The sequence below is a fragment of the Chamaea fasciata genome, unplaced genomic scaffold (genome assembly GCF_029207755.1).
Source record: "Chamaea fasciata isolate MVZ Bird 193981 ecotype frontalis unplaced genomic scaffold, bChaFas1.0.hap1 SCAF_7, whole genome shotgun sequence".
Taxonomy (NCBI): domain Eukaryota; kingdom Metazoa; phylum Chordata; class Aves; order Passeriformes; family Sylviidae; genus Chamaea; species Chamaea fasciata.
Genome location: NW_027094092.1, coordinates 3,871,134 through 4,015,312, shown reverse-complemented (window position 1 = coordinate 4,015,312; position 144,179 = coordinate 3,871,134). Strand labels below are relative to the sequence as shown.

General features: G+C 41.2%; 1 protein-coding gene and 2 long non-coding RNA genes across 4 annotated transcripts; 1 reads left to right on the top strand and 2 right to left on the bottom strand.

Annotated features, from left to right (window-relative positions):
- Positions 1-26,323: 26,323 nt before the first annotated feature.
- Positions 26,324-33,474, bottom strand: LOC136291671 (uncharacterized). The gene is made up of 3 exons (XR_010721655.1): positions 33,332-33,474; positions 28,720-28,794; positions 26,324-27,699 (listed from the first exon to the last, which is right to left on the bottom strand). It is a non-coding gene; the product is annotated as an uncharacterized lncRNA (long non-coding RNA).
- A 1,456-nt stretch (positions 33,475-34,930) lies between these two features.
- Positions 34,931-62,920, bottom strand: LOC136291670 (uncharacterized). 2 transcript variants are annotated; one of them, XR_010721653.1, is made up of 5 exons: positions 62,672-62,920; positions 41,729-41,932; positions 40,125-40,264; positions 35,846-35,937; positions 34,931-35,753 (listed from the first exon to the last, which is right to left on the bottom strand). It is a non-coding gene; the product is annotated as an uncharacterized lncRNA (long non-coding RNA). The 2 variants fall into 2 exon arrangements; XR_010721654.1 differs by lacking the exon at positions 62,672-62,920 and adding an exon at positions 45,261-45,309.
- A 12,956-nt stretch (positions 62,921-75,876) lies between these two features.
- RCN1 (reticulocalbin 1) lies at positions 75,877-86,623 on the top strand. The gene is made up of 6 exons (XM_066187252.1): positions 75,877-76,133; positions 79,283-79,476; positions 80,980-81,158; positions 81,679-81,739; positions 84,300-84,499; positions 85,399-86,623. The coding sequence occupies exons 1-6, from the start codon at positions 75,916-75,918 to the stop codon at positions 85,504-85,506; spliced, it is 960 nt and encodes a 319-aa protein (XP_066043349.1). The 5' UTR covers positions 75,877-75,915; the 3' UTR covers positions 85,507-86,623.
- The last annotated feature ends 57,556 nt before the right edge of the window (positions 86,624-144,179 follow it).

Genomic DNA, 144,179 nt, shown 5'->3' with positions numbered 1-144,179 from the left:
GAGCAGAGAGACAGGAAACTCCCCAGGGCATGCGTCCTGCTCTAATCAAGGCACCGCAAGGGAAGGACTGTTGGTAGCACTCAGAGGGGAGTGTTGCAGGTATACAGCCTCAGCAGAAAGTTTTATAATCCAGTATTAATTTCAACATGTGGGATTTTTCTGACAGTCAGACGTTTTTCTGAATCTCAAGATAAGAATTAGGTAGTTAACTGACCAGGCACTTGCTCTTGTCTCAGTAAACCATGATTGTGCTCCTTAGTTACTGTGAAATGCCCATTCAAGAGGACGGAACACACAGGTAAGTATAACCACATAAGAAAGGTCTATGGTTCATTTCACATACATAAAAATAGACACAGAGAGAGCTATATTTTCTAGCAGCACCTAAAATGTTTTATGTATGTGTTTTTCTAGCTTCTGGACCAAACTGTACTTTATTCCTTTTTCACAGACTACCAACTCAATAATCTTATTTTCTGTCATCACTCTGAGACACCAACACAATTGTCTGCATCTCCTAGCAGACTTTGGCTATGGAGCTAGAGGAGCTTTTGGTCTAAAGTGCTTGGGAGTCGCAGGGCTACTCAGTTATGCATCCTTAACCATGTTAAGAGCGGCCTGTTGAAATCCTTGTCTATCTCTGGGGAAGGACCTACACAAAAAGAATGGGCCATAACAATCGTAGACAGGTGGAAGTTCAGCTCCAAACCTGTACCTTGTGCTGAGTTCCCTCACTACAGGGACAGCACATAGCACTGTCAGGCTACACTAAGATCCCCCAAGGAATTCAGATTACAGGACTGAAACGGTGTTTTGGTTTTATTTTTTCTTCTTTGCATACTTGCGAAAATGTGGTATCTGTGTATACAAATGCCAGGCAATTCCAAAAGGGATAGGATGGAGGTAATCTAAGACACATAGACCACCTGGTAATCTGAGTTTTATCATTGTGCTATCAGCATTCTGTGAGTTACTGCCATGGCTGGTCTCCACTGACATTTCTCGCACAAGACATGGGTAAAACCTAAAGATACATATTTGGTGATAGGTCAATGCAGAAATGAAAGGAGCAAGAGAAATCTTATGTGATTTTTTAAAATATCTCCAATCATCCAAGCAGCATTTTATCAAAGCAGTTCAAGGGAAATTTTCATTCAGAAATTACCAAGGAAAGTCTCCAGACAGCTAACCACAGTGGGTCTCTAGAAGTGTTTTTTTTTTTTTTTTCTAAATGGAAGAAAGATGCAGAATCCTGTAATCTGCTCCTCAACCTATGATCTCCTTGCCAGCAGATGATGTGGACTTGGAAAGGGGAGACTGGACAAGCACTTGAAAGAGATTTACTGAGGGCACTAAAACAGACAAATTGCATTAGGCTCAGGCTGGCTCTTGAATCAAACCCAGTCTGAGCCTAGGAGAGTATGTAAATATCATAGATGCATGCCTTGTCCCCTCTCTATCCCAGGCACTGGCTGTGGCCACTGCTGCAGACAAGGTGCTGGGATGTGCCTTCCTCTGAGCCCTTATGGTTGTTCTTATGTTCCAGTGGAGTCACAGGAAAAGTCCTGTTGGCAGGAAAGCCGTGTTGGCTTCATGTTGGCATGAAACCTGTGCTTAGCTGCCCTTCTCTTTTTAAAATGTATTTCCTAGTCTTTAGTGCTTCAGTTTTCTCTGAAATCTATACCTACAAAGTAATTAATTCCTAACAAAACATAAATGGCTTTTCTGCTGGATTTCAGATGGATTGCATCTCAGGTGCTTTAGACAACCTCAGGGTGAGATGACTTTCCATATCCCTCTGTGATACACCTGAGAAAGTGGTGACACATCCAGAGCAATGTCTTTGCCTTGCAGTTCCATCCACACATGCATCATCCTCCCTTATTATTTTTATTACTTATATTTTTTGTGTGTCACTACTGTGAAGTTACATAAGGTGATTAATGCTCTATGACTGTGTAATGACTTCATTTGATTTGTGAAAAAATAATTAGAGAAGAAAGAAACCGCCCTTAGGAACAACCATGAGACCGGATGGAACGGTATGTCTTGGGCGTGGGAATGGTTACACAGTAGTTTTTGGGAAACAATCACTGGGGGATGTTGTTCTCCTGCTCTGCTTGCTCAATCATAACCTCTGGGACCAGTGTGCCTTCTAAACTATCAGAAAAGTTTGGGAGAGAAATCTCTTAGGGAAATTTGCCCTTCTCGGCCAATAGGTTCATCTGAGTTTAGCTCCTCCAAAACTTTTGACTGGCCAGGGAAGTCCTTCCCCATAACTGGAGTATTTATCAGAGGGTTTGGTCCAGTTTCAGAGGACAAATCATCCTGCTGGCATCTCCACACCCAGGCGGGAGTGAATACAGACCAGCCTCTGCCAAAATAATAACAACAACAACGAGAGATGTGTTGAATGAGTGCTTATGCCCAGCCACTTCCTCTGCTGATGAAGGGGGAAGCAAAGGCGAGATTTTCAGAAAACAAAAGCAACCCAATGCTATCCACTAGCACCTTGCAGTAGGGGCTTCTCACTTCAGTGCTATAGATTTAGGACTACACACCTTGCAACAGACCTCAAAACCCTTGTAACCTTTCCCGTAGGATTTAGGGCAGCAGTAGTGAGGGCATAAGGCTGTTGAGCTGTGTGACTGCCACTGTCCAAAAGGCTGTTTAACCTGAGCTTAAACACAAGGAATGACTCGGTCCAAAATACTGTTGCATCAGACATATAGAACTGGAGCCAGTCCTATACGGTTCTGAAAAATGTCATTGAAGTGCTCGTGCCTAACCTGGGAACTCGGGCAGCAGCTGGAACAGATTTGAAAGGGAAGTATGGTAGGGCTCTACAGATAAAGGCTCTCATTCACTCCTGTGTTTCACTATTGAAGCCTCCTTTTGCTACAACATCGAGTTGGTTCCATTAAAAACGATCCTCCTTTCAAAAACAACAGATCCACAAAAGACGAAGAAACATTAGGAGCTACACTTTGGGTGTAATTCCACTCTCCAGCAAAGCCAGGGTGTGCAGACTGTGATTCCTTTTGGTCCTGGAAGCACTTGTTAGTTCACAATCCAAATGAGCTATACTGGCTTGTTTAGTCAGAAATTATGAGAATTTTAAGTCTTGAGGGGGGGGGAAAAATCTCAGGATTTTCAATTCTGAGCTTTCTCTGTTTATCTTCCCTAAAATTCTTTAGCTTCTCCCAACATTAAAATCAACACACATGTATTTGTGACACCAAGAAAAATGTGGGATTTCAGAAGCCTCTCAGCACTTGCTGGTAAAGAGGACCAGCTGAGACACAAATGTAGTGCTGATTAACTGTTATTTTAATATACTATTTATATCTAAAATTTCAACTTAATTAAGTGGCTAGTTGGGGCAGAGATCACAGGGAGATCATATGCTTATTTCTATATCATGAATAAAGCATGCTCTCAAAATCTTATTTAATTCTGAGGAATGAATTGGGGCAGAGGAACGAGTGCCAGGGATGAGTAATCAGTGCCAGGTTAGGCATGCTTCACTGGCTTGCAAGGGATGGGAAGATCCCTGCCATAGCAGCTCATCAGCCCAGACTTACCCTCTGCCTGGCACAGTGTCTGGTCACTGCGGATTCCCACTGTGCTGCTTTTCACCACCTCAGCTGGCCACTTCAGTCAAGTTTATATCAACTATTTTTGGCTTTCTGAGGTAGGTGTCTCCTCGCTCATCTTACAAAAGAGCTTTGGTTGTGCCTGTGACACCAGCCATAATTCAGACTGGCAAATGCTATTCAGCTCCATCAGGCGTGCTGATGAGCTCTCACAACGATGGCCCAGGCAAATTTCCCAACTATACGTTTCTTCTTGCCGGGAGATGGTTGGCCAAGAGTTCACGAGGTGAGCAGTGTACTCTTTCCAGGAGAAAAGGGGGTCCGTGCACTCTTTCCAGGAGAAAAGCAGGTCTGTGCATTGCCCAGGTAGAAATTCAGACGCTGGAGGAGTGCTTGAATCAGGGCTGGCGATGCAGACACAATTAGTGGACGTTGCACCTGCCAGACCTGCAGCAGCTATTAATGGTGCTCAGAAAAAAAGGGTCACGAGCAGAGATGCCAGACTCTGAAGCTCCTGAGGAAATGACGCTGTCAGCAAAAGGCCAGGCAGACCCTCGAGACGGGGAAGCGCGCCAGGAGGTTCCTTTTGCTGGGAATGCAGAGTTTTCCCTGTGGGGAATGGGGGCTGGCAGCTGCACACCTGCCTCCTCTGCAGCTTCCCAAGTGCCTCCCCAGATGGGAGCGTTTGCTGGAGATGGCCCACGCTGCTCCAAGCAGTTTCCTGAGCCCTGTGGCTGCTGTCAGGGGAAGGAACAGTGTGTGAAACATGCCATCGTTTCATCTCACTGAAAGGAAGCAGATAACACAATGCGTAAAATAATGTTCCAGTCCCCGTGTGTGGCTCAATACCGGCGCCTAAAAGCATTATTCAAATGCTGTGGACCCACAATAAGCACACAGAGAAGAGTTGTTAAATGCTACTAAATTGCCCTGCAACGAATTCCCTGTGTTTGCTACCAGCTTTTGCAGTCTCCATCACCAGGAGTCGTAAGCAGTTGATGTAGTGCCTTGCTCCACATAACTCCTTGTTCCTGAATCAGCTGGGCCCTTCTGCACTTTGGCCATTCCCCTTCCACTCAGATGCTGAAAGATGTGTGTTAAAGAGCACAAGAGCACTGTTGGAACTTCACCCATGAAAGGCCATGAGACAGGTCAGGATTGGAGCCACAAGTTTTGCCACGGCTGCTTTCAGGAGATCTGGCTCCAGTAAATGCCCTCAGCAGCCTCTGCCTCCAGGGTCCGGTGAGAGTGAGGGACCTTGGAAGGGGATCCAGCCTTCCCTGCGCCCTGTCCTGTGGCCATGTGTGGAGGCTGAGCCCAGGGAAAGGGCTTTCCTCTCCCACCTCTGCTCTGGCTGGGCAGCTGAGCTGTTTGAGGGGATCTGATGCCAGCAAACTTCTCCTTCAAATAAGAACCATAAGGGAAGTCAGGGAGCAATCTTACCTCCAAAAATGATGGAAGGAGGTGATGGAGCTGTGCCATTTATTCACTCTCAAGCCAATTAGAGCACTCAACAGAATGTGAGGGCCGGGGATCCCCTTAGCAGACCCAATGTCTTTGTAGCTAAATCCTGAAAAAAATTCACTGCAAAGCATGTAAGTCATCCCAGGAAGAAGACCAATGCCCAGGTTTCCTCCAGGACTCCAGAGAGCACTGCAGATGATAAGTGCCACAAAGGCTTTCTTCTTCTCTTTCAGCTTTCCAGAATATGAGTCTTTGGGCTAAATCCAGCATAAATATCACGTGATCTGCAAGATGGGAACGAACCAGAATAACTGGTTAAATACAAGATTATGAGTTCATTCCCTCCTCCCGCTTGCACCTCCTCTTGTCCCACCTCGTTTCCTAGAACTACTTATGTGTGTTCTGTGGCTGAGGGTCACTGCAGGAGCCGCACTGGGAGTTCACTGGGAGTGCTCAATGAAACACCTCTGCTACCCAAACTCCAGCAAGCCTCTTGCAGCAGCATAAAAACATCGATACTTGTGTGCCAGTGAAGGAGAGAGAGAGAGAGAGAGAGAAATCTGCCATACATTAAAAAAAGCTTATTGCTCTCCAGTGGGCCTAAGGTGAGCAATGAGAAACCTGGAGGTTTGTCCTGCAGTGAGACAAGGAGGGAGCTGAAAATCGACAGGATGCCGCAATACAGTTACAAAATTAAGTGAAGGGCACCGAAAGAGGGATATTCTGTCACCTATTCACTTCTCCTTTCCTGAAGCCACACATAACACAGAGTTAATTAAAGCCTGTATTCTGAGAAAAAGGAATGTTCCATTTGGTAAATTTGGAAACAGCTGGTTAGTTTTATCCATTACTTTTGTGCTAACATCAGTTGAGCTCATTCAACTCTCTCTTTTTATGAAGCTGTCCTTCCTATGCTACCTGATAGCTACTAATTGCTGCAACTACATTTCTGAATTGCAAATTTTCTGCACTGATAAAAACTTTGATTGCCTGTCAGCTACACATAAGGAAAAGATCACCAGTGCTAAATGAGGTGTTCCACGCTTGGATAATAATGCCTAATGAATTATTCAAAAAAGAATGCTTGAATGAAGCAAACAATTTGAAGGGTTACTAGCAGCCGTAACAGTTCAACAGCCAAAAGAACAAAAGTATCATCCTGAAAATTACACTAATGATTAAAAAATGCGTATTAATTCTACATTTGGAGAAAAAAGAAATGCCAATCTGATTTTAAAGGTTAATCATTATTTTTTCACTAATGCTCTAATCTCCGGGAAAAACACCCTTTACCAATATTTTGGGACATATAATATTATGACATAACATATTTATATAATTTTTTTATATAATTAAACCGTCTCTGCAAATTTCAAATTTCACTGTGGAAGAACCGAAAACCCGGTCTGAGAGCCTACTACTGCCTACAAGATTCTTTCTCTTGCTTTAAATGAACCTCGGATCAGTCCCCGTTTGCAGCACAGCAGCATCACCCTGGATGCCGTGGGGGTCAAGCACCACTAAAGGTGCTCTCGAGAGAGTGACTGCTGAGCCACAGCGTGGCCTCAAACACACCAAGGCACAGCCCAGAGTGTCTGAACTACTCCTGGCTGGCTTTGGTATGCAGAAGGCAGGATCTGGCTCTCACTGCTCATGTGATGAAAGATTTGATGAAAGATGAAATGAAAAAAAAAAAAAAAGGGGTGAAGGAAACAAGACCCACACATTCAAATTGTATTAAAAACAACAGCTATGTTCACATATATGCTGTAATATGTAACTCTTTCCATCCCAGAATTGATTGTACCTTAAAAAAAAAAAAAAAAAAAAAGTGGATGGTTATTAAGGAAAGAAATCTTTCTCTCTAAATGCTCCTTGCTAAAATGAGAAGGATAAAAGAAAAAGAAATCCTTAAAAAAAAATGAGAATTTCATGGATGTCCAATGCTGAAACATTTTCAGCTTTCATAAAAATATATTTCCAAGCCCAAAAGCGATAATTTATTATGACAGACTCTTTCTGGCTGCCAAAAAGACAGAAAAAAAAAAAAAAGAGAACTAAATCCTAAAGAAGATCTGCAAAGTATTAGCCTTACATGAAATACATGAGAAATTGCAGCACAGTGGCAGCGTCACGTTTATCTGCTGTGCTGCTAAAACCCTCCTGGTTGCTGTGTTTGGAGCTGAGCTCACACAGACACACCATTACTGCAGAGAGGTCTCCCAGAGACAGCACAGTGTGGACAGCACCAAGGAAGGTTTTGGAAAAGAGCATTTATTAAAACGAAACCCAGTCAACCACTTAGCTACCTCTGCTGCAATTTTACAGCTTTAAAGCCTTTGGTATTAGACGCCAATTAGTGATTTTATTATAAAGATGTTCAATGTCAAGATAACACTTCTCCTCATTTCTGGCAGTGACACTGAATGGTGGATGGAAGAAATGACTTCAGGAAAGCAGAGCTGACCATCTGCTTAGGCCTGCTCACTCACTGATGATTAATCCTTTCCCTCGAGGACAATGTCTCCATGTGTTTCTCTTGCTGTCTTTTTAATGTCACAAAAAGAGGTTGATAAACACATTCAAGTCACAATTAAAAAACATTTTAACTGACCAGTTGCCACCGATGATATTATTAGACAGTTTTAGTCACTCTTGTAACAATGTGTTTAGTGGTGTTGATGTGAAGTGGAGATGAAGTTTCTTTAATGTGCCTCCTACCTATTTTTATGTTTAGGTGACATTTAAATGTTTGCTTTGATGCAAACAAGCAGTCTGCGGGAGGCACAGGGAAAGGGTCGTTTTTTACTCTAGAAAAGCAAAAACTCTGGAGGACTGCAAGGCAACTGCTGTCCTCTGACTGGCATGGGGGAGGAGGAGGAAGAGGAGGAGCAAAAGACCCAGCAGAGATTGTGGGTAGATTACAGTCTGTCCTGCAGACCTTAGGAGTTAATGGAAGTTGTGACTTAATAGCAATCCAATAAGTTATGAAGGAGGATGTAGCAAGGAGAGACATGGAAAGTGGTTACTTGTTGAAGGCAGATTTGACTTCTCATTTCATCCCTCACGAAGAAGAATTTTCAAAAGCCCTGGCGTAACTTGGAGAAGCAGGTCCCGTCGACTTTTAACCAATTAGGCATATTTTTGAAATTCACGTGGATAATGAGTGAGCAAGTTTACAGCCCAGCCCAACCTTTGGTGAAATTGATGGCAATGTTTGCTTTATGAACGACAGTTCCAGTACTTAATGAGATTTCCTGTGGGCATTGCAGGAAAAAAAAGCAAAAAAGAAAAACAAAACAAAACAAAACAAAGGGGGGGGGGAAATAAAACGGTGGTTTATTTAAGAAAAAGGGAGTGGCCTTGCAGCTTACCAGTCCAGAAGGAGCATTTCATGGGATGAGAGCAAAGGCACAGACATGGGAAGACAACCAGGATCTCATAACTCACAATCACTGGTGGACATAACGAATCAACTGCCATGACACAACCACTGGTTGCTGGAGCTTGTCTGGCACAGCAGAGATCCAGTGGAGGAATATAACCAAGGAGGACAGGTGATTACAGAGGTGGGCATTTCATGGAGATTTTGTCTGAAGTATTTTTTCTTCGTGATGGCAGCAGGAACGGATACTGAAGGCTTATTTCCTCATTAACCCAAAAAATAGGACAGGATTTTAAATGCTGAACCCACGGGAAAAAGTTGTTGCCTATAAATGACTTCTTTTAAAATCATCAGGATCTTTATGCACTAATTTTCAGTGGAACTGAATAGATGCTTTATGAGGGGAGAAGAGGAATAACCCTTGTAGAGGCTCTCAAGGGATGGCTGCTGACATGGAAAACCATTTGCCCCAGTCAAATTTTTGGCTTTAATCTGAGATGAAGGGTCTAAGTCATTTAAGGGTGTTTCTGTTTACCCCTCAAGCTTCCTGGAGGCAAGAGAGAAGCTTCCGTGATCAATATTATCAAATGGCATGGAGAAGCACAGGGCATTGCATACAAACATTCTTTCTTTTTCAAGTGCTGGGGACATCTCCTCGAGTAAATGACAAGGCACTTTCCACATGATAACCTACAGCAGGTCAAACAGACCAATTCAGTATAGTGGTACAGGGTAAAAGGTCTGATTTCTGGTTTATTAGAGTTCTTAGAAAATGGAAATTAGGCAGTAGGTGGTACCTTGAGCAAAATTTTGAGGATGGATTACCATAACAGATCTAAGCAAGTATCAGCAGGTAACAATATCTAAAACTTCATTTAAAGACTTCTTCCTCCAAAAAATTCCTATCCCTAATACAGAACAACAGTTACTCCAATGGTCTTGTGACAGTGACTTTGTAGAGCTGGATGTGAGAGGTAGATTCCCCAATTCCCAACATCTAGTTCATATATTATCCATCTTAAAAAATGCTAGACCTCATGCTTTCGGATATTGTTTACAGTAATAATCTGTCCGCTCTCTTTTTTAATTTCCTATCCCCAGATTTCCTTTCGCTTTAAAAAAATCTTTTATTCAAAGAATTTTTAACAGAACAATAGACAAGATTCTTCTTCTTCACAAAAAAAAAAAAAAAAGGCTATCAATCTTTTTCAGACCAATGATAACTTCCAATTAAAATTTTATGACCAAAAATTTATGACTTAAAACTTTGGAAGCCAAATTATTCAAGAATCTCAAGGAGACTGCTCAAATATTGAGACCCCAAGAGTGTTCAGACATTCAGAAAAATAGGCTTTTAGTTTAAATCAGCCTGCTAAGTTCAGGAGAGGTCCAATTTAAAATTAAATCATAAGCAAATTGCACTGACAATTGCAAAAGAAGGAATGGATGTGGCCTGTGCTGTCGAACTAGAAATCCATTATTCATAAGATATATTTTAAGAGTTGAATCAAAGGCAGTTTTGTTTGCAATTGAATTTTGTCAGGGGTAAATCCAGAGGAAAGTAAAACGTGCTACAAAGGTAAGCTTTTAAATTTCTTTCCCTTTGTGTATTTGGTTTGTGAGACGTTTCCAAGTAATCAAAAGATGACTTGGTAAACAGAACGTGTAACATGATCCTGAAAAAGGGGCAATTCCTTGCCTTCAAGAAGCACAGCTCAAGACGGCTAAAGAAATGAAGTAAAACATTAGGAGGATAGTGACAGATTTTCATAGAGACATTTCAAAATGTTGACGTCCAAAGTAAATTCAAAGAGATTAAATGGCTTTGAGTAGTCAAGAAAAAAAAAAATCTCATAGATGTGTCATCAGCATAACACTGGGAGCTGCAACTCGAACCACCCTGATGGCTAAAAAACAGAAGGAGAAGTACAGAAATAGGCCTGTACCCACCAGCAGCAACTAAAATGACTAATTCTAATATGATGTTAATTGTAATGAGTGGCACAGTTAAGTGTGTTACAATTGTAACAAGGTGTCAGCTGAGCTCTGCAGGTATCCTGTGGCAGGCAGGGCAATTCAGAGGGACTGCTCTCTTGTGATTTGCCCCTGTGGCTGTGTCACCCCCTCAGCTATTATAAATTTGAGCACCCCAGACTTCTACCCAAATGTCACAACTTGGCCCTTCCTTTAAAACAAAACAAAACCCCAAAAATCTTGGTTTTTCTGTTTCTCCTCTGTCACTTGGCAGCCCTGATCATCTCCTTGGTAACCTCTCCTACAAATGTCTGTGTGTTTTTCTGGTGGCTGTTTGTGCCTGGAAGCCCTTACCCCTTCTCTTCCTTCCATCACAGGTCCCCACGGCCTTCTCTCAAGCACCAGCTTCTAATTCTCAGCAAGAAACTGCCCACCACACCTGCCAAAATGAGACGGAAATCGAGAAGCTAAAATAGAAAAGTAGACTCCAGCTTGACTCAAGCCAGTGAATTCTGAGATACACGACTGTGAGGAGCTGAAAATAACGAGTTGGGAGTCACAGCAGCCACAAAGGAGGCTTATGAGAAGCGCTTGTGTTAACTCTGGAGGACCAAAAATAAAATCACATGACACAGCCCTGGGCTATTAGATCTGGATTAAGTAATTAGTTCATCAGATCTCCCCAGATCCAGCTGTGTGCCTCAAATCCTGGCCATAAACTGTTTTAAAAACACAGAGTGAGCACGCTGTGAAAAGCCAGATACGTAACCGAACCCACATCACCCTTTTCGCTTGAGTCTTGTTACACTGTCCTATGAAACATCTGTTCTCATTTCTCTTTACGTTACTGCACCAGTGAAAGGATAAAATAGATGGTGTCACCAGGGTGGCTCTTCCATTTACATTTTAAAATTCAGTTGCTGCACTTTTTCAGCTTCAAGACAGAAGGACTTTTCTTCGTGCATCCAGCTCACTTCTTTGGTTTTCATCCTAACAAACCCATGAGGTATGGAGAGGAGATTTCAGGAAAGCTGAGAAATGGAGGAGCTTTGGGTCGAGCTGGAAAAACAAGTAATGAATGGGCAGGAGAAATACGCTGCAATAGAGAGAAAATTAAATGCCAAAGCCAGTCCCTCCAGTTTTCAGCTTTTCCAGTGTTTCTCTCCATGTGTACATTGCCTAGGACAGCCATCTTCTAGTAAAGACTATTTTGTCAAAATATTCTAGAGGGTCTTCATGTTTGTCATCCCTATATCAAGAACAATGTGCATTATTTCCCATTTCTCAGTAATAAATTTAATTTGCCATGTGTCAGCTCAATTACTGAGCTGTTCTAAGGCACGATGAATGTTTCTTGCCACTCACTTTGTGCTCAGTATGCATCACAATTTAGTATCATCAGCACATACAGCGCATTATGGTGGGCCTTTCTAGCTAGGTAATTTATTTAAAACCAAACTATGAAACCAGGTATTAATCACACTTAACTCTTCCCTTTTGGGGGGGGAACCCTCAGCACAGAAAATTCATTTTCTTTCTTGTATTTCTATGCCATGTCCTTCTCAGTCTCTCTTAGGTTCATCTTCAGAAGCAGCCTGTCATGTAGATCCTTATCAGAGATTTTCTGAAAACCTAGATAAAATATGTCACATGCACTGCAATTATCTACTTTATAACTCCTAAGCTCATTAAAGAGGTCAATTAGTCATTATTGCCTTTTTTAAACCCCCTCTGGCAGCCTCAGGTTAGACTTTGGCTCCTTAATGCAGTCAGTACTCAAAGAGAGCGAGTGCTCCCAGGAGCCGAGTGCTCCTGCAGCCAGAGCTGAGCACCAGCACTTTTAGAGGGAAAAAAAGGGAAAAGAAAAAGAAGGCAACTGCCCACTGTTCCACTCACATATTAAATATTGATGAAAAGACTGAGAAAATAGAGCTGGAAATGTAAAGAAATCACATCTGAGTGAAGGAAAAAAAAATCACGGGGAGAACAGGAGGAAGGGCGGGGGAGTGAACACTGCAGAGCACTTTTGTAAGCAGAAGCTGAAATTAGCAGGGGGGGTATCTATTTGCAAGCAGAACAAATACAATTAGATGGTCCCCCCGCTACTTTTGGCTTCTGGTTGCACAAGTGCACTGCAGGGCACACACCTTCCTTACCACTTCCTCCTGTTCTGTGCTTTCCAGGTGATACCTGCGAAACAGCAAAGCCATTTTGAGCGCTCCATTTTCAGTGCTGACTGTAAGCACCTGAATGAGTCCTAGCACTTCATCATGAAAACAGCCCCACAGAGATTTTGGGGTGGTTGTTAGTAATAGAGCCTTCCTCACAGCACTGCTCCTGGGCGGTGCAGTGGTGGATGCATCAACACAGCCAAGCATCTAAAAAGTCTCATGGCTGTCTTCTTCTGCTGACAGTTTCTCTTTCGTCCCAGGCAGGACCACACAGAGTCATGTGAAGATGGAGACGCTCAGCTCAGGGGGGAGGACAGGGCAGAAATGTGCCCCAACCCCAGGTGAATCTCCAGCTAGGACCCTCTGCAGAGCATCTCTTCACTGCTGACCATGAACTACTCACAACTCATCTCCTTGATGTTTTCGCTGCCATTGTTGTGGTGCAAATTGAAGGACAGAAATGAAATGGAATAAGAGAATGAAAGAAGGCAATCCCTGCCTCAATCTCATTAACTCTGCTGAAAAAAAATGAGCAATCATGGCAGTGAGAAACAAAATCTCGGAGGAGTGCTACTCCAGGCAGAGAAAGCAGCATCTGAGGGAAGAAGAGCACTAATATGTGCTTTGCAACCAACCGCATTTCAATTTACTGCCGGACCCTACCTCTCCTTTATTAATTTAGGAGTGTTTCTAGTTTATTCTGTAGTCTGTGCTCTACATTTTACTGGATTAGATGTCTATTTTCTCTTTCCTTAGTTTTGTTTGGCATGGTTCCATACGATCCCTTTTCCTTCTATTTGCAAGTTTGCTTTGTCTGTATTTCACAGCTGCAATCTGGGCTGCCCACTATCTTGTTACCGTGTGATCAGTGATATCTGCTAAAACTGCACATGAACTCATTTTCCTGCGTTCCCTTCAAATCCCTTCAAAGTTGGCTCATCCGAAATAACAATTTTTTGTCGTGTGACTGGCAATTATTAGTTCTGGCTTATGAGTTTTGATCTCTAAGGTAATTTAATGTGTAACTTTATTACAGTTACTCATCGCCCAGGACTCTGTCTAAAGCCCAATTTGGCATTACCTTCTTAGATATTAATTGCGACCCAGCTGAGCTGGGCATGCATTAGAATGAAGCAATACTTTGATGACTAAATCCCTGCATCATTTCCTAATATACACATTTTAAGGGCACCCAAATTAATGAGGGCCATTGAGATACGTCACACAGGCTATACTATTTGTGATAATATCTTTTGTATTTACTAGGATTCAGGTGAACAATATAACAGAATGGATATTTTTGTAGACTAAGCCAGACTTGCACGATGACAGGCTAACAGTTATTAATATCTTTGTATCTGCAGTATACTGAGCTCATTTTATTTTGCACACAGTTCTGCTGTTTATGTCACTGATCCTCCTGTATCATCTGTGCAAGTGGAACTTTATGCTGGGAATTCTATGAAAGGAATATGTCCATTTGCAGCCAGTCAAACATACAAAGAGCTGAGTTATTCTAGCAACAAATACTCAGATTTTTTGCATTGCTTCCCAAACTAGGCATATTAATTACTAACCTTGTTTCCAAATGATCTGATGTGCACTGGATATAATTGTGCTAAAATTCCTGATGACTTGAAAAGCTGGTGTAGCTGAAATATATTAAGAACTTGAAGGAGTCTAAGATAACACAATGCTAAGAAAAGCTTCATCTTGAAGAAAGGGTGGAGTACAGACAGATTTTTGCATGGTATCACCAGGAAGAGATAAACATATGAAAAAATAGTTACAAGAGTAAGCTATAATAAATATCTTTATGATACTGGGTGAGAAATTGGGGGGTTTGCCTTACAACTGAGAAGTCAGCACAGTAGCAGAGAAGTGAAGTAATCTATGAATCTGACTATGTCATCCAAATGATTCGTTACTCTTCTTCATTCATGGATTTAAAAGTTTCCCGGTTGCTGAAGACTTGGTGTCTTTTTTGGGGGGGTGGATATAGGAGTATGCTAACATGCTCCACTGCTCAAGAATATGATCATGCAAATCTGCTCATTATTGACAAATAACTGTGCAGGTATGGCGCTGTCAGGAGGGTTTTCTGTGGTGGTCACTGAGTCCAGTCAGGAAACAATATCATTCCAAATTTTGCTCACCCTCCTGGATCCTCAGCCACCCCCCCTGCAGTAACTCTGGTTACTGTGAAACAAGACCACCATGGATAAGAGCACTTGAAGACCATCACACCAAACTGTGACTATTTCAAACCGTTTCAATACCCAGACCTTTAGAGTTTCAGCAGCCCTCAGGATCTCTGGAATACTAAACCCACTAATTGTTCTGTAGCAAACTCGTGTGTCTGGGAACAAAAATCCTGTTCTACTCAGTAAAAGCTGTCCTACTGCCTTGCAGCTCTTGCCAGGACCATAGGCATCAAAAGAAAGTGCTACGTAGATTAAATGTGGGCTCACCTGCCAGGCAGCATATGTTTCACTACTGTCAAACCCAAGGGTTGGGTAAAAGAGGGAGACAGATGCTCATCTCACCTCCTGCACCTTTCGGAGAGATCATGTCCCGGCACCCCCATCACCGGAATGCTTTTTTGTGAAACACAGCACCCTTTTTAACACCGGTTTGCCAGCAACCTGAGACTTGCTGGTAGAGGTTTTCTTCCACGTCAGCTGGTCTTGGCTATCTTAAGTTTTCCTAAAGTGACATGCTGGAATTCCCTCCACGCATATCAACCTGGAGATATGTGCGGTGCAGTGAATTGGAAACTTTCACAACTGATTTACATGTTCCAGGTTTTAATACCCTCTCAATTCTTAAACGGATTAAGGAGGACAGTCTTTAGCTACATTTGACAGAGATTATTCTCGACATGGCCTATTTTTCATGGTAGTCATTTATTGTACTTGGTAATTATCTATATGGCCTTCTGCATTGATTTTTTTTTCCCTTTCTGAATCTACTTTAGGTCCGCTTCCTACATGCTGGATCTGGTGTTTAGTGACACCACTTTTGTTTATTCTGCAATCTGGCATATTTGATAATTCGTTCATTTCTTCACATGACATAAATTGGCAAGGAATAATCTAAGGTTGGAAATAAAATGGGTTTGGCTGTCATAAGATGGATAAAAGCTCTGGAATGGCTGCCCAGTAATAGGAATACTGGAGGCCAAAAATTCAACTGGCTTTTTTTTTAGATGAAGCTTACCCAGATTCTGAGAAGGTTTGTGAGACCTAACATATTCGCTCTGCTAATGAGGAAGTGGATCCCAAAATACAAAATGCCTATTTCAGGCATTTGAGAGATGACTGCACACACACAGGATGATTCATCACCAAACAAAACATCCCAGCATTTTCTTGTGTGTGTGCAAAACAAACAGAAAATTAATCACAGCTTGTTACTTATAAGCTTTCCTTTGAGCCTTGGAAAGGCTAACTAATTTTGAACAGCACTGTTTCCATGGGGGAAGTCTGGCTTTTTAAAAATTTAGGGGCATGTGCAGTTGGCTCCTGATGCACCATGTACCTGCAGTTTGGAAGGCTGCCCACACTAGTAGTCAACCAGATCCTGATATTTTCCACAAAGATCATCCATCACACCGGGTATGTGTTTATTTGCCTACATAGTTGCAGCCTTGCTGTTTTGATAACCAAGCTATCAAAGCCAAACTTTTTCCCCAGGTTTATTGTATTTATCTGGAGATTTCAGGAGGTTGCTCCACCACACCGTTCTGCTCGCCCACACTTTCTTCTTGCTGCTTCTGTCTCCCAAGTCTTCTGCCGTTCCCCTTCCCAAATATGTCTCACTGCTGACATTCCTTCCTGCCTTACTGGCATCTCTGGTCCTGTGGTCCCTTTTCGTGGATTGTAGCAGGTGACAGAATTCAGTGTCTGCTTCCTTTTGGTGCATTCATCACCTTCACCATAACTCTGATGTTACTGGAAAGGGCTGGGAACCACAGTAGCCCAGAGAAATACCCTCCAAAATACAACCCACTTTACCAGAGGAGTCTACGACATCCACATCTACAGCATCTAGGCTACATCTGCAACTTTTGTGCTGAGCTCTTGTGCAGCACGTGACAGATGTTATCAGCTCCAGGATGGGTGCCAAAATCCCTGGAGGAGCTTCAGCAAGGGGCAAGCCCAGCCTCACATACCCTGGCCTGCCTTTGCCTCATGCAGGTTGCCATGTAACTGCTAAGGCCACCTGGAAGAGAGCAGAAAGGCATTTCCTGTTCCGTGTATCTGTGACAAGAGCAGACACCAAGGCTGTGACAGTCTGGAAAGAGCCCCATGGGACTCATTGAACAGCACTGTGAAGGTGAAAGGCAAACCCAAGCACAAAGGCAAAAGGAAGCACAAGCACTTAAACAAATCAGTCTGCTGCTCTCCAGAAGCAAGCTCTCCACCAGAGCAGACTCGTGGCTCCCTTTCACACACTCCATGCTCCAGTCACTCACTCCACTCATTGCCAGGGATGACGTTTCTGTTGCTGCTGCAGTGGCAGGGGAGTATAACCTTTCAGAAGGTGTGGGGGCTAGGGCTGAATTTATGTGACACAGCAAAACAAGTAAAGAGCCAGGAGGGACAGTCAGGTGAGTACCCGTGTCTAATAGCAAGACAAACCGATTCTGCATCAGATGAGGTCTGTAAAGCTGCCATTGCCTCATGCAATGATAGATTTGGAAGTTGTTTGTATAGCTCCTTATATTCCCAGAGTTAGTTCTATATACTAACACAGTGCATACGTGCTCTTTTACAGGAGCTCAAGGAGCATGCAAGGAGGCTTACCACTCTCAAAGCCTTATTCAAAGCTGAGGCAAAGCCATCAAGTCAAAGCCACCAGAGTCTCAGCTTTGTTACTCATGATTATTTTAAGTATTTATTGTTGGAAGTGTGAGGGAAACGCAGAAGCTGAACTGAAAATTGATGTGAAGATGTGACAATTACAGTAACACAATGTCTTCTTATGATGGACTACTCACAAAATACCTCATATAATCAGATGCACAGCAAAAATGTCTGAATGCACCTTGGCATGTATCAGACAAAACATGGGGTACCTATCTGGCATCAAACCCTGCTGCTTTTCCTTCCTCTTGCAATAGCTGTAGGGAGAACAAGACACAGAAACGAGAGGGAAAAGAAAGAAGACAATGATAAGGATATGAAAAATGCCTGTTTAATTATGCCCCAGATTTTATCTCTGTTTCATATCAGCTCTCTCTCTCTTTCCCTTCCAAGAGAAATAACTGGCATATGCTTTATTTTGAAAGTAGATTGACACAAAAAATGAGAATTGGCCATGAATCCTGGCATTAATCTCCCTTCACAACAGCCTGTGTTTGAGTCAGAGCTATTACTCTCGAGTTCAGGTCTGAGGAACTATCAAAAAGGATGCTTCTCCTCCAGCCTCCTTTCCAGCAGGAGTATGCACTGCCTAGCAGGGATGTTGCAGAACATTTCAAGTGCTACAGAATTTTCTCTGACTCTTGCTTTCAACCTGTTCATTCAAAAACTCAAAGCCATAAGGAGGACAAGGAAATAGTACGGCTGTTCCAGTTTCCTTATGATCTGCTTACTCGCATCCTTATTCAGTTCGCTCCATGACAGCACCTAAAATGTTTTCTTCCCCACTACAACCACACTGCCTCATGAAAACCCATCCCTGCTTAATTTGAACTCATCCCTTTTACTCTGTTCATACGAAACCCATTGTCTCACACTGTGGCTTCACTTCCATCTTCTCTGCTCCTGTGCCTTCTGCTTATACGCATCAAAATCTTCCTAAAGATCAGCAGGCATTTTTTTTCCTGCTCTGAGCTTGAGACAGTCCTTAACAGGTCACCCTAAATACTCCCACTCACTAGTCACACAAGTGAGTGACACAACCTGCAGTGTCACTGTGCAGCCCAGCTGCTGAGCTCAGCACAGGACACCAGGTACTCTGGAACATGAATTCCCATCATATATAACATGTCTGCTCCCTGCTTCAGCTTCACCTGGGCAAAGCCCTGCATTCCAGCCTCTTTTCCAACAGAAGGAGGGATGACCCTGTACAGGAGGAGCATGCTCAGAACCACAACTGCCTGACAGCTGATGAAATGGCTCATTGTGTAACCCACTGAACCTTACTTTAAAGCTTCAGTTTTTTATCTCCCTTCAACGCTCTTCAAAGTAACCATGGAGCTTTTTACTTGGGTGGGGAGGTGGAGGAGACTGACTTCAGATGCAGCACATTCTCCCTGAGTTTTCCCAGCTCTCACTAAGGTTTCTGGACAGCTAGGATTGAGAACAGAAAGAGTGAGATGGAGACCACACACCCTACAGCCTTCTCCTGTGATGAGAGGGTATTGCAACCAGAACCAGAGAGTGCAATGCTGATCCTAACAAATGCTCCTGGTCTGCTCTACTCTGACGCTGAAGAGAATCATCTCTTAATTAAAGATTTTATTTTGTTCTCTTCAATAGAGTACCTGAGGGCTTTCTTCAGCCAAATTTCCCATCTTACCACCTGCTTTCCCTGCAAACATGTATGGAGGACTGAAGGCAGCACTGTGCCTGTTGTAGTTACGACAATAATGCGGGATTCAAATAATGCTATTCTTATGCTTGGACCCCCTTGATCAAGAAGCTTTCCTGAACCATTTTATTGAAGTCTCCTCAGAAACAATACTTTTAGCACAGCAGATATTTGGTGTGATGGGCTGTGGCATTGGCTGGCAGAGGGAAACAGCTTCAGAAAAAAAGCAAGGGTGCCTTCTGGCAGGTTTTGGATGGGACCATTTCTGTACCTCAGGAGCTGACAGGATGTTTTCTGTCTTTTTTTTCTTTTTTTTTTCCCTGTTTGTTTGTTTACATAAAAATTATTTTTTTCCCAGTCATCTAAAAAAAAAAAAATTGAGGTACAGCTTAGGTACATTTTTTGTTTCTGGACAAATCTCCATGAGCTATCACTTACCCCTTCCTTCAACATCACACTTCGCTTAAGTGACTTTTCAGAACTAAGCCTGTATGGAACTGACTGTAGTATTTTATCCTCACTGTGAAATATTCTTCACTTTTGTGACACCAACTAGTCTTGAAATGCTGTAAAAATGCTGACAGAAGAAATACCAGAGAAGGGTTTTAAAGAGCTTGTGAAGGATCGGTAGGTCCAGAGGTGTTTTTTCAGCCTCAGAACAGCTAGCGGACATTTAAAACCAAACGGAAAAAATTCTAGAGGACACGGAGGATTTAGTGTGTTTGAGGGAGTCACCAACATGAAAGGTAACATATTTTGGTGGAGGCTGGAGGGGACAGGATCTGATGGACAGTATGTCAGCCCTATAGTAGTAACAGGGGGCAGGCAGTGCTACTGGAACATGGGGAAAGCAATGAAATGAGAAAGGTAAATGAAGCGAAGTGTAGCATCAGGCAGAGGCCCCAACATCACAAACACAGTTGCAGTGTGCAGTCTCATAGATCCCCTGAGTTTTACATTGAAGAGAAGTGACAAAATCATCAGGAGAGAAATGAGAATGACCAGCAGAAGCCTGAGGAGGAACAGTGTGAGAAGGGAGTCAAAAACACTAAAGAGCTGCCTGAGGTTAGTGCTACTGGACTACGATTTATGAAGGGATATATTCAAAACTGCCTCAAAGGTTAAATGTGAAGCTTGGACAAGAGAACGAGAGAAAAGAAAACCTTTGAGAGTCCAAGATGTAAGCAAGATATGTGGCATGCACAGCTTAGCCAGCACAAGTGCACTGGAAACTGAATTCCCGAACAGCAGCTTTTTGTTTGGCTGTCTTGAAGTGGCACTTCCAGTCTTGTCTTTGTCATTTGAACCCCAGTGGCTTCCACTGCTACAGCACCTGGACTACAGCAAAGAAAGAGCCCTTAAAATAAGGCTGTGGACTGTTCATTAAAACCACACCAGTCTTCCAGGATTTCATTTTCAGATGTAAGCACCAGTCCACATGCATGCATACACACAGACATTCATTTACACATAGAGATGAGGCTGGATTTCCTCCTGCTCATCAGAACTCTTAAAAATCCTTTTAAGCTGCATTTTAAAGTTTTTCTTAGAAATCCAGATACAAATAAAGGTAATTTATGCCCAACATTTTCCACAGTCTCACTTTGGAGACTAAAGCGGTACTTCCCAGCGTCTCAAATAGAAGTCACAGGAGAGCTATATTTATAAACCTCCATCTCATTTAGGCTTTTCCCAAGTCTTTACTACCTTCTGGAAGAAGCCATGCCCATTCCAAAGCAAGCGCTCCTACAGATTCTTTCCTGGACCTGGCTCGCCCTTTGCCTATGTCCAGCTGCATCAAACAGAGTCTTGCCCACTTACAGACTGCGTGTGGCCCCTGAAGGGTGGAATTTATGCCCAGTTCATTTAATTTTTCACCCTCTACAATTATGGGGATTGTTCTGCTTTTAATTCAAATCATATAGACCTTTTTCACTTAGCTTTGTTACATCTTTAATTACGACCTTAGGTTGAGGTGGTATAATTTTACTTTAAGAGATATGCCAGAACTCAAGTACTGACATCTCCAGGTTTCATAGAAATTGCAGGGATCATAGGAATTTAACCTGATAATTACCTCAATATTTCAAGTCAGACAATCACCATATAAAATAATTATGGGTTGTTGTTTTTCCAAATTCCCTTTGTGGGTTACTGTAGGTGACTGCAGGTTAGAATATATGATGTTAGAAAGATATAGAAACAGAGATAAAGAGGTACAATAAACCTAAATATGAGATCATTCACCCACATGTATAAGGAATGTAAAAAAAAAAAAAAAGAAAAAAAGAAAAAAAGGAGAGGCACCTCTTTTAAATGCATGAAACAGCAAATACCACATTCCCAATTCAGGAATGTTCAGATCAAGGATCATTTTCCAGGACCTCTTCAGCCACAGAAGTTTTTTCCCTATGGGGCTTGCAAGGATTGGCACAAATGGGAGCAGAAACACCCTTTGTACACTTCTTGCATGAAATCTTCAAGAACTGACCCTTATGTCACCCATATAAATTGTCTTTAACTAACAGAAGCCTTCTTAGCCAGTGCTTCACCGTGTTCCTTGGCACAATTGTGGTGATTTAAGCTACTACACTACCACTTCCTAAAATTTTCTTCCTTTAATTAAAAAAAAAAAAAGGACCAAAAGGGGAACATTTGAATATATGGTAAACTGATTACATTTTGTGGGTTTTTTTTCCCTGTTCAAAACACCAATGCTTTTGTTATCTCTTGCACATAAAGACGCAAGGAAAAAAAAATTACTTGGCATGATTTCCGTCATGTTGATTCTTCTGGGTTCTCAGATATTATGATCCATGGAAAGTCTGGATTCATGCTTACTTCTACTCTTCATTAAGTCAGTTGTAGTTGAATTGCTGGTAGGGCAGGCTGCTGATACAGTAGGTGGGCATGCTGAATAAAATACATACCACAGCTGTACCTGCACTTGTCAGAGAGCCAACCTGCTTTACGCCAGTCTGTTCTCCACTGCTTCCTGGTCATAGCCCATCTGTTTCTGAATTTATAAAATGCTGAAGAACACAAATATCTGAACCTATTATAGGTAACATGCTTCAATTAAATTCTGATTGTAGAGCTGTGCTTAGACTATCACTGGTAATGCATCTCCTTCAAATTTGCCAGTAAAATAGACACCCATCCCTAGATATTTCTGTGGAATTCAGAAGCTTTTCTGTGTAGTGGCTTCTACATATGGTGCACCTGGCCAATATTCTTGCAGTTGCAAACAAAATCGAAACCAAAAAAAAAACCCAACGAACCTGCCAAGCCAGAGTATGGAAGGTTACTAAGACAGATTAGATAAAAACCTACATATAGGGAGAGGTTCCACAGCAGGAGCCCTCACAGGTGAAGTAAGCCAGACAGCTATTAACCTGAAGTTTTCCAGTAGCTTAAAGCAGTGCTTCACATTTCAGCTGGATTCAGTGATAACATAGAATGATAATGCACACAAAAACGATGAAACTAATAAAAGTTTATCATGTACATGTAATTTTTGCACTGGGGGTGAAACACACAACTTTACAAGGTCAGTTTCATAAAAACTATGATTTAAAGGAACTCAGCAGGCTGTCAATAACTGATTTAATAGGAAGAGACTTTAAACAGAAAAAATAGGTGAGGGATATATCCCCAGGAAATTTGCTGAGGATACCTACAGTACCTATGATTAAACTATCTGTCCTCTGGATGTCATCATTGCTCTTTTTATATGCTGTTGGTTAAAGATGCATTTGTGTAGAAGAAAGGAAGTCTGAAGTCCTAAGGAAGCTGGCTGGGGTGCATTATTTTGGGTGGCTCAGTGCATTTCCAGTTAGAACCGAATTCACAAGAGGGTGGTCCATATCATTACTATTTATAATCTATAATGAACCTTTTTCTATAATGCAGTGCAAAAAAAAAATTACCCCCTGCATGCATTTGATTTGACGTGAACTCACACCTCTGCTTCAAGAAGCACTTTATGCCTCTTCACTAAAAATTTCCATCTTTCCATATGTGCAGCTGAGACATAGCTGCCAGTCAGCAATAGTGTTTGCAGTATCTGCAAAAATCTTTGCTTTAACCTGGAACCAGAATTTAAGATTTCAAAATAAGGTGCTTGGTTTCTCTGGCAGGGGAATACTCCATTAGCAGTGATGCACGAGAGGAGAAAGGAAAAATATGGAATACACCTTACTGTGACAAGGCTGACCCTGAGAGATTTGATGGAGAAAACAGACCAATGTGTGGCACTGCAGACATTTACCATATTCCTACAAGATCTTTTATAAGCTGTCACAGCAAAATAGTCTAAGTGGAAGCAGATCTAGGCTGAATCATTCTCCCAGCATGAGGTATGAGGTCGAATTCAAACCTTCTCGGTACCTTTCAAGTCCAGATGAATCCAAAGACGAGGAGGGACTGCCTGTCCTGGAGCACCGGGGTTGTCCTGGAGCACCTGGACTGGCCCCAGCCAGGTAGGCAAGGAGATTGTCACCTTAGCACTTCTGTTCTTGAGCTGTGCCAAATGTTCATCGGCTGCTGTCAGCAACCATCCTGAAACAGTGTCAATTTTAGCAGCATGGGGACCACTCCAGAAACCTTAGAAATACAAGAATGATGTCCTTCCCCCTTCTGCATGGCCACTGCACACAAAGTGACTTGTCAGAGAGCTACATGGCACCAAACACCTCTCCAGCATTCACAGAATTATTGTGGAGCTTTCAGAGAGGGAGATGATGCCCAAGGAGTACAAGCTGAGGCTTAACACACTCCTTCCCAGCAATAAACACTCCTCACTCGCCAAGTCACCTGTGGTTGAATTTTCCAGAGCTGTGGGGATAGGTGCTCCATTCCCAGCTTTATCCAAAGTATCAGTTCAGACACCTTACAGCAAATCACTTGCACTTAGCTCTACAAAAAGAACCTAGACTGAGCTTGCAAGAAACAGAGCTCAAGTGAGCAAAGCAAGAGGCACTTACAGTCTGTTAGTTTTTTATGTGTCTCTGATTTTGGAAACACTCAGAAGCCTCATGCTGTTAGCAGGGCTGGGCAATTCAGCAATTTCCTAATGCCTCAGCCCTAGGAGGACTGCAGAGTTCAGTAGTCCTGTAGGTAGTTCACAGGTAAAGCAGTTAGTTAGGTGAGCTAACTGGACAAATCTCACAAAATGGGCCCTTGCCTTTTTTTAAAGGAAGAACTGGAGGGTTTCCTCATCCTTATACTCAACGGCTTTGAGGTAACACATCAACTTCTGAGGGAAGAGCCCATTTCCAAGGATCCTCACTTCTACTTAAAGTGAAATACAGCAACAGGCGAGAGGAGAGGAATAAATTATTGGGGGGGGCTGTGTGTTTCTCAGCAGAGGCCAGCCAAAGCCCCTCCACCTGCTTGCCACAGCCTCAGGACACGGGCCAGTGCAGCTCTGAACACGGCAGAGAGCTGCGCCAGCCCAGTACTGACAGGCTCAAGCTTTGAGGAAGGCTGATGGGTTTGGACATAGCAGTGTGTTACTTCATGGCTTGTGGATCAGAGCTGGCCCAGGTTTCATCTGGGACACAGAGAGACTCTGCCCTTAGGAGAAGCCTTCTATTCCCAAAGGGCTGTGCAAATATTGATGTGCAAATATTATCTCAGAGCCAACCCCCTTGGAGGATGTGTTCTTTATCTTCTCCTGACTACCCAATATTTTCAGGGGAGCTGTGACGATTCATTTATTACAGTCAGTCCACCATTTTGTAGTGAAGTACGAAGCAGAATTATGAAAAGATGCACTTTAGGATGTTCATTCCATTGTTTTTAAGAATCCTCTGGAGATGTGAAAACATGGCCAGAAAAATAACCTTAATGTGCTGCCCCATTTCAACACTGGAGCTTTGCCTTGCATGTTAATGTGTATGTTTTCATGCTTCAGCTACACTAACTGTACTTCTTTCCTGTTTCTATTTATTTTGGAAGCAATATATGTTTACTAAATCAGTTGAAAAGTGTTAATGATCAGTTCATAGAATACTAATGTGGATTCAAATTACTTTCACATGAATCAGGACAAATTAAAAAATACTATTTGATCATAAACTGCTTCAAATCCATGCCACAAGAACTCTAGTATCTTGAAAAAAAGAGATTCCTTTCTTTCATTTTGTCAAGACCTCATTAGATAGTTAAACTGATCAAAAAGGTGTGAGGACAAAAACACGTGGATTATCCGTGGTTCATGTAACAAAGAGAATGGATATACCCCGTGTATGTGTGGCAAAGAGGATGGTATCAAAACCAGTTGCTCTATAGGCAATGCCTCTTCCATGTGCCTGAGAAAGAAGGAGGAGACATATAAGTGCAAGCAAAAGAGTGGGGACCTGACTACTGCCAGCCCTGACTCAAAACACAGCATTGAGCCCTGAGATACAGACGTGAAACCTCGTAACACACACGGACACTGGGTCAAAACGTTCCCAAGAGAAATTTTTATTGTGACCCTGAAAATTCAGGCACAGTCCAAAGACAAACTCGTTTCAGTGGCATTTCAGCGTGATCCTGTCTTGATCTGAAGCAAGGCTGTGTTTCAGAACTGCCTTTGAAGAACATCTTATCGTCTAAAGGTAGGAACTCAGTAGAGTTTTTCGCCTCTACTGCTTCCTCCAGGTTTGAGCAGAGGAGAATAACCCAATTTAGTGACCTCCGCTGGGGAAAAGCAGATGACTGAGGTGTTGCAGTGCACACGCTGCTGGGGAGCAGAGTGCTAGCTAAGCATATGCCATGCCTACTCACAGGTGACAAGGAACACACCACCTCTGGCAAACCAGCCTTCATGGTTCCGCTGCTCACAGAAAGCTTTTTTCTCCCATCTGTCAAAATCTGCCCTTCCCAGGCTCCCAGAAGTGGAAGTTAACCTCTTAGTGCTTGATCACACAGGATGTGATGTGCTATCCCAGCAAAACCCTTCTTACTTGGGTGCATCATGAGCATGCACACAGTGATTGCTGAGAGGTCAAGCTAGCATCGCTGAACAAATCAATATTGGAGGATAAAACCAGTTTGGGGAGGTAAATTGCAGCTGTACCAGGGCACTTGCTGGATCCCAGTGCGGTGAAGATGTGCAGGAAGAATTTCGCTCTGCTCACCTCTTCCTTATTCATAAAAGAAAATTTGTGGGCACAATATTTCCTTAACCATGGTTGTCCTGAATTGTGGTTTAGGAACTTAAGGCAGGATGTCAGGCTGGGTTTGTCCCTTTCACTGTTGTTTTGCAGAGACCAGGTAGAACATTCAGCTGTTTGTTTACTCTTTTATTTCCGTTTTTTGGGGTTTTCTTAACAAAAAAATGTACTTCACCATGGATATTTTAAGCATGACAATTAAGACTCATTTAGGAGACTATCAGAAGGAATAAGCTCTCCTGCCTACTCTCTTTCATTCAAGACAGTTTTGTCTAACAGATTTTTAACAAATTTAAAACATTGCCCATATCTACTTTAGCTATGAGGCACTGGTAATCAAGTCAAGGACCATTGACTATGAGAATAGTGAACTGCAGAAAATGAATTCTCAGCATTATGTAGTGTCACAGCACAATTTAAATAACACGTTCATTATTCAAGGTCTCGTAATTTGTACACATAGAAATAGATACAGGGAGCTGAGAGAGGCTTTCAAGCTTTCAACAGTTAAATAAATAAGCAACCTGTATCATTACAATTGCACTGTACATTCCTTAAACACCTGATAGGTTGTTGAAAAGTCCTTTTAAAATGAAATCCAGTAACACAAAGTGTTAATTTAAGCTGAGAGATGCATATACAGACAGCTATTACATATTGACTCTGCTCCTACACGAATGAACAGAAGATTTGAGAGAAACTGTGCTTTCTGGGGAGGAGTCTCAGACATTATTATTATTATGCTGATGTACAAAAGGGCTCTTACAATTGCAATTACAGAAATCTAATATTAAAGTCAGGCTCTTTTCTATAATTTAAGTGCACGTAGGTATTTGTTTCTGCACAAGATGGAATATATTGCAGATGTTATTGTCTTGATTTTCATATGCATTTAGAAGATTTTAAAGTGAAATTGTTGCAGTCACGTTCTATCTGACCCTTCTGGCAGAACCATGGTTGAAGAAGGGTATTCCACAGTTTTTTTAAAGCACTCAAACCCAGTCTCAGAATTTTGCGTAGCTCAATAATTTTATACTATACTTAGAGCAATGGGATTTACAAAACATAAATATGTGACCATTAATATAGAAACAAAATGTACAGATATATTAACCAGAGCTGTTTATAAGTAATTTTTGAATGAATGTACCAATTTAATATTTGCTATTGTATTTTGTAAGGCAAAAAAATTCGGCAAAAAACTCTTTCTTCACTATGAGGGCAGGGAGACAATTAAGCGTGGTGCCCAGAGAGGCTGTGGCTGCTCCATCCCTGGAAGTGTTCGAGGCCAGGCTGGAGGCAGCTGTGAGCAACCTGGGATGGAGAGTGGGAGTTGTCCCTGACAAGAGGAGCTAGATGATCCTTAAGGTCCCTTCAAACCCAAGCACTCCGATGAGTCTGTGGTTCTATTTAACAAAGACAAACACAAAAGGAAAAAAACCAAGTTTCACTCATCAATTCTTGTCAAAGCAAAAGAATTTCAAAAGTCTTTCCTGCACCTGATACTTGCCCACTTGGGACCTGTTATGTATGTGTACTGAATTTAATTTGTGACTGAGGGATGAATTCATGCCATGCTGTTAAGTATTAAGTATCTCAGCTGAAAATATTTCTCCTCCATTTCTGAGGAGAAAGTCTGTGTCTCCAGACAGAGCCAGAGCAGACAGCTGTGTTCTCTCCTTACTGAGGAACAGATGAGAAACACTGTTCTCTTCTGACTGACACTGTAGAAAAATCTTTCAGAAATCTGGCACTTCTGGGACATTTCTGAGTTTACTATTCACTCTTGACCTCACAAAGCAGCCTTCCCAAAGGAAAACACAATTCCCCTCACCTCAGAGCACACAGAAAGGTCCATGTGTTCCTCTTTGCAAGTAGTGCTGCCCAGGCACCCATTTACTACCAGGGCAGGGATTCAAAGTATTCTTGAGGCTTTATAAAGCTTTGCTTTGCCATTTGACATCTTCATTGATACTCCAAGATTTTCCCTTTGCCTTTTAGTCCCAGACATGAATATATAGGCTGCTTTCATCACTCCCTGTGTTCCAGCAGCTTCTCACTCCTATTCCCTGGGCCAGTCTATAAACAGACAGACAGTTGTGCCTGATGTGAACATAACCCCTCCTGAGTCCCTCCACTGCCCTAACTCCCTTCCTTTATTTCACCACATCACATAGAATTTGCTCCATATTTTTGCCTTGGTGTTGTTACCATGCCATGTGTAATATTGAAAGCATCCTCTCTTTCTTAACACTTCTCAGTGTTACAAAGCTACTGAAGCTTTAAACCAGTTTTAGGCATTTCTCCCACTGGATTTCTTCCTTCCCGTGCTGATCCCTTCACCATACACAATCCTTCCTTGTTCATGACCCAGGGGGGAGATATTTCATATTTACCAGTGGATAAGAGCACACACAGATGCTCACCTGCTCCAGGAGGTCTTGCAGTATCTTGCTAACGCATTGTCGTTTTACTTCAGCACCTCAAAACCAGGATCTGTCCTGCCAAACATATATTTAAGTTTGACACAGTATGTCCTCATCCTCCTCTGAGTGCTCCTGGCACAGCTGAGCTGTGCAGTTGGATGCTGTTCCTCTGTGCAGCCTGATTTCCTTTAGTGCAAAAACCGGCTCTGTGAGTAGAGAGGATGCTTCCACAGATTCCGTGAAGTCCTACAGCCTGGATGGCCAGGAGACCACGATTACAGGCACACTGTGGAAAACATTTCCCAACAGGGCACCAGCAAGTACTTTGTTGCTGGTGTACACTGGCATTGCTCAGGTACTGCAGGAAGTTGTAGCGGATTTGGCATTTATCTGCCTATTTAAACACCCCCACCAGGCCATGTCATTCATTCAGGGAGCATATCCCGAGTTCCTGTGTCTCCTCTGCTGCCTGTGATCTCTTTTGGATAGCTGCATGTGTGCATGAACACACTCCTGTAGGTCAGACTCAAATCAGACTCAAATCCATCCTTGCCCTGCTTCCTGTCTTTGAGCTCTTAGTAGGAAATTCTTAGAGGACAAGAATAAGAAACAGGACAAATCAGAAATCCCTGTGTTCACTCTCTCAGCTTGCAGCAATCAGCTGCTTAGGGGACTTTGAACTGGAGCTTGCCACTGTGCCATCATGTTAATAGTCCCCCATGGACCTATCGTCAGTAATACATCTTATTTTTTTGAACTTGTAACGTCCTGTGGAACGAGTTCCACAAAATAATTATGCCCTGCATGACAAAAGTTTGCTTTAAATTCCCTGCGTGATTATAACACTGGAACCCCCTTAGGTCCTGTATTGTCAGAAACAATGCATTAGTCACTCCCCTAATCACTTTCTCCATGACACTCATTATTGCGCACATCTCTGTCTTTTCCCCTTTAGTGGATCCTCTGAAGGGTCTAGATTATTTACTCTCTCCCTGTTATATTTCCTTATACCTTCCTAGTTTGATCCCTTTGGAACAGAAATCAACCAAATACAAGACGCAAGATGAGGGCACATTAGAATTGTGCCTAGCGTAGATTTTGACAGTTTGATTTGATCAGCCTTGATTGTGAATAAACTGTACTTCGCAAGGACACTGCTAAGACAAAAATCCAAATAAAAATTAAAATACTATTGGCTAACAAATGGTAGTAGCAATAAACAGACTGATTTCTCAAGGGAAAATGTGTGTGTGTAACAAAACAATAAAATAAACGGGTGGAATAAAATATAATCCCAAGACAACTTCCAAAACTAAACAGGCAGTTCTTATGCCCAACATCTAGTGAAAGCTCCTTTGCTCTGGGAGGAAATTCTCGAAGTTTACCACTTCAGGGGAATGAAAAGAAAGGGAAATGCAGAGTTGACTCTCAAGGTCTCTGTGATACAGCAGACCATTGCACCTGCTCTGCCATTGACCCCTTGAACAGGGCTTCAGAAAATCCACGCATATAAGAAACACTACATGACAGCTTATTACTCCCTAGAACTGTCACTTATCTCTGGCTGCAAGTGACTCAGCTGAACAAATATCACCTCATACATTATCATGTATCCATTAGCATCAAGATTGGCTTTCTTCTGCATGGTCAGCACAACACTTTCTCTCTTCTGAAAGAAAAATTTTAAAAAGATATATTTAGGCTGAACAGCCCAATATTTTCATAAAGCACTTCTTGAGGCAGCTGCACCACTGGACAGTTTCAAAGAACCTGTATCAGGAGTTGGGCTCCTCAGCCTTTGCTTTGTCCTGGCAAACTCTGCCCTTCCTCCTCAACCCACAGTGGTTTGAGGCATCTCTTCACTCAGACAAAGCACGTGTGCAGTCCCAGCTAGCCGTCAGGAGGCAAAATCCTAGCAAGGACACCACAGTCTGTGCCCACCCCAGCCCCTGCCCTGCCTGACTTTCACACAGCATACGTGATCATTGCAAGCCGCCTTGTTCTCATATGGTTTTTCTTACTTTTTCCCTGGTGAAACGAAACTTTCTCAATTAAAAAAAACCCAGAAGGGCCTTTATACAGCAGTCAGTGATCAGTTTAGCAGCCAGTAATTGAGGCGACTTCACTGCGATCTGGAATTGCCTTCCAAGTAAGAATTAGTTCCCTCAGTGACCTACAGAATTAAGCAACCAGATCATTGTCTGGTGCACAGAGCCTGTGCAGGTGACAGAGATCCAGACAAGCTGCCAATAATTATGCAAGAATAGAGTCCCACGTAACCTGCCCAGCGTAACTGAAAGCACTGCTCTTTTCTTTGATCTTTTGAGCCAGTGGATACTTGGATATTCTTCGAGGAAACACTAGTATGCCAAGGCTCTTCTGCTATCATTAAGAAAACAATGAACAGGTTAAGCAGGTGCCTCTCGTTCTGAGGGCTTTACTAATCTAAAAGTCCATCTGTCAGATGACAGGTAGCTATCACAAAAAACACGAATATGTGTGTGAGAATAACGTCCTTCCCTGTGCTTCCAATCAGAGATGGAAAAGAGGAATGTGCTTTCACTTATTATTTACTGAATCAGCGTTTCAAATTCCTTCCGAGGCAATAAAGGAGCTGTGCCTAAGCCCATTGAACACACACTCCTCTGCAGGATGGATGATAAAGTCTCTTCTCTGGCGGGAATTTTAAAGAGATTTTTATGGAATTCTTTCACTGAGTGTGGTCATGGGAGAAGGTAAAAAAAAAAAAAAAGCCTGTGTAAACCAGTCTTGATGCTGACTCGTGGCATGGGACTTACAGTGGTGCAGGGAAGGAGGAGAAAAAGAATTTGGTAGCCATCGGAATTTAGGGAAAGGGCTTAAATACAACCTCCAGAGTAGGTACTGTGAAAAGGTGGCCAAATCAGCTTTTCACCCAGATAGCATGAAGGAGCCACAGTCACAGAACCATTGGGATCAGGAACTGTGGCTAAGATGACCCTTTGGAGAAGTTACCACATGAATAAACCAAGAAATTGAAAAATGAGATCATAATGCCTAGGAAGCATATATCTAAATAAATAAATAAATAAATAAATAAATAAATAAATACATAAATACCTTTTTTTTAACAAGGCTGACGTGATTTTTTCATTTCTCAAAAGATTTGGTTGTAAAAATAACTGCATTTCCATTTTGAATTCATATTTTTTGAAAGTTTTTGCATTACATTCTGTTAAAGAACATCATTACTAAAAATGTACAACATATTAAAATCTGAAAAAGCACTTTTAATGGTCATCATATCCAAATAAGGGTGCATCTAATAGCATTTCCAGTGTTTCTATTACTTTTTTTAAAAAATGCCTTTGGACTACATTCAGAACAGGAATTTATGAAAATATCGAGGAAAGAAAATACTTCAAATATTTTAAACTGACTACTTTAAAGGTCTATTTAAAAAAAAAAAAAGGTCAAATAACAATTGGAAAGATTGGGATTGGCCAGTTACAATGTGCTATTTGAATCAGCTTGTAAAACGAAGTAATACTTTAAAAAAGGTTTTAATACAGGCTGACACCCCGTCAGATATGTCAGAAGAGAGAATGTAGGTCACACTAACAACAGAGAATACCATATCCTGAAATGCAGTGACACTGAAAAGGACTTCAGAAAATCAATTTACCATGAATTCCCTATGCAATCTATGGGCTAAGGTTAATGCAATACTTGCATGATTATGCAGGAGGCCATGATATTACAGGTGTGCATCACTGATGGGACCAGCACGGCTGTGTCCAGTTCTGCTATCCAATTTTCAAATAATGATGATTCTGGGACATGGCAAGGGAATCAAGAATGAGTCATTAAATTATTGGAAATTGTGGGATCCTCCCACACTGCACACTGCACCAGCCACCCCCAAGAAAAGGGCACAGGTAACTCACCAGTGTCAGTAGAGTGCTGGAAGGGAAAGTACTGGCACCAGGGGAATTTGTAATTAGCGAGCAAAGCCACAACAGTGAGTAATTAAGAAAGAGAAGGTAGGCAAATGCAGGTTGGGGGAAAAAAAAAGTCAGGTCTTTTAAAAAAGTAAAGTAAGTATTAGGTTAAAATTAAGTGCCTGAAAGCAACAATGTAATAAGCTGATGCATTTCCAGCAAGAATGAGCGCCTTTACAAAAGATACACTGCAGCTTGTCTGGGACCTGAGGCTGAAATCACATGGCTGGAATGATGCAAGAAATAACACCAGAGGTTCTTAATAACCGTAAAGCCTCAAAATCATAATACATTCACTAGACTATGAATATTTTGACACAAAGAGGAAACAGAAATCAAGGAAAAATAAATGTTTGAGTTTACATGGTCAGCTGTTTACCAGTTATCTTCAAGGCAGAAGAACCCCCAGCAGGTGAAACTGAAACAAAACCACACATGCTGCTGTCTTAAAAAATGCAGGATAGAAATTAGGTCTATGAAAAAAAATTTTTGACTGCTTGCCTGTGAAAAGAAGCAACACTTCTTTACATGCACACAGACAGAGACACAGAGCCAAGAAGCAGGAGGATTGAAGGAGAGACAAAAGAATATTTAAAGATGATGTGTTCCAAGATCCCAAATATTTTACTTACGCCTGTATTTGAAAGAGGATTGTAAGCTTCCATTTCAGCACATCTATTCTCCCATGTAAAAAAAATAAAAATCAATATTAAAAACATTTAGCAAGGCAGCAAGTGCTGCAGCATTTGCATTTAGGAGCAACAGATCTCCAGAACTGGCTTGTGTGCATGCAAATATTTTCAAGGAAGTGTCGGAGTAACTAATTAAAAACTCCTACATCCTTGCTCATTACCATCAGCTGCTGGAAGCTGCAGTGTGAGTATTAGCTTTAAAAAACACGTTGAGCCAGCCTTGAAATTCGCAGCTTACTAAACTTTACCACCAGACAAACAAAACTGTTAAAAATAAAGTATGAAAAGAACCAGACCATCACTATATAAAAGGGAGAGAATAGTGCAGAGTTTTTTAAAAGAAAATAATGCTCAGAAGGAAAACTGCCTCAAGTACAAGCACATCTGATTAATCTACTGCTCTTTCTAAAAACAGCTGATAGGCTTCATCACAAAAAGTGACAAAGGGAACAAAACCAACTTGGGAAGTAAAAATCACCAAAGAAGAAGAAGAAGAAGAAAAGGCTTTCAACTGCTTTGACAATGAGGTGACTCAAAGAACTGTGTTAGGTACAGCACTGTTTAATATGTTAGCAAACAGGAGAAGGGGCTTAAAAATTCAGCCAAAAACACTGGAATTTGATACAATTATTGAGACTTGTCCAATATTACGAGAATATTACGAACCACTTCAGAAGGGTCTAATGAACTAACTAAATAGGCAAGGAGATGGCAAATAAAGGTCACTGGAGAGAGAGAGACATGTGAATGCATATTAGAAGGAATTTCTCCCATGCATCTGTGCTAAAAGGCCAGCACTGCCACCGCCTTCGAGCACACACAAAACCACGTTTGGGGGTAGTGACAGTGCTGGGAGAGCTCCAGCAGGAAACAGAGCTCTTGTGTGGATCAGGACCTCCACTGAATTTGTGGCCGTTGTGGGGGGAGGTGGAAGGGACTAAAACTGTGGGCAGCTGGCCGACAATCTGTCCACGGGCAAGAGCAGGCAAAGAAATAAAGCAAAACAAAACATGTTCCTTCTGCTTTGCCATAAACAACTCGACCACGAAAAGAAAGATGAGGTGCAGACCGAATTAGGAAATAGCGAGGCCATTACGGTTTTGTTTTGTAAAGGAGAGATTTGGCCTTGCTGCTCAGCACAGCCCAAGGAATTGCAGAAATGAAATGGGTCCCAGAAGAGGCCACAGAAATGATTAGCTCGCTGAGGAGAGAGCAGAGGGAGGCTCACCTCCAGTGACGCATCCATCCGCTCCGTGCAGGAGCCGAACCGGGATCAGGAGACCCTGGTAAGGAGCTGTGGAAAATCACCCTGGGGAATCACCCCGGGGACCAGGGGAGGGTCGGACAAGGAGAAGGTGCATGCTGGAGTCACGTTTTCCTGCAGTGCTCGCAGCCCCTGTGCAGAGAGCTTGGCCCAGGGAGACTGCCAGCCCTCAGTACGCCAGCACCCCACTGTGGGGTCTCCATCGCCTCACGTGAGAAAGACCAGTTTGAAGTCTGTTTCAGGGTATGGGCCAAATGCCTTGATTTGGCACTCCAAAAACAGCACTTCATTACTGCAGCTGAAGTCCGGAGATGCTGGAATAACATTAGCTTCATTTATGTGAAAACAAGGGCGTCGTGCAGGCAGCACAGCAAGTTTTAAGACAAAACAAAATGGTTCTATCTTCATAATGGAAAAAATAACATTTTATCATAACTAAGTTTCTGAAAATGTTAGTGACAAACCACAAATTGTTCGGTATTTTCTGCCATAACAAGCAGATACGGAAGAGAGTAAGAAAATCCGGGCGTTTCACATAATGGTTTTATGTATCGTGCATCGAGCTCGCCTAAGAGCTAAACAGCGTTTGATTTGTGCCTAACAATAAATAGAAAAAGGATTGCCAATTAAGAATGTGGGGCAGCTATTTTTACCGAAATGTTTTTAAACTTTGGGCGAAGTACGAGAGAAAGGCAGTGCCATCTGTCGGGGAAACGCGGCCGGTTCAGGGACGCGCTGCTGCGCCCTGGCGAGAACAAAAGCCCGGCCGGGCTCGGGGACAAGCCCGGCTCGATGCGGGATAAACTTTTGCTGACCAACAGGAAGGAGAGGTGAAACAATCCGAGTGGTTTCGACACCGGACTGCGCCAAGCCGCAGCTTGAGATGCGTTTGACATCTCCGTGCTCCTTCTCAGCGGCACCGTTCAGCTGCGCGGGGACAGGGAGACGGAGCGGGCAGGGCAGGGGAGGTCACGGCAGGGCAAACCCACGCCACTTTTGGCCACTCCAGCAGCCAAAGAAATGTTCTTCCCTCGCCGTGCCGGGAGTCAGCACTCCTGAAGTCAAGGCTTTGCACTCCAATGGAAACACGCAGCAGTCCTGCATGGGAGGAAGAGAAACTGAGCTCCACAAAGGGCTGAGCTGGCAAGCTTAGGTGGGCTGTCAAGAATTGGGGCTGGGGTGGTTCTTACCCAGCATTTCCACGCTGCTTGTAATTTCACTTTTTAATCTGCAGCAGCCGAAGGGTTGTAGCCAAACTCAGGTTTCAATAGTTGCGCTGAATCTGAAAGCCAATGTATTTAACATTTAAACACACTGCATGCACCTTATGAATTATTTACTTACACCAGCCTTTCTGGAGATGCAGGGATATTCTCACACCCACACATGCACAGCAGCATGGACACATCTATGTGTATCAGCTGAGTCTTCTAGCTAATGATGCTTTTCTGTAGCTATTTAGCATGTTGCTGCTTTCATTTGCAGGTCAGGGTGGGTAGTGGATATCAAATATGGACATTTTTGTGCCCAGTGAGGGACTGACACATCAGCTAGGATCACGTTGATGGTTATTCAACAGAACTGCAGTAGCCGCTATTTTTGCTCCGTTCCCACAGCAGCAATAAAACAGTAGCACAAAACAGAAAGTGACACACCAGATACATTGAACAGCAGCTGCCCTTAAAATCTGAGCAGCCCCCATGGACTGATTTGCCATTCGCAAACACTACCTTTTCCTTTTTTGTTGTTTTTTTTTTTTCCTTCCTCTAATGAGGGGCTCTAATTAAAGAAGAGGGGGAAAAAATGGGATCATAACAGCAGTAAGAGCTAAGAGCAAGCAGTGAGACCAAAAATACATCACCACGCTGGGGGAGATGTGTGGAAAGTGAGGTGTTTCCTTTAAGAAAAAATCATCAGGAATACCAGGTGGACAATGTCCTGCTGCACTGTCCAGTCTTTGCCTAATTAATAAAAAAATTCACTTCTTAGGCAATTCCAAAGCAAGTAGTTGTGTATAAAAGCCAGGTAAGTAGTGAAAGCACATTCCAAAAGTGCACTTGGGCACGATTAATGTATAGACAAGCTTTTGGAAAAGCATATTTTTCTGCTTTGAGCAGGTAAGTGTATTTTGAACTAAGGCAGGAAGACTTATTGTCATGGTGTTCCACACTGCCCTGTTTTAAGTACTGCATGTCATAAGATGTGGAATGGAAAAAGCACTTTTCTGGTGCCAAAGGGGAGAGGGATTAAAAGAACACAAAAGTACCATTTCACTTGTAAGACCTGCACTCTGCACACTTTCAGAGTTCAGCTGGAAAAAACGTCAAAGTCCAAGAACCAGAATACTCATCTTTGATGAAGCAAACCTAAAATTGTATAGGCTTGGACCACAATCATAATTATATTGTAACCAAATGCCAGGGCTCCTTTCTCAATAAATGCACTTGAAGTATTCTGTAGAACAATACTCCACAGGGAGACTGAACTAATCTGCATTTTCAAACTCAAGATGATATAGAGGCCAACCAGAACCAGAACTGGAGCTAAAAATATTCAGTGACCCAATCACTGCATAGCTTGTGATAGTAGCCTTTTTTTCATAACATATGTTCACAGATATGTCATCATCATCTGTTGTCAGACTAGTGGCAAATAAAAACTTGCAAATTTTCCTACATTTTTCACATCTCTGTTTGTTGCAGCAGTAACATCGCCTGCTTGCCTTTTATTCACCGTGTCTGGCATGTTCTAGTAATTTTCTGTCGTGCTAAGATCTTGTGCCCTCAATATTTGTTTGCTTGGCTTTTTAAAACAGATGTACAGCAAGTTTTCTTCTTTCCCCCCTCCCCCCCCATTATCTGCATTACACTTACTACTTCTGATTTAGGAAGGACAGGAAGCACACACCCCCAACAATTTAAGACTTGAGTCACCCTTTTATTTAATATCAACAAACAAACCAGCCAAATTTGATACAGGATGAATATGTAGCAAGCAGCATAGTAGAGCTCAGCTGCTAAAAGGACTGTCCCCAGTACTTCCAGCCAAGGACCTGGAAATACTTCCCAGCTTCTATGACTGTTCTGCCTGGGAGTCAGAATGAGTCCCAAGTCTTAATCTCCTTTTATTCTTTGATATTCCCAGGGAGAAGGCCAAGGTGTGTGCAAGTTAGGAACATGCCAGAGCATGTTCTAAGAGGTCTGGATGATCTAAACTGTAAGGCACTGGGACTACAGGGTACAGGCAGGGAGTGTGACATGGATTTTGCCATTTTCAGCACTGGAACGGGGCCTTTTTTGCCCAAAACACAGGAATTCACAGTACAGAAAATTAATTTCCGAAGTGTCAGAGCTAGTGGGCATTAACTAACCTTAGTGACTTGCACCCACTACTAGAATTTTGCCATCATACCAAATCAGATTTTGAGTTTTGCTCAAAAGTCTGTTATTCTACACAGTCCTGGATCAGGAGCAAGGTAAATAAATACATGCAGAACTTCCCATCTTGGTGGCATGACCCAAGTGAGTAAAGACAGAACTGTGTTAAGACATGCGTGCTGTCAAAGCTCACAATAGGTCAAACCCATCCACTAGGCAAATTTTTCATTTACCTTAGGGATGATGCACCAACCACACAGATTTTAAGGCCACGAGTTAAGTTTCCCTGATGCTGATGGGAATTTTAACCTCAGTCAAGGAAGTGTCTAGGCCTGAAGGAGCCTAAAGACACCAATAATCACTAGCAGGTGATGATTGTCTGTGTTGAATGATCCCATTTAAAATCCTGCCAGGCATCTATTTGCCTCTTCAGCTCCTTAGTTACTTTTGTGTATCTGGCCTTTGTTATTTGGAGAGTCTTTGGTTTATTCTCCTTTCTATGGTCTTTTGTCTTTGAAGGATTGATTTATTGCTATCTGATATGAGCTACATAATCCAACGAAAATGCCTTGTCTCAACAGTTTTTAGTTCTGCTTAAGATTTATGTTTCATCCATCCTTCCAAGGAAAGTACTTGTTTTTTCCTCTTTACAATTTTAAATTGTTTTCCTATTCAGAAATAAAATCCTCTCTTAGGAAAGGAAGTTAAGGTGAAGTTTGAATCGTTTTAAAGTCTGAGATGGCTCAATTTAGGATGTGCTCTTTGTAAAATAAAAACATACACGTTCCTTGCTACCCATGTTCCCCAGTGCATTTTTCCTAATGCACTCAGATTGTTCCCACTCCTCACTCAAACTCTTCCCTGAAACTTTCTCATTTGTGCCCTGACTTCTCTTTATTTAAAACACTGGCCAACATGATTTTCATTGGCTTAACCCTGTCTTTGACTCCCTCTTGAATCTCTGGGATTCTTTTTCCCACACCTTGGGATGAAGGTTCTACCTTCAGCTTTCGCCTAATTATTTCCTTGATTGTTTAATCTCTTATCTGACAGCTTTCACTCATCCTTGGTCACACACTGAAATCCCACAGTGCCTGTATCCTGGTTTGGAGCCCCCAGTGTGCTGGAGAACTGTAACTTGCAGCAAGGGCTGGCACCAAGAACAGAACATGCTCCTCTAGATCTGAATGTTCCGTTGAATGTTCAGCCTTGTTCAACAAAGCTTTGAGCAGGGGGGGAAAGGGGACATGACCTGAGCTTTTCTTCTGCAAAAGTTCTGGCCCCAGCTGTTGTGTCTGGGAGCATTTTTCCCTGGAAGATGGTCACATTTTAAGAATCCAAAACAATTTTCAACATCCTCCAGTTCGTGGATACACTCATAAGTAAATACAGAAAGAAGGCCATGGATGCAGTATTCACACCAATAGAACTCATTCAAAATGCTGTGGAAGTCAAAAGCTCCTGAAAAATCAGGTGACCTTTCTATGGACCCTTGACTCACCTACTTAGCTACACTCTTCTTGCCTCAGCTACTTTTCCTCAAAGGCACCAGAAGTTCTTCAGCCTCTACATACCTCAGCAGAAGGCACAGGTACTTGATGTCTTTTGATGATCAACCTATTAAGTTTGATACTACTGACCTCTGCTGCAGTGCTTACTAAGCACAAAATATGATATTAAACATTTTAAAGAGGTTTTTTAATGTTTCATTTCAAACCAAGTGCTTCTGATTAAGGCAGTCTGCTCAATTCCTAGCACAGTTTACATCTAAACCTTTTGGAGGTTTATAATAATCTCCTACGCCTAAAAAGAGGATGATGACTAACATTAAGTGTGCAAGCAAATAATTTTAACCCCAAGGCAAAACCAAGGTGGGCAGGCAGGCTTTGCTGCTCTCAACTAAGCTACATATGGGGTTTGTGATGTGGTCATTCACATTCACAATGAGTGTCAATCCAACATCTGCTCTTACCATATTGGACTGTGAATATTTCAGATCAACAACTGAAATCCAGATGTGTTTGTGTCATGAGCTCTCCGCACTCTACTTGAAATGATTTGTCTTTAAAAAGAGAATTATGGATGCACTCACGCTTGCAACAGTATCCTGAAATGTTCCTCCTGCACAGCAGAGCTTTTGTGAGAGAATTCAGCCACCTGGGTCCAAAGTCCCTGACATTCCAGGCAAGAGGCATCTGCAGATGGGGACTCCCTCCCTTCTCAGTGCAACAGCTGGAAGGAGAAGACAAACCACCATCACATTCTGCACCATTGTTTACCCCATTTCTAATTTGATTCTTGCACTAACCTCCCCCCGCCCCAAACCTTTACTGTGCCCTCTCCATTCCAAGGATAGCACAACACCTTATACATGGTCACAAAATCAACGAAAGCCATACTTGTTTTATCCCCATGTCTCTCTGCACAGCTGAGCAATTTTTAAATGGTTATTATAAGCACTGCACGTGTGACCTGCTACACGTTATCAATTACCCTGTCTTATTTCTTTTTTTACTGTTCAAGTTGAGGATTTCCACCCTGATGACTGGCCTCACCTTCCTTCCCTTACGTAGGGGGAGGAGAGAGATGAGAGCTGTAGGGAGCAGAAGGGGCAGGATGGGCTCTGGAGCACATCACACAACCTGGGCATAAAGCTGTGAGGATTTTGCAAACTGATTTTATAATGAGGACCATGGGGTTAGATCAAATGCTAAACATCGGGAAATTTCTAATGCTTTAACATCCTGCCCCAAACACAGTGAATATCTCTGGTTGTAGTAACAGGGGAAAGTTTTTGTTAATGGTTTAACTCATATCAGAATGTCTTAAGACCAGTTATTAGCTTTTTATTTGGTTTTCTTCTTCCACCAAGCCTTGATTCTAGCTGGTGCAATAGGTGGGGTTCACGTACACACATGCAAGAGCCACACAGCAAGAGCTGTTCATCTGTGCATGGAATCAAACATGGATGCCTGGACACTGGTCCTCAACTTCCAAAAAAAAAAAAAATAAAATAGATATTCACAGATTTGACCAACTCCATTTGGCATTTAAGGTATTGCTGCTCTCAAAGGAATAGAGAGGGAGCTGCCCTGTGTGTGGTAAAACAGAGAATTGCTCTCTGGCTGCCATTAGCAGGGTCCAGCACGGTTTTCAAACTCCCCGTGCCAGAGAGCTTAAAAACACTGCATTGAGGCGGGAAAAAAGACAGCAAAGAGCTACAGGGAAGTGCTCACCATAGTCATAATGACTGATAAATGTAAGTCAGGGAACTTACATTTATCCATCGGGTTTACTACTGTGGTTATTTTCCTAATTCTGTTCCATAACACATTTATTGGATCACCTTGTTCAGATGCGTGTAACTTCACAGGCATGTCCCTTGTTTGCTCAAGGTACATGGCACTTCCCATAGTCTAAGGAGAATTTATATTTTTAGACACAAGCCTAAGCAAAGGTGCTCTTAAGAAAACAACTGTAATCAATCAGGAGAATTCTGACAAATAAAAATTCTCTGGAAAATACTGATTAATGGAATTCTGCCGTATGTATTTTTTTTTTAATTTTTTTTTTATTTTTTTTTTATTTATTTTTTTTTTTTTTTTTGGTAAGAAGAAGGTCAGAGAAATTTTTTTTGGAACTCTAACTTTTTGTAAGAAAAAAAGCTGGAAAGGATAAAGATTTTACTGTATTCACCTGAGACATAGGAGACCCAGATTCAACCTGGAGCTTTATCTGATTTAATTTTGGCCTCAGCAAATCCCAGGTGAATGTCATGACCAGCTGCATACATCTCAGCCTTTGGTATTGGCCTGGGGAATTCAGGGAGCCTGAGACATTAAAAATGTTCCTTGGACGCTCATCAAGAAGTCAGGACAATGGCAGGAGTGGGATCGACATCTGCACAAAAAATGGGGAAGAAAAACAGGTGCAAAAAGAAATTTGCCAAAATGAAATGAAAGAGATCTCATTTTACATCAACCAGAAAATGCTCAAAAACAGTAAAAAGCTGTGTTCCTGTAGTATAAAACCTAGTAAAATAGAATATCTTCCATGAGGTCTGAAGTCCCCATTTATAAACAAGCTTTAAACCACCCTCTTGGGAAAAAAAAAAAAAAAAAAAAAGGACCATGAAATTGTAATATCCCCAAGTCTGAGGAAAACTCCCAGTGACTTTATTGAGAATTTTGTCTTGATGAATAGAGACGTTGGAGTTCAGGAGGTGGCCTGAAATTTCAGGGTCAGACCTCTTCAGTACCACAACTGAACACAAGACAGCCAAGCTCACAGGAGTCACCCAGGACTCTGAAATTCTTCTCCTACCCCTAAGGCATCGGGCAGCAATGTGCAAGTCGCAAGTATCATGTGAGATTTGCCTTCTATTTGGCAAGTTCTGGGCTCCTTTTCTGCTCCAGACTATTGTGCTATCACACTGAATGCCACTGCGGGCTCAGTCCATGCCATAAGGTGCCAAAGTCCCTGGTTTCTCAGACTCTGCATTTCCCACGCTGCTTAGATTTGCTTGTCACTGTTTTCCTGCTTGATAACTGCAGGGATGAGAATATTAGGAGTGGCAGTCTAATCACTGACCACTCTGGGCATTCAACCTGTCAGAGCTGAGAACTCATGAATGAGCTGCAGTGGGTCAGTGAGAAGCTAACACATCAACCAGAGCACGAGGCTCCCCTGCAACGGGGCCCTTCCTCCTCACACACCCAGGACAGAAACGGAAGCCATACAATAAAACAAATATCAAAATTTGTTCTATTTTAAAGTCAAAACCCACACAACAAACATCTATTTTCAGCGTAGTGAAAATATACAAAATATTTGCTTGTTTTTTAGACACAGTATCAGGCACGTATTGCACTAAAGAGATTTTTTTTTTTTGCAGAGTCATAATGAGGATCAGATCCTTTCTCTCACAGTGAATCCAAATATCAGATGTGCACAAATCCTTATAAATCTCATCAATAACTATTTAAAAATCAATCCTATCTATCTATCTATCTATCTATCTATCTATCTATCTATCTATCTATCTGTAACTCCATAAGTACAAGGAAATGAATTCAAATGTTCTCATTGCTCAATTAAATCTCATCCATAGATGGGTCTGGGCAGCCATGGCCCCAGTTCAACAAACCACTTAAGCATATGCTTAAAACAAGCTCTGGATCAATTCCCAGTGAGGATTAATGCAGATTCGTAAATGCTTCACTCCTTTGGAGACCACAGAGTGAAATATTGCTGGAAAAGCCTTAAGAAGTAAAAGCACAATTTTAGTCACTTGTTTTTAAATTAGCTTAAGCCACGGTGAATATTCCAGACTCAGCAAATTCTCCACAGACAAATGTTTATTTTCATCCTATAGCGCCTTGTGCAATGAAATTAAAATTTCAGAATGTAGCACGGGGTGGCCAGAGGGAGAGATGAGGACAGAAGGTGGAGGTTAATGCAGAAGGACCATCTGAGGTTTCCAAGTACATTATAATAGAAAGCACATAAATAGGATGGCCAAGCCAGTAAATAATGATAGATCAATCTACTGCTATTTCTGCGATTCTGCAAGATGTACATGTCCTGACACTCCTGTTTATGTATCAAATTGAGAATGTGAATTGATACAAAGTGAAATGTTTTCTTTCCCTCCAGTGAAATGTCTTCTTTTGTGCCTAGATGGACAGATGTTCACACTCCACTTTTTTCCTTTGGTTAACCAGAGATATAAATTCTTGATTAGACCCATGTTATTCATGTTTTGCAGAGAATTTTTTGCCTACACCTACAAGTCTTGCTGGGGTAAGGCAGCAGAGACCTATTGACTTAGTGTCGTAGCAAATTACATGGCCCTCTAGTCAGATGAAATATTAACTCAGGGGACTGATATTTTCACTGGATCAAAGACACACTAATGAGAAACAGAACACGGGTTTTCAAAGAGGGTTTGAAAAGTTAGACCAAACCACGGATCATTTAATACACGGCAAAAGTTGCAGTAACTTCCTGACAGTTTGCTTGCCTACAAACCTCTTAGCCCTGATTTATTAACGTGAGCTGCTGTGCCAAGTTCGTGTCAGAAAGGATAGATGCTGTGTGCCCACGCTCTGCTTGGAACTGCATAAACATGATCATCAACTAGATTTGACATCATAATCAAAACAATGAAAATAAGCTAAAGGTGGCAGGCAATGTCTGAGAAAATGTATTAAGAAGCTCGTCTACATTAGTAAAAATAAAATTTGTCTCCACTGATGGAGGGAAGGACCTGTTTTTTAAAGGAATTCAGGTGCTTAAAGGAGCAGATGGGTGCACAGTGGGATTTTTAGAAGCTCTTTGATGGCAACTCCCACTGAAATCACTGTGTATTAGGCAGCTAGGTATTTTGGAAAATTCACATTACCTGCATCTTTAAGCACCTAAATACCTTTAAATATTTGGCCCAAAGACAGCTTACTGTAACGTCACAGGAAACAGAATAGTCCCTGCTCAAGAGAAAGTAGTTTATTGTATGGTCAATTAATTTTCTAGCAAGAGAAATCCATATAAGCCATTTGTGAAAGAAATTAGGCCAGAACTCTTGAGCTATGACTTCTAAGCAGTGTTTTGTAATTGAAATAAGAGATCTGGTGCACCAATAAACTGAGGACATTTTTATTGCAAGATTACATGATACCTGTATAGATAAGGTGCTCACCTTAACCTGGAGCCCCTCAGGAACCCAGAGGCCCCAGTCCCACGGAGGAGGGAAAGATAAATGTGGTACCTGGGTGCTTGTGAAGGCAGTCAGGGGCTGGAAGTGCAAGGGCTATGGGAGGGACACACTCCCTGTGGAGAAGGCAGGCAAACGGTCGGAGGCGTCATTTGTCTCTTTGGTCTGGGAGAAAGACGGGGCAGGTGCAGGTTTTGTCCCAAGGAAGCTCTGGAATTCCAAACGTGAATGTGTAAGATGTTTCAGGACATTTATGTCCACCACTGTGAAGGGAAGGGGGCACTGCAGGTGTCACAGAGGTGAGGCACTGCTCCTAAAGTGACTCACTGCCATTTAGTTTTCTACTTCCACTTGTCCAAGGACACACTGAAGAGACCTAAGATAGCAAATCCCACACAAATCCTTTGACTCCCAATTCAGGAGTAAGAGTCAGAAGCCCATCTACAGCCTGGCTTGCATCCAGGCTTTGCCCTGTTAGCCTGAGGTCCAGGAAATCAAACAAGTTTCTTGGCTTACCTTTCACAGAAGAGGCAAAAAAGCAGTTCTAGTGCCACACCGTGCCACCTTTCAGTTGCAGAAGAAGATTTCTCCTCCATCACCAATCTGTGTATCCCATCCAAGTCACTTCATTTAAAGTGGAAAAAACAAGCAGTGACAGAACAGGGCCCTCAGAGTAAGGCTCCCAGCATAATGCAGCCACAACAATTTAACAAGTGGGATTTACTTAACTGGTCGCTAAGTGTTAGCATTGCTCTAAAGATATATGGCTGAAAGTGTTTCTCTGGCTATAAAGAAAGAGAACCGAGGGAGCAGAGAAAATGCCTGGCAAGCAAACTCTCCCTTTTGTTTAATAGCTCGATTCAGACTCGTAAGCCTAGAAAAAAAAGCTTCATTAAAGTTAATGGACAAATCTTCCACGAAAAAATTTAAGCACTTGATTTTCGGTCTGAGCATGCAAAATTTCTCTTCCTTGCTGGGTTCACCCCAAGATGGAAATCTTCAGGCAGAATTACAGAAATCTTGTCAGCTCTCAGGCTGGCTTTGTATCTCAGACCTGATAAGTGACTGGCAGAGTTCATGGGCCAGGTTCACCAGCCTTGTAAGTGGGAACGGCTTCACTGAAGTCAGTGGGAGGCCTGAGCACATTACAGGAACCTTCCATAAATAGAACAGAGCCGTGTCCATTTGTACCAGAAATGACTGCAAATTGCTGCCAGCAACGTTGCAGAGAACATTTTTTCACCCTGTAGACTTCAGGCAGCCCATTCCTGAAGATACCACACAAAAACACTGCCCTCAAGTCACTTCCTTAGCTACTGCCACGGCATCCCTTCCCTTAACATCTAAAACCCCTTTTACACCCCAATGCCAACCAGCTTTGCTGCACCCCCAGTGTGCTGCTGTGCTTACTTTTCAATAGGCACAGATTGTGACCTTCACCAGGTCCCAGTGAGTTGATGGAGAGACACAGCAAGGTGCTGGGACAAACAAAGGTGAATAACATCCCTTATATAATGTATTTAACACCGAGTCTTTGCCCATATCGGGCATTTCGCAGAAGAAATGCTTTAAATAGGTTCTTTATACATTCACAGTACAGACAGAAAATTTAAAATCTAAAAAGCTCAGTTGAGAATACATGCTGCCATTTCAGATGAGATCTGTGGCCAGATAAAAAAGGCTGCATAATTTCCACCCTAAGCCCGGCAAAACTGCAGCTAAGGATGGGACTCTGCACAAAGACAATGCACTCTAGTACCACACCTTAGGTGAGACGTAGCAAACATAATCTGCAGTTCCCATTTGGGTGTTGCAAAGTGTAAAAACAGCATTTGAGATGTCCTGCTCTTGCCAGACACGAGTGATGCAATCAAAGATAAAGTATCCCGCTGTGAAGTCTGCAGCTCATACAGGGAGCACAATGTAACAGAGACCACTTACACGACATGACACTACTGACTGCCCTTGGAACAAGGTTGGCAGAGACCCCTCTGGATGAACAAGGAGCAACAATTTCTCATTAATGGAGTGTTTCTAAAATTTTACATACTGTCTTATTTTGATATCAGGAGGATACTGCTACCTGCTCTTCATTCAAACGAATGCAGTTGAGAATAGAATAATAGATGGATTTTGATGTATAAGTGACCCGCTTTGGCAATTTTCAAGAGTACATAAGAAAAGTGCATTGTGTCATGGCTTCTTCGGTCACTTTTTCTTCAAGTGCAATAGCAGAAAATTCAGTAAAATACTCCAAAAGAGACTTCAAAAATCTGAGAGAATTTGAGGGATCTATTGGTGGCACTGTCAGGCTGCTCAGCAAAGTGCACAATATTTTAATACTGACTGTCGGCTCTCCGGCTTATAAGCAGAGACCAAAAAATATGAGTCCAAGAACAGAAGGCTGAACACTTTTGTAGTCACAAGGAAAACTGACTCTCTTTGACAGAAGAAAAAAATGAAAATTTTGGGAGGGTCCAGTTTAACAAACTCCATGTTTTTACCATCAAAATTAAGGGAAAACAATCCAGTACTTTGCTGTACAAACTTAGCAGTCCAGACTGACAGCCCTAGGTGCACTACAGGACAGAATGGAGTGCACAGGGCTCTGATGTTTGTGGCTTTCCATTTTGATCCTCAGCATCTGTTGAAGTTTTCTCAAAGTTATTCTGATTTACTCCCCAAAACACACTGACCCAAACAGACTGTAGGAACCAAGGCTCAGATTGCTATAGAGTTCTACAAGTTCACGTCCTGGCCGACCTCCTGACTGAAGAGAGGTGATTGAACACCTGCTTTTCAAAGATGAGCTTCATGTTTTTAGGCAGAATCTCACCACAATGCATAATTTAAATGTTTCTCATTTTACTTTCAAATCCCAAAATTTGTTAACACCGACTAGCAAAATATCTGTGGGGGTGACATTGCAATCCTGGAAATAAAACGATGTAAGGCTTCAGAGCTCCCTTTAAGCAGCCTTTAAATATGGAGACGAGTATGTATGAGCCCACGACACACAGAGGGAAATGTTTTTAGCTAATAACAGCTTTCATTCCCCATCCCAGCTCAGGACTCTACTCCTTATGAGCAACCGTGGTCGCTGCAACCTCCACGTTCAATATTCCTGAGCTTCGGGGCAGGGACAGCTGTTTGTTCAGCTTCTACAGCACCTCCCACAAGGGCTTTCCTAACTGAAATAGTAAATATGTAACCTCCACGGCATTAAAGAGAGCCCGGCCATGAGTAAATCCTAATACCCATCACGCTAATCTGTGCACTCTGCTCGTTCTTAACACCACAGTGAGCCAATGGAATAATTAAAACTGATCAGTGTAATTGTTTCAACATTAGATGCAGAATTTCAGATCAGAAGCTGAGCAGCTGCAGAGATTGCTGGAAAGTCAGTGTAAGTATCACCATCCTTGCCTGTAGGTAAAGTGCTGAGAGAGAAGATAATATTCTGATTCATGGCATTTTCCAGTAGGCTTCTCTGCAAAGCTACCATGCCTAAAGTGAACTCAAAAAGGTGTTCTTCAAGAATTCCATAGTAAAAGCAAAGGGGGAAGGATTTTACTGATTTTACTGCTTTTTTCCAAAGCATGCTAGCGCCACTTGACAATTTTTTGTCACGTTGATTCAAATTCACTTTTTCCCCTGAGAAGTATAAGAATTCAGCAGCTTTCCTTATCTGATTTCTGCTGTCAAACACATCAGGAAGTATGTACCTCTACATAATTCAAATGCTTTCCTGCCCACCTTAATTGTGTGTCTCTTTTCTGGATGTAACACGGGAAGAACGGGCTGTCTCGAAGGGAGACTTGCCCTGGATGTCCTTATAAGGCAGGTGTACATGACCGCTGAAGGGCAAGTCCCACATATAATTCTTCTGTCATCAATTTACTTTACATCTCCATGCCTCATGACAGCCATTTTAAAGGCCTTGTCTACAGGGAATATTGCCATGAACTTTCTTAGACTCTGCAAGGAGTGACAGGAAATCTATCCCTCCAAGAGTAAGTAATTCCAGCTGTTTCAGGAGAAAGCAAAATGGTAAATTCATGCTCTTCAGAAGCAATAAAACAAATCCTGATTTAAATAATTGTCTTCACACAGGAGTTGAGAACAACTTCACATTTCTGTGGAAGCCAGTTAAAATCTCACATATTTCCATTTGCCTTTAACAACTTCCAGTGAGCTGAAAAGAAGCTCTGCTGAAAACAAGAAGTTGGTGTGACAGTAATTGCCAGAAAGGAGTAGGTGTTCATCTCTGTGCTTCAAGTTTCATAGGGCTCTAACAGATGGTAGACCCTGGAGTTTGGATGTCTGTGGATTTTTGGTTATTCTGACCCTGTCTCCAGTGTTATGCAGAAAGCATTATTAGTGCTACATCTTAAGGGATTAGGGCTCTGCAGCCCTGCACCTCTACCCTTTTAACTCCAAATGTCACCCATTGGGAAATAAAATTTTTAAAAATACCTAAAATACGGTCTGAAGCACTGGATTGCTTCTAGATGGCAGCTTTCTGAAATATCTTCACGCTGATAGTCTGTGGTACCCACTGAAGATTGCAAACAGCAATAGAGATAAGGACAAAAAAGAGAAAAGTACCATAAGAATATTGAACAAAAAAGAAAGAGAGAAGGGTGTAAAGGGAAGTAAGACAAACCAACTGCAATGAGGAAAGGTGTTCTTACCCTGATAAACTGGGGGCTTCTGATATAAGAGGTCACAACTGAGTGGTGTGAAAATATGTCAAGGTCATTGAACCCAAGGCATGCCTCTGCTAAATAACTGTTGCTTACTTTGTTTGCCCACCTTCCCCAGGACTGTGTAGAGTGTACAAAATACATTCTGTGCACTGGATGACCAAATTCCCACTGTTCACTGGGCAGCCACAGACCTGTCCCCTTGCTCTGCTCCCACATTTAAACCAAACCAACAGCCATCTTCTCTAAACTTCCTTGTAAACATAGGGGTGCCTCAGAATAAAGTTATATACTGGTAGATGTACAAAGGAGGTGCTAAGCTTGTTTCTTTCCATGCAAGTTAAACACGGTGGAGGGCAGTGTGTGCATGCGTGTGCGGTGGTGGGGAAAGCTCTGTCATCAATTAAATTAAATGTCAATCCCGTCAACAGAAAAAAAAAATGCAAAGGAAAAGGAAATAAATTTTTTTCCATTTTTTTTTCATATTCTCCCAGCATTCCAGAATTTCCATGGTGGAGATTTACCCTCTTTTAAAAGAAGAAACTTCCTAGGACATCTGATGGCATGAGACTTTTTCAGGCTTATATTTATTCAAACAATTTCTCATTTAGTTAAACAACTGCATATTTTAGAAACCTGACATTCAGTACTGTACATTATGTTATGCCTTGATGCTCTCAGCAAATATAAAGTTATGACTGTATAGAAAAAAATCCACCACTCCTCCCCCCTCACCCCCCCCCCCCAAAAAAAAAATTCCCTCTCAAAACCTGGAAGAAAGTAACTGTGCTTGAGAGATGCTACTTTTGCCTTTCTTTTCCTTACCCTCTTTAGACAAATTCAACCTTGATATAATCCTGCCACTGCCTACTGCTGGCTGAAGCCCCTTTTGTTAAAGTCAGAGAGAATCAGGATAAGGTTTAAAAAAACCTGGGAATAAAAATAAAACGATCACCCAGCAATCAGGGTAAAAAGCAATTGCAAGCAAGTGTTTGTATCAGTAAACTTGAAAAGCATCATCTGCTGTCTTCACTTAATGTCAATAGTTACTGATGTCCACTTTCATAAATATCATCTTGTAACTGGCTTTTCATCCCTTTCCACACACGCCACCCCTCCCCCTCAACAAGCACTCAGTTGTAATACATGGGAAAATTGAGCTTGGTAAGTAAATTTCAGACTGCATTGGCAAATCTTAAGAGATTTCCACACAGTGCTGGCAATTTACACTGATAGCTAATTTGACCATTAAAGAAGTTATTCTGGTCAATGAATTAGTTTGTTTACGAGTAAAAGGAAGTAGTAACTGTGAACTAAAGTGCTATTTGAATATTACGTATTTACAAACTCTGGTTCAGCAAAGATTACACTGGTTACATTTGACTGGAACTGATTCTGTGGTGCAACTTGAGTACAGGTTATTTGTGAGTATCTAACTAAAATAACACATTTTACTAATGAACTGTAACAATGTACTCTACCTCTTTTCCCCCAAATCTTTCAGGAAAAAAAAAATCCATAAATATACAAACATCGTTGATATGCCTGAAGGCCAAGTGAATATACTTAGTGCTACTTGAAATAAGACAGCAGAATGCTGCTGAAATCTTACTGAAGTTGCTAGCAAAAGGCCTGAGGAGCAGAACACAATAAGCGTTCAAAACCATCTCACAGTGTAATAATCAATGTGTAATATGAGCTAGGGGTTAGATAAATAAAATGTGAAAGCTGTATTAATGAACCCTTTCGCTGTCCAACACAGCATTTCATTTTCTTTCATAGGCTGCATAATGCAGGGCTTGGGAATAAATTATAGATGAAACCCCCATCATATGTTTATAAATACACTAACATTAGCATTTTACTTCCTCATAAATCTGCACCAAACATTCAGGCGCAAGATAGAAAGCCCTGTAAAACAATGATATATTCTCTGCTTGCAAGACTTGCCTAGTGGCCCATTCATTTTTACCGCTGTTCTTCAAACATTACTTTCTTCACTCATGCCCCCTCATTTAAAATCCATTTTAATTTAAAGATGTTCGATGCAGTCCTAGTGGTACATTTACTCATCCTGGTTATACATCATGGAGCAGGGAAAAGAAAATTGTTTAATCTAGAGATACGGTTCACTGTGGTCACCACTGAACAGTGGAGTAATTACCAGATCAGCTCTGCTAAAAATGCACTCAGGGTGTTCTGTGACCTATCATCTTCTAATCTGCATAGTGAAGTATAGCTTCATAACTATAAATTGCTGACTTAATTAAAACCAGGACCTTTCTGTCATTTAATTACAGGGAGAAAGGTTATTGCTTAAATGCAATTTTCCAAATGTGATTTCTTAACAGTTATTAACTGCTTCACCATCATTTATTGTTTCAGATTTTTCAATTTGAAAATAGTCCCTGTGACAGAAGTAATGACTTCATGAAAAACTCAATCTAGATGGAGCTGAGCAGACCCATTTGTTTCTCGTAAGTGGAGCAGACAGAAAACTTGAAAATGTCACAGGAGGATCCTGCGATTGCTCCACTTTACAGGAGTAATTAAAAACCAAGGGGTTGTATTAAAGGTGAAGAGAGGAGGTTTATGACAATTTCAAGGTTTTTCCCCTTACCAAAATATTGTCTGTGCCTTTTCAACTCTGTTAGGAAAGGTTTGGATTTATAATTAATAGTTTAGCCCAATCCAGTACAAAATACTAGTACCAGTGCATGAGATAAGCTTGTTAGCTCTGCAGTTTTCTATTCACCTGCCAAGAATCACCTTAATTTGAACATAAACAAGTTCCATATAATTTCCCTCCGCATATAAAGCTTTTCATTCCCAAGAACTGTTGTTTCCTTGAAGTGTGTAAGTGCATTTTAGCTAAAATTTGAGTAGCGGCTCATTGTCTAAGACAGACCTTCTCATCCAAGAATGAACTTGATTCTGCAAGGCCACTTTTATACCAATCTGAGTCCCATGAGAAAAAAAATCAGCATCAAGACCTCCCCTGCAGAGTGGTGCATGAAATTCTGCTTGAAGAACTAACCCTGACCATTAGAACTCACAGGAACGGCTAAAACCTGAAAGTCCTCTTGCAGGGTACTGCAAATATGAGGCAAGGTCCTTCCCCATACAAGAAAAAAGACAGAAAAAAGAAGGAAGAAAAAGAAGGGGGCGGGGGGGGGAGGAAGGGAGGGGAAAAAGGGAAAAAGAGACAAAGAGAAAAAGAGGGAAAAGGGAAAAAAATTAAAAAAAAAAAAAGAGAGAGAGAGAGAAAAACACAGATGCTTGTTGCCAGGACAACAATTTCTTGCTCCCAGTAAGAACATATTTTTAATCTGAATTTTCCTTGCATACCCTTTTATCTAATTAAGAGCCCTTCCAACATATATGTGAATTTTACATGAAAGTGGTTTTGCAGATCAAGGGAAGCTTATTGTTCAAGAATACCACAGGAAGATAAGAAGCTTTCTACCAGACAGTCACACTCTCCTTTCCCTTGTGGTGAGACTCTACATTCCCATAAAGTTTTCCTGTCATCACTGATGGGAACTTTAAGGTATCGGAGCAGCTGGCAGTGGATACAACAGGCAGCACTATGGATCCATCCATTTTAAACATCTTTGTGACCCCACAAGCACATTATAATCTCCAATTCATTAATCCTCCAACACCCTCGTTAGTGAGGAGAGAGCTGCTGCCCCAGCAGACTGGAGCTAAGGGATAGGGGCGCTGTCACTGTGGTCCAGGAACCTTCAGCTCCAGGTTAAGGCCAGGAGAAGAGAGAACTCCTTTCTGGAACAAACAAGTCATAAGGATTCCTTTTCTGCCCAATTTTCCAAAGCATTCCGCTGCATATGAACTAATTGTGAGACTCTGAAACTTAGTGGGAGCTGCTCCTCAGCAGGCAAATTCTGTGGAGCAGTTTGGTGCAGATATTCCGGGCAGGCACAGTGCCGGCTGCATTGTATGAGCCATGTGGCAATGTTTGCTCTCCCTGCAGCAACACAGCTGAGTGTTGCCCATTCAGAATTTGCTCTGCTTTTTACTATTAATACAACAACCAAAATATTTTCAAGCCACTTGTCACCTCTGTTCCAAATTGCGTTACTAAGTGGAATACAAGCTTTTGACTCTTCTCCCCCCACACTTTTTTTTTTATCACGTTTTTGGTTAGTCACCAAACAACATATGTGGCATTGGTTTTGTTCCCTGACTGGTAGACTTGCATAACTTAGCAATGGAATCGAAACTGTAAACAGACAACATATGTGCATGTACGATGTGCAGTTTGCTTTCAGCTAATGATCAAGCACTCTGGGTTACAGTTTGCCCTTGGCAAGCATCTGTACTAGCATAGCTTGAATCCTTACATGTTTACACTCCACGCTGGCAGGGGAGTGGCAGTGTGGCACAGGAAATAGCACAAGGGAACGTGAATTATCTATTTTCGGACTCTGGTGATGGCCTTTGCAAGAGTGAAAACTACAGGCATAGAAAATCAAAGAGACAGAGAGAGAGAGAAACAGGAAAATTTTAGGAGAACATGGGAAAAATAAAATGCAGCCACCATAGGAAGAGAATAGAGAAAGGCACAGTGGGATACAGCCCTATTCCCTGGAACAAAAATGCAGCAGCTCTGAGCAGAAAGTGCCAGGCACAGGCAGTCTTGACCAGGACTCAAAATTTGGACTTTCCTGCCAGGCCAAAGCAACACCTGAGAGATATATACTGTGTCCCTGCCTGATTATTTAGAAAGCAGTTATTACTACCAGTGCCATGGAATTCTATGGTAGGACTAATAAATTCCATGATTTTTGTGAACTTTTCCTTCTGCAGAGGAAAGTCTCCCTTCTTGCCAAGAGATCCGTCAGAGTGCAGGATTATCTCCTAAACAGAGCAATACACCTTCCACCCCCATCTAAAATGAAGCTAGAAATTGTGCTCTAAGGACACCAGTGCAACTAGAGGAGTTTACTAACAGCTCTCTACACTCAAAACACTACTGCATCCTTCCCCAGTGCCAACAGTGTCACTGCAGTGACATCCTTCCCCAGTGCCAGTAGTGTCACTGCAGACTTCCTGCTGTGTTTGTGTCCTGTGCAAGTCGCAGCAGAGCTCCTTACTCTCACGTCCATGCCGGGTGTGAGTTTTCATAAAGCCCTTATATTTGCACAGAACTCCAAGGAAACTGACATGCTCTAAAAGGGCCCAAAACACGCTTACAGAATATAATGATGGGTATCTTTTGTTTGCAACCCTTCCCAAATACTTTTTATATCTCCGATGGTGTTGTTAATGGGACTTCTCTGAGAATCAGAGATCAAGTTCCTAATATCAGTGTGCAGGTGCCCTCCAAAGGAGAGAGAACTTTCCAGGATTTGATCCCTCTGACCCAAGTTTAACTCACATTCAAAAGGAAGCAAATCTAATAGATTCCATGTGGCATTTTTTATTTCCCCTTGCACGTGCCGAGGTTCACAAGGCAACAGGACACATAGCACAGTTCAGAGAATTAGAAGAATGAGGAGAGGAGAGGACAACGACAGTTACTTTACAAGTACTTTAGGACTCAATTCAAGTGAACCCACTAACATCAAACCTGAGTCTTCTTTAACACCTGAGAGATTCTCACAGGTTTCTGTAAAGTAGATACTCTTTTAGTGAACACCAAAATAGTAAGGGATGCCCATTTGTCATTTAAATTCATCATTTTACCTTGGATAAGCTGGGGGGCACCAGAGATCTGCTCTGAAGCAAACTCCTTATGCTCACAAATCCAGAAACATGCAGTCCTGTTTCACAGACAGAATTGGCTTGATCATGTGAAATAAGACTCACTTTAGGTAGGGTCTGCCAAAGCAGGTGCTTACAAAAATCATCATGCCATGCTGTCTTACAAGCTTTCCATGATTTCCTATGAATTACAAAACCCTGTACTCTCAGAGAAGCAACACACGGATTGCAAACCACATCATTATAAACAGAACATAGTGGCCATGCAGGTTAATAGCCTGAATAGAATATAGAGAATGAGCCCTTTTTGTAATCTCCTACGGTTTGTTCATTTGATTAATTGAGCCCATTCAATTTCCATTTAAGACTATTAAGAAGTCTGTAGCTTTAGCTATTTTTGTCTGCGAGACTCAGCCTGGAGATTTCAGAAGCTTAACATTCTAGCTGCATGTCACTGCAACCATTGTCTCTTGTCACAATTCTAATTCTATGTTCTGATAATAAAATTTCATTAGTGTCTGCACATCCTTTGCCTTACCTTTGAAGTACTGTCTTGTGCTGAAACGATTAGCAGTACTTTACGTCATATCACTTGACTGTTTGACAGCCATTGTGAGTGAGCTAAACGGGGAGAAATTAAAATTTCTGACAATTTTCATTACATCTAAATTGCTGAGAAATTAAGGGATATTTACTTTTACAAATATTAAAGGTTGTTTAAAATGTAAACTGACTTCATTTTATTAGTAGGTTCCACAATGTGCTAATTCAAAATGACTACATGGCCTTATGTGAATAAATTACCAACTCATTTTCCAAAAGCGAAGGACATTTCCTCCAGGCTGCTTTTTGACTGTGTGTGTCAGTAGAAAAAGAAAACAAAAAAACTTATGAATATTTCAGAACAGAAGATATTCCTTGGTGCCTGTATTCCGCTTCATCTTAACACAATGATGAGGTTATCCCTGTATGATATGATTTTTTTAACAACTTAACAAAAAGCATGCCATGAAGCACTGACTTTATCACACGCTGTTAATTTATCTTGGGAGGGGTCCCTCCCTGATCAATGTCTTGAGCCCAGCTAATCCAGACCATCACATCCGGCATGCCTGCCCATACAATGAGCTTAATTTTGAAAGTAATTTAGATTTTTTTTGTTCCTGAGGTGTCACAGTTTCTTCCACGATTTGATGTTTGCTCAAACCTAAGCGGTCATTGTTCCTGCAGACTCCAAAGGGACATGAGCAAAAGAGGTGGTGAGATGTTTAGCGCACCTGCATGGGCTTGTGGGGTCTCACCAGTCAGATTTCAGACACAAATACATTGCTGGAAGTCTTTTAGCTATTCATTTAACCACCCAGAACTGCAGCTCAGTTGTGATGATTTAAAAACTGAGTTAGTGCAGCTGCCTAGAGTTATTTAGGTTTAGGCTGGGAATGAGCATGGTTAACAGTGTCATGACTTTTTTTATCTCAGCTGAAGTATTATGGGGTGACCAGATGCTCCTGTACATTTTTAATTGCAGCCAAGAAAACCTAGTCATGGTTCCTCCACTCTAAAACCTTTCCTTTAATTCCTCATACCATCTTCCACACTACCATCCTTTCCAGACTGATGAACCTTCATTTCATCATTTATTAGAGTCTTTCATCTTGAATTATTTCTGAGATCTTCTTGGTGTCTAATCACAGTTTTCTTCACCATTTTTTTTAAGCTTTCTGCATAAAGTCCAAAGACAAACACTGCTTCTAAAGGTCCTAGTGCTTTGCCTTGCAGATACCTCTTTTATAGACTCCATTGTAGACAGCACTCACATGATCATTCCGGGATGAAACCCCAAATGGCTGCTCAGTGTGCTGACACGTTGAATGCAGCTTACTCCACAAAGTCTGGCCCCCATAAATGGGGCATAATAGTTACCTACCACATAGGATGTGCTAAGGCTTAATTTATTAGTGCTGTAAAGCATTTTAGACCCTTAGAAGAAGGGTGTTACAAAAACATAAAACGCTATTGCCATAAAACATTTGTCTGGCTGAAAGCCCTCACTGGTCTTCTTGAGAAACAAAGAGGGAGGCAGGGAACCAGAGTGTCTTACTAGGCATTTCCCATTAAGAAAAAAAGCACTGCTTTCATTTATTTGGTGTCAGCATACATATTCTAAGACTCTCGGTGATGGAGAAGAGCAGTAAGTCTATTGCATGAAACATTACTGCTTAAAAGATTACTAGTACATGGAAAAGCACACAAGCTATTTCCTTTCACCCAACCACATTCACCAAGAGAAATAGATCTGCAAATGCAGGAACTTTTAAACTTTTAAGTCCTTGTGATTAAAGCAATTCAGTATGAATAATGCAAATTGTGTAAGGAATGCTGTGCAAGGATATGAAAATGAAGAAAGACTACAATATTTTTGATGGCTTCATTGTTGGCAACTGTTTTGTTTGGTTGGGATTTTTGAGAAGCAAGAATCCCAGCAGTAAATGCAATCATGTACACTGGCTGCCACCAAAGCTCACTGTGTCTGAAATTCTTTCTTACATGCTTTGCTGAATCAGGACACCAGTACATGAAATATACTTTGATTTTGACAGTGGTTCAAGTCTTTTCCTCAAAGTCGGAGCCCATTTTGGTTTTTTCGCTTTGATGCACCATCAAGCTCATGTGCATTCTTTGTCAAAATACATCCATAAAATAGAGTTATAATAAATAGTTCTTTTAACAGTTCATTTAGGATTCCAAAATGATGAGGTTTGCAAAATGCAAAGAAAAATCACACAGATTGTTTTAAATCAAACAAACTGTAACAACCCCCAAATTAATACTACAAGTGAAAGAAAATTAAATCTGAGATAAGTTTATGTGACCAAAAGGCTTTGGGGCAGGACACTGCAATATGCTAAAGACAGACTCATAACCACAAGCTACATTTAGGACTCAAATCACATATGAGTGGCACATTTCAAATGTTCTTCTACTCCTTAAAATAGATATGTATTACCAGCTGCTGACAAATGGCTACTCCATAAATGGCTAAAGAAAGATTTCTCCTTGTTCATATTTCATTTTCTTTTCCATTCTCTGTCATGTCCAGCTCCTGCTCATTTGCTACTGAGTCAAAAATAGAGTTACTCCATGAGAAATGTTGGTATTTTTGATCTGCCCAGAAGACAACACAGCATGTGACAGCACATATTTCATACAAGATTTTCATTGAGTTCACTAGAAACTCCCATATATAGGTGCTCATAATTTGGGCTTACATTTCGATTCCAAGAATCAGAGGTTGTAAGTCTCAAATTGACCTTTAAGACCCTGGGCTGCCCTCCAGCAAAAAATCCCCCATCCCAGTATTCCTCCAGCAAACTGAAAAGATTCAGAAGAGCATCTCAACTTTTGGGAATGTACTTAGATCACACTTCCAAACCTCTTCCAACAACATAAAAGCAGAAATAAAACTGGCAGGTGCATCTTTTGCTCTGTCCTTTAACATAAAAATCACGGGCCACTTCATTTAAGTGAATGGAAGTCAAGAAGATAATCTAAACATATACATACATACATACATACATGTATATATACACAGCCACTCTATGAAGTCTGCTACTTGCAGCTGGACTTCCAAAACCTTGCTAGGAAACTGGTAATAATAGCTAAAAATTAAAAAGCACAAAATGAGCTTTACTTTCAATTCAGATGACATTGAAGACTGGCACTGTATCCTAGAACATAGCTATAGGAGCACATTATTGCAATGGCTCAGGTGAATTCACTGTGCAGTGACCAGCTGCACAGCAACCTGTCTGTGCTCTGCCCTCCCTCACTGGAATTGTGCTAGTATTGCCCTATAAATAGATATAAATGTATAGATAAAGGTACACTAATTCCATACCTTTCCCTGCTGTACAACTATGCGTCAGGGTGCCTGGAGAAGGGATTATCCTCATGATCACATCGACAGACATGGACCTCAGGGCACGTACACCGAGCTACTCTTTGCCAGTAAAACCATGGCTCGCTCTAGGTTGAACACGGGATATTTGGGATATTGCTACCGGGAAAGTGGCAGCACTAAGCTCCCAGGGAAGCTGCAGAATTTATGTCTGTGTCACACCACTCAGCAAGTGTCTGCCTCAGTGACAGTAGATCTTTGACAAGTTTCTAAACCATGCAAGGATGGGCAATTCTGCCCCCAGGGCACAGCCTTTCCCCTGAAAGTATTGTTTATATAAAGAAATTTAGCCCCCAGTTTGGCTGGTGTGCTGCCTGTCCCTTATCGCCAGCCTTACTTCCAGTGCCATTTCTGCGTCTGTTTCACGTGGACTAACAAATTTAAGAAACCTCCCTCCCCCCTCTAATTGACTTTAGCCTTGAAAATTTCCATCTTAACAGAACAGTTTCACTGATTGCATAGTGGCAAATGGGAGATTGTCACTTGTTTTTAAAGTGCTTGCTTTTTACAGTGAAGAGCATGAAGTGTACCAGCAACGTTAACCTTCCGGAAACACACAATATTTAAATTACACTGCTCAGAGCACAGTAATTGAGCCAAACAGACATAAGTTCACATCCACTGAGCTTTCAACGTAGCAAATGCTGCCATCAATCCTTCTCAAGTGCCCAAAGGATGGTTCATATGCCCAGAATGCTGTGTATTTTTTTCCCAACTCTAGCTGTAGATTTAATAAGCTAAAAACTTCCTCTTGCACATCCTACCTCAGCCATGTAACCTAGGGGTAGTCAGATTGCTGGCTAACTCAGACTTTTCTAACATGCTTAGCTAAAAACCTGGGTAAACAATGAAATACCACTCAATACACTTTCTTTGCCACATTCTTGAGTGAGCAGACTGACAGGAGCCCGTGCATAGACACGATCATACATTTGTTTGACTGCCATGTTTATAAAAGGTCTCCAACTTACTAACAAGCATTTGAAGAAGAGATTAATCAATCACTTCAGGGTGCTCCATTTGGTTATGAGCTGTGCCTAGTAACAGAAACAAGACTTTCCACAAAGGCTGTCATGAAGTTTCATCCTTCAGAGCTCCAGATTCCTGTTCATCAGCCTTTACTACATTACTTGGAAACAGAACTGTAGTAAAGGATGAACCGCTTGCCTACTGAATTCCTCACAAAAATATATTTTTTTCATCCCTTTTGCAATTTTCCAAACATCTGAATCCACTTTGCACTCATATAGGAATATTACAGACACCAGAACACTGAGTTGCCACACAGCTGTGGCTACCAGATGTCTCAGCCTGGGTGCTGCTGGATCCCAAGATAAATGAATCTAATATTCCTAGAAAGGGAAGGACTGTCCTGCCTGTAAGGTAAAGCCAGGGCACATTCTTACTTGTTACACACCACTGCAACGACTCCGGCATCAGAGGCACCCACTAAGATGCTTTATACTAAGGAAACAATTCAAATTCCAGCGACTTAGTGCTGAGCGAAACATTTTATATATCAATATGGATCTATCGTAGGTCATTTCTAACGTGCAGATATGACCTATGGTCATATTTAAAGACATCAAGAAAAGCAGCAGCTAGATTGTTCCCTCTTCTCTTTATTTTGTACATCTTGCACCGAGTTTCTGGACTCACTGCACTTTGTGGCAGTTGTGACATTTTAAGTTCTTGTGGAGTAAAGTGTAACCTCTGTGGAGAACCTGCACATGGCGCACGAACCACTACTGTGCCTCCCTCATCTTCAAAGCAAGGTACATTCACCATGTCTGAGAGCATCAAAAAGCGCTGTGCTCTCCCTGCTGGGTTACACAGGCACAAAGCAGATCAGGCAGAGACATGGGCAGAAACATTTACTCATCTAAGAAATCCAAACATCCTTTTTAAAAATTAAGGTCTAAACTCTATTTTGAGAGGAAGTGTCTTATATACATGAATAAAAGAAATACTTTTGCTATGCATTCAGAACGTGTGGTTAAGCATTTTTAGTTTTATAATATTTTAAAGTCTTGCCTCACTGATGAATCCAACTCTCAATGTGCTGGAAATGAGCAGATGCTCAACATTGTCTATTAACTGTCCCATCAACCTATCAAAATGACATATGAAGGCTTAATAACAGATTTTCTATAAAAATTTTATAAGTCCAGGTGTAAAACACATGCTATGTCACAAATAAAAAAGGGTTTCCCAATGTCAGCTGCAGCCTGCTTTGCTGGGTTTTTGCAGAGAAGGTATCTTGGAGGAAGCTTCATCCATTTAAGATAATGCCTGAACTTTAATTCTACTTGCTTTGGCAACAAATTATATCAATTATCCCTAAACTCCCCCAAACTTAGTAACAACACCTTTTCACTCTACTTCTACCTGTGCATACCATATTCTACAAGAAGAAATAACAACACATACATGCATGCACTCTCAATTCCACACTTCTACGGCATGAATCTAAAGAATCCTCAAAACAAAGTGTTTGGAATCTCATTCCAGAGGCAAGTTCTGCTGGTTTGAGTCTCTTTTTACTCTCAAATGAAATGCAGTATGTCACACTGTAGGCTAACAATCTCTTCTAAAATAAGGTACTTGGGGAGATAGTGATCATTGGAACGGCAGGGTTTTTATCTAGGGGAAGTAAAGTTGATGGTCTGGATCCTGATTCAGCAACAGCCACATTGACTAAAACAAAACTGCTGTTGAAAAACAGGCATGAGCTGAAGTATGTTGTGGAATTTGTCCTAAATATATCCATATATATATATATATATATATATATGCACACATACATATATAGTTATTTAAAAAGGCCTTTAAAAAGACATAAAAATCTTTTCCTCCTCCAAAAGCACCCTCATCTCAAAGTAAATCTGTGGCGTAAATAAGCCTTAGTCTTGAACACTGTGCTCATCTCAAACTCATAAAAGTAGTAGTATAAAGTACCTTAATGCATCGTGTATCACCCTGTCCTTTTTACACGTATTGCAAATTAAAAAGTCTCATTTATTTTCTTTCTTATCCTGAGCAGATTTGTATGTGGTGTTCTCATTTCTAAAGAGAAAAAACTTCAAAACACACGAAGTCACCCTCTTCCGTTTAGAATAAAACCATGTCAAGAACCTTAGCTACATCTTTGCCTTCAAAACTTTCTCTTCACAGAGAGCTCTTCAAATGCTAGTAAAAGCAAAAGATTAGCGTTGTTATTATTGTCAAGCACTCCCGGCGTGTGTAAATTTACTTAGCGCTTTCCAAGCAGAGATAAGATATCCTTAGAGTCAACACAGGAAAAAGACAAACACGAGGACCGCAAAGAACGGAGCGTCAGAGGGGGCAGGAGGGTGAGCGAGGGCGATAAGAGATGGGAAGCGAGTCCCCGGCACGGCAGAGGCACGGCAGGGAAGGAGGGAGCCGCGTCCTGCCCGTCCGACAGCAGGTGGGGCTGCTGCAGTGCGGGCTGCCGGGCTGGCAGGCACCCGCAGCGCAGGGAGCGAGGGAAGGAGGCTCCGCAGCTCCAAACTCACCTGCGGGGAACACACGGCTCCGGTCAGAACCGCGGGACAAACGGCCCGGCTTACACATCACTTATTTCATCGCTCCTCTTGGCCTCGGCAAGCTCTACGCAAAGTCCCGAGTGCTTTTCTGGGTGTGACTAAAACACTGATTCAGAAAGATCCAGACCAGACGGTCGTCCCAAATCTGGATCACATTTCCTGTGGCAAAGCTCTGCTGGCTAGTGGTACACAGCCAGCCTACACCTATGGGGAGCACACTTGAACGACTCCTGAAAAACTGCAGTGCATCTCATTTAGAACACACTGTAGACCAACCAAAGCCAGCTGTTTTTAATACAAGGGCCATCTCCATGTGCAAGTCATTCCCATTGCCCTATCAAATTTAGGGGCATGTAAAAATGATGCTCCAAGTAGAATGCAAGAAAAAGTCCTGAGGACAGATCTTGTTTGCTGAAACGCTGAGATTATTTTCAAGTCCAAGGGTCCAGTTATGCTGGACTGAACGGGAAGCTGAGCCCTTTTCCAGGAAAGAGAAGGGCCACAGAAACGGGGTGCCTGGTTTAGCAACTCAAACCCACCGGCAAGGATGAGAGAAGCAAGCTGTAGGCTTGAGCAGGCAGGCAGAGCTCAGGGAGAAGCAGTGGCTGGCAGAGCAGAGCCCAGGAGCTCGGTTCAGCTCCGTGGGCCCTCATTAGCCTGACAGCTTACATAAGGCACGCCACAGGGTAAACCAGGAGAGCCCCAGGGATGGCTCTGTGGCAGGTAACAGCCGCGCGTCGTCAGGTGGGCTTGCAGGCCCACTTTTCATGCTCTATTTCTACCACTTCTGAGGCACTGGCAGCATGTTCTGCAGCATGACACAGTCTCTGCCAGCACTTTGTATCTTCCAGAATCAGGCACCATGGGAGGGTTTCAACAGTTCTGGTCATCATTTTTCTGGCATGGGCTCATACATCCAGCACTGGAGTGGAAGCACTGCTTTGTCCCCATCTCTCCCCTGGCATAAAATTGCTCTAGATAGAACTAGTCTTCTCTATGTTTGCCTCATTTTCCATCTTTTGCCCCTTAGCATTGATTTCATATGTGCTGAGGATGGACATTCACATTACTCATGTAAAACACCATCCCTGCTTCCTGCTACCTAAAGTGAGTGCATCCCATCCACAGCAGCATCGCGCTCAGGACAAGCTGCCAAACTCACCCAAGGCACAGAATAAACTCTGTGACAATTATTGAACTCAGCCATTGCTAAGTAACCACTGAGTCATTGTGAAATTATTAATAGCTATCTCAAGGTATCTCTGTAAGCAGCAGTTGCTGCAGTGTCAACATACCTTGAGATACACACATGAGGTCTCTGGAGACTTTATAAATTGGTTGCTGGCTAGTGCTGCTGCCTCCTCCCTGCTGCTATTACCTCTGATGGTTAAATTAAGACAGGCCAACATGCTACAACAACACTCCATTCTGCCAGGTAGACCTATGGAGATAAAGACAGACCCAAACCAAAAAAAAAAAAAAAGTCCCTGATCACAGCAAGAGACAGATGCATAACGACAGGCCAAACTGTAATTTTTCCAGAGAACCTAATAATTCCACTCTTTGAAGAGCAGCACACAGAATCAAAATATACAAGAGTGGGGTTGGCCATGTCTCAGACACCACTGAGGTAGTTACAGCTGCCTCTTAACAAGTGCACAGCACCTCATCAGGCCCAGGGTCCCTGCCTGCCAGCCACAGGACAGCAAGGGGATGCAGGGAACAAGAGCAGTAAGAAGGCATGATGCCAAGCTGGGGATTTCTTGATTTTTTTTCTTTTCGCAGAATGATGCCACCTTTCCTCACCTTTCCACCACCTGTGTGATGCCACTTCGCAGGGCGATGCACAACTCCCTGATGACAACAGCGTCCAAACTTAGAGACACAGTGCGGTTTTCCACTCACACAGGAAGAAATGATCAGATGGAAGCATGAAGGACAGCCAAAAGGAGAAATAAAGGGTTAGAGTCACTTTCAGAAGGAAAATAGACAGAAGAAAGCACTGCTCTTTACCCACCAAGTTTTGCACTTCCAGTAAAATGCCTGGCTACAGTAGAGGCACTCCTCTGGGAGAGGAGGAAGAAGTTGCTGCCTGGAGGATGGTAAGGGCTAGAGACAGAGTTTCAGATTAGCATACACCCTTCCTTTGACCAGTCTCTGCCTCACAGCCTTAGCAAATGTGCTCCCTCCAGCACATGGCCTATTTCCTCACTGACCTGTATTGCACTGGGACTGCAAGAAGCCTCTGAAACCAGGGGGTCTACTTCTCCCTCACAGCCAATTTTACACCAAGTTAGTGTCACTGTTCACAGCAGGCTTAGGCCCAGTTTGCACTTTGCTTGAGAGCAACATCTTTCCAGATGCAGCAATGCTGGATTAGCGTCAACATTCTTTCCAGAAGCATAGTTCCAAATAGACACCTACCCCTCACAGCAGAAGGGCACACTCTTAAATGTGGTAATTAACAGGCAGCACTACAACAATCGCTGTAAACATTAATAACATGAAATCTTTAGGTAGATTTCTTGCATCTGCTGGGTTTGTTTTTCATGGGAGACAAAGCAGTGACTGTGTGTAAATTATGCTCATGTCAAGTGTTAAAATGCAATAATGCACCACCCTAGAACATGCGAAGAAATTACTGCCTTGCTGTGTATTTTGTACTAAAAGCAGTAACCTAACCATCAAAGTAAAGCTGAATGGGCTGTTACACACCCTCATCACAGGAGCTCTTACATGTTGTTATTTGGAATCGGCAATTCACATTTCCCTCAGAAAACCAAGACCAAAGGGCACAGAGAAACTTCCTCACTCACATCAGATGAGTGCCTGCAATGAAGCCCAACTATGCCACCTAGAATGAAGTCCATGCTTAGTCCCTGCAGCAGTCAGAGCCACCATATCCAAACAACAGACCTTGCTGTCCGCTCTCTATCCAGCCTGGATATTGCCTGCTCTACCTGTGCTGGATTCCTGAACCTCATCTGTGAAAATAATTCCTGCCTCAGGACACTCCAAACTCCTTTGTGCACTACTTCAATACAAAAAGCTAAGATGAGGTCTTTGCAAACAGAGCTTCTTCTTATTATTATTTGTGCTTTGAAGCAGTGAAGAAAAATGTCACAGTCTAAACTTGGCTTTTAGTGAAGGTGTCCCTGCTAAATGATCCCCTAGAGGTCCCTTTCAACTCAAACCATTCTATGCTTCTATTGCTTCATGATTTGCCAATGCAACAGCTCTCTTCCTCCAGATGTTTTGTCCTACTTCTTTAACTCTGTCCTCTGGAGTTGCCAGCACAGGACAGAAATTTCTGCCACTTATCTTCTGGGGAAATCCCTGCTGGGAAAGGCGAGGTGTGGTTGGAAAACTGGCCCAGGCAGCATCTGACATTTCCTCACTGAGGTCACCCTCACAGGGGGAAGTTGACTTTGGCTGGAGCACTGTGTGTTCTGGCTAACCCAACTGGCAGACAAATTCCCAGGGACTCCTGGCAGGGTGAACTGGGGCAGCCTGAGGCTGCACTCTGATATTCAGGAAAGCCTGGGGCAGAGACACTGAGTCCAGCACTGAGCCCAGCCTTCAATGCCCCCATAAAAGCCCGAGCCAGCTTACAGGGAGATTGGTGCCAAGGCTCCTGTACGAAAGGGAATCCAGCTTGTTCAGAACAGCGTCTTCTGTGTCACTGCCAAACCCCACAGGATCTCAGGACCAGCGTTAGTCATGCTGCTGGTGGTAGTACACATTTATGGCGTCTGTTGTTGAGGCTCTGCCATTTAGTGCTTTGTTCAGTCAAGAAATTCAAGTTGGCTTAATCTTATTGGGTTAATAGATCTAAATATGGACATAAAGAACTTGAGCATACATAAGCACAATGAATATGAGTCTCTCATTCATTGCTCCATAGTACACGGTAAATTGCCAGTGCAGCCCTTTGAGCTTACAAATATCTTTAGACTTGGCCTCACAAAGATTACACTTCCCATTCAGCAATTCAACCTCCTTCTAATACTTTTAAAACAGAGGAAAGGCCAAGACCTCTAGAGAAGATGCCAAAGATTGAATGGTTAGCCCTGAAAGCAGACTAACTGCAACAGGCAGCAAAGCAAAGAGGCCATGCCAACAGTGGTGCTCTCAAGGAAAGGAAGCACAGTTTCTGTTCTGGCATACACAGCACCCAAACTTGCACACACAATGCAGATCCCTGCAAGGCAACAGCCAGTATCTGCTTGGAAAGGGTCTTCGCTACTTGGAATTTTTTCAGCCTTCTCAATGCTGTGGCTATTCTTAGGATTCCCTCACCCTTTCTGGTCATTATAGAAAAAATAAAATCACTGGAGCCCCACATTTACTGGGCCCCAGGAAGCTGAAACAGTTGGGAGCTGGAATATACTGGGTGTTACTTTGTTTTCTCTCTAGCAAGAAAGAACTTTCATTTCCCTCCAAACCACAGTAAGCACACATCGGGATATGAGCATTTGCAAGGCTGAAATCTCAACATTGAGCATTATTTAAATTTGTAGGGCTATTTAATGTTCATCACACATTTGATCCTAACAGTGCAAGTGATTTTCTATCAGAACATTTTTTTTTCCACTTCAACAAGGAAAACTGCCCCTCCAAATATAAGCACTGCTTGTTATTTTGAGGCAGTGAGGCAAAACATACAGCACATACACCACATTTGGCTTGCTTAGCAGATGTCTACAGATCACTTGATGTTAATTTCAACATAAAAGCTATTATATTTCTGGCCTCGCCCTATTAGTTGTTAAATAATTATTTATGCTTGGCAGATAAATTCCAGGAACCTTGAATAAAGCCCATCAACCCTACTAATCTAACCATATTTGACACAACAGTTTTCACTCACAGAAGACCCAAGACACAATGTTTGTTGCCTGTATGATTCTCTTTCACAACCTAAAAGGTAATCCCATATTAACATTTAAATGTAGACTGTATATAGGATGTGTTCCAACGCTACTTCACAGGCAAAGAAGGAGCTTGTTTGCTCCATTGACAGTTGCAACTCTACTGTAGCCAGTTTCAGTTCACAACTCAGTTAATTTAAATCCGCACTTCACAATTCTGGCAGTAGTCAATATGTTCTTTTTTCCATAGGTGTTTTGGCTTTGCCTGTCTACTTTGGCTGTACTTGCCATTGGTAAAGCCCTGGTGCACTGTGACCTTGTTCAAAGCAAAACAATAACTGGAAACGTAGACTTCCCTTAATTAATACTTTTAAGCAGCTAACCTAACTTACAGGAGTGCTATTTATACACATTCAAATCTGTAGTTGTTGTGTGTTCCGCTTGAATGGTTTGCAAATTCCAAATAGCCAATCTACAACAAAACTTGGAAAAGATATTGAGTGCAAGGTCCTGTATGAAAGGCTTTCAACCAAGTCTTTGGACATTCATATGCTCCTGTCTGAAGAAATTTAGTTGATGTGTTGTCCTATGAAAGCACATTTTAGTGTAATTATACTTTTTTATCCCTAACAGACAAGTTAGAATTTAAAGATTTGGAAAAAATAAGGAATTTGAACATTCCACTGAGGAGAGCTCATTCAATATGTCTATTTCTGTTTCATCTGTCTGGTTAAAGGAGCACAGCTTCTCTATTATCATAGTAATGTACATTATGTCTGCATTTAAGTTTATGTGCAGTTTATGATTTTGTGTGATAAATAAAAATTAGTGATGCAAAAAGGAGAAAAAGGAATTCACATTGCTTCCAGCATACTGCACTTCCTGCCCTAAAAGCTGTGTGGCTTTGCTTTGCATCATTGACAAAATAAAGTTACTAAGATGCTTTCAGCTGATTTGGGTGAACAGACCCCTTTTGCCCTATGAAAAAGCCAGGAAAGAAAGCCAAGTTCCTCTGTTCCCCTGGATATCTCCATTCCAGGCTGCTCTGCAGCTACAGCACTTAGGCATCTCTCAGTGATGAGTCCTTTTTACACCTGACCTTTGCACACGGAGATTTTAACCCTGGGTTAAAAACGTTCAGCAAGAGCTGTGGGCTGTGTTTCACTGCTGCATCCAGGAGGAAGAGGTCGTGGACAAAAGCAGGGTTTATTGTAGGGTTGGTTTTACAATTTTTATTAATGACAAGCAAATTTCTCTCCACTGATGTCTGTGATAATGCAATGTATCCTTGAACTTCGTGTCATAAAGTAGCAAAGGTGAGCAACTGCTGAGGCAGAAAAAGGAGAAATGACTGTAAATAAAATCACGTACATCAAATAACACTTGTTAAACACTTACCTTTTTGACATATGAATTTGATGTTATTATTTCCTTTGCTTGTTGATAACACATACCCACTTGTTAAATACAAACTGGCCAGTTAGCTAATAGAGCAGGGTTTCACATGCTGGCAGGTTCCCTTAGTGTGGTTAGCTAAAAGCAAACCAAAAAATGTGGTGGAGGAAAGCAGCACCCTCACTAGAGCAGGGAACTAGAATCACTAAATCCAACACTAGCCCTGCATGTGGCATTAACCTAGACAGATCTTTTCTCATGCACGCTTTTCTCCTCTGTGTTGGAATGGTATTGCAGCTCTGAGGGAAGCTTTGCAATGTCAGCAGATTCTGAGATGAACTTTCAAGATCTTCAATTGCTACGAGTTTCATTAACAGCTGACACCATTGCTCAGACATTTCTAGGTTGCTTGCAGCCTTTTTGCTTTTAAACATTGTTAATCATACCTCGTTCTGTGAATAACAGCATTAAATCAAAACTATAGAGAGATGCACTTTCACAACAAAGCCACCAGGAAACAAAAATTATGCCAGTGTTGATACCCACTATCCCCTAGACTTAGGAGGAGGTCGGTTCAGTCCTGAAGAAGACATCCTAGCCATGGGAAGAGGAGGACTGGATAACTGCAGTCAAGTGTTTTCTCTAACTCTGCTACTGGTCAGAAACTGGCCTATGGACAGGTTTTCAGTAGGCCTCGTAGTGCAGTTATTATAAGTTTTATTTTGAAGAAGTACATATTCAACTTGCCCGGGCCTCAGGCTATCCCTGTAATTCCAAGGCACCTGTTGTTCTCTTTGATGCGATTCAGGTTTTAAGGAGAGGCCATTCTCAGACAATCACATGCTCAAATAGAAATGACAAAGAAATATCCATTAAATGCAAAGTAGGCAGACAGGCAAGATCTCCTGAAGATGATTAAGTTCAATAGTTTCTGTCAGATGATTAAAAAGCCTGACCTTATATATTTCTTTCTGGGGTAGCTTGTTTTTCTTAGGTAGGCATCCTAACAGGTGGTTTCCTCTGAAAGAAATACTCCAGTGTAAATCAGGGGTGTCCATAACTTCAGGTGCTGTGGCAAGGTTTGACAACAAACTGGATTACCTGAACACGGGCACCATTCAAATTGCACTGTGTGGGAGGCTGGCACAGCTGAACAGTGCTGTCAGTGCTACCATCGGGCACAGTACTGAATTGTTAAATCACAGACAAGTGAGAGGGGGAAAGATTACATCTTACAATCTGGGATTTGCTGGCAGACCTGTAAGAGTGGCAAATCCTCCTGGTACAGATATCAAGGGATACAGATTAGCAGGATTTTAATCTCCAGTTAATTAATACCACCTCTAGCACAAATAAAATTTCTCAGTGACTTCAATAATTTTGTTTGCACTCTCCCCTATGGTTCTGTTTGAGAGAGATCATGGTTTTATGATGAAGACTATTCAGTACCGGTCCACTGAACAACACAGCCTGCTTTGGGATCATGTCCCTTACAAACTGTGATCTAGCTGTGCCTGTGGTTGCCTGCACCAGTCTTTCTGTCACTCTCCACAAATCTCCACTTTCTTTATCTGGTTATTTCCTCATTTAAAGGCTGGGGCAGTGCAGCTTTCAGCAATCAGCAACTTCAGCACAGATTGCAGCACAAAAGCAACATTCTCACTATTTAACTTCAAAGAAAAACAAATTCAGTAACAATTTCATTCTTCACCAAGAAAAAGCAAAATCTTTACTCCACCAATCTCCTTGTCTGCTTTTCCTGTAACTTTAACAAAAGACTCCTGTTACAGGTTAGAGTCGTACCTTACTTTCATACCTCCAGGGTTCTAAGGTTACACAAGGACTAGTGTATATGCAGATCAGCTCTCCTACAGAATTTTTTTTGTTGCTCTTCCTTAGAACCAAACAAGGGATAACTGTTCCCAGCTTCTTCTCTGCTATTTCCTCATTTCAGTAACAATGCACAGGCATAAGTATCCAGCTACAGCAGTGTCTGCTTTGAGCAACAAAGCTGCTCTCCCGTATCTTCTGTCACTGATTTGAGGACGTTTACACCTCAGTCCAAACATGTGTGGCTGCAGTTCCACCCCCATGTGCTCACACTCACGTCTGCAAACGCAGGAACTTGGGTTTAAGCACAACATGGCCCAGCAGTGTATCCAAGTCTCTAGACTTTTATGCCCTACATACACTGTGGAATTTCCACCGTGCATACAAAATTATTCATGACAGAAACATTGAAGGACCATCCTCCCCTCTCCCTCTGTGAATACCAATGAGAAACATAGGAAGAGGTTTTCTTTTGCTTCCCGATCATAGTTAGGAAAGGAAATTTTAAACAAACGTGTTTTGCAGGAGGGAAAGGAGAAGTCACTGCAAGATGTTGAAGACCAGGGGTGCAAGTACATACTTGTATTAACATCTCCCATCCCTGGAGCTGCAGTAATTTGCATGACATTATCTACCTGGGATGTTGCTATGGTTATCACCATACATAAGTAATTACCAGGGCAAATTGCACATACAGCGCACGGATTCACGCTGTCAGCAGCAAAGGATCTTTTTATACACTTGAAAAAGTACATGTTCGAAAAAACACTAATGACAAAGATTCCTGATACGAGAAAAACTTCAGGAGTGCTCCAAAATTGTTGTCAACTGTGCTTATTGACACCTTAAGGACCAAGTCAGACCATGTCCAGGTGAAGACAGACACTGTGCAGGCTCAGTAGAAAATCAGTGGGAACAGTCACCAGTAGTAGTAAGCAGAAACCAATCAGCAGGAACCAGTAGAAATCCCTGCCAAAGAGTTTAGAGTATAAGCAGATGAGAAAGGCAAAGAGAAGGAGAAGTGGTGTGTCAGACAGGGCAAGTGAGATTGTCAGCTTCGTTGAAAGCACAGGCCACGATTATTTTGGGTAGATTACGTCATGAAACTTTCTTCTGTCAACTTGGCACAAAAAGATGAATAGAAGAGAAGGAGGAGAGAGTGATGTAGACTACACCCATGCTAAGAAAAAGATAAGAGATGGGATGTCGTGATGAAGCAGCTAGTCAGGACAAGCCAAAACTAAGCCTAATCAAAGTGGTTGTCTGAAAGTTCTCCTGCAAAGTTTCTGCTGCTGTTTGCAAGCTGGGATCTGATTGTGCTGAGTGGTTTCCCACTGGAGCTGAGATAAAAGGTACAGTCCATCTACAGCTGTAGACTCAAGCTGAAGAGAGCAATTAACACACAGCAGAATTTGGATGAAAGTACAAATACAGCGTATCTAATGCTAGGTCATACAAAGTCAATTAGACATTAAAAGCTCATTCTGAAATACCGATACCGTTACACTTCCAATAAAATACAGCTGCACTGTAAACAGCTTGAGCTGCAGTCTATTGGTGTCAATGAAAATTTCCCAACAAGTTTGAAGAAGGTGCTCGGTGTCCTCAGGAAAAGACGAAGCTTTAAAAAACAGTGCTGATACTGTGACCTGAGTAAAACACATTAGGCTAACTGGAACATGAAGTATAATTCTGAAAAGTACAAAACATGTTTCTATAACCTAATTTGAGGTGGCATACACAAGTCTCATCCATTCAAACCAACCACATTTTCTGTGTACAGAGAAATATTGAAGTTATTCCGGATTTACAAACTGTAGTAGAATTGAGGAGAAAAAATGTTATATTTTCCATTTGTAGCTTCTCTTAAAAACAAGTCATTTTGTTTACCTAGAAATCATCTGCTTCTCTCAGACATATATTTTTACCTCCTGGTAGTACCAGGATGCTATAATGCCATCAAGCATTTTGACTATTTTAGCAGATAGAACTAGAAAAACATACTGATAGAGATATGCTCTGAGAAGCATGACAAGAGCAGGTAGAAGCCAGCAGGCAGTCAGAAAGCACAGCAGCCCTTAGGGATCATTTGAATGGCCTCGGGGAAGTGACAGTTAATGATGGTAAGAAACACTGGCTAAAGATGCAAGATATGTGTAACCTCATTAGGATGAAGGCAGACTGAAGACAAAGAGAGACGTGAAATGAGTCATCTGAGGCTTTATCCCGGTGACTGGACACCCGTGGTGACAAGAGTATTGTAACTCTAAATATATTTCATACAAAATAGTTTGTTGGCTTTAAATATATCAGTGAAAGGGAAAGTAAATATGTGAAGAGCAAAATGCAAGATGGAAAAAGTGAGATAAATATTGTTAGATTCAGAGGAAAAACGCTATAAACAGTAAGCAAAGCTCTTTGATTTGCACTGCTTTCCAGACCATAAAACCCTAATATCTGCCAGTGTTTGATTAAAAGCTATGAACTACTCAGCATGCCTGCTCCTGCAGAAATGTATTGCTAAAAAACATTGTCGATGTTGCAGATCTGGTATTTTGCAAAGTTTCAAAGAAACCTTATGTGTACAAAACTCAGATGCATTATTGAAAGAAATGTGGAAGGTGAAAACAGCCCCACAAACTCTAAAACTAATTAATCATCCAAGAGCAGTAAGTTTCTCTCAGAGATGTTCAAAGTAATACCTCCAAACCAGAAAACACAAATATTTTTAAGAAAAGGGCATTGTGGATAAAGGACTTAAGAGAAAGCTACCATTTTGTGAATTGAGTAAAAGGAGTCGAAGGCATCTCTTCACAGAGGATTGAGAGTTCAAGGTCACGACAGCCCAACAGCAGAATCTGTAAACGTTAATCTGAGTGATACAAAGATCTGGCAATGCTAAGACTGACCAGATCAACAACTGTTCTGACTGAATGTGCAGCCTATTCTCAGCATTACAGTCTCAGACTTCAGCCCTCTAAGGACAAGTAATGGCAATATCATTCCTTTTCCACAAAAAGTCATATTGGATCAATCAAATCTTTATTGTTATTACCAATGGTCCCGAACCAAGTCTGGAGGGATCAGAACACTCATGATTTCCCATCTTTCATAAGACCACCGCATTTGAGGGCTCGTTCTCACTGGAACCCAAACACAGGGCAAAATTAAAATGTTCCGACGGGCAGAACCCTTATCCCTGAGGCAAAGCCTCCCAGTGTCTGGAGGCTTTCCAGTGAATGACCATGCATGCACTTAGCCCATTCTGCATTGCTCTTACTGTAGCTCTCCTCACAGAAGCGCCTCCAAATTGTTCTGACAACAAAACATAGAAATTCATTTCCCACATCCCTCAAATAACTTCATATCCCTCTGCTGCTAAGATCAAGCATCAAGCTGATGTTTGATTACAAAACTGACGGGGTGAATGGGCAGCAAAGCCTACCTGTTACCCATGCAAACGACTCGTCTCTTAACTAGCAGCACACTCCGGCACTTGTGGATACGCAAGCTAAAAATTCAGCACCTCAGCACAAACCCACCTCTGGAATAACGTTACAAACAGTATTATACATGTAGGAAGAGGGAGGAATATTAGAAGACTGAGACACAAAGAAGAGCCATGTCTGAATTATTGCACAAACATGAGATTGCTGAATATGTTTACAAAAACTTGGTTTTGAAGGTATATGCTTCATAACAAACAAATGAATAAACCCAAACACAGTAGAAGGATTACATCTCACTAGCTTTGGAAACCCAAACACAGCTGGTCTGATCAGCTGAGCCACTTTCATGCTGCCACATGCGTATCACAGCTCTCACCAAACGGCACTGAAGGAGTTGCTCAGCTGTGGATGCACAAACACCCCCAGAGCACAGACTGCCCAGGCCTATGGGGCAGCTCGCGTGACTGAGCTCCAGGGAGTGCATTACTGTGTCTAATTAAGTAACAAACCAATATATTTGACTGTTCAAATGTTTGAAATCTGCTGTTGTTGCCAATGGTTCTGAGGCAAACCAGCACCAGCCCTGCATGGCTCCCATTTGCTCTGTGCACGAGTCACAAAAGGCAGAAGACAGCACACGTGGAAATCTCCAACACCACATTTCTGCGGTCATTACAACCAAATCCTCTACGGGGAAAGCTCAGCTACGCGTGAGGTTTAGGTCGAAAGGACTTCTACCAGTGTGACAACAGCACAAGGGGAAGCTGTGGTCTGGTGCAGCATCTTCCACATCCACGTTAGCGGTACACCCAAAGCCCACATCAGACGGGATTTACATACCCTGTGGGCTGCGCTGACAAAGCGGCTGTTGCAATTTGGAATAGCAGCAGCCTCGGGTCCAAAGTAACAAGGGACAGACCAGCCTTGGTGGCGGAGCGCAGTTCGCCGCAGGACTCCTCGGCTACGGGGTCATTAGCCTGCAATGTACTGCACACAACGCCAGTCTTCTCTATAATCTAATTTCTTGAGTTGTGAATGACGCGTAGAACACAGGAAAAAGAATCACTCTCGGAAAAGGAATCAATTATATCTGCATAGAGACTTTCACAACTGTGAGCAAAGTTAATATCATTTGAGGCAAAACAAATCAAAACCTTTTCCTTTACTATATGGTTTGGGCTTCCCCTCTCCTACATTTTCAGGATCTCAAGTTCGGTTCCCTTGCAGTGACGGTGACAGTGACCCCATCACGATAAATACCCTTTGTGAGAGCGCTGGCAAACTTTTGCCCCCACATTGTTTTTCAAGACAGCGTGATGGCGGAGGGGGGTTTGTTTGTGTTGAAACCACACTTTTGGCCGTTCCCAACCGATTTCGGATGACAACACAAACCATCGTCAGCCTGGCGCTCTGGATGGAAGCGCAGCAGCGGCGGGACAGCCCCGACCCGCTGTTTCGAGCTGCTTTATCAGGCTGAGCTGGGGGCGCTCCGCCGCTCGCCGTGCGGGCCCTGCCCGCGGCCCGGCCCCGCCGCCCGGGCCCCTGTGCGGACGTGGCGCGGCCCGGGCGCGCTGCCAATGGCCGGCCCGGGGGCGGAGCGGGCCGGGGCGGGGCTGGGCCGGGCGGGCGGCGGTGCGGAGCGGGGCTGCGAGAGCCGGGCCGGCGGGGCATGGCGGCCGGAGGGGTGCTGAAGGCGCCGCTGCTGCTGCTGCTGCTGGCGGCGGGCGCGCTGGGCAAGCCCACGGCGCGGCAGGAGCGGGCCCGGCCCGGAGCCGCGCAGCACGAGGACCGGCCCGGCTTCCAGTACGACCACGAGGCCTTCCTGGGCAAGGAGGAGGCGCGGAGCTTCGACCAGCTCAGCCCGGAGGAGAGCCGTGAGCGCCTGGGGTGAGCGCCCGGCCCGGGCGGGAGACGTGGCAGGGGGAGGGCCCGAGGTGGGCCCGGGGCGGAGGAGGCGGCCTGGGGCTGCCCGAGTGTGCGAGGGGACAGCGGGACCCTTCCCACCATGAGGGGTTTGTGCGACGGGAGCCTGTACTACAGAGTGCTGCCCCGGACCCCAGTGTGCCACCTTGTACCCCAGAGTGCCACCTTGTACCCCAGAGTGCTGCCCTGAACCCCAGAGTGCTGCCCCGGACCCCAGAGTGCCACCTTGTACCCCAGAGTGCCACCTTGTACCCCAGAGTGCTGCCCCGGACCCCAGTGTGCCACCTTGTACCCCAGAGTGCTGCCCTGAACCCCAGAGTGCTGCCCCGGACCCCAGAGTGCCGCCCCGGACCCCAGAGTGCCACCTTGTACCCCAGAGTGCCACCTTGTACCCCAGAGTGCTGCCCCGGACCCCAGTGTGCCACCTTGTACCCCAGAGTGCTACCTTGTACCCCAGAGTGCCACCTTGTACCCCAGAGTGCTGCCCCGGACCCCATTGTGCCACCTTGTACCCCAGAGTGCCACCTTGTACCCCAGAGTGCTGCCCCGGACCCCAGTGTGGCCTGCGGGTCGAACATCTGGGTTTCGACTTCTCTCTCACGCCGCTGGTTTTGCAAAGGAGCAGCCGACAATTCGCGGCTTGGGTGTTTTTCTCTCGTGCCTTTTCTGGCCCCACAGCAATAAGCCTTGCGGAGGGAGCTGCTGGAGCGGGTGTTGGACCTGCAGCCGGAGGGCTTTGCTACTGCAGCTCCCTGCCTGCGGGACGCTTGCCCACACCATATCAGTGTTAATCGAGTTTAAACCGTTCCTTCTTTACAGCTACGTTTACAAGTCCACTTCAAGCATCTTCCCATAGCTTTCCACCTTGTGACTTCTTTGCTCACAGTGTTCCAGTTGCTATTACTTCCATGCTGCACTGTATGCAAAGAACAGGGACCGTGCCTTACTTTGCTGCTTCTCCCTCCTTTACACCTACAGGACACTAAGCGGAGCTAAATCTAAAAGGAGTCAAAGAAAGATCCTATAGTGTAGTTACCACGAAGAAGATTGTTTAAAATATCTGCATGTTCTCACCAAGATTTCCCCCTGCCTTCCCTTCCATAGGGAGTGGCACCTCGAATTTTCTGTCTGGTCCTACCATAAGCAGCAGCACTGTAATCTCACTGAGTAACCTCTTGATCATTCTGAAAGCTGTCTCTACTTTTTTCGTGTCTCACTGAGTAAACAGATGGAGTGATTACCAGAAATGATCGACTTCATCCTCATTGTTTCAAGGAGGAGCGAAAGAAACCATGTTCCCAGCATACATGATCTATGACTTAGATTCTCATGGGTTGGATCACCATCACTGACATGCCCTCCTAATATTGGTCTGCACTCACTAGTACAGATAATTCAGTCGGGGATATGATTTACCAGTGCAGCTGTTTTTGAACAATTTTTACAAATGTTAACTCAGCAAGGGAGGAAGATTTAACTTCCAGTGATCTCACTGATTGCCCTTTGGAGGGGTGGCACAGGCATGTTAAACCTTTTAAATGTAGCCTGTAGCCTTTTAAATGGAGGTGACTGAAGTGGCCCTCTGAGGACGCATTGTGGGGTGAGCACTGTGCATCACGACATCAGGAATGTGGTTCCTGGGGGGGGCTTTTGAACTTTCATGACTTCCAGCGTTTCCCAGCCTTGTAATTTTGGATAGCAACACACTGGGAGGTAAAGGGAGGATTAAAAAAAACCATCTTGTGGCTTAATAATCAGATATACTGAACCCCTTCCCCCCATTTTTGTTATGGGCAACTTCTGTAGTGAGTTACAGAGTCACTTCTCAGCAAGTGATTGGCCTTTAGGAAGAAGGCAGATTTAATTTTAAATTTTAATTTTAAATTTTAAATTATTTCTGGTAGAAAACAGAAACATACAGTTTGCTGCTCTAAGCAGAGTGCATGCTGCTCTATTTATAAGCCATTTTACCTTGCTTAGGAAATGTGGCAGCACATTGGTCATCCCAATAATAACAGTTGAAAGTGGGGTCCACAGTCCATACAACAGCTTTTTAACTGTGCCTTTGGGAGCCTGTAGGCAAGACTGTTTCATTGACCCACCTTCAGCTGAGAAGTGGGGTGGAATAGTGCACATGGATGCAATGGACCTATAAAAACAGGTGAAAAGGAGGTGGCATGAAACATTTTCTGGTACACAGTCCTGACTTCTTTCATGTTATACATTACCAAGAGCTACTAGCATGTAATCATTTAATACCTTAACAGTAGAAAGAAATACCAGTTAAACAAATTAAATTAAATTCATTGTGGGAAAAATCGGGTGACAAATGGAGCCCATCATGCAGGGAAAGGGACCACTGGCAACCAACTGATACAAAAGAGAAAAGGTTTTCTAGTCAGTTAATTCACACTTCACCAATTCAGGAAGGAAATTCAGCAGCCCCTTTTTTTGCCCCATAACTCAGAAACAGCATGTTTATAAATTCAGTCTGATACTATCAGACTCACACAAGATTGCAAGAAGTTCAGCAGAAGCTGCTGCTGTTATTTCAGGAGCCACTTTTGTAACAAGGTCTTGGGTAGAGACATTGCTTCACTACTTGAGCACCTGCAGACAGGCTGCCCCTGCACCTCATGTGGGGCTGATGTGCCCAAAGCCAGTGTGAATGTGTCACAGAACCTAGTTGCGTGCGCTCAATTTCAAGAGCAGGGACAGAAGCCAGTTTTACAACCTCAGCCTCAAAATGGTGGACTTTATCAGTTGCAGAGAGGTTAGTTGCAGAGGACATAAATAAATGGTAGAGTCAGTGAAGAACAGATCCCCCTAAGACGGGAAGCACAGCCTAAGAAAGCCAGGTATTCTCTGCTCACTAATTTTGGTTGTGCAAGTTCCCTTTGAATTATTTGTGGCAATGCTGAATAATGAATGGAGTCCTATTCCTTAAGATGATCCATAAAATGCAGGAGAGCCTTAACCAGTAGGACAGCTTTTAGGAGTTTGAGGCACTCCGTTTCTGTGGAAAATCAGGGCCAGATAAAGATCACTAAAATTGGCCTGACATGCAGTTTGGTTTTCTGCCAGCTCTTAAAGATGCGGATCTCATTTTGCAGGAAGATTGTGGATAGAATAGATGACGACAAAGACGGCTACATCACAACAGAGGAATTAAAAACCTGGATTAAACGAGTACAGAAACGCTACATCTATGAAAACGTGGCTAAAGTTTGGAAAGATTATGATCTAAACAAGGATGATAAAATTGCCTGGGAAGAATACAAACGAGCCACATATGGTTATTATCTAGGTAAGAGAACATCTTCAGATTGTATGGTCAAGGATTTTTGAGGTTAAAAAGTATGATCTCTTGCCTTGCAGTCAGCAGGAGCTTCGTGTCACTTTTAGGACTCTTGAAGCTCACATTAAATTTTATAGATGCTCAGAGGTCAAAAGCACTTTTTAGTTATTTATTGCAGCCCTTTGCACATGGGTCACCAGCACAATGAAGTTTTGTAGAGGTATCATTAAATATACTGACACGGCTGAACTAAAGTCTCCTCCAGTTAGAAATATATTATTTTTTAACATTAAAAAGGGTACTTTAATTAAAAAAATAATATATTGTCTAATTAACTGTATTTGTGAATTTAGTCTCTAAAGTCTCGTTGTTAAAAATTCTGTCTGTATCTAAGGGATAGCCAAGTTATTGATTAAAATCATTCTTGCAGAATAACATGCTTCAGACTGTGATCAACTGCAAATGAAAATCCTCAACAAATCAGGCAAAAGAAACATTTATTAAAAAATGTACCTGAATTCCCCCCACCCCCCTACACGTTCTCTTTGCTTTTATAAGTTAATGAAGGAAGAGGAGGAGAAGAGATCACTTAAGCTAAAGGGCAATACTGACAGAGCAACAAATCAGTATTAATTGACCATTTATACTTACTGGAAATGAGAAGACAATATTTACCTACCGCAGAGGCAATTTCTGGAGCAAGCCTCCTATAGCAGTCATAATTCCAAAGTCTACCTTAGGTTAAAATGGAGTTTTTTTACATTTGTGAAAGGAAATATTTGACATGCAGTCCCTGCAGAATTATCCCTGGAACCCTTCTCAGCCCTTTGTCTTAGCTCCCTCTAAGCCCCTAGATGAGGAGGGCAGCACTGTGGGCTTGTGTTAATAAACACTTAAAATTCTCATCGGTAATTCCTGGCCCAGTCTTTTTCACCAGTGTTGTCTCAGTTTAATGATCCTATTTTAAAAATTATATCAAATACCTTTCCCTTTATGCCACAGAAAACCGTGAAAAAATGTCATTGTTTCAAACTGAAAATAATTGTTAGGTTCCCTGTAGCAGAGGCGTAGCACTGAGATAATTTCAGTCAGTCTGCCACCTTCTGAAACTGTGTTTCCTTGGTTTGCTCTTCTTGAAACTGAAAAGTTGTGTGGATCATATTGATTCCTAAAGAAAAAAGAAAACTCCTGTGAATGAAGTCTGCCCCAAATGCTGCCTAAGTGGTGCCTGTAAAGGCAGATAAAACAGTCTGTGAGGGATAAATACAATACTGCAAAATCCATTATTCTGGATTGCAACAGAAGGCTTGCTCAGAAATTTACTACTGTCACCTTTAAAAATCAAACCAAGTACTTGACCCCTGGATTTAAAACTTAATGGGGAAGAGAATTACCATTTAGAGCAACAGCTGTTCTGGCACTAAACCTTTTTATTTCTAGACTCAAACAGCTTTGGTTTGCTAGTATGTTTTAAAGGAAAACGCTTCTGAGATCATCTTGATTCATTTGCAGAAAATCCAGAAGAATTCCAAGATGCAACTGATCAGCACAGTTTTAAGAAAATGCTGCCCAGAGATGAAAGACGATTCAAAACTGCAGATCTGGATGGAGACTTGGCTGCCACTCGTGAAGAATTCACTGCTTTCCTTCACCCAGAGGAGTTTGAGCACATGAAAAACATTGTTGTCTTAGTAAGCAAAGCAAAATCAATGCCATTGTTTCTACTTTTATGGATGAACTTTGAAGGCTTCTCTAACCTTTCCAGGCAGGGTTTAGAAAGAGACACACACATAATAGCTAAATGGGGAACAGAAAGGAGTGCCTTTCATGATATTCACTTGGTTTAGAAGCCTCAATGTAAGAAAGACTTTTTAAGTGCCCTTAGATAGCTCCTAAATGGAATCAAGAAACAATCTTGGGGCACAGACTTAAACCAAAATAAAAGGAGAGTGTGCTGACATGCAGCAGCTGAGTGTTTCATGCAAGCTGGTACCTGTCCCTAACGTAAGCAGTTCATTCATACAGGGAATTTTTTCAACATGAAAGATTACTTGTATGTTCATTGTGTAAACAACAGTCACTGGATTTAGTGAGACTACATTCATTTGTGTACAGGGGCAGGTCAAAGCCTCAGAACATTAAATGATCAAAGGCAGGTAGTCAGAGCTCTCAGTTTTTTCATGATTACTTTCATGCAAAATTGTTTTCCAGGAAACCTTAGAAGACATAGACAAAAACGAGGATGGTTTTGTGGATCAAGATGAGTACATTGGTAAGTGTTGTTACTTGTTTCTTATATAATCTCCAGTCCATTTTTCCACCTTCTCTCAAATTTGCAGCTGCATTAAGAGCCCAGAGTGAACAGTTCTGTGTTCCAGTTCAACTATTTTACACCAACCATCCAGCCCAGGAAGTTTAACTTCATTTTAGGTAGAGAGCAACATGACCAGGAAAAGTTCCTCATGCTTCATAGCACAAAATTTTCCTCTTGTTCTCATGTAACTCAGCTAAGAGTTTTATGAGAACATAAGAAGAGAATCTGGAATAATGTTTGAAGGCATTGTTTAGAAATGCAAGAGGATCGGAAAATTAATTGGTCTTTTCCCAAGTCTGTATGGTTCTCAAATATCCAAAACACCTGGGAAGCAGCCATTGCAAAAAGAGAAAATTCACCTTGTTCCTACTAGTTTTTTTTTTTCCTAGTTTAATTAGTAAGTAAAGCCCATACTTCTGTAGAGATGATACCATTATATTTTGATGAGTTTTAAATCCAGAAAGTGGCACTAAGAAGGCATTAGTGCAAAGTTGGATGAACCTTTCTGTTTCTAGTGGTGCTATAAAGATCACTTCACATAGAATCAGGAACAATATCCACATGCTAATTAATGGCAGGGGGTTCTGTTCCTTGTAAATTATATTTAGCCCAGAAAGTGAACGCTATTCATCTATGACTGAAATAACAGAGCAGCATAATTTCCACAGTAATTTCAGTTCATTCAGTGACATTACCTACATATAATTATAAGGTAATTGTCAACATTTGTTACCATGTGAATGCTGGTTTTTCTTGTCTTCTATAGATAGGAACATAGAATGTTCTAGTCACGATCACCCCACATTGGCAAGGATGATAAAAATCAAATTGACAGGACATGTCAGTTGCTTCAAATAAACAATATAATTTGCACTTTAAAAAATGAAAAAAGAAAGTGAATGTGTTGTCTGAAGTTTTCTTCATGAATTGAGAAAACTATGCTTAAAATACTCCTACTTTCCTTTTTCAGTAGTAATTTTTTTAAATTTTGATGAAGTTGGGGTTAACAAACCAACAAAAGACTAATTCTCTTCTTTGCTAGTTTATAAGGGACAACAAAAAGAAGTCCAAAAATTTCAGTGTCTAGATGGAGTATTTGCTGGGGAGATTTGCTGAAGCTTATGTAATGATTCCACCCTCCTTCTCCTTCTGTCCTCCCATTTTGTCCTACAAAAATTGGTTTAGATTTACACAAGCAACAGAGCAAAATACCTATTAAAATGTTGAGCTGAGAGAAGTAAATTCTCACTGTGTGTGGGCAGGTAACGGAGTATTTCAGGGACACTGGGGACAGTGACAATGGAGAACCTCAGCCCAGTGTACACACTCACACTGCAGGGTCAGGGGGGTTATTCCTGCCTCTGAATTCAGCATTTATGTTTCCCACAGATACCAGCCAGCCTCTGGCCCTCACACCATCCATGTGGGTACACTTTTCCTTAGGACATCCTTGAAAACCGAATCCAAAAGGCACTTGAGAGGAGAGGAATAGTATCACACAGCAGACTTGAATTCTAAATAGAAAAGTGGAAGGCTTAAGAAAAAAGCAGTCCTGATGAGCAGGAAAGGATTGGCCACAGTGACCAGAAGAATGACATGGACACACCACTCATGATTTGGAAAGCCCTGTGGTGTAAAGAACATTTAGAAGTCAGTTGGTTTTAATAATCACTGCTGCTCTCCTGTGTTTATGCAGAAAGCAGCTGCCACTGTGGTGCGGCCCTACCAATGGTGTAGCACAGGGGTGATGTGCAGAGCAGCTTGTGTGTGTAATCTCTGCATCCTGTGTCACAAACGGTGCTCCCTCCCCAGGTACCAACCTGTGACAAGTGCACTGTGCCTGTGGTTCCTCACAGAATGCACCATGATTCATGACTTCTCCAGCTGTGTCTTTCTGGAAGGGTGTTGTCTACTGGAATGTGCTGCAGCACTGCATGGTGAAAAGAGAACTGGTCTACCAAGCTGAATATCTTACACAGACTTCTCTAAAAGCTGTACAAATGCATGCAAGTTCCATTTAGCAATTTTTATTTGCCTAAATTCCCCCTGTGCCTCTTTTCCTGTAATCACTCTGCTGGCTGGAGTCTGATCTTATCCACAAAGACATTTGCTGGCAGGGACAAGATAAAATGGCTAAGTTCCTTTCTCCCCATGTGACCGAGCCTTGCACTAAAGCTTATGACTGCTATTCAACCAAAGATCCTTAGAGGATTTTGTTCATTCTGAAATTCAGATGATGGTCTTTGAACATGTTCACCTCTCCTGTTAGCCCCACCAGCAGTGCACAGGTATGATACAGGGTAATGAGAGATGGGCAGAATCACCGGCAGTGAAGAAATAGGCCTGAGAGAAGATACAGCTACTCTATTTACACCCCACGTTTCCTTTTCGGTACAGAGACACTGTGCAAAGAGTGGAAAGTTCAGTCTCCTCTGAGGAACACTATGAAAATATCTTTAGTTTGTGCTTAATTTGCGAAGTAAATAGGACTCAAGTAAGATCCTTATTTCCTCTCCAGCTGATATGTTTGCAAATGAAGAGGGTGGACCAGAGCCTGACTGGGTGATCACAGAGCGCGAGCAGTTTTCAGATTTTCGTGATCTCAACAAGGATGGAAAGATGGACAAAGATGAGATCCAGCACTGGATCCTCCCCCAAGACTATGATCATGCACTAGCTGAAGCCAGGCACTTAGTCCACGAATCTGATGTAGACAAGGTATGTGGTATTCTGGCATTGTTTTTCAAGAAGTTATATAAAGTGTTGCGGCTCTTTTAAAATACCAGCTTGCAAGGATTTATTCCTAATAATTTTTCTTTAGAGGCTAGGATTGCTGTTTCCATGCCAGTTTCAGTTGGTAGTGTTAGAATTAAACTGTATTTTACTGCTTTGTATCAGCTCTGGGGATCTAGAGCTGATACAAAGCAGTAAAATACAGTTTCGTTTACTTTCATTAGGTGAGATGAGAAACTATCATCTTAAGCCCGGACATTTTAACAGCAAAAATACTCTTTTTCCTTTAAGGGTGGTCATGACTTTTGTATGTTAGTATAGATTAAAAGAGGAAAATAAAGCTACATTTAGACACCCCTTGTACTCAAGTGTAGGGGTAGCAGAACCACTCTCAGTTCCATATTCAAGCACGTACCTTTCACTTAAACACTGGCCCTGATGAGGGTCAGTATATTCCAGATGGTCGTCTTCAGAAGTGTAATGCTAGCAAAGCTGGAACCTGAAAGCCAGAATATTCTTAATGGAGAAAGTGTAAATTGCTAACATAATCTTGCACAAAGTGCGCCAGAGGATTTTCATTTTTACTGTCAGGAAGATGAACCAAACCACAGGGCAAAACTGTGTACCAGGTAATCAATCCACTGTTAACCTGCTCCTTCCTACTGCTTGGCAGTGAGTTCATTGCAAAGAACTTTTAAGTAGCAGTTTGACCCAACTGAAGCCTGTGGGACTTCTGTTTTCAGCTGAGGTCTGAATTTCACTCACTATGGCAGCTACAAATGATTGCTGAACCTGCTTCCCTGGGCTCTTACAAGTCTGTGCTGGTGTGTCTTTAACTTCGTTTTGAAAATACTCTTACAGATGTTTTGTTTTCCTCCTACCAGGATCAAAAACTAACAAAGGAGGAAGTTCTAGACAACTGGAATATGTTTGTTGGAAGTCAAGCTACTAATTATGGGGAGGACCTCACGAGAAACCACGATGAACTATGATACAAAGTACCAACCAGTGCTCCACACATCTTTTCTCCACTTTACTGAAATCACCGTGTCCATCCCCTCTTAGAGGGAGGACGGGCAAGGGACACTCACAACTGAACGACTCGCATTAATACGATTTTTGACATGCCAGCTTATTACCTCAGAAACCATGTAGAAATAGCTTTTTTACTCCTTCACATAATTAAATACAGTATATAATTACTGCATTTTCATTTTTGAAAAATAAGAAGGTAACTTTTCTGAATAGGTTAGAGCCTGACCTGGAAAAGGCACTTCTAAAAACATGGAAAAGATCTTTAATAGCCAAGTATTTTCTTCAAATACCCACATCTACCATAGTGAATTGCACCTAGGATTAGAACCCTAATGTTTAAACAGACTTAAGTTATTTAGTTGTCTTTTCTAGTAGCATGTGACAGTTTAGAGATAACCCTTTGAGCCTCCTACCCAGAGAAGAGTTTGATACCAGCTTTGTCTCCACACAATTTCTGTGTCCCTGTTGGGTCAGTGGTGCTGCAGGAGTGTCCAGCAGCTCCCTGGCTCCTGCTTTAATGTGCTAGATGCACAGGTGGCCCTCGTCCCTGACCCCGGCATTCCCAGCCAGGGATGCAGAGTCCAGCCTGGCAGCTGCTCCTTCTGACAACAGGGAAAGGTACAACTGTTTGTGGGCCCTTGGCTCTGCTGCTTCCTGGAGGAATTGTGCCACACGGAGCTTAATTTATCTCCTGCTTTTCACACTTTACCCGAGCCTTGCTCTTGTTCACGCAGTGTGAATGGCAGCAGTTCTGTGATGGAGAAAGAATGAGACATATCACCCCTCTGGGCCTTCTGTCTCCTCTGCCACATAAGAGGACAGATTTTTGTGGCTGAGGTTCTGGGTTTGTGTGTATATACGTATAAGTACATGTTACTGAAGCAACTCTAAAGACAGCTCTCCTTCCAAAAAAGGGTGGAAGCTTTCCACACAGGTGCTTTCTTTTTTACTGTATAATGTGAGTTGTTACATGTATATTTTTATATACCCAACTTATCTAAGTTTGGTTGTTTTTAAATGTACTGGTTTTAAAATAAGCACAATAAAACCAATACTTCTTTTTGATACTGTGAAGCTGCAATAACACTAACACAGATTACCAGAGAAATGATGTGAAAACACACACCAAGCCTCTAAAGCCAGTAGTTCCCAAAGCACTAGGGTGGTCATTGCCAAAAGCCTCTGGACATACAGCTCCAACTGTTTTTTGTCATTAAATAAAAATCAAATAAATTTATTAAATAATAAATTTAAATAAATAAACATTTATGAAATAAAAAGAAGAATTAAAAAGCCAAAAAAGAAGTGCAGTATATACAGTTGCTGTAACCAGAATTTGTTCTGGACACTAGTACTGGGAGATCAGGACTCCACAGCAGCGTACTCTGGGAGGTTCCTGGAAGGTTTAGTCTAATTCATCACACCCTGTTCCCATAACCATCCAGAGGGGAGCTTTGAGACTCCCAGGATGGGAGACACTTCTGCAGTTCAACACATTTGTGAAAATCATCAGGAGACAGTGCAGAGCTGTGACCTCAGTAAACGGTGTCATTTTTATAAGGTCATAGAAGAACCGTGGTGGAATATTTTACATCTTGCACTTGAAGATAATTAAATCTAGATTGCTGTGTCTGACAGAGATTGCATGTGCTTGCTGGCACTAAGCTTTTGAGCTGTGCTGCTTATGAATTGCCAGCAATATCTGAAAAATCCCTACCTCTCTCACTAATACACAATAGGGCAAATATCATACAAGTGAAGTGGTTTTGCTTTTACAGTACCCTCAAGTTAAATAAAAGCCTAAATGCAGTGTTATCTGGGAAGCAATAAAATTGTATCTTGGCACATGCAAATGATAATATATTTTGTTTATGGCTTGGATTTGGAAAGGTTTATTGTACTCAATAATCCTGACAATCTTTATCAAACTAACATTTGCGAACAGATTTTCAGTGCTCTCTATGTACTCAGATTGTCTTCTGCTGTTTCAGGAAATAATACCTTAAAAGACCTCAAAAAAAGCTTGTTTCCTGCAAGTGAAACTGCAGCTCAGACTAAGCCAAGGATTTTCAATGGAGCCCAGGGGAAGGTTGTTTGCTCACTCTTGTTGAAATTCAGTGGGAGTTGGGTGCTGAGACACTAAGCATTGTTGCCCTCAGCTAAACATGACACTTCCAAATGCACTGTGCACTGTCCCAACAAAAAAACCCACATCTGCGCTTTGACAAGCAATCACATTTTCTTCCACGTTACTAAATGAATTTGGAACAGAATTAGCAGCACACAAGAGAAAAATTGTGTTCTCATATTTGTTTTTGATTCCTGTTACTGCTTAGAACACACTGGTATTTTCCAGGATAACACTATACTTACATGAGTAAGAATGCTGAAATCAGAGGTGTTTTCATGCCAACAGTAACTGAAAATTTAGGTCCATAAAAAGGTTTTCTTTTTTTTTCCCAAAAGAACTCAGGTAGCGTATATCCAGCTAGGAAAAAGGCAAACATGCCAATTAGAATGAGGTTTAAAATAATCAATTTATTTATCAATAGTGGGTAATGGGGTCATAGTAAGATTAGGAGCTTTTTTAATAAAGCAGAATATAGAAACAGTGTTAGAGAGCATAAGCATCCCTGATATGATTTCATTTTAAAGGCTCCCCTGTTTCTGCAGTCCTTCATGGTGTTTCTCTTACCAACATTCAGTAATGGCACAGTACATTCCATGCACTAAATTTCCCTTTCAAGCTCAATACACTATGGAAGAGTAACTCCAAAAGAGACTAGAGCTTCTGGGTTTAAATTTAACACTATTTAAGGAAAGCAAACCTTTGCTAGGGGATATAACTGTTAACATTGTGATTTTTCAAGCCTAAGGTTTCTAATGGGGTTTGACTGTTCCAGAGATAACATTTTTTTTCTTAGGTAACATATTTCAACTCACATTATGAGCAAACGTTACAAAATTTTAGTGTAATGTGAAATACTGTAATGTCAGATAGCATTATTTATCTGCTTAATATGACTAAAACCATTAATTGCTGGGAGCCATACTTCATCCCAGCAACATGAAAATCCATTTTGTGCCTATCTTGTCAGTTATTGCCGATTTTCTTAATCAATTGTGACACAGTGAAATTCTGTTGGGAAGCGTGTTTATTTCCTACTGCAGGTTCTGTATGGTAACTTATTACATAGATCCTCCATTAACTCAGTGTTTTTACTATGCCTGTGCCACAATACATCAAAGGTAAATTTTTCTTACTTAGATATCTGGAATAGTCATTATTATTGCCCATGCAGTTTTAATTATTGGAAATTATGAAATGAGCTAAGTGGCTAATGTTCATTGTCTTATAACTCCATTTAAAGATTCAATCAGGTTGAATCTCTCTCCTATTCCAATAAAAGGTACTGTACATAATTCACTAAAGAAAGGAGATCACAGCCCATGCTGCTCTTGTTACACTTAATACAAGTACCTTACAATAGTTGCATAATATTTTATTATTTGGTGTGCTGAAGCTGATCTTGATCCCAGTGAAGTCATCATGAACTCCTAGTTCTAAGGAGCATAAGAGCTGCTCTAAGGCCTTGGCCACCCAAGGGCAAGCAGAACAATGGGGTGGTGGGACTGGAGGTCAGAAATAACCTTACAACCATCAGATCCCGATCTCCTTGCTACTACTGAGCACTAGCATTTAGGAATTAGACTGATTCATACTCCTGTGATATAGTTAGGGTGTAAGTCTAGTTCGTGGAAGGCACTGTGTAAAGTGTCTGTTCAGGGAGCCTGAGGCATTTGATTGAGTCATGGTGGCATCACTCTTAGCAAATGAAGTGAGTTTTACAGTGTGACAGAAGGATCTACGAAAAAAGATTTCATAGCTAAAAATTGTGCAAAACCTGACTTGGCTTATGGTCAAGCACTTGGAAGTGCTCGACTTGGAAGCACTTCTCTTTTCATTGCTCCAATTTAGTGGATACTGTGTTCCATTCAGTGTGTCCAGCCAGCAGCACATTAACCATATTCACTAGTTTCGAATGGAGAATTGAGGATCGTTTCCCACTGAAGTGCCAGGCACCAGTCAGGCTGATGTCCCTGAGACTCAAGTGCTGTATTTATTATCCCAGTCATGACGAATTTCAAAGCAGCCTCAGAAGAACAAGTCACCAGCTTTCCCTTAGTGTGAAACAGTGAACAAGGGGCACACACGTGCACGTGACACAACGGGCGATGTCACACCTGCATTCTGCCTCTCCACAGGACAAAGGAAAACACCTCCAACAGATGGGAGCATTTCTTCACTATGGCAGTGACAAGAATAAAGTTATCCTGGGTATGCATTACTATTCCTACTGATAAGTAAGGGATAGCCATCCTCAGCACAAGCGGTGGCTCTGAGGGAAGCAGAGGCAACAGAGCTCAGTTTCATGCACTGCGTATTAGTTGTTTTCCCTGTGGAAGAATTTATTTCATAATGATGAAGGGTTCAAATATGGCCTGGTTGGCCAACTTGTAAAGTTTTAGTATTTTGAAATGTTTCCTAGTTGGCCTCATTTGTGGTCTGAAACTGCCACATACCTGAAATTCCAGAACAGCTGTACAGAACAAGTGGATCCCAAATCTGAATACTAATTAAGGGTGACACATGCATTAGAAATGACAATGTTCCATCATGTCAACAAGAATTCAGATATGCATCGAGATGCGTAGGAAATATTTTCTTTATATGGGAATAGCCTGCTAGCCTTTGAAAAGGACCAGTGGGGGCACTAAAGATGAAAAATTAGTGTAACTTTTGAAAATATACCTTCAAGTAATTACTGTACTTACTGAACTCCCGAGAGCCTGTTGTTCTCAGGGCTTCTCAGGACTTACCTTCTGTTTGGATAAAAGTCAGTGAATTTAATGTTTCAGGATGAAATAAAAGTGGGGACAAGCTTTTATCATTCGATTGACTGTAAGATAACACAGGCATACAGAACATATTATTGAGGACACGGACAGGTCAGACACATCCTCCCAAATTACTCCCAATGCCCCCCTCCACCTTTAAATTTAAATATGGCTTTCACGGCACCACACAGGGCCTTGGTTGCTGGGACGGAAAAGGAAGCAATCCTAGTTGAGAATCCATCAAATGACAAGTGCAACAGATTTCAGATGGTTAAAACTTCCTGAAACCTTTACATGGTAACAGGTAGCTGAGACATTTTAAAATCACAGGGAACATCTTTTTTAAAGGGTGAATTCACAAGGAAATTCCACGGGCAGCAGGAATGAAGCAAAAAGAGTGGCTGGAGAGGTATCCTAGATGATAACAAAGCCAAAAGCTTCTCTTCATTCCTGCTTTTAGCTTAGCAGATTTTGCATCTATTCCTTCACTTGTCTTTTTTCTTTGTCCTTGAGTTTTCAATTCAGCTAACAGTACAGATGTAACATTTCTGGGAAGCCCTAGACCTCCCCACATAGCTGGTAACTGAAATGCTTTGTGCCAAAGAAATGAAGTTTTCATAGCTATTACATCTGCTCCAAACTGGATACAGTGAGGCATAGTTAAACAAACAATCGAAAAAACTCCACAAATGCAAGGGACTAAATAAGGTGTTATTCCATTATTCCCATATATACTTATAAACATGAATATATCTAACCTGAAACAGACTTATTTAGGGTTATACTGAGTTGGAATATTTAGTTTACTACAAAATAATTTAAAAGTTAGCTCTATACAGAAAAATATTTGTATACTTGCAGGCTAGAGAGTACTTTTTTCATGGAGACAATAAATGCAGTAATTTGCACTCGAGTTTAGTCAAACTGGCAAGTGTTTCCTGCATGGGTCTTTCTCTAGGGTAGCTGCATGACCTATTCTTGAGCTAACAGTCAAACCCCATGGCTCTGTGCCGAGGCTGCCTACTCAGCTTCTTAATGAAAATGTCTATGTCAGGTCGGCTCTACACGTGCTGCGTGTTCTGGGTGTGGAGTTCAGAAACGTGCAATCATCACAAAACGTTTATGAAATTATTTCAGTATAAAAGGGACCTTTTTAAAGCCTTGTTCTCCATTTGCAGTGGCTTCACAGGAAAATTCTGTAGGCATCGGAATGGATGCAATAATTTCTTTTTCCTCTTTCTGCAAGGAAATCCATTTCCTGCTCTTGTTACCCCAAAGCTGGTAAAAAGTAAACTTGTATACAAGATGTTAAATTAGGTCCTCTGGGATAAGGAACTTGGGGATGAAGTAGATTTTCCCTTGAATCAGACTATTCACGGTCCAGCTTTGCAAAGAATTTTCTAGGCATGTAACTATGATGTAAACATTAGTTTAATAGTGGGAACCTGCGTCCAAAATGCAGTCAACAGTGACAAGTAGGGCCCTTCAGCTGTGGCTTCCGAAGGCACAATTATGGGTGCATAAAGCAGACAGTGCAAACATCCCCTCCTTATATTCCTGCATCCCTTCATAACGTACACAAATGCAGCTGAAATGAAACAGGCAAGATGAAGAGCAATGAGAAACGACATGAAATACTGCCTTTAAAATCTACTTTATTCAACTGGAAACAAAACATTTTAAAAGGTGATAATGCTCTAAAAGCTATTTAACTCACCAGCCAAATCAAACTGACCAAAATCTAATTTATTCCTTGTCTTGTTTAGCAGATGCTTAAAAGATCAATATAGTTGTCTCTGTAGATCGACATGAAATATTAACCAGCCTGAGTGTTCTGAAGCTTTTTACAACATATTCAGCCTCATTAAACATTAAGCAGCCTTGAAATATAAATATAAAATAACTATCAGCTTCCTATCCTTCAGACACAGAACAAAGGTAACTCAAATGTGGGAAGCATGAGGAAAATATATTAAATGAACTGGGAATTCACAGAGAAGTTAACTTAGGAAAGCTGTCAGTATAAATTGGCTCAATCAGATACACTTTACCATAAGGAAAGAAAATATTGTAAGATCAGAAGAATACCTGCTACGGGACAGGACAGTAGCGTGGCATTTATAGCATGACAAATTGATAGAAATAAGCCTCTGACCACAGCTATGCTAATCTGGGGTCCAGTCGTTGGTTTAAACTCCAGCTCCTTTCACCCCTCGTATTTGCTGTAAGATCCCCTCGCCAGGTTCAGCGAGAATGGAGCCCTCTTTTCTCTGCTTTTCACTACTGCCTGGTATGTTAAAAATATCTGGGCAATACAGCAGAAAGGAATTTCAGGTTCACTAAAGGGAAATGTCAGCTTTGCAAATCACTGAAAGTAACCGGACATAAACTGTCAAAGTAAGTCAGAGAGACAGTGTGGTTATTGTCAGCACGGAACTCAGGCCTGCAATCCCAGCTGTGACTAAAGGTTAGAGACAATATAGCAAGACAGTCCTACTAGGATGCATAGAACAACTAATTTAGCTAAAAAGGCTGTTTAAATTTGATATATGCAGCATGTTTAATACCTGTTGCCCCCATTTAGCTGCTTGTTCTACGGTTACTACACATTGATAGTAAAGAATAAAATCCAACCTCTCCCAGGATTTCCTTAAACACTGCTGTCTCTGCCAGGGTTTACAGAGAAGCATTTGTGTCAGAGCAGACGTACCAGTGCTAGAGTTCTTTGCAGCCACCTTCTCTCAATTTCACCAAGAAGTGAAACTCCACAGGATTCATTGCCCTGCAGAGAGACATGATTTTGTAAATAGTACATGGAGCTGTTAAGTTCAAATTCTTTTCTACAGCATGAAGGTAGCAATACCAACAATTAGTCAATGCATGAACCATAAGGAGTTGAGTATGAAACCAGGAAAATAATTTGGTACACCTAGAGGGGAAAAAAAAATAATATAGGCATTTTTGAATTTTTACATCATAACCAAGATAGCAGTGGGCTCACATAAAGAATAAGTGCATCAGACACATTTAGAAGTTACATTGAAATAGTATTTGACATAGGGCTATTTTTGCTGCATTCTCAGAATAGAACTGGAAAGATACTTTTTCATTCCACTGCATTACACCGTATTTTTATACTTTCTCTACCTGTATCCCATGCTGTTAACAAGCATTGGTTTGAACAGCATCAAATCAAATGTTTTACACTCACTTGCATGTTGAAATTTCAGATGTGCTTTGTAGACAGGGTTATGCTATCTCCAAACATGTGTTCTAAAATGAAATTTAAAAATTACATGTAATGGGAAAAGATTCTACACACTGTGAGTAAATTTTTAAGTCAAAGGGAGAAATTATTGCCAACAGTGACAGGCTTGTGAAGGCAAGGAAAGCCTCGAATCGCCTGTACCCTCTTCAGTTCTGCACCATCCCTCCCTTGCTTCTGGGACAAAACTCGGAACAATCCCAGACAAAGGTCAGCCCTACACTACCAGAACCATGCTCATACCTTCCCTGGTATGCTGGGGTTTGTTGCTGGGATTTTTTTGTTTGGAGATTTTTGGAGGTTTTTTTTTTTAGATTTTTTTGTTGTTGTTTGCTAGTTTGGTTTGGGGGTTTTTTTTGTTGTTGTTGTTTTTTGGTTTTTTGGTTTGGTTTTGTTTTGTTTTCTGCCTGGAGATTCTCAGAGCTGAGCTGCCTCCTCAGTTCCACTCAGCAGTGACACAAGGAGTCGCTCACATTTCTTGCAGCCACGGTGATGGAGCACAGTGAAGCTGTAACAAGGCACAGGGATGAGGCTGCACGATGCAGACAGGAATGCACAAAATTCTTACAGCAGCTTAAGGAGCAGCATGGTGCCTTGCTTGCTTCTTCAATCTGAGTGCTTTGCCAAAATTGCAGGTCCTGCAGGTTGTTTGGGAAGAAAGGTAATGGGACATTTGTGTCAAGCATTTCTTTGATACCGCGGTGCAACACAGAGGAATCGAGCAGGGCAGTTTTCTTGCTGACATTGTCACAGCTCTTTTTTCCAGAAATCCTCTTTTCTCAAGGGTCTGTTAATTCATGTGTCATCCTTGTATCTCACTGAGCTGCTGGCGTGTAGGAAACAAGGCAAAGACCACAGTTAGAAGGTCACCTAAGTGTTACGAAATTGGCATTAAGGCTTAGGGTAGGAATAAGCAGGCACAAAGATGGGGATGGATAGACAGCAATAGTACTGTGAGGGGAGAGGAATTTTCCATGTCCCACTGCTCTCCAATCAAACCTGGAAATCAAGCACAGATGAAATCTGTTTCATTTTTTTGTGCTTTGCTCCCCTTAAAAATCTGAGTAATATTAAAACCAAAATGAATGCCAAATTTACTGTAAATATTTGCTCAGACAAGGTCTAACTGTTTGCATTCATCAAGCTGCACTTGCACTTCTCTTAAACATCCATCCAAACCCAGTTTCTGGAATGCAAACTCTAAAGACTTGCAGGTTCTTTTCTCACAGGACCTCTCCTGTCCATGCACACAGCTAAGCCTTTTAGCCAGGCAGTCCCTTGCTACCTATAACTTTACTGCTACAATATTTTTTTCCTGAATGCACAGCTACAAGCAACACTGCAAAGCAGAGCAGTAATTCCCTCCTCTCCTGTCCATCCAGTTCCATAGAACTCATCTTCACTTTCAAAAATCCTCACAGTCCCCAATATGGCTGATCTCTCACCCCCTGCTGAAAGTTTTATTACTGTTTTTCACCTAAGTAATTTTTTAAAGGCCAAGTAGAAGCCAAAAACCCCTGTACATATGCTCCCATGCTGCTCCTCACATTTCAGAGGGTTTTCTAAAGTTCTAGTTAGCTCCCAGTGCTCTCCTCAGCCGCATCTTCAAAAAATATAACTGCCAACCAGCGCAAGAATTATGTTTCCTCTGTCAGCAAGACTGAACAGAGAGGGAGAAATGAAGACCTAACAGAGCAATTGACATTGCAGAGAGTAGGGAGGAAGAAACTTCCTCAGACTCCCACCAGTCCCATCCAGGGTGTTGGACTTGCATTCCTCCCTTTGCCTCCACCCCTGTTCTTTCCTTTTTCTGGTGCTGTAATTTCTTCAGCAATCTCTTCTGGTTCAGCATTGCTGCAGTGGTTAGGGCAGTGAAATTATGCCTCATGACTTGGATTCCTAAGAATTACAGTAACACAAGTAATAAAACAACCACAGTTTTATCTTCATTTGACTAAAATTCATGCCTCAAGAGCACCAAACCATGAAGAAATGGCATACAAGGGAGAGAGAAAATAATCACATGGATCAGAATGGCACACCACAAATGCATCAACCCTCAGCTCATATTAATTGTATGGTTCTAAGAATGATATTTTCTCTTTCTTTCGATGTACCTATGCTGATTTACACCCCCAGGCACTGTTTAAAATAAATTTAAAATAAATTTGTCTGCAAACAATCCTCCAAGAAAAAAATGAACAGTGAGTGAAACATCTCTGCACAGGTTTTTTGCTGCTGTAGAGGACATGTAATGGATGTCTGTGCAGCAGCACATGAAAGACAGATGAGGAAGCAAATTATTCAGTTGTCTGGTTTAAAACAGAACAAAAAATGTTAACATATATGCAAATTTCTTTCAGTGAAAATTGTAAAGGTATCTTGGTACAGCTCTGGCTCTCCAGTGTCTCTAGAAAAACTGAAAACCTGTTTAGATCAAGACAAACACTGGCACACACATATGTGTGGGCAATTAGAAAGCCATCAAAACATGCCAATAGGAATGTGTGCTGGTTTCGACTGGGATAGAGTGATTTTTCCATAGTAGCTGGTATAGGGCTGTGCTTTGGATTTGTGCTGGAGTCAGTGTTGATAAGTCAGGGATGTTCTTGTTACTGCTGAGCAGAACTTACGCAGAGCCAAGGCCTTTTCTGCCTCTCACCCCCCCCACGAGAGAGGGCCTGGGAGGGGACACAGCTGGGACAGCTGAGCCCAGCCAGCCCAGGGGCTGTCCCAGAGCACACGGCCTCACGCTGGGGGTACAGAGCTGGGGGAAGGAGGAAGAGGGGGCTGCTGGCAGTGGTGGCCTTTGTCCCCCCATGTCCCTGCTATGCGGGATGGAGCCCGGCTTCCCTGGGGATGGCTGAGCACCTGCCTGCCCTTGGGAAGGGGGAATGAATTCCTTGCTTTGCTTTGCTTGTGTGGATTGCTTTGGCTTTCCCTGTTGAACTGTTATTTATCTCAATCCATAATTTTCCTCACTTTTACTCTTCCAACTCTCTCCCCCATCCCAGTGTGGTGGGAGTGGATTTTGGGGCTCAGTTGCTGACAGAACACGTGAGCTCTTTTAGAAATCCCTAACAGAAATCTGCGACCTACTCATAAGCCTTTGAATCTCTACTTGCTATAGGTCAATTAAAAAAATGAGTTTCTGCAGCAGACCTTTTAACAGAATTAAATTTGTCCTTTATGAGTTAAATGCTTATTAAACATATAACTGGGTAAAAGCACACACAGAACATAGATGAACTACCAGCAGGAAAGTCACTTGATCACTTATTTTCTTCAAATGTCTGATATTCTTCAGGAAGTTTGTTTTCAAAAGGCATTGTGCTAGATTTGCCAACAGGCTGGAAAAAAAACTAATTAGAACTAACTATTGTTGAGAAATGTTAATGTGGAATGGAAGGCATTTAAAGAACAGTAACAGAGTTTAAAATATAAGTTCATTCCACTAAATCAGTGTCAAAATGACAAGAGAAGCCAGCATAGCTCAAGACAGATATATGGAACAATATGTAAGACAAACAAAACTGCTTTTGAACCCATCCGTAGAATATCAGAAGTGAAGGATTTGATCAAGTATTAAAAGAAGAAGGCTAAACCAAATGAAACAAAAACCAAAAGTGAATCAGACAGTCAAAATCTCTCAGTGTGAGGTTTTTCCTGGTCTGGGTTTTTTAATTTTTTTTTTTTTTAAATTGGGTCAAACCCAAAGATTTAAGATTTCACTTTCCAGAATGAGAGTGAAAAGCATCAAACTAAAATTCAATGACTACCTGGAATATTTAAAGGATTAATTTGCCTTAATGTAACTGTTCCAAGATATAACTGTATCTGACGCCTCCTACCTGAATACTCCTATAAGCAGTTTTAACGCTGTTTCCAGCCTTTACTACTGTCTTGTATCAATGCGAGTTATGCATTCCCCAAGCAGGTGCTTTGGCTCACATTCAGGCAAGTTGAACAAGCAGCCCAGGTGATCACTGTGCGGGGTACTGCCAGTGCATGAGCGACCTCAGCTGTGCAGCAGCAGCACTTGAGGGGCAGTTCCTGCAGGAATTTCACCACGTCCTCTTTCAGTGTGAGTGAAGCGAATGGCCCTCCTTCTCCCTGGCTGCCAGTATGGGTGCTGGGAGCTGTGGGTGCTCCCTGGTTAAGGTCCTTCAGAAGCTTTGGTGGAGCACAGGGCTGTCACTTCTTGCACACACTGTCCTCGCCCAGATTGCCCCCAGCACATCTCCTCTGGGTGACAGGAGGCAGATGGCACTGACCATGCCCCACCCCTCATGGTGGTGCTTTGCAGCAGGGTAGTGGGGCAAAGTGGCTTTCTCAGTCCTGTCTGGCTCCTTACCCTGTCATAATGATCAGAACAGCAGAGGTGAAGTGTTTCATGGTGGCTGATCTTGGGTAAAAAACCTATGATAGAACTGGGGTTTGCTTGCTTTTTCTAAATCAAACTGCTAGGAGAAACAATTTAAAATTACTATCATACTGGGTGTTCCATAAATCTTCCTTAGTCTTTCCTGCAAGGCTTCCTAAATCTTTGACTTTCCTTACATGTAAACCAGAGCTATAACCTGAATGCTTCACTGGCACTTCAGTCTGAGTTTTCTAACTTTGGTTAGACAACTGAGGATGCAAACACCATATGGGTGCATCCTGATATTTACAGTCAGAAGAGCTCACTGCTTTATCCACTGTTGATGGCTTCAATGCCACATTTCCCTCGTACAGTGTAGTTTCCCTGTTGGCTCAGTGGCAGCCCATGCAAGGGAGCAAGGCAATGACTTACACACCTTTCTTCTCTTGCAAAAGGATGCACAGCTACTCACAGCTGAGCCCAAAGGAAGCCCACGGACCAGACATCAGATATCCAAGAGAAAAATAAAAGTGGGAACAGAAATTGAGGGAAGTCTTCACTGACACTTCACAAATACATGTAGTTCAAGAGAGATCCCTGTAGGCAGGAGACCATCATGATGCCATTAGTTAAGGGAAAGGCTGGGGAAACTGAAAATGTGTGTAGGGAAAGCTTAAAAATCATTTTAGAAAGCCAAGTGAGGGAAACACTTTAAACAAGCACACTAGTGGTTCAATTAAGGGTTTCCGAGATGCCTGTAGGAGAAAATCTCAGAGGATATTACTGCTAGGATAGACAAAGGGACGCAACGGGAACCTGATGTGGAGATGTTCAGAACCATTTCCCCAAGTTTCATATTGGAAGCTAAATGCATTAAAAAATTTAGAACAGCAAATGTATTCCAGAAATGCGGACGAAGTGCATTCAATAAGCTATTCAATCACATATCAGCAGAAACAGAGGAGCTGAAGCTATATTCAGCTATATTCTAGCTGAAGCTATAATTTTACAAACAGAAAGAGCACTAAAAAGCAGAGCAAGGAAGCATTGATTAATAAGGTAGGCAGATGTGAGAACAGATAATTTGCTTTTCAATGAATAATTTGGACATTTGTTAAAGAGAAGATGCAAGTCCTCTTAGGAAGAACTCTGCTGGTTGATCTATCAAAGAATGGAAAAGGAAGACAAAAAGGCAGCAAAAAAAAGTCACTATGAAATCTGTTGAAAATTAATAATTAAGAATTGACCAAGTACTTTCCAAAGCAAAGAATGCAACTCAGTGTAAATAATATGATGCAACTAGTACATTTTTACATTAAAAATTTTTCTTTTTAACACAATGGCAGGGTTGTTTTCTTTTTAGGGGGCAGCAGGGGGATTGGTGCTGATGGTGAAGTTGATATTAGAATTTAACACTGAATCAGGGTACAGAATTAAAAAGATGAGCAAACTTTATCATTTATCCCTTTCTTTTCCAGAACAAGGTTACATTTCCCCTAGAAGCACAAACTGTAGACAGGTATTTCCCATCCACTGATTAGTGTGCATTTTACAGCTCCAGCGTGAGCCCTACACTTAAGTGATGACTTATTCAGCAGAGAAATCAAGGGGCTTCCTTCTCCTGCTCCACTTACTCCCACATCCATTCTCCATGGTCACATCACAGCTGTGTGGCCTCCATTTAAAAGTAGGTCTGCATTTGCTGTTGCCCCGTTCGTAGGGAATAGGAGCTTTTCACTGGAACTACAAGCCTCTAGCTCTAGCCACAGCTTCATGCTTTTAGCTTAGAGGAATCCAGACAGATTTCCCACGTGTTGCACAAATATCAGAGGTCACACAAAGAGAGAATATGAGACCCTATCAAAGCATAAAGACTAGGGAGGAGGGAAGAAGAATCAGCAACAGCTAGTACCTACCACCATAAACAGTAAATCCAAACAAGCTATTTAATTGAGTTTAAAAATACTGATGCAGAAACTAGCTTTACACTGTGTCCAGCAAGCGAAATGGATACTTACAGGTGTACTGCTCAGTTTTCTCAAAACACTAAACTAAAATTCCTGAAGATTGGCTTTCTAAATTACTCAAGAAGATCAACATAGTTTGACTGATTTGCAACCACAGCAGAACGATGTAGCACAAAACAATCCCTACACCTTTTCTCCTCTGCCTCTTCATTTCAGAGTCATGTTCCTAGATGGAGCCCATCAGCTTGCCTTGTGTTGGCAGAGGTGGGAAGGATGAGAAACAGCAGAGGATGCTGCTCTGCATATTCCCCTGGCTGGGATGGTTATCCAGCACTCTTCTCAGCCCTTGGCAGTGACGGCAGCCAGCAAAATAATGGCCTCAACAGCTTCGGAGGCCACTTGCTGTTATAATCTGTATAATAAGTATTAGTTTAGCTTTTCATATGGAAAGTTAATCCCCTAATAACATTTCAAATTACTGAACAGTGTTTGGAAAAAATCATATCAACTATTCAGAAACCTGGGCTGCAATCAGCTACATGAGATATACAGCATTCTGTAATTAGTGCACACCTTTCAGACTTGGCTAATTATCTCTTATGAATTAAAAATGTTCCCCCCTCCCCCACCACTACACTTGAGAGGGAATAAAAAAAGGAAGAAAAGATAAGTGCTATACTTCTAAGTTAGCTGAAAATTCAGTGAGATAATGTCACTGATGTGGTTATTTCCAGGTGAGCATCAGGTTATTCAACCTAGGTGAATTTAATTACTCTGGACAGGTCATGCAATGAATTTTCCTATAAATCACTTATAATTGCAAACATAAAAATTAAAAACCAGTCTGAAGAGAGAGATAACACAATATTAATGATGGAGAGCAGTAATCTACAGATAGTGGTGCTGCTTTTTTAATTGAGGCCATTCTGATGAGAAGCTTCTGAACCTCACGGGTACAGCACTAGGATGAGGAGCCCAGGTTCTCTAACCTGCAGGAGTTTTTAAATGACTACACATGATTAACAAACATATTTTTAATATACTGACATAAAAACTTCAGAGTTTCTCCTTCTAATACAACATTCTTCTACAAGTCTCAGAAAGACCAAGCTCAACTTGGCTACCCACACTTTCTCTCCAGTATCCATTAGCAGCTGGCTGTTATTGTTGTGCTGAGCCATGGATTAGGATTAGGTTTGCTTGCTCTAGATTCTCAAATCAGTATTTTGAATGAGGCAGAGCATTTCAGGTTCCAAATTCCTGGGATAGAGTCCACCTTTTTTTATATCTCAACAAAACCATGACCTAGTCATAAACAACCTGGATCTGTGGGAGATTGTTCCCCAGTTTGACAGCAGTGCTGAAGTCCCCATTTCAGTGATGGAGAGAAGGAGCCCACCAGCTCTGCCTGCCCTAGCCATGCTTAGGAGCACAAAGGCCTGTCTCATTTGTAGGTGTTTGTTAAAACAAAAGGGCTGGCACAACATCTCCAGCCCTGCCCTGCAGCTGCGCAGTGCTCCTGGAAGTGCTCCTGGCACTGCACAGCCCACGCAGGGCCAGGACGACAAACAGCAAAAGGACAAAGGGCTCCAGACCAGTCACGGGGGCACTGCTATTACTGAGAGTAACAACTGAAAAACACAACTGTTCTCTTCTCACTGGAAATGGGAGTGGGATGGGGTCTGTTCTCCTCCCCTTACCTGCCAAGGGCCTGAAGCAAAGGGCTGTACGTGCAGCAAGAAGAGTCCACAAGTCCTCTGACCTGGTGTAAACATGTTTCATCACCTTCCAGCATGGAACCCAGTCTTCTTCATGGATGTCGTCTAATAAAGCAATCCTGCCCTTTTAAAAGTAACTCTGCTTTAATTTATCACCTCTTTAGAGTTTTTGAAGGGTTTTCATCCCTTTTGTTTTAGACCAAAGCTTTTAGGAATGTTAGCTGCATCACAAAGGCAACACTGAAAACTGCATTAGAGATTTTCAGAATTAGAGATGACTTGAATTTCTTGAATATTGAGTCTAGAAGCCAAACTCATCTGCTTTGTCCTGTAAAAGTTTGGAGCCAAGATTAAACCCAGGCTTTTTGTGGTCATAATTTAGATAAGACTGAACATCTCAAACATTATCTATTTTTATCAGATTTTGGCTCCAGATGAAAGAAACCTTGCAGGTACGATCATACAGCCAAATGACTAACTGCCACCCTTTGTGCTTGTTAATTATTTCTGGCCACAGTATTCTGTGCATAATGGAGCATGGACACAATGTGATGGCTTTTCTTTTTCCATTTGTTTTTCCTCCTCCCCCTTATTTTTTCCCACACTTTCTCTATTTTATTTTTTTTTTTTAATTTGGCTTCTAGATCAACATTTTGAGAAGTCAACACTTGCTTTGTTGAAAGTAAAGGGATAATCAGCCTGGAATATTCCTGGGTTGTTTTGTATAGATATTCAGTATTTGCTGCTCCCAATGACTTTTAGTTAGAAATGAGAGAGCAGCCATAATTATGAAATCAAGCCCAAACTGCTTCAAAATTAATCACTTCAAAAATCCAGAAACCATTAAACAAATATAGACACGATGTTGGGGGTTGGGGAGGGTGAGGGAAGGAGTTTCATCCCTGGGAAAAAAAAAACCCACAAACTCCTTGTCCCAAGCCATTATATTTTATTTTATTTTTAACTTCTTCCTACTTGCCATGGGACAGAGGTATTGAAATCTTTCTATGGTATCACATTAATATAAAATCATTCTGCTTTTTTTCTCATGCGATAGTGTAGTCACGTTAGCACATTTCATTGTAAGTTAGTAAAAACAAACGTTAATATGACCTGATACTAATCCACCATGACAGAAAATTCCTAATACGATAAAACTTTCATATCATATTAGTAGAAAAAAGTCAGTTCCTGCCTGTTCCAGGTCACTTTCAATGTTGCCTTTGAGCATAAAGTAATGACAAGCATTTGTCTATCTACAAAAAGGGTCTCTAGCCCTATTCAATGGCAAAATAAAATTACATTCAAGTGTGCCTTTTTTTTGTTTGTCTGTTTTTTCTCTGTGTGATTTAGCCCATTGCAGGAGAGTCTCAAATACATCATCTGAATTCACCTTCATTTCTAGGCTTTAATTCTGAGATGCTCAGAGTGCCTTTTTTATTGAAGAATAATCTCTCTTTAAATGGTTGCTTCTATATATGGAAGTTATAACAGCTGCAGAGATAAATTATCAGTCCAGCTTGGCTCCTCTACACATTTTTATGACCAGTCTTTGGCAGGAAACAGTCATGCATGGTCAGGGAGCTCCTCAAAGCCAGGTAGACAAGTACTTTTTTTTTCCCCTGCAAGAACTCAGTGAAGGTGTGGATGAAGCAGAGCCAAGTCACAGAGCAGCTCCAGAGCAGCTTTCCACGGGACAGCTCCTGGAGGCTTTGTGGGCCAACCTCCACATCAGTTACACCAGCTGGTTTGAAAGCTGCCATATCAGTTCAGCTTGACTGTATTTTTGTAGTTACAAAAGCTTAAACTCTGATCCCCCATGTTTGCCATCTCTGGAATACCTTTGCTTGTTAGATCCAGGATTTATCATCCTTTCTTATAATATCAAAATTGTAAATCTAATCTAAAGTGTCTAAATGAGATGATAGGCACCACCTACATAAGATATCACATGGAAATAAGAAAGTGCTTCCCGGGAGGACTTGGGCATTTCCCAGAAACTGGTACGAGACTTGAAAGAAACACCACCCACTTATTAGAAAGCTTTGCAAAATCTCTGGTTGAGCTGAGTCTAAATCACAATTAAATCCGTTTCTTTTATCCCTGGTGACCCAAGTGAGTTGCACTGGGGTCATTCTGTCACCCGATGTAAATGCAGGAAGAGCTCAACTTAAATCTAGATCTCTGGGGCAATTTCCAACAAATTAAGGTCTGGTTTTCTTGCTGTAGTCACTTTTCCTCTGGACTGTTAGAACAATTCTATGACTAGGTAATTCCAAGAGCTGCAAATGCTGATATTCCTTGCATAGGTTTCACCATTCACAAGTTAAGGTTAGTCTTACAGGGAATTAAATTTTTCAACACAAAGGTTTCATTTTATCAATTGAAATACATCCAAGTGACAACAACAAAACAATCTACTCGTTTTACTTTACTTCCAGAAAGGGAAAGTAACAAAGAGTTCAATTTAAACTTCAGTGGAACAGTGCTAAAGACAGATGACACAATGGATGATCTTAGTCTACAGCACATCTCCCAAGTTAAACAGGGTAATACTTACTTCAGTTTGTTCTTCCGCTCTGATTATTGGATACAATTCTGTGTTGAAGATGCTAAAAAGCCCCAAATGAGTAACTTCACTGCTCAACCTTAGAAGGAAAAAGAGGAGAAAACTGTTGTTCTGGCAGGGAGCGATCAGGTTACTCTAAGCAGAAAGAAGAGTAATTTTCAGTTATATTATTGCCTGTGAAACACTACGAGTGCAAAATGTAATTACCTTAATGCTATTTTTGATATCATATCAGCAAATTACACTGAGTTCCTACTGTGACACTTATATCAGGGTAAGAATTATCCTGTTGTGAGTGTCGATCCCAGGGGAAAATGAGGCAGCACAAATGGCTGTGATTCTTGAGCAATTAGCTGCTCCAAGGTTGCAGATACTCTTATTTAAAAGATACTCCTGGAATGTTTAACCTGTAAACATCTTGAACATTTACCTCCTATTTGTTTTTTCAGTAATTAAGCCCCCAGGGGATCGTCCTATGTAACAAGCGTTCCTTCCTTATTTTGCCACCCATTTTTCTTTTTAATTATGAGAAAATCCCTTTCTGCTATTAAGATACACACCGTGAAATTTGGAATTGTTTGTAATGACTATGTCTTTCCATTAGTACTAATACCCTAATGCCACGGGAGAACCATGTAATGTGCTGAAGGATTATATAACTTCACGTCGAGCAAAACGAAATTACAAGTTTCAATCGCCTTTGGGAGTCGGTTTTTCAGTTTTCAAAGTTCTGTAAGAATTATTGTGGGAAGAAAGAAATATTGATCATTGCAACTCATTTCAAATCTTAAACCTTTATTCTGGAGCCAGCGGCATTGGCCTGAAAGAGACAGAAGTACAGAGCTCTGCCTTAGGCAAAGGCTACCTCAACACATTCTGCTGTGGGCATCAAAAGCACACACAGGGCTTCAAGGAAACTTAATAGACACAGCAAGAGGAACAGGAGATAATATTAGTCAATGGTACCATTTCAGCATCAAACTATTCCATAATCTCTGTATCCTTGCTCCAAATTTTGAAATCTACAAGCTTGTGGTCTGTAATCAAAATTCTGGACGAATGTAAACCATGAAGGGTTCTGTTAATCAGCACCAGCAAAAGCCAGCCAGTCCTGTAACAGAAAGTAAAAGCATATAAAACATATAAAAATACACTTTATAATCAAAACTATGTTCAACTCCATGCACAAAAGGAAAAATGAACACGTTCCCAAAAGAATCCAAAAAATCTCTCTTTCAGGAATAGGCAATAACTTTTTGTAGCATTAATTTATAGACAAAATACAACTTCATAAAAATATCAACTTATGATTAGGTGCTTTAAAAAAAAAAGCTTCTCTTGCTGCTTGATATTTCCTTTTTACATATCATCTCGTTATCTTCTATTACACTCTTCTGATGTACAATCTCTTTCTCCTTGCAAAACAAAAATATCAGATTGATGACTTCTAAAACATCGGTTCAACATCTCCAAACTTCTGATTTAATATAATTCTGCTAACAGCCATCGTTTTAAATTAAATCAAATTCCAACTATTATGACACTTTCATTATTTTAGACTGAAGCAAACTGAAAGTATGTGCTTTGGGAAATATGGAAAATATTGACTTGTAAACACTTTACATGCCACATGAAAGGCTCGCAATATTACCCATATACATGCCAAGTTATTCTACCACCTTTTAAACGTGATTTCCTTTCTTCACTTACAGTTGCCACACAACTAGACTTTTTTCCTGCTTAGTAACTACTGGTTTTTCTTATACAATTAACTCCTGAGCAAATTTTATGCTCTGTTTGAAAATAGCAACAAAAGGATTTTCTGTACAGTAGCTAGAGAGCCTTGAAATACCTTGGCAAATGCAGTAAGATCTGCTCCACCTGTTTGGAATTTTAAATCCAGGCTTTGGGCTGTTGTTTTAAACTACTTTTGTGTCACTACAGCTGCCACAGGGCTCCATGCTGCTTGTGTGAAGCGCACTGTGGAAGGACAGGGCTGCCTTGTAACGTGTAGGTGAATACTCTACTTCCACACAAAACCCATTTGGTTTTTTTCCCCTGGCAGAACAAAGGAGACGTTAAATGAAAAATATTTGAAAACAGCAGAAATACAAAACGACGCACAATTCTGACATCTGTTGAAACATTTCTGCATTCATTCCTACACTTGCTAACGGCATTAAACTCTCCTGGGTCCTATATAATACAATAAGGAGTTGTGAAGCAGAACAGACTTTTCTCAATACCAAGGCCACCATGTAAACAGGTGGCTTTCACTGCACTGTATTTTTCCACTCGGTGTATTAAAGGCTTCATATTAATTCTTTCATATGAATTCTGACATCACTGGCAATAAACATATTGGTTCAAATTCTCATTTTGCACCCAGTGGGGCTAACTTAGCCTACACTGGCAGAGGAAAAAGGATGATTAAGTGAAAAATTACTCATTATAATGCAATCCTTTGAAACAATGCATACCTGCAAATATCAATAATACTGCCAATTACTTTTAATGTAATGTAATGATCTGTGCAAGGCCATGTTTAACATGCACTTGGGGAGAAAAGATAATAACAAGTGCTTGAGAATTATCCAAACATTAACAGTAAATTAATAAAAAACATGGAAAAGTCTCACAAATAGGCATGAGGTATGTACATCTTGCAGTTTAAATTGCCTGAAAAGATCTGCAATGAAGACACACATCTTAACTTTCTTAAATTAGAAAGAAAACAGATCCATTGCATGTACATTTTCTATATTGCCCAGATTGCCAATGCCACTTTCCTTGTGTGGAACAAGGGGCAGCCAGGTGAGCCTCTTCTGTTCTGGTCACCAAGGCAGTGTTTCTCACATTTAATCTGTGTTAATGAGATTTGTGACAAGGAGATTCACAATTCTGAAAATAAACACACTAAACCCCCATTAAATTAAAATTCCATAATTCCAGAGACCTACAAAGCAAAAATAATTAGGATGCAGCAACAAACAGCCGGATTTTAACTGTCAAGATTTTAGAGGGCAATGTCTTTATTTCCTCAAAATTAGTGCTAAGTTGTCCAAGGGTGACTTTATGATACTTATATCCCCACCTCATCTGGGTTCTGAATTTGTTCACGTGAAAATTCCCAAGCAGAGGGATCAGAAAATTCCTTCAAGGTTCAGCCCATTCTCCATACCACCTGCGATTTTCCACACCCAGGTCAGGAGAAATCTTTTCCCAAATCAGCAGAGCAGGGGCCGCTTGGATTTGCTGTCCTGGAGGGATCCCATTCAGAGGTTTTCTCCCAAATTTTCTCCCAAATTTGCCCTAAACCAGGACATAAGTGCTACATGGATTTTTTTTTTCTGGTCTTTCTCTTGCTGCTTGGTATTTCCTTTCTACATATCATCTCATTATCCTCTATTACACTCTCCTGATATAGAATCGCTATTTTTAGATGAGACCAAAATTAAAATGGGAGAGTTCATTTCATGTGAATTCACATCTAACAATCACCAATATAAACGTAACAAAGCTCTAGAAGGAAAAAATGCCCACACCAGAACTGGTTTCATCTTTAATATTTGCCATGAAAGAGGATATAATTTAAAAAGTAAGGAGAAACAGGAGACCCACACACATCCCTCTGGCACTCAGTTCTCTCATTCTCATTTTTTTTAACCCCTGAAAAAGATGAAGACATTTTTATTTACAGGAAGTGTTTTGGTGCAGGCACTCCCCTAGATCAGCCAAGCTTTCTTTTTTGAAGAAAACAATGATAAAATAAAGTTGGGTATTTTTTTCCTTTTGGGAAGTGCATCATATATCCAAGTGTAACCAAATAATTAGTTGTAATGAGTCTTGTGCTAGGAGGACGTTCAAATAAAAATGGGACAAATCTTGTAAGAAACAGAATCCTTTTGAATATCTCATGATACCCCTTTTTATGATACAGTCTACTTGAAAACAGGATCAGTAAGTAATGCTTCTAAAAGTGTCACTATAATTTCATCACTAAGATAAAGATTAAAAGAAAACAAAATGCTTTGCAGAAGTCTGCAACAGATCTAAAGCAAAACTGAAAATTACCCTGGATAAATAATGCTTCCTTTGTCCATAGCACACATTCCTAACAAACACAGAGAAGAAAAAGCATTCATGCAAAATACTGAGATGACCTTAAAAACAGCTTTATAATAGATAAAAAGAGAAAAAAAGTCATATAAAGCAACGGCAGTTGAGGGCAATTTAGAAAAGAGGAATATATTTCTATACAAAGCTGAGTATAAATATTTATCAGAGGCATAGATGGTCTAAAGATATTAAGAAAAATAATGAAAAATTATTATTTCATTGTCATATACTTCTTGCAAATACATGCTGGGATAATGCTTCAACTATAATAAAACTGCTCATTATCTGGAGATGCAGTAACAGGAGAACAAACATCATTTACATGGCTGAGAACCATTCTGTGGAGGCAGCAAAGGACTACAGGAACAGAGATTCCTTTTTAATATTTGATGTTTATGTAGGTTGATTGAATTGGAATGATTAAAATCATTTAATTGGGAACTGTGCATGGAAGTTCTTTGCAAAAGAACAATGTGTACATTTGTTCAAATTCACCATACCCACGTTGGTAGTGGTACAAAATCATCTTGGAGGCAGAGGGAAAGGAAATCAGGAGAGGATAGTTGTGCTGCTCTGCAGCTGACCACGAGATATTTGATATGGTCACAGGAGCAGAATATTGGATGTACTGCTCTCCAGTCTTCACTGGTGATCCTAAAGGGATCCCTCTCTTTTCACTGCTCCACAGGTAAACACTGTGGGCAGCAGCACCCACCTATAAAACACACCCCAGGTTATTAATGGCAGTCTAATGCTGAAACAGTACCTGTCTAATTCCTTCAAAAGACAGTGAGTGTCATTTCTTAAGTAATGTGGATTTTTTTTTCCCCTGAAAATAAGACTTAAATCAAAGATCTGCATGATAGTAAAAAAACTGCCTGATAACAATTTCTGCCCTTTAAAGACTTATAGAGGTTCTCTGTTATCCACAGTCATCTTATACCAACCTGGGAAAGTATTATTTTCTCTAAGTAATGAGGATAACAGCAGCAATATGAAGCAATTTACTTGAGGGAGGCTGGTAGCCAGTGTGAGCCGAAAGCTCAGGAATTCCTGGATGCCATTACTGCACTTCTCTCCCTAATCTGGTTCTGCCTCTGCTGTAATAATCTTCCCAGCAGCATTTGTATTAATCATTTGGAAACTGTAGCATCCAAAGACGCCACCCAGGCCTGCTACAGCAGTTAATGTGCACACACAGTATCAACATCAAGAATATCTTACACGCTAAAAGAGCTTTTTTTTTTTTTAATTAAAAAAAAAAAAAACAACAAAGGGAAAGAAAAGGCAATAATCGAAAGTGCAAAATGAACAGTACATGACAAGGCTGACTGACTGTTACTTCCACTCTGTGATAAAATACACAGCAAAAAAATTTCTGGGTCTACTACAGTAGTATAAATTTACTTTAGGAAACTTTGTTAATTTTAAGTTCTTCCCTTTCTCTTTTTTATTTTGTGCACTACCAAGTAATTTTAACTTTATGTTATACAAAGCTATAGGATTAAAAACAGTTGCACATTCTGTTTTGTATCAAATAGTATTTTTTTCTTGTTTTGTATCAAATAGAATTTTTCTTGTTTCCTGGCAGTGCCATTCTTTTTGCTTTGTTTTCAGGGCATTTCAGTAGAAGAACTTAGCTTTTATAATATTTATGTATATATATCCATATTAATTTGGAAGATTAGCATTCATATTCTTTGCAATTTTTTTCCAGCTATATCAGCACTATTTTCAGTCAGGACACTGAAAATATTTTGCTTTTGGACTCCCACAGGTTCACACTGAAAATTACAGATAGATTGGCACTATATAAGATGGTTGGGCTGGTTTTGGTTGGGGTAGAGTTAATTTTCTTCATAGTAACTGATGTGGGCTACATTTTGGATTTGTGCTGGAAACAGGGATGTTTTCAGTGCTGCTGAGCTGTGCCTACACAGAGCCAAGGCTTTTTCTGCTCTTTACCCCACCAGTGAGGAGGCTGGGGGTGCACAAGGACTTGGGAGGGGACAGAGCCAGGACAGCTGACCCCAGCTGACCCAGGAGATATCCCAGACCATCTGGTGTCATGCTCAGCATAGAAAGCTGGGAGAAGGAAAAGCTGGGATGTTTGGAGCGATGGACTCTTCCCAAGTAACGTTACGCGTGATGGAGCCCTGCCTTCCTGGGGATGGCTGAGCACCTGCCTGCAATGGGAAGTGAGAAAATAATTCCTTGTTCCACTTTGTTTGGCTTCTTAAATGGGCTTTGTAACAATCCCTGAGTTTTCTCACTGTTGGTCTTCTGATTTTGTCCCCCATCTTACCTTGAGGGAATGAGCGAACGGCTGGCCTTGGGCTCGGCTGCTGGCTGGGCTTCACATATAAACATTTTTTATATCTGTACATAAAAATATATTTTTAGATAATATAAAAAAATACAAATATATACAAAGTACATATGATTTTTTTACTGTGTAACATAGTAACATTATCTACTATCAGCAGAACTACAGGAGGCATGTGGGAGCATTCACATGAGGAGAATGGAGCAGCGGGAATGTCCTCCGTGGTAGCATTGTACAAATGGAAAACTGCTAACTGACTTTGTTCACTGAGCCCAAAATTAGGCATGGAAAGATAATAGGAGCATAGCAAATGACAGGTTCATTTTTAAGATTCTAATATTTTTCCGGCAGACAAAAAAACCCCACCAAAAACAAACAAACAAAAACCCCCACCACAAACAAACAAACAAAATCAATCAAACAAACAAACAAAAAAAAAAAACCAGAAAAAAGTCCCCCACCACCAGACAACCAAACAAAAACTTCCTACCTGGAAAAATCCCTTATTTCTGCATCAATGACTATGGGGAGCTGCCCAAAAATAAATCTGGGATTTAGGGGCGTTTTCATATGCAGCACACCAAGTTTGTGACTGAGAAGAAAAACACTTCATCTAGGAGGCCTTGCTGTCATTATTTGCATGGACCTGAAATAATTCACATGCAATATTAAGGTCGCAGCCAGATCCAAGCATTCAAATCTAATCCAAACCTCAGCTCCTGGTTTCTCTAGGTCACATACCTTGTTTGGCCAGAACCAGGGGAGGGAAGGGGCATACAAAAAGCTCCGAGTCTGCCTCTGACACACACTCAGGACCAACTTCCTCAGCCATGTAGCTCAGCCCAGAACTGACAGATATTCTGACCTGAGCTGAGCAGAGTTCACTGAGCACAATTCTGCCTGGCACTGTCTGTTGTCAGGCTTCATTCTGCTTTCACCCCTTTCTGGGACATTTAAGAGTTGCAGGGAATTCCCCTTGGCAACAGCTGGGGAGAAGTTCTTCCTCCCAACACCCTGAGGAACAAGGGCCAAATTGGCTGCGTTTCACAGCTGAAAAAAGAAACAGCCCTTGGAGCAGATGGCAGGCAGCAAAGAGTGGTGTTGGAAACAATCTTTCAAGGCAATTGAATCCAAAAATCCCAATTCCACACAGCTTTCGAGTGAGAGCCCGGCTACCTGAAAAACCCTTGATGTCCTAGCAAAGAATTTTCTGACCTTTAAATAAATAAGTATATAACATCTAGAATTATTAAAAGCAAAGATGTATCAATACAGATTAGTGCCTGGGTGCCACCAGCAAAGTCACAAGAGAAAGAGACAACCCCACACCACCAATGCATTTTTCCCCTCTACGTGGGTATCAAAGGCAGCACCAGACTCATCTTCAGCAACAATATGAAACTTGCAGCAAATAAACTGTTCAGTGAGGCTGGTCTGAGACAATACATTTTGCTGTAGGACTGGAAGTAGCACATCCTCCTTGCTGATCAGATGACAACAGTTTTTGTAAAAGAGTAGATACAGTGGTCTAACTATAAAAATAGGTACTAAACAGATTAGTTTTGTACCATGATAATTTGGTTTATTCTGAGATTAAAATTTCAGAGGAGAAACTAGTGGTAATCAAAGACTTCATTGCCCAGTTTTACGCAGCACAGCTCGGGCTGCCATCTGTTAGATATCATCATCAGGGTGCCCCCTTGCCCATTCTGCCAATTAAAATAGTCCAAAAAGTACAACATCAAAAAGATTATGTTTTCTTTAAGCTGACCTTTAAAACTGAAGTTTACAATGCCCTGGTAAGAACTTAACATCTTAATTTACATAATTTTCTTCTAAATTACAAGTCATGTTTTATCAGAACAGAGTAAGCCAGAGGACATGAGCTAGCTGTGAGCCAGCAGCAAAACATACAAAGCCCAATGGGCCTAAAAGTTCTCACGGACAGGTTATACAATACAGGAAAACAGGAAAAAATAAAAACTCATTTGCTATTGAATGACACATGCCCTCTTACCCTTGGGGGTTGCCAATCGTCTTGTGCTCTTTCTCAACGCTTTAAACAATTACCCAAATAAGATGGAAAATAAAAGTTAACAAGTATTGAATTCCTAGGATTGTTCATAACCATCTGGAATGATGTGGCAGAACAACTTCTTGAATTAAGAAAGGTTGTTTCCTTCACTTGCTGCTTGGAAGAACATATGAACTGAAAGTTGTTGAGTCCACTTCTAGCCCCAGCAGCATCACAGAAAATTAACATCAATCCAGAACGATGACAACCGGATTCAAAGTGCTCTGGCTGGAGGAAAGTTTCCCTCAGCATGTGTTAACACCCAGCATCCATCAAATATATTTTTGTTCCTTGACAAATGTGTGAAAATACAGAGTGAGGCCCCAGAATAGTCCAAATCTGGAAAGCACCTCATGCATTAAAACAAGTTTGTAGACTTAGTTGAAATGGTAGTAGTTAAAGACCTGTATGTGAGCACCAGGACATATTTTCAAGGCCAGATACTTCAGTGACTTAAAATCATATATCTGAGGGAAAGCCCATTTAAAATTCTTAGGCAGAAAATACATGGCTACTGTCATATCCTCTGTGGGGCTGATTATTCTCATTTAGAACACTTGCACAAAAACAAAATAGAAATGAGAACATGCTTGGCACCCCTCCCAAAATATATTACACGTGCTAAGAAAAAAGAATTTTTTTCACCATATGAACTAGCTGACGATAAAAAGAATAGACACAGCTATTACAATTTTTACATGTTTGATTCCTGAAGCAGACAAGGTCCTGCTATCACATCATACATGCTTGATGATACATATTTTTGTGCGTCTTCTTAGCAAAGAAACAGGTGGCTTTGCTGAGCAAACCCAAGTCAGCGGCTCTAGAGCAAGCTCTGCAAATCAGGTTTCTACACTATGCCTTAATAAAATCTGCATGTGAAACTCCAGCTCTTCTTTGGACAGCCCTTTATCAACTTAGACACAAAAACTCAAAGGAGGAGATAAAAAAAGAGAAAACATTTAGACTTAACCCTCCACTTCCTTTTAAACACTATGATTCACCGAAATAATTTAATATCAAAAAAACCCCCTCAAACACCTCTTCTATTCCCACTAGGCTAGAGTGCTCACCAGGGTATTATTAAATCATTTCTCTGAAACCACCTCACCCCTGTTAAGAGTTAGGCTCTCACACCTTGACTAACTGCAGGCAGGAAGCAGCTAGTGACGTCTCATGTCCACGCTGAGCCATGTTGGCTTCTGTCAGCCAAAGGCCACTGTAGCAGCCACGGGTGTCCCTGCAAGAACTGTCCTTCAGCATGGGAAAACCAGCAAAGGCACAGTTCTGCACCCAGCCAGCCTTCCAAGGATTATTTAGGTGGCATGGCCAAAATCCTCGAGCACTTCTGGCAAATGGCTATCAGTGGCAAACAAATTCATTTACATTACAAAGCAGCTCTCAAGGGATTCCTGAAATTCCCCCGATTTCACTTATTTGATTTGGTAAGCAGATTGTGTTGCTGCAAAGTGGATTTGCGGATATCTGGATGAACTGCCACTGTGTGCAAAACACGATACTGAATATTGGCTTACAATATAGAACAAGTGGATTTTTGTAGCTGGACTGGTCCTGTCGAAGAGATGTACAAAGGGAAAAAAATCACTGCAAAATTTTGATCTCATGGTTTGGTTATGGTGGGCAGAGCTGCAGAGCACCAAATCCTTGAGTGTCTGTGCACTTCATCCGTGCCAGTTCCATAGCCCTGATTTCAAAAGGCACTTCAGTTAGGGGGAAAAAAAGAAAATCACATTGCATATTAATATTTACGGCTACTTATTAAGTACTTTCATCATTTGCACAGCTACCCTGTTGGATAAAATCCCCACTGCAGATACAATCGCTTTTGAAGATATTTGAGAAATAAAAACACTTAGCTGGTCCACTGCATTAGATCTTTCCTGCAGTCAGTCTAAACTCCTCCAGAATTGCAAAGCACATTTATCAGCCCTCTGAGTGCTCCTGTGAAAGCTTTCCATGTAAAAATGTCATTTGCCTGTTGTGGTGACAGCTATAAATGTGAACTACGAGTCTGAGCAGGAAGCAGCATTGATAGTACAGCCGGACCTCCTCCTCTCATGTCACTAGCCAGCACAAATGTGAGCTGCATTACTGGAGAGGACTGCTCTGCAAAAGGGTTCAGAAGGCAAGAAGTCGTCTCTCAGCTTTCACTACAGAGGATTCAGTTGCAGTAGCCCTGCCTCTGACTCGTCTGCCCAGCAGTAGATCCGGCAGACCTGGCTGGCACAGACGGGGAAACACGAAATGCATTTTAAAAACACTAGGAAACAGTTTACTGCAGAAAGGTAGAACTACAACACAACAGAGACAGTACTTGTCAGCCCCGGCCTCGCAAAGGCAGGCTTTGACATTCTCTCAAGCACAGTGCTCCTCCACAGCTCTGCACAGAAGACGGAAGAATTGAGGAAATCACTTATTTAGCCTCTAACTCAGATAAGAGCAACCCGCTCTTCTCACCTTATGAAAACCAAGATAATAGAATTTCACTCACATGCACCAAGGTGCACAGAAGGTACAGTATCGACTCTGTTTTGGAAAGGTAAACAGGAGAACATGACAAATTAATCATTAATTACTACAAAGGTGTGCAATGGGATTTCATGCCCTTTTAAATGTTTATAAAATAAGGTATAATTATGGGTTCTTATTATACAGCCAAGATGAATTTTGAAAGCAAGCATTATACTTGACCAACACAAGTAAGAAGGCTCTCCCCTTTCAGGACAATCTATTTATTTTATAACATTTTTTTGTTTAGTCTGATAGTTCTTTGAGCCTCTTTCCATCACTCCTCTTCCCTCATAGAGCATTTCTAGTTTTGAAGAATGCAGAAACATTTCCTAGGTGAGGAAGGCTAGTACGAAGACAAAAATTTTTATCCTTTATGCTTGCAATAGGCATCTGACTGTGCTGATTTTGATTTACTATTTGATTTACTATTGTGGTGATTTACTATTACCCTGTAATAGTAAGAGGGTAGCGTGTAGTTCCCTGTTGTTTAAACACAATGTGCAAGCAGTTAACCCAGGTATGGAGAAGGTTTGCAGCCTGAACTTTACGCATAAAAAATGAGATCCCATCAGTGGCAAACCCAGCAGGAAGAGCTGAGTGGCCTCACCTCACCTGTCTGTGCCACACAGGAGTGCGGTCACTCAGCTGTCCTGTGCCAACCCGCCACACCTGCAGCCCCCCAACAAGGATGGCCAGGGCTTCACCCACCACCGGCACAACCACATTTCATCTTCCCACATTCCAACACCTTCTTTCTTCTGCATAGATTATTCATGAAAAGTGCACTGCAAAAGCTTGACTTTTTCCAAGAAGGTGCAGCACCTGCAATCATAACTCAGGTTGCAGTCTGTGCTGGCCATGTCAGCGCACCTCACTTTCAAGGGTGAAGTAAACAGCTTGAGGAAGAAGAAAGAGCTTTGAGGATTGAGTCATACAAGCATTAATATAATGCTCACATCAGCAGCACCGCGGCTTTTTAATTTAAAGCATGTATTCCTTTGAGAATTACCATTATCTCATTTTTTTGCACTCTACCTATTACACAATTCTTTTTGGAGATCTTAACGTGACTGTCATGGCTTCTGAAAAGCAGCAATCGCATCCCCCAGCCACCACCAGCCCTTTAAAAGGGCCCAGAGGGGAAAGGCAGCACATCAACTGTTACAGCTTTCAACACGTCTCTCCTTTTTTCCTTTATTTTTTTTCTTTTTCTTTTTCCTTTTTTTTTTTTTTTTTTTTTTTTTTTTGGGGGGGGGGGGGGAAGAGTTAAGTGTTATTTTATATATATTTTTTTTCCATGCGTAATTTCACCTATTTCTCAGTAAACATATATCCCTGGGCTCTGGCATTTCATCGCAGAAGTTTAATTGACAAGGGAGGAGGGGGGATGCAAGGGGAGTGGAGAGCAGCGCGGGCAGGTGAGGGGCGTGGGGAGGTGGGAAAGGCGCTGGAAGGAGGGAAAGGTTGGGAAGGAGGGAAAGGCGTGGGGAGGTGGGAAGGGCTGGGAAGGAGGGAAGGGCTGGGAATTGGGGGTCCCGCTGGCCGCCCCCCCCGCTCCCGCAGGGCCGCCTGAGCGCGGCAGCACGGCGCCCCCTGGCGGCGCCCCCGGCCGCGCGGGGCGCGGAGCCGGCCCCGGCGGGGGTGCGTAGGGGGAGGAAGCGCCGTCTGCGCTTGATGACTACACAATGAGCAGTGATATATTTTAATTTAAACACCATAAACCTATTGAGTGCTTAATTAACTTTAACCGTCTTCAGTGGAATGAAGCCAATTTGAGGGGGTCAAAAGGAGTTGTTTCTATATCAAACAGTTTTACATAGTCAATCCATTCATTCGGCCTACAGCTACTGATTAACACACAAAATTAACATGTTAGTAAAAATTCATATTCAGGTCTCTGGGGAAATTAAGATGCACATGCACAGAGCATGATTAGCACAGCTATTGTTTTCCCCCAACAATATAATTTAATGGGTTTTCAGAATTACAGAAAGAGAGACTGGGTGCTGGTTTGAATCGACTGTTTACCGCAAAGCTTTGAAATATGGAGAAGACGGAAAACATCCTAAGCCAAGAGGGCAGCAACAGAGAAAAACAGGAGCAGAGCAAGCCCCTGCTGCAGAAGGGTACGGCTGGAGCAAGGAGCAGGCGGGCGTCGTGCCCTCCCACGTCCCACAGAACCCCATCATCCTCCCCAAGGACAATTCCCTCCTGCCCGCGCCTACTGACGCCTTCCTCTCCGCCTCCTCTCCTTCCCTTTCATGTCCCGATGTTATTTTTCCATTGTGTCATTTGTTTTAGTAAGAGAACAAACAGCTCAAAGCTTCTTCCTGTGCCTCAAAATGTTGTACTTGCCAATTACTTTTCAGAAATAAGAGGATTAGGAAGGGCGCCAAACAGACAAAGCAAAGGTGAATAAAAGAAACAATATTTTAAAAATTTACCACTGGCAAGCCAAACAAAAGTGACTGCCTGGAGGACCTGGCTTAAATAGTAACGAAAGAAAATAAGAAACCCTCAGTGTCTTCAGTAGTTTGTGGATCGGGCCCCTACACGTGGGTGTTCCCCCCACGTGGTGTCCAACACATCCTACAGGGCAGATCATAGTTTCCAGCAGAGAGAGGCGCCAGAAGAATTACCAGTCACATGGGTACACATAGAGGTGCATTGTAGGAAGCCTGAAAATCAACAGCAAGGGAGGAAGGGAGAAGCAAATGTCTGCTTTCTTGCATCACTAAACTATCCATAGGCTTCTTATGTTCACCAGGTTAAAAAAAAAAAACAAACTCCACCTAATATCTTAGGGGATTCAGATCAACCAATTACTGTAAAAACAGACCCCTTCCACATCTTACCTGAATAATGTGACCAAGGTCTACACAAAGATGGATTAACTGTCAAATAACAAAGGTCTTGTGACTGGGGAATGGTCCCATGGCTTCCTAGGTTTAATGTATAAATTGTTTTATATAGTAAGGAAGAGAGACAGGGAATTATCACAAAGTGACCAAACCTGCAGCGGGTTAGAGATCTCTCCATTACGCTACATCTACTGTGTTTGAGCTACCACACCTCAACTCCCATAGTGCAGGCTGTGGTGCAAGAGAAGCTACAGCCACAGTGCCTGTGGATACTAGCAACATCCACAGTCACAGGAAGAGTCTGAAGCTGGAATTACTGAACTTTCATGAGATAACGAGGACAGAACGGGTGCCCAAAATGACTGTTCAATCTCTGTACACATTTTTTTCTCAAAACTCAACAGCACAGAGCCGAGTGGAACCGGAAGAAACTTTTACATTAATTGAGCCTTTAGCAAGAGATTGGATTAGATAACTTCCAGAGATCCCTTCGCACCTGCAGTATTGTATTTCATACATGAAGCATTCCAGTAGAGTGGCTCCTGATGTGCAGAAGTCAGGAGCCATGTCTCACAGAGCACCAGGATATTGTGGAACTGTGATACAGCACTTCAATCCCAACTGGAGATGAGCTCGGAGTTCAGGAAAAGCTCTATTCTATACAAGCTGGGAACATGCCCCTAAACACAACATAAAAAAAATACTGTCCACTGCCACAGTCCACAAAAATGACAAATCCAGAATTACGACGAACCAGGAATCTCTGAATGCTTATGCAAAATCTGTTAGAATCAGAATCCTAAATGCCAGAGCAAGAACACACATATCTGCTTACCTGGTGTTGGAGATGTGTTTGGCAGAGGCAAAATAAAGCCTAATACAAATAAGCATTCAACTACATGGGTCAGAATTTTCAGCTTAACCTTAACAAGACCTACAGCTCTTCTTCCACCATTTTGGCATCTGGGCATGCAATCCCACGTGCCTCGGTGTCTTTGTACGTGTCAGATTTAAACACCTGGCAGAATTGAATCATTACAGTCATTAATAACAGTTTTGAATCTATATTTACGTGATCATTTTTGGAACCCCACTCATATTTGCAAGTGGTTTCAATTCTGCATCTGATATTAGAGATTAGAGAAGAATGTAGAAAATTTTAAAGACCAAAGAATTTGAAAGGCATCTGGTGTCTGTAGATCAGAAAACAGATGAAAGCCAAGTATTTGGGGTAGTGGAGTAGGAGAAGATGGGAACAATTGGCCAAATGTCTCCTGAAAGCATTCATCACCAGATGATTTTTGCAAGAAAAGTGAAGCACCTAAAAGTGGAAAGTTGAGAGCGATCTTGGACTGAGCCCTTAATAAAACACTGGAAGGATTGTGAGAGAGTAAGAACAGTTTAGCAGTGATCATCGCTAAGGTTCACCTCCCTTCAGAACGTGATATGTAGTAGTAATCCACGTAACGTTTTAAAGAAGGGAAATTATCATTTATTGCAAAGATGAAAGTCAGAAAGAGCTCATAATGGGAAAGTCCAAAGAAGTAAAATGTATTTAAAGTGATGGTAATAAAAACAAATCTGAAAAATGGGAAAACAAGATATAAACTTAGGACTGTGATGTTCCAGAAAATATAACAGGAATTTGCAAGACTGCCAAAGCTAGTGAAGCAAGGAGGGTAAATAAGTTTCAGAAGACTTCTCGTTACTTAAGCTGTTTAACCAGTAACACATAAATAGAAATGGAGAATTAAGAGATGACAGAGACACAAAAAATATTCTCTTAACTGGCTTTAGCACAAAAGAATCTTGTTATTTCACAGCTACTGGGGGCGTGGTCTGCCCAAAAACCTATTCACATACAGTAAAATGCTCCAAAATCCAAGTCATCTAAGAAAAGAATTTATTGTTTTCAGTGAATTTTCATTAAAACTTAGGATCAGACAAGGCTGACAAAGATTTCTGAGAGAAGCAGACAACATAGTTATTAAAGGAAATTTTGCTTGAATATGGGTATTCTTTTAAAAGGAATGGGAAAGACCAAAGGATGATTATACTTAAAAGTAGGTGTTATGGATTGGCCTGGAAACTGTGCATCACCGTGCATTTCACTGGATCTGAGTCTATGAAACAGACATCCAGATGTGTTCTGTTGATTGAGTAGCACAAAGCAGCAGAGAGAAAGAGCTGAAAGTCTGACTCTGGCTGCGTCTTCTTTACATCACTATGAAGTCAAAGAGTTAGAAACACATCAGCTGTTCTCCCAGTGCAGCGTAAAGCTAAACAGGTACAGCATCTGGAAAGAGGAGCGAAAGCCTCCTGGTTCTACTCACAGGAATTGTGAAAATTGCCAACCCAAGCACACATGGTTATTATTTAGGCGGTATTGAAAAGTCTTTTGATCAAAGTGCCGTGCAGGGGTCTTTTAATGAAATAATCTAAATTGACTCTAAACAGATCAGGGATGGGTGTTGAAAGCAGGGAGTATTAAGCTACTGTCGAAACTAAAGTGCTTGTCTGGCCACACCTGGAACTCTGCTGAGTTTTGGTCCCCACTACATAAAAGTGTTGTGGACAGCTTGGACAAGGCCATAAAGACAGGGAAGGCTGCCATATGAGGAAAGGCTAAGAGAACTGAGTTTGCTCAGCCTTGAAAACAGAAGGCTTAGAGCAGGCCTTACGATTATATTCTTGTATTTAAAGTGTTCCTAAAGAAGGTGGAGATTCCCTTTCTTCGAAGAGCTGAGGGATAATTGGTACAAGTAATCCTGGGGAGACTCCAGTTAGATGCAAGAGGAAAATTTTTCACAATGAGAACATTCAGCCATTGTAATAATGTCTTCAGGGAAGTGGTAGTTTCCCCAACTTTGTGTCTTTTTAAGGTTCAGCTGAACAGGGTTCAGCTGTGCCATCTTCTCTAGACTGTGCTTTTGCCAAGAAAGGTTCAACCAGATGATCCTTGAGGTCACCTTCCAACCTGAAGGCCTGAGTAAGGCTCAGTAAACTGTGCAGGAAAAAGGTATCCCATGGGAAGAAGCAAAGTATTTGCTCCAAACCTATTCGTATATTTATTTTTAAATAGCTGGAAAAAGAGTGGGCAGATAATGTTGTGCAGACAGTAGATGTCTGTACATTCAACATGGTATAACTTTGGGAAACCTCAAAGTTCCTCTGTGTATCTTTGCAAAGGGCAATTCCAAAACACAATGGTGTTCAAAATTCAGGAAAAATAGGGCCAGAACAGCCAGTAAATAAGCTGCTTAGCATTTTAGCCCTAGATACTAAAAAGCCTGAAAATTGATTTCCGTGGCTCAAATTCAGGGAATCGAAATGTGTGGATAACATCTTCCTACTGTAGATGCACTGTAAATAAAAAGCAATTATATGACCAAGAGGAGTACCAGGACACATGGCCTTCCAGATAAGCAAGAATTCAAACCACTGCTATTACATCAATTGCCTTTTTCATCTTTAGCTTTGGCTGCTGCAAATCAAAGGATCCCACAAAATTTTATGGATGGAGATACTTTTTTCATAGAAAGAAATTAGGGAAAACAGGATGATTATCAGCAAAATTCTGTAAATTACAGGAGACAGCACACATGCGGCAAGAGAATTTTCCACTGGCCTTTTTCATAATCCATGAGACAAAAGTCCCAAGGAGAAATCAGACTATAATGCAAAACACACTGGAGTCTAACATGTAAGGTGCAACAGAACCTCTTGTACATAAACCAAAAATCTACATTTAAAAAAGAGAAAAATTTATTCAAAGATCTGCCTAGAAAACATTACCACTCATAGCAGACAATCAAAAGATACTTTTATCACATACATAGAAGCCAAAAAAAAAAAAATTCAATCTTAATAGAGCAGCAGATCCATTCTGAGAAGCATCTCTCATAAAGAATTTCAGAAAAAAAGTGTTTACTTCATTCATGTAAGACTACTTCTTATAAAATGTAAATGATAAATAATACCGAAGTAACCTCAGCAAATATTCAGTTAAACCACATAATTATATTTCATCCCTATAATTTGCTTTTGTCGCAGCAGAATAAACCATAAGTAGACGATTCACAGATAAATTCCATTCAAAGGCCAAAATGTACGGTTCCCATCTAAGAATACTTTCAGTAATATAAGTTATTTAGTCCAGCACAGACTGAGCAACAAGTAGTAGACAAAGTTTGTAAACTCTTTGTGTAAATCCTCAAGCTCATGCGATACTCTTAACTGGATATTCACCAATACATAAAATATACATGAGTTTAGGTAATATAACTCTCCACACGCATGCAAAAAGTTCTGAAACATTGTTCCCTAACTAGTATGAAATATGTCATAAAACCCCCATTGAATTTATTTCAGATCTCATGCTGTCTGGAAGTTGCTTTACTTTAAATAAATAAATGGTGAGGGAAAGAAAAACCCAAACAACCCTGTAGAAACTAAGTACTTTAACAACCTGCATCAGTAATTCAACTTGAAGTGCACAAACTCACTCGACACCTGCAACTGCAGTGTGTGTTTTCCACCAAAACCGCACAGGCACTGACCAGTGGCCTATGACAGGACATAAGGACACACACATTTTACAGGGGTTTACAGCAATACCTTCTAGAAGGCTACATGGCTTTGGAGGTGTAACAAAAGCAATCCTTTATGTATGTGGTGAAGTTAGCATTGATGCACCTGACATTTTTCCACGAACTTTTTGTATTGCGCAAGTGATGGTCTCCATTTAAAATAGAAGAGCAAAAGTGTTTCCTATTATGATCTTTTCAAGCAGAATAAGTGAAGAGTTATGGCAAGTTCATACCACTTCTAAGATGTTTAACACAAGTATCATAATTGTCACTTAATGGGTCAGGAAACAAAGACAGACTTGTCTCGGTGGTGTTGTCTGTTCTCCATAGATCACACTTATTTTCTCTTCATATTTAGGAAATGTAATTATGTCTAATTCAAATTACAAGAGACAATAATTACGCAAAGCCATTTTTTTTCTTTAGAGTTAATCCTCTGAATGTCTTATTTGCCAAGCATAGAATTTTCCAAAAAGAAAACATTAACTTACGTGGCCCGTATGGAATTTATTTAATTATCTGATAATCCAATATGGTTCCCTCCAATTTATTATGTTAATTAGCTAGATTATGTGTGAAATACTTTGTAATGAGTCCATTCCTTTTCTTTATATGACTTTTTTAAAAAAAATCTTCCTAATGAACCATTTTTCTGCATTTATAAAGGATATCTGGGCTTTGTAATTTAAACGATGTGTTATTATTTATATCAGTGTAGACTTACTAAAGATTTTGAGAACCATAAACCACATTTTGTGAGACTGCAATATCCTTACTATAACCAGTAGTTCTAACAATAAATGGAGAACATTGTGTATTTGATATTATAACTGAATCCTGTACTCCTTTGGCAGTAAGTGCAATATTAATGATCATAAATGGAAGGGGGCGGGGGGGGAACCAAAAAAAGGAAAAGACCTCCAATAATTCTTCAGCCAGGAAGGCAAAAGAGCATTAAAAGAAAGCCTTTAATAGTCAGTGTATGCAAATCTCTTATGGAAAGGAGCCAACATACTAGAACAACATGAATTTTTGCAAGAAAGCAAGTTACTGTTTGTTTCGTACAAGTTAACTACAAGTTACTACTACTGTGTGAGCAGAGAAACAGATCATTAAATATAAAAACTCTTCAATTACATCATCTTAAGAATATGTTTTCTAACACTCCTGAGGTGCTGCCACTCTTGAAATTTCGCTTTATACCTGCAATTTCCCTTTGCTTTCTAAAATGAAGAATGCACTCCACTTCCTTGCCTGAGTTTTCAATAGCAAAAGGTGAGCACCATTAGGTTTGTGGCAGCACAGCCTTATGTGACAAGTCTGGAAACATTTCCAGAATCATGCTAGAATCCCTCATACATTCAGCATTTAGCTGGGAATTTGTGTCTGATTCTTTAATCTCCAAATACACCCTGAGAAAGTACCATGAGATAAAGCCCTGAAGGGAAGAAGGGTCCAAGAAAGCTGGTTCATCTTCAAGGATCATCTCCTCCAAGCTCAGGAGTGATGCATCCCAACACAGCAGAAATCAGGCAAAAAAGATTAGAGGCCTGCATGGATGAACAAGGAGCTCCTGAGCAAACTCAGACACAAAAAGGAAGCCTACAGATGGTAGAAGCAAGGTCAGGTAGCATGTGAAGAATAAAGAGTAATTGTTTGAGCAGTCAGGGATCAGGTGAGAAAAGCCAAAGCCAAGACAGAATTAAATCCGGACAGTGACATCAGGGCAACGAGAAAAGTTTCTGTAGTAAGTTGGTGATAAAAGATAGACTAGAGATGTGGGACCTCTCCAGAAGGAAATGGGAGACATGGTTACATGGGACAGGGAGAAGTTTGAGGTTCTCAACAACTTTTTTGCCTTGGTCTTCACTGCCATGTGCTCCAGTCGCAATGGCAAGAGAGAATAAAGGATCCCTCACTTAGGAAACAATCAGGTTTGAGACCATCTGAGGGAACCTGAAAGTGCACAAGTCCACGAGACCTGATGGCCATTCCTCAGGGATCCATACTGGGATCAGCACAGGTAAGGTCTTTGTCAGCCACCTGGGCAGTGGGGTGGAGTGCAGCCTCAGCAGGCTGACAACACCAAGCTGTGTGTGCAGTTGCTGGAGTGAAGGAATGCCATCCAGAAGGACACTGACAGCCTCGAGAGGCTCATAAGAACCCCTTGAAATTCAACAGGGCCAAGTACAAGGTCCTGCACCTGGTTTGGGGCAAACCCAAACACAGGCTGGGTCTTGGGGATATTTCTTGACCGAAGAAAAATCCAGACCTAGAGGTCATGTTAGGATTCATCCTTTACAAATTGTACAGATGTCATTAGTCTATAGGTGGTAGTAAACAGAAATAAAGTTTTAAAAGCCTGCTGCTCACTGGTGATGCTCAACACAGAAAAACAAACAAACAAACAAAACAAAAAAAACCACAGAAATTCAAGGTGAATCAGTCTCTCTCCTTAGATCCTTAATGGTTTTTCCTATGTGTTGTGTGAAAATACATTAACGCTGCAGAATCCTGATATTGGCCCAAATGTCACATTTAAGTCAGCTTCCAATTATTATGTTACCATTTATATTCATTTTCCCTAAATGGAGCACTGGTATAGCACAATTAATAATTCTGCTGTGGTCACATGCATTTCAAAGACTTGACAGGCCAGACGGCTGCAGAAGCCCTGTATGTATTTCAGATGACCTAATTTTTTTTTGATCAACATATACTGATGCAATAATAATCAGTGGAGGCAGAGGAGAAGAGTGCGTTCCAAGCAAACCATGCTTGTGTAGATTTCCTTCAACTGTTATTTCAAGTCACATTGGCTTCCATGTATCCATAAAATGCTTTTGTACTTTGTGTTACATCTCTTGACTTGACTGTTGCTAAAAAAATTAAAAAGTTCAGAGCTACAGTATTGGTTGTCCCTGGAAGATGAGTGGAAATATGCTATATGTCAAAGTAAACCTTGTGCAACTTCTAACAGACATTGCATCCCATGCAAATGCCATGAATTTTGGTTGCACTTAATACTTTTCTGACACTAGAATCACCAAACCTAATGGTAAATCATTAAAAATTACCAATAAAAGCCTCACACCAAAAAACATCCATGAGAAATTGCAGTTGTATTTCATATTATATATGCAAAATCCAACATAATTTCTCTCCAGACCTGTGAGCAACTAGTTCCTTAATATAGTGTTTTGTATGTCCCATACTAAGACAGCACAAACCCAGAAAGGTAGTCTTTGCTCGGCTGGTTATTTAGAGGTCTTCCCAGGTTAAGAAATACTGGAAACATTAGGTGAAACAAACAAACAAACAAACAAAAAAACCAAACATAAATGATTTGAACTATTTACAGTCTTTCACTTTAAAATTACTCACATGAAGGCTTCTGAAAGACTGCTCAGTGAAGGAATTCTCCTGTGTATGTTCCTTTAGCAGACATCCTTGAAGAAAAACGTCACCATAAATTTGCTAGACTGAGAAGGTATGTAGTAGTCCAACCATTGTTTGTTTGGTAGGTTTTTCTTCAAACAGCAATCTTACAGAACAAACATCCTAAGTGTTCCTGTATAGCGAGATTGTATTTCATTATCCCTTGGATCACACTGGGGCACTAACCAGTGAGAGGAAGGAGGAGTGTCTCAACCATCACCATCACTTTCTCAGAGGTCTCCCACAAGGATGCTCCCTAGCAGGTCACAGCTGAGAGCACACCATGGACTCAGAGTTTGCACATTCTTACAACAGCATTAAAGGCTCTCTGACAGCAAGCCTTTGAAGCACCTTATCTTGCTTTAATGCACATTAGAGATGAATTAAGTAGGACTAATACACTCACAATGAAGTTTACATGAATGGTTCAAGAATGCCTGCATTATGTTCCAATTATTTTTTTCAGAGAGAAATGTAGTGACCAAACATAGACCATATAAAACACATTCAGTTCCCACCGCTAAATATCACAACTTTTACCTCACAACTTCCCTCAATGCTTTCTCGTGACCTAATAATCAACAACTTCTCTGTGGCCTGTACTTTATTTCCTATTTCCCCATCAATACAGTGTACACCATCAGAGCAGGGAATTAGTCTGTGTCATGCTATGAAACACTCCAGATCAGTTCTGTATAATCCTTGACAAGTCTTTCCTGAAAAAAAACCCAAAAAAACTCTGTGCACCAAGTCACAGGGTTCCTCAATTCTTAGCTCCGAGCCTTTCAATACCACCACCTTTCAATAGTTTTAATTAACGTGATTGGTGATGAACAAATATTCTTTCCACATGTATTGTACACTTCAACACACTACTGACAGTTTTAAAAACTCACGCATTAAAATAATTGCCTAGCTATGTATTAAAACAATTAAGTCATTATTAATTCAGTAAATGCCATAATAGGCTTTTAGAAATTACAAAAGAATCCTTTCCCATGACATGCATCGATATGATATTTGTCTAACTAGGTGATCTGCTTATTATTCACTAATTTAATTCTTTCTTGAGTTATGTAGCAACAAAATGCACAAAGGAACAAAGTTACACTCTGTGATTATTTGACAGGGTAGGTTTCAAAATCCTGACATCCCAAACTGACTCCCAACGCACTTGGCACCACAGGGTTAATCTCACACATTTAATATCCTACCTCAAACAAGAATAATTGTAGTAAGAACCAAGGTCTTATGGCAGCTTTAGTAAGACCACGCTACTTCAGAACACAACAGTAAAAAAGCCATGCAAATGGAGATGAATGGAGCACAAGCCACCGAGGTAATTAAAAATGTATTTTCCATCTCCTAGTAATTGAATTGTGTACAAGCTGCAAGTTAATGAGGTCATCTACCCTCGAGCACTGACAGGAAAGCAGGAATAATTATCTTTCAATTTTTTCTTATGTAGCAATTAATTTTAACCATTCGCCTCCACCCCACTCCCACTTCCCTCATTCCAGTCAGTCAAAGTCACGGCTAAGCGGAATTGACAAGCAATTGATACGGTGGCGGTACGGAGCCGCCGAGGCGGGCAAGGTAATCAAGGGGCTGCAGCTGTTGAGGGCTAAGCGCTTCCAGGTGAATGTCACCTGAGATTTTGCATTCTGCCACTCGGAGGACTTGGGACACACAGCAGTGCCTGACGGCACATCTGGTGCCAGGTGGGCAGGGAGCGGACATCGCTGATTTGGGAAGCGAACAGAAGGATGGACAAGGATTGATGAATGGACAAGACCAGAAACAAAACAGTCTTTTTTGTTGCTGTTTTTGTTTCTGGTTTGGTTTTTTATTTATGTTTTAGGGCTCATCTACTGTCATTGAGTACTGCAAACCGCAACGGTATTTAAAAAAAAAAGTATAATGTCTTGGCTTTTAACTCAAAAACTCAAACACCAATTAGACTCAAACCCTTATGATGCTTCCTGTGACTATGTGACATGGACTTTCAGCAACTCTACGTTTTAAAGGAACGAAACACTTGCCAAATCAAATCTGTGAGAGCAGGACATAAAGAGGAGTTTGGCACTTTGACCTGTGGACTGGCGCCTCACGAGCTCTGTGCAGATGTCCACATTTATAACTGGGCTGGCAATCTCTGTGGTTCCTCCCTTTGCCCCTGCACCATCTTTCTCAACAGCTAAAATGAGCAGTTCTGTTCACAAAAAAGCAGGCAATACCACCAATGTAACGAAAGGACTTAAACATTTCACTAAAATTATCAAGATAAAGGGAAGAGGTTTAAGTGTTTGGTTATTAATACAACTCCTACTTTTCCTCCCTCAGTGAAGGCAACAAATGTTGTTAGGACACTGCTTGCTACATAGAGTGCACAGGACGGCCATCTAAGCCCAAACCAAAATGAGCATCTTGTCCTCATGTGTCAGTGGCATGTCAACTTATCCCACCCGCACCTAAGTTAAACTTCTACAATTACTGATTTTTGACTAGCAGTTTTAGAAAGAAACCCTTTCCCAATGGCAAAAAAATCTAACTCAGATATCTTACATTCATGAATTGGCAATGGTCATGTCTTACTCACCTGGCTGAGCAGAGCAACAGACCTGCCTGCCAAGTAAAAGTTCTCTATATTTGCAAGATGTATTAAAATGTCTTTCCTACATGCACTACTTCAATTGGAGAGAAACTCCATAAAAACGGCAGAAGTTGTTTGGTGCCAGCAGTGGTGTAAAGAGAGAAGAAACCTCAGACATTTGCCATGGACTCCAAGTGCACGATCCATCTGCCTCCACCTAATACACTTACGAGCCAGCTCAAGGAAGTTGATTCTACTAATTTCAGAAGTTTCCAACGAATGCATTTCCTTTTAGATGAGCATAATTATCAAAGTAAAGCTCAGCAGAGAAGGTGCCAGAAGTTAGTCCGTGGTGTTTAACCTCACTAGAAATGCACACAGTGGTTACTGTGTGGGTGAAAGTAGGCAACACCTGGAGAAGTGGTACACATAAAGGTCACCTCAGCTTCAGTATAAAATTACCATCAGGAATGCAAGCAAAGGTAAGCAAATGCCAACCTGTACACACTGGAGGGAAAAGGAGTCGTCACTTTCTTTTGAGCACATAAAAAATATAACAACACATGACAGTGCAGTAATACAGTAATAGCAGTAATTCCTATACATTTATATTATTGCTCAAATTTCTATATTCTTTGCAAGAGTCTTTTACTCTTCTTCCTACTGATGCTGCTTTTCACAGTCTAAAAGCTGTCAAGGTAAATATAAATAGACCAGTAAGTGGAAAATAAGTTTGTTTCTCCTGATATGAAGATCAAGTTTTGCTTCAAGCAGGAAACTTCATGATCTCAATTTCTCATGCCACAGGAAGATGCCTGATGCAATTCCATAGCACATGCACAGAGCAACCACTTCATAAGTATCTGCAAAAGGGGTTCTTAGCAGAAAAATTTATGCCTTTTGCATTTTCCTTCAGTGCTGAGAAGCACCCAAGAGACTAGAAATTAAATGTGCATCTGCTTTGAGAAATCACAAATGGAACAAGGGCACTGACTCACATTTAGTCAACCAGAAATATTCTTGGGTAATCGCAAAACAAAACCCAAAATTTTAGCTCAAAATTTAAACAACAATTAAACAAACAAAAAACCAAACCCCAAATCAGGACAAAACAATAATTCAACTGCCCCTCCAGAGCCTCAGTAGTTTAACTAAGAGAAGGTAAGTGCAGACCTGGGACAGTAGTGAATGCTGGTGACACGTCCAGATGAACAGCAATCAGTAACGATGTTACAAAGGAAAGCACATCCATAGAGCTGCTGTTCATCACTCATAATTAAATTCATTTGGAAACACTACACACACGGACATGATGGAGAGACATGAATTGTACTCCAAAGACAAAATCATTCTCAGTGGTTAGTTAAGTGTTGTCAGTCAATCCTAACCATTTCACAGCCAGCTCTCTCTCTGTAATGGCAGATTAAACTTGGCAGACTTGATGGGGCGTAATAAACTTCATGTAGCTACCACTCCTCCTCTTTTTGCAAAGCTAAGGCATGTTCATCCCTTTAGGTTCACTCCAGAAAGCCCAGATAAAACAAGGAGATCACTTTCCATGTCCTCTGGGGGTTCTGCATTAGACGGGGAAGTTCAAATACTTGTGCACAAAGTGAGGAAGTTGCTTGATGCTCTCCTGCCTCTGAAGTGCAGAAGGCCAGAGGAACAAAGCACTGACTCAAACAGTGCCAGGGATCAAAGAGCAAAGACAAGGCTTCAATAGCAGGTCTACATTATGTTGTTTCTTTTCTGAGCACAGACAAAATTTTCTACGCTAGGTAAGTGATCCCTCCTGGGAAGCATCCTGTCTCACACAGGAAACAGGGGATGGCCCCTCACTAGAGCAGGTAACCTGGACCATTTTCTGCAGTTTGTTTTCTGTGCATCTCCCAGCATCCAAAAGCATTGCCTTGGCGTATTTCTAAGGCACGACCCTACTTCATCCTCTCAGTATCTGTTTACAAACCTGTTCATCAGTTTGACTGCTCCCTCCTTGAACTTGCAGGTACTGTGTTTCCGCAACTTTCTGTGGCAATTGATTTTTGAGTTTTACTACCCGCTACGTTAATACTTTCTCTGCATGCTTGTCTTCTGATTTGTTTAAAATTCTCATATTATGCCAACAGTGTCCCTTTCCCTGCTCTTCTATCATGAAGAGAGTAGAAACAAGAGGTAGTTGCTCCTAAAGCTCCGTATAAATCACAGAACTTCAAAAAGAGAGGAAAAAAAAAGAAAAAGAAAGAATTCTTGCAAACACCTTGCCCTAATAGTAAAAAGGTTTTAGCTGAAATCCAAGATGATACTATTCCCTTACATTCAGGGATTTTTTAATGTCCCATATCTACCACAGACTTATTTAGCACTCATGATAAACTAACTTGAGATATATGACATGAAAATGACGTGATTTTTTAAAAAAAAGAAGCAAGGAGACAAAAAGTGTTTACGTAGGATCTTATGAGTAGATGGCAAATTGTGATGATTCCAGAATGAACCATTTGTGATATTTTTTAATACTTGGCACTGACAATTTTTGTTTCACTTATTAATATCAGATATATTATTTATAGTCTATATTTATATTCTATATATTATGTATATATATATAATGTTATATCTCCACAGTAAAATGTTTTGGGAATGTTTCCATTTTCTGTTACTTCTTGAAACACACTTTTATGTGAATTTTATAGGCCTGATTTCTGTGAATAATCCAAATCAAATTTGTATTAATCCCCTTTTCTACCACGCTGCAATGTAGATCTGGTGAAGACGGACATATCAAGAATTAGCCACAGAATTGTCACCCTTTAGATTCAAAAGTCCTTCCATGAGTCAAACCAGGATTAGCTGCTACTTGGGAAGCACCTCTACCTTAATATACATCAAAGTGCATAACAGTGTTACCTGGCTGCCAAAAACCTCTATGATCAGGAGAATTCATGCAGCAAATGCAACTCAAAAACACAAGTTAAACACTTTCTCTTTAAAAATCAGAAGCCTAAAAGTTAGATACCCTTCTGAAATAAACCACAGACAGAATACAAAGCAAGAAGCAACATAAAATGATGTAGTCTTGAAAAGCATATGGAGTAATGTCATTGGTCTCTTCAACCAAAAACTTGTTGCACGTGAATTGAAATCTCTGCTTGTATGCTGAAGAATAAAGGAATTTTTATTCCCACCACCCTGCAGCAAGACACATTGCCACAGACACATGGGAATAATTACACCTTGATACCACTTTGTTTAAATACAACCTGTTCTTTTCGATAGTGATCTGCACAGGGCAGTTGATATGATTTAATCCTACAGAAAAGGCATCAACGCAAGCCATCCTAAACACTGGCATAAGACAAAGTTCAATTTTGCTTAAATTTGATAACCAGAGTGCCACTTTGAAAGGTAGAACTTCTCATACACCCATCTCAGGCTCTTTTTAAGTGCACCTAATTTTGATATAGCATGGGTTTAACACTGTGAACTGAGAAAATTGCTCACTCTCCCTGTCCATTTTTCTGTACCACATTCCATATAAGATATTCTTCCTATTATTTTGAGGACACTAAACAAAGCAACCTGACAGAACCTATTCAATCCATCAGCTTCTCTTAGGGGAATACCTAAAGAGCCCCAGTCCTGCTTACAAAAGTGCATTCCTAAACTGCCAGATTGCAAAATAATATCATCCCAATCCAGAGGCATGTCCAATCTAAGCCTTAAAATTCAACTTGGAGTTTTCCATTTACATTATTTAATTTCTGATAATTGTAGGTAGCAACTTTTGAGACAGGTCAAATCACAGAATGACAGAATTGTCAGGTACCTCTGGAGATCATCCAGTCCAACCCCCCTGCCAAGGTACAGTCACCTCAAGCAGGTTACACACTTGGGTTCTGAATGTCTCCCAAGAGGAAAATTCCGTGACCTCCTTGGGCCACCTGCTGCAGTGCTCTGCGACCCTCCATGGGAAGTTCTTTCTTATGTTGAGGTGGAACTACTTGTGTTTTAGTTTATGGCCATTGCTCCTCATCCTATCAGAGGGCACCAACAGGAGTCTGGCACCATCCTCTTGTTACCTGTCTTTGAGATGTTTATACGCATTGATGAGATCCCCTCTCAGTGTTCTCTTCTCTTGACTAAACAGGCCCAGCTCCTGCAGTCTCTCCCCTGTAAGAGAGATGCTTCTGACCCTCATCATCTTTGTGGCCAGATGGATGGACCCACTGGACCCTCTCCAGCAGCTCCGTGTCTTCCTTGTACTGGGGAGACCAGAATTGAACACAACACTCCAGATGTGGTCTCAGTAGGGCTGAGTAGAGCGGGATGGCTCACCTCCCTTGACCCACAGAACACACTCTTCCCAATGCATCCCAGGACACCATTTTCCCTCCTGACTACAAGGATGCCTTGCTGGCTCATGGTCAACCTGTCATCCACCAAAGGTCCCAGGTCCTTCTCAGCAGAGCTGCTCCCTAGCAGGTCAACCCCCAACCTGTCCTGGTGCTTGGAGTAATTCCTCCCCAGGTGCAGGATCCTATACTTGCCCTTGTGGAATCTCATTAGGCTTCTCTCTGCCCAACTCTCCAGCCTATAAATAAGTTCTGCACTAACATTTTCTTGTGAAGGGGTCCAGACATATTAATGCAGTTGATAGGTTAATGCATCTCCTATAAGTGCCTGCAGAATATAACTTCTTTTTTTTAATGCTAAAATAGATTATTACATACACTTATGCACTCATGAAAGATTTTAGGGTGTACCATTAAATCCTTCTGTTTTTCTAAACATCCCGTCTACTCAACTGTTGCTTATCAATCATCCATTTAATTATTGTACTCTGTTGCCTGATCTGGCTTCACTGCACTGTGACAAATTGTGCTCAGGTGTACTGCACATCCTGTTCCAGGCACTATTTTCCCTGCTATCTCGAAAGGGTCACATAGGGCATCTACACAAAATGCATTTTTACAGGAAATTTCACACAAATAGGGAAATAATTGACTGTTTCTTTGGGGGGGAAAAAACAAAAACAAACCACCAACAGATCTTATAAGAACTCTGACCCTATCCAGTAAACAGGATATCCACTTACCACACAAGCTCGTGCATATGGAGGGTCTGTGGCAGTCCTGATAGTGACTCTGGGAGAGCGAGACATGAAGAAAATTGCTTGAGGTACAAATTATGGCATTAAAGCTGCCTCCGGGCCAGGGGATCCATTTCGATGATCATAATGACACTTACTGAAGATCCTTGACAGTCCTGGTGGTTCTCTCCAGCTGTTCAGCTATCAAATCATGGTTATTCCATAGGATCTATCTAAGCCTTACAGAACAAGTTGCTGACTGTGCTAGTCCATAATAATATTTTTTTAAGAAAACCCCAACTGATATTCTTTGTTGTCAGTACTACTTTAATTTCAAAAACAGCTTCATTTGAAGGCATTTCCATTCACCAGCTGGCTTAATATTTATTTCTCATCCTCCCTCTTCCAACCACATGAAAATTAGAGGATAGGCAGAAGAGAAAAATCAAAAATTGAAGAATTCAATGGGTATTCAGGGAGTAATCTATGGAAACAGCATGAATTTCTGCTCAAAGCAATGGGGAAATTTTGTTACCTCCAGACACCATGATTAAAACACAGCATATTAGTTCCGGCTAAGTCAATTTTTATTAAATAAAAAATTCCAATGTAACAAAGTTTCATTAAATTTTTTTGTGAAGTGCCATTTTCCCTACCTATCCAGAGACTTGAACAGAAGTCAGTCATATTCAGTTACAGCAAGCTTAATATTCCCTCAGAGATTCTACACAAGTCAAGTTGCTGTCTCTTGGCATCAATACTGATTTACTTGGATATTTTTTATTTTACTCTTTTCATTGAAAATGTTCTTCTTTCATTCCCATCTTATAACCGAAATATTTTATTCCTTAGCTATTGTCTGAGAAGGGAAAAGTGATTTAAATTTCTAATGTATAGGTGCAGATTACTTACTGAGTTAAAAACCCAGAACCTGTATCAGCAGTTGAGCTATATGGCTCATCACAAATTATACTTTGCAATTCTGATTAGCAGAACTTGTATGTTTCCTACTTTCATTCTGTTCACATTCAAATAAGGCATTTAACAATCCAGTATTCAATTGAATAAAAGGAAAAAGCATCCTAGAATTTTGAAGAAATGTTTTCTGTGATATTTAGAGTATTGAGATGGCTTGCTCCTTTTCCAAAGCATGATTCTATTGTATGACTGTTAGAAGGTAAACCCTGAATAACACACAGTGTACTTCAATTAGTTTTTACAATTATCTTCAGAAGAGAAAAGAAAAATTCAGGGAAATGCTACTGGGCCAGCACTGCCTCATAGCACATTTTACATTATTGACCAATGACATAAGACTAAGAGAAGAAAATAAAACTTAAACTACCATCTTTCTTCACAGAAAATCATATTTCTGATTGTAGATGTTTTATCACAAATAACTTAAAGCCCTTCAGAAGAAAATGGATAATGCTTTCAATGCCCAGTCTGCATTTGTGCAGGACTGAACTTGAGCAAAGTAGTGCTGCCCTGTAGCGCAGCATAAAATAAATCAAAGACAGTCTGCAAGAAGATCAAAGTAGCAAGACATCCCTGCTTTTCTTCCATTTCCTAGCATACTTCTCTAGACCTGTCTTTCTTTCCTGTCCATCTTCTAAAACAGTCATTTAATACCTGAATTTATTCTAGCTATAAATCCACACCCCCCCCACCCCTTTAATATCACCAATTAATTTGGAGATGTTTATATAGTACCATCCCTTGGTTCTTCAACATGGTTACTCAGTAAACAGCTCTGAAATACTGACAGAGAAAGGGAACCAGCAAAAGCAAGCAGCTGGTTTGCTTTCTCTCTGCACTTTTAGTCTCTCTAAGGGAATTTCCACTGATGCCTTGGAAAGGCTGACCTGGAACAGAGACTGGGCAGAGCTAGAGAATAAAGTGGATATTTATTAGAAGGCCTTAAAGGATACACCTTGGGCAGCACAAGAGCCTGGCCAGGGCTACAGCCAAGGTGGATTTAAAATGGTCACAAAATGCACGACCCATCAGGAGGTCTCACACTTTCATAAGTTTTGAGTCATTTGCATATTGGGGTTAATTATCCAATTACATCTCCAGGTTGTGAGGTCCCATCCTTCTTGTTTTTCTCGCTTCAGCCCAGCCTTGTTTGTGCTTTTGGCCCTGAAAACTTGTAACAGTAGTCCTTGGTGTCCAGCCAGAAAAGGATTTATTTTGTCTCCCTGCTCTGTGCAGAGAGCTGAGTGACATTGAATGTGAGGCTCGGAACTGCACCCCTGGGCAGCACAGAATCTGAAATACATGGAAGCTAAAAGTGAAGGCATCACCACCAAAAGTGAAAATCACAACTCATCACAGTAGTGGCTTTTCTGACAGAAACGCATACCCACAATGGGCTGGTCAATGATCCACTGGGTCTGCCAGGACACTTCAACACCAGCTAAAACAGAAATTTTTTCAGTCCTAGACTAAGTAAAAATTAAACATGCAGCTTTTTCAGCTTATTCCCAACAGTTATTCACCGTTCCAAGCCAGCAAAGCAACTCTTCAAGATCAGCTAAACTCTCACCTTCCTCCAGCAGTGATGGCTGCACATGATTTCAAATGTACCCAGAAGAGAATGACTGTGACACAGTCTGCTAGCTGAGGTGTTGGAGCAGTCTACCTGCATTCCTACAGCTCCCCTTCTTCTCCCTGTAACAACGAAATTCACTGTGTGCAAAAAGCAAGATCCCAATCACCTCTTCATGATTTGTGATCTCTCTTACACTGTGGCTTCTCTGACAGGCAACCATACACCTTTTTCACCTAGAAGGTTTGCACTGTGAATTAAAATGTGACTTTCTTCCTTCCAGTAAAATAGAAAGGGAAATCAAAACTAATGTTCCCCTAGGTCCTTCCCTTCCCTCCCCCCCCCTCCAGTTTATGTGGCACAGACCAGCCTGCAATAATCAAACCCGAGCCATTTAGTGTATAGTCTAGTCTTGCTGTGACTAATAGGATGATTGGTTGTATAGCTTCTTTATGGTTGTTCATTATATCACCCTTACATAAAGTAATTTAATTTCAGTGGGATAATTAGGGTATTTCTAATCTAACTGATAGTCTGAATGAAATGAGATTCTCAGAGGGAGATTTGTGTACCAGGAGATTGGTGACCTCCGGCCCCAATTTTCACACAATGTATTAAGCTGACAGCCTTACTTCCAAGCCCTGCTGCACTGGCTCCTCACTACTTGTGCAGATGTATGTGCTACAGACAGCAACTCGGAATGAGGCTCTTCCACCCAAAATCCCATTATTGAGGGAAACTGCAATTTTTTATTTGAATTACAGAAAGATAATCCAGGCCATCATTCACTAGTTGAAAATACAGGCCTGTTATTTATCTGCCATGCGAAGCATGCATCTAAATTCTTTATTTTAGACTGCACCTTCCAGGGCAACATCAAATCTATCCTACATTCACTTGATCAACATCTACACTTTTCTAAGTATTAAAAAGAAAATTTTCCTCTTCACATTTTCCAGAAACATATGCAAGACTCGAAGAAAGCATCTTCTGGCAAATTGAATAGATGCCATATTTTATTTATGAACCAAACCCCTAAGTTTATCTACCTTTTTCTGTAACCTCTAGCTGTCAAGCAGACGAGACAACCTGGCTGATTAACAGAAAAGGTGCTCCATTTCTTCACTGGGATTCATGTCCCAGCTCACTACTTCCCATGTCTCTGCTCTTAGAAAACTGACACGCTCCTTTGCCACATCTGTACAGAACCATCCTGGCTCAGACCAATCCAACTCTGAAAGCAGCAAAAGCCTTTTTCCTTCAGTTAAGAGTGGACAGAATCTCACTTCTGTAACCAAACCCCTCCTCATCATACCTGCAGTATTGTCCCTGCAGTTGCACATTCCTCTGCTGATCCTTGGCTTTACAAAGGGTGATACCCTTCAACACCAGAAGTCCTCACCCACAGACCTTTGAAATTATTTCCCTGTGATTAGTAAACCTCTTCAACCTCAACAGCTTAGCCTTTAATCCTAAGTGCTAATAGAAATAGAAAAGGCCTTACAAACTGAGGAAAACACTTTGCTCCATCATATAATTTGGTTTTAGTGTTCCAATACTTGATTTAAAGACTGAAAACAAATTATATGAGCTTTCGGGCTTTTTTTGTCCCAGGCTGGCATAAGCAGTTCAAGCAAGAGACTGAAGACTGAAAGTCTCTTTTCCAGACACAATAGCATCCTTATACAGTGAAGCCAGAGTTCACAGTAACTCCAGAATCATCACAATTTCACCTACAGCTCTACAGTTATACACAAATGATCAATACACAGTCTCAAATACATCTACTGTGTATCTATCAAGTATCTATTTTGTGTATCTATGGACACCCATTTAGTATGTGTGTATATATGCACAGAAATAAATATTTTTTTCTATTTCACTGTAATAAAGCATAATTTAATGAAAATGAAACCTCAGCATTTGCACTTGAGCACAGATGAAAATATATGATCTATAGAATTTATACCTCAACACTTAAATCAATAGAGTTCATACAGGGGTAATTATTTCCAACAAATTATTCTGCAATTAGCACCTTTTAAAGAGACCTATGTCATTTTAAAACATCAAAACCCAATGAACTGCTACATATTATAGCTAACTCTGTGTACATCCATATTTTAAGCTCAGTGGTGGTGGGGATAAATCCAGAATAAGAGCCCACGTCAAGCTTTATTTCACTCAGTCTCTCACATCATCATTTTTCAGTAACGGCAATTTGTATTCTGTATTTTTCACCAAGCCTTGCACTTGCAGCTATGTTGGGAATTTGTAGCTGAATAGTCACTTACTTGAAATACAGCAGTGGCTGTTTTACAGAAGTCATGGTCTTGGTCAGAGTCTGTTTAGGGGACTCCTGAGTTCAGGGTTCCTTGACATATAAAATAAAGAATCCATTAGAGTTTAAGGGACCAATATGGAGCTTTTATACAAGAAGTATAAAAGTATAACTCTTTAGAGTTACATACTAGAGATGACAACTTAATTTCAAATGCATTTTCAAGAAAATACAATGTCAGTCAAAAATAGTTTTAAGATAGTATAATATTTTATAGCATTTTCCTCAGATGGGTACCTTCAAACTTCCTAAATTATAATTCTTTGTCCAAAAAAATGAAAACAACATTTTTCCTTACAACATTTGCAAGTAATCTTGCATCAAGTGATTGCCCAAAATATAGAATAGTTTTTAAAGTCAATCGATTTTACATTAAATCATAAAAATTTAGAAGGGAAGAGCAAAAGCAAACACATCATTATTATATTGGTATTTTAAACATTATTATATTGTGTTTTAAACAGTTCTGGATTCTGCTCCATTTCTGCATTTGCCATCAAGCCAAGACAACTCAGTATTCATTTGTACTTTGGATGATTCTTCACTGACTCTCCTTTGCAGTGTACTATGACACCTCAGGTGAAGTGTTAAAGACACATTTCTACTTTAAGGATTTGATTTTCAAAAAAATCAACTGTTTAAGAGTATATTTAATTTGAGCATTGAATGCTAATTTACTCGACATGGAAATTGTGTTTATAGTCAGCTGCGAACCCATTCATTTGCACAGGTTCATCATTTTACACAAACAGAAACAACTGTCCTGAAGTCCTGGCAAGATGTTCCTCTCCTCCAGCCAAGGGCAAAACTCTGCTGTCTCTGTTTGCTTCGGTTCTGAACCGTTTCAACCCAGTCAGAACTTAGTTTCTTGTGCTTTTAAGAGAAATCAAGACGGAACAACTCTGTGGTGACCTGAAGCTCAGTTATTTCTCCAGAAAGACAAGAAATAAGTAAGAGAGCACCAAGCGGCAGTTCATTTCTATTTACTTAGCCTTCTGCTGGGGTGAACTGTGTTTTATGTACAAGTCAAGGTAGGCCTACAAGAATAATCTGAGTTGGAAGAAGGAATACACAGTTAAATCAGCGGCAGAAAATTGCCTCTCTTTTTTGTGTAACTACTAAGTTGTGCCCTGATATTAAACTGAAAAGAGAACACAAAAAATATCACCCCTTCCCTTTAGAAAAAAAAAAATAATAAAAACCCCTTTATTCTTAGAACAGTTACTAGAGTGACAAATTTCTATGGTATTGTATGGAAAGTGTCAAGAAGAGAGAAGACATCTACTTCCAACACATTTCAGCAAGATCCAAACCATGCCAGCGTTAACAACGATACACTTCAATCACAAGAAGCCTTACTAAAGCTCCATTTTCAAAAACTACAACTGTTATGAAGACATTATTATAAATTTGCTTGATTTCTTACCCACTATATTGCTGCCATCAAATAAAATACTTAAGCTAAAAAAATCCAGACTGTTTCAGGAAATGTCATGAAGAAGCATCACCGCCACCACTGTTTGGAGGTGGGAGACAAAAAGAAAAAACCAAAATTTTAGGTAAAAACATTCTTACTCAAGTGTTTCTAATCAAGTAATCTACTAAATTTTTTATTTTAGCAATCTACCCTTGTTTTCTCCCCTGAATTTTATTTAGGTGTAGGGTTTGGATTTTGGCTTCAAGCACGACACAATATTAAAATACTTTGTAAAATTACTTCAGCATTGCCATGAATGAAGTCTCCGAGAAGAACTGCAAATCATACAGCTCTTAGTGCAATTTGTTCAGTGCTTAAAACGCTCAAGATTCTCCAAGGAAGAGGTTCTCTATGTTGATGTATTATATAAGACTCATTAACTACCACAACAAACTTAGCTTCTACATTTCAGCACAACCCATGTAAATAAATCAAGAGTAATTCTCCAACATTGAAATGAAAGTAAAAGTTAAAAAGAGACAAATATACTGCCCACTAGAAAATTCATACTTCATTCACACTTTGTGCCTTATCATGGTCTTGCTATTTTTTCCTGGGAACAGCAATTGTTTAGCTTATTTCTTCCATTGTCTCCAGTGATTACTGGAATCACATTTCTAGGGTAAACAAGGTGAAAAACACCCTCTTTCCCATTGTCCCATTTTCTGTCAGGAAGGTTCGAAGCAAAGTAGGCCTCCCAATAAGTTTTCTAATCCAGATAAGCAGGGCTAAGATATCTGACAGCTGTTTCACGCTCTTCATCATCATCTGAAACAATCAGTACGCATTAGAGAGTACTTTTCCCTTTACAAAGGTGATAATTAGATAACAAGCTGAGATTAAAATAATTACAGTTAGACAGCTGGCAAGGCAGCACAGTCATGTTGAAATATTGTTGATACTTCAGCATCTGGTTCTAATAACAGCGCAGGCTAAGAGATTTTACATTAATTATAGAACATAATTTAATATAAACATATTTAATTACAATTGATGAGCGATAAACTGTTCAAGAATGACTTAACCCCTTACACATGTCAAAATGATTGGAACTTCATATATATCTTTTTACTTTAAGAGCAAGCTACAGTCAGAATGAAAGGTTAGGAATCTCTAATTTTAAGAAAGCGCTGTAACTGGAAAGATGGATTATTGATATATTTTTAAAAAATCTAATTTTAAAACAAGTTAAAACTGCAACCATACTGCAGAATTCAAGACTGACTCTACTTAGGCAGAATTGCAGCTAAGCCCAAAATTGCTATCTCAAAAATTCCACAGCAATTGCCACCCAAGCCTGAGGCATCTACAGCTCTGAGGTGCCTGTAGAGTTTTCCCAAGGATGCTCTCAATTCCCTCTGATCTTATCAATGCCAGGCAACACAGAGCCTCTGCTCCTTCCTAAACTACTTTGGATCCAGCTGCAAGGACCTGCTCCAAGAGTGCAAGGGCCCTCCTGCATATTTTGAAAAAGTCATTGGATGAGACTCCAAACAGTTCTAGCAGGGCTGATCCTGGAAGGTGGTGACCCTAATGATTACCTTTCTCCATCACCCTTGCTCTTGTGCGCCTCTCTGGTCTGGCCAGCATTGTGGTTTCCTGCGTGCACCCAGACAAAATTATTGGGAAGGGTCAAACAAGAAAACTAGGGCATAAAAAATGACAGCAGTGGCAAAGAAGGGTAGAAATCAGACAATTTGTCTGACTATTAGGAAGAAAATGAGGACAGTTGCAGTTGCTTAAGCTGTTAGATAACATCAGAAGAGGCCACAAGGAAGGTGAAGGCCTTTCAGGGGAAGCTGTGTGAGGAGGGGCTGAGGGTACTTGGTCTGTTCAGCCTGGAGAGGAAGAGATTTCTCCAGACCTCATTGTGGTCTTCAACATCCTCATGAGGGGCAGTGGAAGGTCAGGTACCGATCTCTTAGTGATCTCTTCACTCTCATGACCTGTGGCAGGACTTGAGCAAATGGCATGAGGCTGAGTTGGGAGGTTTAGCTTCTTCACCAGACTGAGGCTGGGCACTGGAACAGGCTCCTCAGGTAAGTGGTCACAGCACCAAGCCTGTGTGAGTTCAAGAAGCATTTGGACAACTCTCTCAGGTACACAGCGGGATTCTTGGGATGTTCTGTGCAGGGCCAGGGGTTGGGCTCAATGATTCAGATGGGTCTTTTCCAACTCAGCATATTCTATGAGCATGGTCTGGCCATGCAGGTGCATAAAAAAATTATTTCCTTTGGGCTCCTGCTTGACACTCCTCGTAGTCAGAAAACTCCTTGTGCCTTAAGTCTCTCCTTGCAGACATTAAATACATTAATCATATTTGCATCCAAAAAAGCCAAAGACTGGATCTGATCGACACCAGTCTATTCAAAAATAAAAATCTTCTGATATCTGGGACTTCTTCATTTGAAAGGACCAATAAAAGTCCCCCAGAGACAAGAGAGGCTGGGTATTCTGTGATTCTGAAGATGGCATGCAATATGAGTAATAAAAATTGATAAATGTGCATACTAACCTAATACGTATTCGCTTTGGTCTTCATAAAGAAATAAAGTCAGAAAGGTGAAACTAAAATGATCTCAAAAGACAGCATATGTTCTCTAATCTAATTTGGCACTTCTATCCTGAAAGTGTAACTTTTTTCCCCTCCATCTTCAAACAGGCAAGAAAGAAATCAGCCTACTGCTTTAGGAAAGAAATAGAAAAAGCAGACCTAAAGCAAAGCTGCAAGCATACGTAATTCTCTTTCCCAGGCCAACCATCATTACAGTTATTCACGAATCACAGGATATTTTTGTAGCACACCTTACCTGGTACTGGCCCTGGATGTGTGTAATGCGTAGCCCATGCAGTGTTGAGACAATTCTAGTTAGCACAGACCTTGCAGTATGTTCAGCCAGCTGTAATATTTCTGTTGAGACTGTAAAATCACCTTTTTATGAGCCTGTTCCTCCAGTTCCCACTCAAAAGAAAACAGGCATCTAGTATAACACATAATTATGTAGAGGGGTATTAAAAAACAAACAAGCAAATAAATGCAGCAGAGAGCCTGTGAGGTGGTATATTACAAAAAAATCCCCTAAAACCCAAAAAACCACAGTGAAATATTACACTTAAGAGAATGCCAAGGGGGGTGCTCAGGGGTTTTAGTCCCTTGATTAAAAGATGAAATTATATGTCTCTTACAGCTACTAGATCACCAAAGGTAATTAACATATTTTGGAAATTGATGAGCACTTTCAATTTTTATTTGAAACCTTCTATACAAATCTAGAATTCTTTATTTCAGCTAGCCTCAGACAACGGTAATGGACTTCTTCAAAATAATCAATGCTGATCTTCTTGCTCCAACTTATTAGCAACATGTACTACACTTCCCTAGGTAAAGATATAGAGAAAAACTGTATCATTCCTCTGTGCTGTAAAACAAACAGCTCCCTTCCAGGACATGCCCAAAATAATGAGCCCTTTGGAAAAGCTGGTTTAAGAGCTCAGTAGGCTTCAACAAAATTGATTCAAGAGAAATCATGAAGAGCCTAATTTCCCACACACCTCTTCCCTTATTTTCTAATCACTCTTTTTGCACTTGTGGACAAATGAGTCATTCCACAGATGCAGCTAAATGAAGGATAAGTGAGCGCTACCTACTTGGACAGATTTTTCCTATAACAAACACAGTTTTTCTGTGTTTCTTCCAAAAAAATGTCCTCATTTTTGTCCTTGTCTGGGATTCGGCACCATCGATGACATCAACAGAACTGCGACTGTACCTTGTTATCCCATCAACACAGTGCATTAAATCACTTTCTTTGCAAGGCTTCGTTTCAGCCCTACAAAAAAAAAGTTTTGAAAAAAGTTC

What these genes read in the sequence shown, in the direction of transcription:
- RCN1 (XM_066187252.1), top strand. Translation starts at nt 75,916, where the DNA reads ATGGCGGCCGGAGGGGTGCTGAAGGCGCCGCTGCTGCTGCTGCTGCTG. An exon ending in GAGAGCCGTGAGCGCCTGGG is followed by an intron (nt 76,134 to 79,282) that starts GTGAGCGCCCGG and finishes CTCATTTTGCAG; the next exon opens with GAAGATTGTGGATAGAATAG. An exon ending in GGATCAAGATGAGTACATTG is followed by an intron (nt 81,740 to 84,299) that starts GTAAGTGTTGTT and finishes TTTCCTCTCCAG; the next exon opens with CTGATATGTTTGCAAATGAA.